General features: G+C 54.4%; 16 protein-coding genes and 7 pseudogenes across 17 annotated transcripts; 18 read left to right on the top strand and 5 right to left on the bottom strand.

Annotated features, from left to right (window-relative positions):
• Nucleotides 1-3,136: 3,136 nt before the first annotated feature.
• On the top strand, nucleotides 3,137-3,469 carry LOC147529108 (feather keratin 1-like). The gene has a single exon (XM_086609632.1). It carries the CDS (start codon nucleotides 3,137-3,139, stop codon nucleotides 3,467-3,469), a length of 333 nt encoding a protein of 110 aa, XP_086465758.1.
• A 4,376-nt stretch (nucleotides 3,470-7,845) lies between these two features.
• On the bottom strand, nucleotides 7,846-8,184 carry LOC147529107 (feather keratin 1-like). Its single transcript, XM_086609631.1, has one exon. The coding sequence runs from the start codon at nucleotides 8,182-8,184 to the stop codon at nucleotides 7,846-7,848; it is 339 nt and encodes a 112-aa protein (XP_086465757.1).
• A 3,677-nt stretch (nucleotides 8,185-11,861) lies between these two features.
• Nucleotides 11,862-12,200, top strand: LOC147529106 (feather keratin 1-like). The gene has a single exon (XM_086609630.1). It carries the CDS (start codon nucleotides 11,862-11,864, stop codon nucleotides 12,198-12,200), a length of 339 nt encoding a protein of 112 aa, XP_086465756.1.
• Nucleotides 12,201-15,346: 3,146 nt separating this feature from the next.
• LOC147529105 (feather keratin 1-like) lies at nucleotides 15,347-15,685 on the bottom strand. Its single transcript, XM_086609628.1, has one exon. The coding sequence runs from the start codon at nucleotides 15,683-15,685 to the stop codon at nucleotides 15,347-15,349; it is 339 nt and encodes a 112-aa protein (XP_086465754.1).
• Nucleotides 15,686-19,382: 3,697 nt separating this feature from the next.
• On the top strand, nucleotides 19,383-19,721 carry LOC147529104 (feather keratin-like). 2 transcript variants are annotated; one of them, XM_086609627.1, is made up of 2 exons: nucleotides 19,383-19,638; nucleotides 19,675-19,721. In XM_086609627.1, the coding sequence occupies exons 1-2, from the start codon at nucleotides 19,383-19,385 to the stop codon at nucleotides 19,719-19,721; spliced, it is 303 nt and encodes a 100-aa protein (XP_086465753.1). The 2 variants fall into 2 exon arrangements, with proteins under 2 accessions (XP_086465753.1, XP_086465752.1); XM_086609626.1 differs by having other exon boundaries at nucleotides 19,383-19,721.
• Nucleotides 19,722-22,889: 3,168 nt separating this feature from the next.
• On the bottom strand, nucleotides 22,890-23,228 carry LOC147529103 (feather keratin 1-like). Its single transcript, XM_086609625.1, has one exon. It carries the CDS (start codon nucleotides 23,226-23,228, stop codon nucleotides 22,890-22,892), a length of 339 nt encoding a protein of 112 aa, XP_086465751.1.
• Nucleotides 23,229-27,321: 4,093 nt separating this feature from the next.
• On the top strand, nucleotides 27,322-27,660 carry LOC147529102 (feather keratin 1-like). The gene has a single exon (XM_086609624.1). The coding sequence runs from the start codon at nucleotides 27,322-27,324 to the stop codon at nucleotides 27,658-27,660; it is 339 nt and encodes a 112-aa protein (XP_086465750.1).
• Nucleotides 27,661-32,149: 4,489 nt separating this feature from the next.
• LOC147529101 (feather keratin 1-like) lies at nucleotides 32,150-32,488 on the bottom strand. The gene has a single exon (XM_086609623.1). It carries the CDS (start codon nucleotides 32,486-32,488, stop codon nucleotides 32,150-32,152), a length of 339 nt encoding a protein of 112 aa, XP_086465749.1.
• A 2,476-nt stretch (nucleotides 32,489-34,964) lies between these two features.
• LOC147529100 (feather keratin-like) lies at nucleotides 34,965-35,303 on the top strand. The gene has a single exon (XM_086609622.1). The coding sequence runs from the start codon at nucleotides 34,965-34,967 to the stop codon at nucleotides 35,301-35,303; it is 339 nt and encodes a 112-aa protein (XP_086465748.1).
• A 3,444-nt stretch (nucleotides 35,304-38,747) lies between these two features.
• Nucleotides 38,748-39,086, bottom strand: LOC147529099 (feather beta keratin-like). Its single transcript, XM_086609621.1, has one exon. It carries the CDS (start codon nucleotides 39,084-39,086, stop codon nucleotides 38,748-38,750), a length of 339 nt encoding a protein of 112 aa, XP_086465747.1.
• Nucleotides 39,087-42,249: 3,163 nt separating this feature from the next.
• On the top strand, nucleotides 42,250-42,570 carry LOC147529098 (feather keratin pseudogene; annotated as a pseudogene).
• Nucleotides 42,571-49,416: 6,846 nt separating this feature from the next.
• LOC147529097 (feather keratin 1-like) lies at nucleotides 49,417-49,755 on the top strand. The gene has a single exon (XM_086609620.1). The coding sequence runs from the start codon at nucleotides 49,417-49,419 to the stop codon at nucleotides 49,753-49,755; it is 339 nt and encodes a 112-aa protein (XP_086465746.1).
• Nucleotides 49,756-53,074: 3,319 nt separating this feature from the next.
• Nucleotides 53,075-53,389, top strand: LOC147529096 (feather keratin pseudogene; annotated as a pseudogene).
• A 5,304-nt stretch (nucleotides 53,390-58,693) lies between these two features.
• On the top strand, nucleotides 58,694-59,008 carry LOC147529095 (feather keratin-like). The gene has a single exon (XM_086609618.1). It carries the CDS (start codon nucleotides 58,694-58,696, stop codon nucleotides 59,006-59,008), a length of 315 nt encoding a protein of 104 aa, XP_086465744.1.
• Nucleotides 59,009-62,291: 3,283 nt separating this feature from the next.
• Nucleotides 62,292-62,606, top strand: LOC147529094 (feather keratin-like). The gene has a single exon (XM_086609617.1). The coding sequence runs from the start codon at nucleotides 62,292-62,294 to the stop codon at nucleotides 62,604-62,606; it is 315 nt and encodes a 104-aa protein (XP_086465743.1).
• A 6,087-nt stretch (nucleotides 62,607-68,693) lies between these two features.
• LOC147529093 (feather keratin-like) lies at nucleotides 68,694-69,008 on the top strand. The gene has a single exon (XM_086609616.1). The coding sequence runs from the start codon at nucleotides 68,694-68,696 to the stop codon at nucleotides 69,006-69,008; it is 315 nt and encodes a 104-aa protein (XP_086465742.1).
• Nucleotides 69,009-75,098: 6,090 nt separating this feature from the next.
• On the top strand, nucleotides 75,099-75,413 carry LOC147529092 (feather keratin pseudogene; annotated as a pseudogene).
• A 3,666-nt stretch (nucleotides 75,414-79,079) lies between these two features.
• On the top strand, nucleotides 79,080-79,394 carry LOC147529091 (feather keratin pseudogene; annotated as a pseudogene).
• Nucleotides 79,395-83,140: 3,746 nt separating this feature from the next.
• Nucleotides 83,141-83,455, top strand: LOC147529090 (feather keratin pseudogene; annotated as a pseudogene).
• A 3,838-nt stretch (nucleotides 83,456-87,293) lies between these two features.
• On the top strand, nucleotides 87,294-87,608 carry LOC147529089 (feather keratin pseudogene; annotated as a pseudogene).
• A 4,804-nt stretch (nucleotides 87,609-92,412) lies between these two features.
• LOC147529088 (feather keratin-like) lies at nucleotides 92,413-92,727 on the top strand. Its single transcript, XM_086609615.1, has one exon. It carries the CDS (start codon nucleotides 92,413-92,415, stop codon nucleotides 92,725-92,727), a length of 315 nt encoding a protein of 104 aa, XP_086465741.1.
• Nucleotides 92,728-96,392: 3,665 nt separating this feature from the next.
• Nucleotides 96,393-96,707, top strand: LOC147529087 (feather keratin pseudogene; annotated as a pseudogene).
• Nucleotides 96,708-100,545: 3,838 nt separating this feature from the next.
• LOC147529086 (feather keratin-like) lies at nucleotides 100,546-100,860 on the top strand. Its single transcript, XM_086609614.1, has one exon. The coding sequence runs from the start codon at nucleotides 100,546-100,548 to the stop codon at nucleotides 100,858-100,860; it is 315 nt and encodes a 104-aa protein (XP_086465740.1).
• The last annotated feature ends 6,329 nt before the right edge of the window (nucleotides 100,861-107,189 follow it).

Raw genomic sequence — 107,189 nt, 5'->3', positions numbered from 1 at the left:
GCCAACTAGGGAAGGTGCCATGCTCAACCTGTTTGTAAACAGAGAAGGACTTATGGGTGTCGTGATTATTGGAGACCATCTCGGGCACAACGATCACATAATGACAGAGTTTTCAACTCTTGGAGAAGTAAGGAGGAGCTTCAGCAGAACTGCAGCCTTGGACTTCTGGAGGGCAGAGTTTGGTCTGTTCAGGAGCCTGGTTGACAGAGTTACTTAGGAGCCAGTCCTGAAGGGCAAAGGAGTCCAGGAAGGATGGACATCCTTCAAGAAGGAAAGCAGGCCGTCCCCATGTGCCAAAAGATGAGTCGGTGGGGAAGAAAAGCGGCCTGGCTGAACAGAGAGCTTTGGCTGGAACTCAGGAAAAAAGGGAGAGTTTATGAGCTGTGGAAGAAGGGGCCAGTGACTCGGGAGGACTATAAAGATGTCGTGAGGTTTTGGAGGGAGAAAATTAAAAGGGTCAAAGCCCAACTAGGACTTAATCATGCATATCAAGCATGAGCCATGGATTTGCTGGACGGAGCACTTGCTGGATAAGGAATTCGCTGGATGGTCATACCCAAAGAGTTGCACTCAACGGCTCAATGTCCAAGTAGAGACCAGTGACAGGTGGCGTTCCTCAGGGGTCGGTATTGACTGGAACTGTTTAACATATTTATCAGCAACATGGACAGTGGGATCGAGTGCACCCTCAGCACGTTTGCTGATGACACCGAGCTGTGTGGTGCGGTCGACATGCTGGAGGGAAGGGGAGCCATCCAGAGGGACCTTACAGGCTTGAGAGCTGGGCCTGCGCAAACCTCATGAAGTTCACAAGGCCAAGTGAAATGTCCCACACATGGGTCAGGGCAACCCCAAACACAAATACAGACTAAGCGGACAATGGACTGAGAGCAGCCCTTGCGAGAAGGACTTGGGCATGTTGGCTTATGAGAAGCTCAGCAGGAGCCAGCCAAGTGCATGTCAGCCCCCATAATGTCATGGTGCCCAGCGCTATTCCTCCATCATCTGCCAATGTACTGAGGGGCGCTCTGTCCCACTGCCCAGGTCATTCATGAGGTCGTTGAACAGTGTTGGCCCCTTGGATTCAAGTCCAGAGCTTCACTACTTCAGGGCTGCCTCTAACTGGACTTTGGGCCACTCCTCATAAGCATCTGGGCTCAACCATTCAACCACTCTGCCATCTACCTCATTGTCCACTCGCACAACTTGTATTATCTGAGCTTGTCTAAGAGCATTCAAGGGGAGAAAATGTGAAAGGCATTCCTAAAAAGTCAAGGTAAACACCAGTCACGGCTCTCTCCTCAACTGTAAAGTTGGTCACTTCAACGTAGAAGACAGAGGTCTGTCAAGCCTGATTTCCCCTTTGCAAATTCAATCCGACAAATCCCCATCACTGTCTTGTTTTTCCTGGGCTTGGCAGTGCTTTCCTGGATGAATTCCTCCATAACCTTCCTCAGAAACGAGGGCATGCTCAGCAATCTCTAGATTCCTAGATTGTCCTTCCTAATCTTCTTCAAGGTAGGAGGGCTGTGAGCGCTCTTCCAGCCATCAGAAAGTGCTCCCAGGCAACATGACCTTGATATGAGAATGGAAAGTAGACTCCAAGGACAACAGTCAGTGCCCACAGCATTCATTGCTACAACCCTTCAGGCGCCTGGACTTGCATACATCCAGTCCCAAAGAAATCCCTCCTACCTCCCTTCAACTTCCTCAGCAACAAGCACTGCTTGCCTGAATAAGACCCTGCAAAACACTCACCTTGGCTGAACTGGGGAGGGCCTTGCTGTTTGTAAACTCTTTGTCATACATCCACCACCAGCACCAGACCTCTGTTCTGCAGCCCCGGGCACCATGCTCACCTCCAATACCCTCTGCAATCTCCAAATCCTCTTTCTGCCCATCAAACACTGTGCAGAGAAGTGGCCTCACCCCTCGGCACTCACCCCAAGTAAAGACCCCAGAGGCTCAGAACATTCTCCCTGCTGCAGCCATGTGTCCTCTGACTCTCACCACACTCACAGGTTCTCCAGAAATTCACCTGCCGTTTTGAGGCGACAAGATCCACATCAAGATCTAAGTCATGCCAACACCCCAAACCTGCCGTCCCCAGCTAAAGGGGGCGCTACGGAAGGACCAACACATCTATGTGGGGACCCTGGCAAGACTCCCGATATGGCAGGGCTGGAGAGCTCTGAGCCAGGGCTGCCAGGACAACGTCCTGCTCTGGCAAACAGCCCTCCTCTGCCTGCTGGCACTGCCCGCCCCAGGGAGCGCCCCAACATGGCCACAGCCCAACCAGGCAGCCCCTTTCTCCCAGACACAGCCCTACAAGCAAGAGGGGCACCAAGACACCCCCAGAGCACACCCAGTGGGAAGGGCCAGGGCTAAAGACGGGCCGTGCAAACTCGGAGCACGGTGGGAGGGACTGAACGTGATGGAAGGGGCGGCGCGTCACACCGGGCACAGCTCCAAAGCCCAGACCAGCCTTCCATGGCTGCCAGCAAATGGAACCCCCTCTTCACAGCTCACTGGCAAACCACAGCACAAGAGTTCTGCGGGATGACATCACTGATGACACCCCACATCTCCTACACTTTGGTCACGACTTCTGCCTGCCCTGACACGCGCATCAACACCAAGCCTTTGCCCTCTAATACTCACACTTGAAAGGACTCGCCAAGGACAAGTTGACACGTCCTCAAGGGGAGGACATGAAATTGGAGAATTGCGGTGTGGGAAACACACCCCACCTCATTGCTGGCATGGCTGTGGCACCCAACAGCTGCTTCCTGCAAGATGCTGCCATGTGCAAAGGCTGTCCCGCCCCTGGGGGAGCAGCATAAAAGCCACCCAGCACCTCTGTCCCTCACACACTTCTCCTGACGCCTTCTCCTCCGCGGTCAGCAAGGTGAGCCTGAACCCCCTTCCCCTCCTCCTCCTGCCCCGTCTGACCTCTCTCTTCCAGCACGCTCTGCCCCCAGCCTCAGCACCCCTGACACCCCCCCACCATCACGCTCCCCACAGCCCCACACCAGCCTCCGCACTCCCTCGCCCTCCTGCATCACCACCCCTCACACCTCCACGTCCCTCCGCTTCCTCAGCACCCTCTCTTCCAGGGCCCCTCCACACCACGGCCATGGCCTGCAACGATATCTGCCGCCCCTGCGGGCCCACCCCGCTGGCTAACAGCTGCAACGAGCCCTGTGTCAGGCAGTGCGAGGACTCCCGCGTCGTCATCCAGCCTTCCACCGTGGTGGTCACCCTGCCAGGACCCATCCTCAGCTCCTTCCCCCAGAGCACCGCCGTCGGATCCTCCTCATCCGCTGCCGTGGGCAACGTCCTCAGCGCCCAGGGAGTGCCCGTGTCCTCTGGGGGCTTCGGCTATGGCTACGGCTTAGGAGGCCTGGGCAGCTACGGCTTAGGAGGCCTGGGCTACTATAGGGGCAGATGGGGCTCCTACCCCTGCTAAGGGCCATTGCCACCAGCCCTGAAACCAGCCACCCATACCCTGACAGCCATATCATAGATTGAGGACGCACCGCCACGCTTTGGCTGGCTGATGGGCTCCTCCTCTCAAGGCACCAAGCAACAAGCATGGAAGGGCAGCCAGGGCTGCCTGCAAACAGTGTCTCAACTACTCTCTGCTGCAAACTCCTTCTCACAAGCCAAAGACCACCAAGGACATCCAGTGTGCTGCTCTGACTGCGGACCAGGGAGATCTTGGTGATCTGGCAAGATCTAGTTCACAGAAGGGACCTCAGCTGATGGTCGCACTACTTGCACCTCAGACCAGCTCCCTTCCACTTGGCGCTCTTGCCTCTGCACTCTTTCTTTTCCTCAATAAATTTCTCCTGCATCCAAGCCTGAGTTGCCTTCTCTTCCTTCCTTCTCTCAGGGCTCCTCCATCTTAACCTGCACCAAACCAGGGCTCCAGAGGCCATCAGGGTGGGCTGGTGATGCACTAGCTCTCAGCCTCATTTAAGCTTGGCAAAACAATCCCATCCCAACACAAATACAGGGAGTGCTGGGGACGTCGTGTGCATGCGTGCTCCAAGGTGCCAAGACCTCTCCTGGGAAATATTTCAACAACACCACCACAAATTGGCACATTTTTGCCTTCCAAGCGCATGACACCAGCACTTCACTTGCCCAACCAAAGCCCTGGGGACAGTAGCGCTCAGCTGGCCATGCCGATGGTGCAACCTCCCACTGTCGGCACACTCTCAACCAACTCTCTTCTCCAGCACCACTCTCCAGCCCTATCAAGAAATAGTCTCAGGGAAGCAGAAAGGAAAGCTGGAATATGCAAAACAGAAAGGAAGGAAGGAGGAAAGGAAGGAGGAAGGGAGGAGTAACGGAAGGAGGAACAATGTGTGATTTCCAAACAGGGGCTCAGCATTGACCTCTGTGTCCCCATGCCAGAACCTGAAGGACACGGGCACACAGGGCTCAGCTCCCTTCCTCACCGGGACCATCACTGCCCAGGGCATCTCCCCTGTACTCTGCACAGGCGAAGGCAAAGAAGGGGCTGCACAGAGCATCGCGTCCCTCCTCCAACCTCCCTCCCGCTCCACCATTCTTCAGCTGCACCAGCCTTTAGGGATCCCACACATTTCTCCAAAGGAAAAGTTTGCAACAGGCAGCAAGGGAATCCTGGAGAAAACTCAACATGCTCTTCTGCTCCCTGTCTCATGGAAATCTCCATGAATCCCTGTCCTGGTATCACCTGAGATACCTGCTGAGGATGGCCACGGCGGAACCGTCTGTCCACTCCCGGGGTGCCGCTGGGCCGAGTTCACCCAGAGAGGACTGAGACCTGAGACAAACGGCCACACCAACACCGGGTCAGTTCAGATGGAATGGCACGAGGTGCCGGAGCTGAGTTTGCCCTGCAACTGGTGGAAAGACGGCAGGTGGCCCCCCTGCTGCCAGGACTGACTCGGTGGAGCAGGGACCTGCTCACAGCCTCTGGAGAAGCCACACAGGAGAAGAGATGCCTGAGCCTGAAAGAGTTTGTTGAGAATGGGACACATGACAAGGTAGAGAGGCATCCAGAGTCCGTGGGATGATACATGCTGGAGCGAGTGGCAACAACTCCCTAAGAATCCGAGACTGTGCTAAAGCCCGCACTGGAGCGATCCGATGGGGAAGGATTGCATCCTGTGGGTAGGACTCATGCTGGAGACGTCTGTGGACTTTTTCCTTGTGAGTATGGGATCCACTGGAGCAAGGGAAAAGGGTGTAAGGACCCCTCCTCCTTTAAGAAAAGGAGCGGCAGGAACAACATGGGATGAGCTGACCTGCACTCCCACATTCCCTGTCGCCCTGCGCTGCTGGGGGAGAAGGTAGAGCCGGGAAGAAAAGGAAAGGGCAGGAGGTGTTGTTTTTAAGATCTGGCCTGTTTTCTTGTTATCCTCTCAAGTAACTGGTTTTGTTTCTCTTAATCTTTTCAAGTAACTGGTAATAAATTGTTTTGCTTTATTCCCAAGCCGAGTCTGTTTTGCACGGGACCATGGTCGGTGGGTGCTTCCTCTGTTCTTGTCTCGACCCTCAGTCCGTTTATTACATTTTTCTCCTCTCCACTTCACTGGGGAAGCAGTGAGAGAGCGGCTGTGTGGAGTTTAGTTGCCGGATCAGCCAAACCACGACAATTTCCTCACTGAGGGTGGCTGCATGCACCAGAATGAGAGTGGGCACAAGGGCCCCAGCACAAACCAGCACCGCTCGCCTGCCCACCAAACCCCAAACATCCACGAGCTGCCTTTAGGCCGACCACACACCAGCCAGCGACACATCTGTCCCACTGAACCTCTCCAATCAGAGGAGTTCTCCTTCACGCTACAGCCAGCCGCCTGCACATCTCTCCTGCAGAGTCGGTGTGCGTCTATCGCAGCACTCCAGTGACACAACACATCTCACAAGTCCCAGGTCATCCCATGATACCACAGTTCCATGACCCAGCACACAGCTCTTGCTCCTCCTGCTTACTTTCCCAGCCTCTTTCCACTTCATGCCACTTCAGTGACATGCTGTGGTCCCAGCAGCTCCTTACTAAAAACTCAAAAGATCAAAGAACGGTTGAGGTTGGAAGAGATCTCTGAAGAACATCTGGTCTGACGCCCTTGCTCAAGCAGGGCCGCCTACAGCTGGTTGCCCAGAACTGTGTCCAGATACCTTTTGAATATTCCCAAGGGTGGAGACTCCACAACCCCTCTGCGCAACCTCTGCCACTGCTCGTCACCCTCACAGAAAAAAGTGTTTCCTGATGTTTGGAGGGACCCTCCGGTGTTTCACTTTGTGCCCACTGCCTCCGGTGCTGCCACTGGGCACCACAGAGAATATCCTGGCTCTGTCCTCTTTGCACCCTCCCTTCAGGTACTTAAAGACATGGATGAGATCTTTCTGAGCCTTCTCATCTCCAGGCTAAAGAGTCAAGAGTCCCAGCACCCTCAGCCTTTCCTTATATGAGAGATGCTCCAGTCCCTCCATCGTTCTTATGGCCCAAAGCTGGACTTTCTCTAGGATGTCCATGGCTCTCTTGTACTAGAGAGCCCAGAAATGGACAGAGGACTCCAGGTGTGGCATCACCAGTGCTGAGATGTGCTGGCAATGCTCCTCCAAATGCAGCCAAGGACACCACTACCTTTCTTTGCTGCAAGACCACGTTGATGCCTTGTGTTCAACTCGGTGTCCACCAAGACACCCAGGACCTCTTCTGCTGAGCTGCTTTCCACCTAGGTGACCCCCAGCATGTCCTGGTGCCTAGGGTGGTTCCTCCCCAAGATTAGAACTTTCCACTTTTTCTTATGGAACTCCATAATGTTCCCATCAGCCCATTTTTCCAGCCTGGCGAGGTCCCAAAAGGTTGGAAAAGACCCTTAAGATCATCCAGTCCAACTGTTAACAAACACCCTCAGGCCCTTTTCCACCAGGCAGCTTTCAGCCACTCTTGCTCAAGCCTGTGGCATTGCAGGGGCTTCTGGTGACCCAAGTGCAGGACCTGACACTTCGCCTTGTTGAACCTCATACAATTGGACTTGACCCATTGAGCCAGCCTGTCCAGATCCCTCTCTAGAGCGTTCCTACCCTCAAGCAGATCAACACTCCCACCCAATGTGGAGATGTCTGCAAACTTACTGTGATTGAACTCAATCACCTCCTCCAGATTGTCCCTCTGGATGGCATCCCTTCCCTCCAGCGTACCAACCGCACCACACAGCTTGGTGTCATTGGAAACCTTACTGAGGGGTCATTTCTTAAGAAAGATCATGTAGCCCTTTTCCAACCACCCTACTGGCCTCCTGAGCAGTGGTTTTGTACAGGGTGAGACTGGAAGAGCCTTGGGAGAAGAAAGGAGGAGAAGGCAACTCAGGCTGGGCTGCAGTGGAATTTATTGAAACAAAGAAAAGAGTGAAAATGCAGGAGCGCCAAGTGGAAGGGAGCGGGTCTGAGACGCAAGTAGGGCAACCATCAGCCAGGATTCCTTGTGTGTGAGAGATCTTGCCAAAGAACCAAGATATTCGTGCCCCGCAGTTGGGGAAGTGCAGCAGAGATCCCCAGTTCTCTTTAGGTCTTCGGAAACTGGCTGCAGCAGAGAGTAGTGGTAGTAGAAGAAGGGGTGAAGCGACGAAAAAGGGGGAGAAGAGGAGGAGATCCATGGGCCATGGTTCCAGGCAGATGGGGCAGGCTTGCCCCTTTCCTGCTTGCTTGTTTGTTTGGTGCCTTGAGAGCAGGAGGTGTGGATGGCAGGTCCACGTGCCAGGAATGGCCTGGAGGTGCGTCCTCAATCCGTGTCGTGACTTCCAGTGTGTGAGTGGCTGGTGTCAGGGGTGGTGGCAATGGCCCTTAGCAGGGGTAGGAGCCCCATCTGCCCCTATAGTAGCCCAGACCTCCTAAGCCGTAGCTGCCCAGGCCTCCTAAGCCGTAGCCATAGCCATAGCCGAAGCCACCAGAGGACACGGGCACTCCCTGGGCACTGAGGACGTTGCCCACGGCAGCGGATGAGGAGGATCCGACGGCGGTGCTCTGGGGGAAGGAGCTGAGGATGGGTCCTGGCAGGGTGACCACCACAGTGGAAGGCTGGATGACGACGCGGGAGTCCTCGCACTGCCTGACACAGGGCTCGTTGCAGCTGTTAGCCAGCGGGGTGGGTCCGCAGGGGCGGCAGATATCGTTGCAGGCCATGGCCGTGGTGTGGAGGGGCCCTGGAAGAGAGGGTGCTGAGGAAGCGGAGGGACGTGGAGGTGCGAGGGGTGGTGATGCAGGAGGGCGAGGGAGTGGGGAGGCTGGTGTGGGGCTGTAGGGAGCGTGATGGTGGGGGGGTGTCAGGAGTGCTGAGGCTGGGGGCAGAGCGTGCTGGAAGAGAGAGGCCAGACGGGGGAGGAGGAGGAGGGGAAGGGGGTTCAGGCTCACCTTGTTGATGGCGGAGGAGAAGGCGTCAGGAGAAGTGTGTGAGGGACAGAGGTGCTGGGTGGCTTTTATGCTGCTCCCCCAGGGGCGGGACAGCCTTTGCACATGGCAGCATCTTGCTGGAAGCAGCTGTTGGGTGCCACAGCCATGCCAGCAATGAGGTGGGGTGTGTTTCCCACACCACAATTCTCCAATTTCATTTCCTGCCCTTGAGGACGTGTCAACTTGTCCTTGGCGAGTCCTTTCAAGTGCGAGTATTAGAGGGCAAAGGCTTGGTGTTGATGCGCGTGTCAGGGCAGGCAGAAGTCGTGACCAAAGTGTAGGAGATGTGGGGTGTCATCAGTGATGTCATCCCGCAGAACTCTTGTGCTGTGGTTTGCCAGTGAGCTGTGAAGAGGGGGTTCCATTTGCTGGCAGCCGTGGAAGGCTGGTCTGGGCTTTGGAGCTGTGCCCGGTGTGACGCGCCGCCCCTTCCATCACATTCAGTCTCTCCCACCGTGCTCCGAGTTTGCTCGGCCCGTCTTTAGCCCTGGCCCTTCCCACTGGGTGTGCTCTGGGGGTGTCTTGGTGCCCCTCTTGCCTGTGGGGCTGTGTCTGGGAGAAAGGGGCTGCCTGGTTGGGCTGTAGCCATGTTGGGGCGCTCCCTGGGGCGGGCAGTGCCGGCAGGCACAGGAGGGCTGTTTGCCAGAGCAGGACGTTGTCCTGGCAGCCCTGGCTCAGAGCTCTCCAGCCCTGCCAAGTCAGGACTCCTACTGGGTTCCTCACGGACACGTGTTGGCCCTTCCATAGCGCTGCCCTTAGCTGGGGCCGGCACATTTGCAGCCTCTGGTGTGACACAGCGCTTGATGTGGATCACTTGGAAAGGGCAGGGGCATTTCTGGAGAGCCCGTGAGCGTGTTAAGAGTCAGAGGGCACGTGGGAGCAGCAGGGAGAATGTTCTGAGCCTTTGGGGTCTTTACTTGGGGTGAGTGCCGAGGGGTGAGGCCACTTCTCTGCACAGTCTTTGATGGGCGGAAAGAGAATTTTGGAACTGCAGAGGGTATGGGAGGTGAGCATGGTGCACGGGGCTGCAGAGTCAAGGCCTTGGTGATGGTGGATGCGTGCCGAAGGGTTTACAGCACGGTTGCTCCACCAAGGTGAGTGTTTTGCAGGGTGTTTTTCATGCAATCAGTGCTTGTTGCTGAGGAAGATGAAGGGAGGTAAAAAGGAATGTCTTGGGACTGCGTGTACGCAAATGCCCTAGATGTTGTCCAACCACCACGTAACCCACAAGCCTTTCTCTGTTCGCAAAGAACAGGTCAAGCACGGCACCTTCCCTAGTTGCCGCACAAATCAACTGTGTCAGGAAGTTGTCCTCCACACGCTCCAGGAACCTCCTAGACTGTTTCCTCTCTGCTCTACTGCATTTCCAGCAGACATCTGAGAAGTTGAAGTTGCCCATGAGAGCAAGGACTAATGATTGTGAGACTTCTCTCAACTCCTTATACCGTATTTCAGTACAACGATGTCTATATGTCGTGGGTTAGGCTGAGTTCGGCAACCAAACCCACGCAGCTCTCCCAGTCCAGTAAAATGGAGAGGAGAGAAAAATGTAATAAAAGAGCTGAGGATCAAGACAGGAACAGAGGAGCACCCACCAACCACGGTCCCGGGCAAAAGAGGCTTTTTCTTAATGCAAAACTATTTATTAACAGCTACCTAGAAAGAGAAAAGCACACAAAAACAGTTACTTAAAAGAATAACGAGAAAACAAGGCCAGGTCTTAAAAACAACACCACTCCCCCCCCTTTGCCTCTTCTTCCCGGCTCTACCTCCTCCCCCCAGTGGCGCAGGGGGGCAGGGAATGGGGGAGTGCAGGTCAGTTCATTCCAAGTTGTTACTGCCGCTTCTCTTAAAGGAAAAGGAGCCCTTACACCATTGTCCCTTGCTCCAGTGGATCCCCTACTCACAGCGAAAGCGTGAATCCTACCCGCTGGGGGGCAAATCCTTACCCCATCGGATTTGCCCCAAGTGCGGGCTTTACCAGTCCTGGGCTTTTAAGGAGCTGCAGCCACTCGCTCTGGCGTGGGTCATCAACAAACTTTAAATGTGCTCCGGCGTGGGTCGTCATGTCAACCTTAAATGCGTCTCCGTACAGACTCTGAATGCGTAAAATGCGTAAATGTGTCTCTACCTGTGCCCATGATTCACAATAGTCTCAGGCTCAGGCATCTCTTCCCGACGTGGGTCATCCACTGGTTGCGAGTGGGTCTCTGCTTGCTCCACCGAGGACTTGTTTGCAAAGGGGCTGCTGGCAAGGGGGACTCAGCCGCGGCACACGTTGTTCCGTTCCATCTTCACTGACCTCTGATCTGTGTGGCTGTTCCTCTTAGATTTCAGTCCTGTCTGGGTGAACTCGGCCCGGTGGGCGCCCCGGCACCGGGGCTCTCCCCGAGTTCCCCAAGCGGCTCCGCCACCGCCATCCTCGACGGGGCGGGCATTGGGCCCGGCCCGGGCCCCCAGCCCGGCCGGGAGCTGGGAGCGGGGGCCGTGCCCCCCTCCCGTCTCCTTGCTCCTGGGCACAGGCACACACCTTTCCGGTTCCTTTGTCCGACGTAAATAGGGCAATTCGCAGAGGCGCCAATTGGCTCAAGCCCCGAGGGGGACGGGAGTCCGGTCTGATGGGCAGCTTCTGCCACCCGGACCTCCCCCCCCACTTCAAACCATAACACTATAACAGACTCCCACCGTTATATCGACCTTGTGGCTTTGTCTCCTGATTGTCACTCACAAACACTCAACCCTATTGTCACCATCATTAAGCTCTAGACAATCAAAAACACTCCCTAACATACAGGGCTCCCCCAACACTTCTCCTTCCTGATGTATTCTCATAGAAGCCACCCCTGAAGCCCCTGTGCCACCAAAACCTTGCCACAAAACCCCAAAATACACAAGTATGATGTTAAAAGCAAGAGGGGTGCCCTCTAACACTGGCACTAAAAAGCTGCCGCCAAGGACAAGTTGACACGTCCTGAAAGGGAGGACATGGAATTAGAGAAATGATGTAAGGAAAACACACCCCACCTCATTGCTGGCATGGCTGTGGCATGAAACAGCTCTTTGCCGCAAGATGCTGCCATGTGCAAAGGCTGTCCCGCCCCTGGGGGAGCAGCATAAAAGCCACCCAGCACCTCTGTCCCTCACACACTTCTCCTGACACCTTCTCCTCCGCCGTCAGCAAGGTGAGCCTGAACCCCCTTCCCCTCCTTCTCCTGCCCCTTCTGGCCTCTCTCTTCCAGCACGCTCTGCCCCCAGCCTCAGCACCCCGGACACCCCCCCACCATCACGCTCCCCACAGCCCCACACCAGCCTCCCCACTCCCTCGCCCTCCTGCATCACCACCCCTCGCACCTCCACGTCCCTCCGCTTCCTCAGCACCCTCTCTTCCAGGGCCCCTCCACACCACGGCCATGGCCTGCAACGATATCTGCCGCCCCTGCGGGCCCACCCCGCTGGCTAACAGCTGCAACGAGCCCTGTGTCAGGCAGTGCGAGGACTCCCGCGTCGTCATCCAGCCTTCCACCGTGCTGGTCACCCTGCCAGGACCCATCCTCAGCTCCTTCCCCCAGAGCACCACCGTCGGATCCTCCTCATCCGCTGCCGTGGGCAACGTCCTCAGCGCCCAGGGAGTGCCCGTGTCCTCTGGGGGCTTCGGCTATGGCTATGGCTACGGCTTAGGAGGCCTGGGCAGCTACGGCTTTGGAGGCCTGGGCTGCTATAGGGGCAGATGGGGCTCCTACCCCTGCTAAGGGCCATTGCCACCAGCCCTGACACCAGCCACCCATACCCTGACAGCCATATCATGGATTGAGGATGCATCGCCTCGCTTTGGCTGGCTGATGGCCTCCTCCTCTCAAGGCACCAAGCAACAAGCATGGAAGGGCAGCCAGGGCTGCCTGGAAACAGTGTCTCAACTACTCTCTGCTGCAAACTCCTTCTCACAAGCCAAAGACCACCAAGGACATCCAGTGTGCTGCTCTGACTGCGGACCAGGGAGATCTTGGTGATCTGGCAAGATCTATGTCACACAAGGGACCTCAGCTGATGGTCGCACAACTTGCACCTCAGACCAGCTCCTTTCCACTTGGCGCTCTTGCCTCTGCACTCTATTTTCTCTCAATAAAGTTCTCCTGCATCCAAGCCTGAGTTGCCTTCTCTTCCTTTCTTCTCTCAGGGTTCCTCCATCTTAACCTGCACCAAACCAGGGCTCCAGAGGCCATCAGGGTGGGCAGGTGATGAACCAGTTCTCAGCCTCATTTAAGCTTGGCAAAACCATCCCGTTCCAACACAAATACAGGGAGTGCTGGAGACACCTGTGCGTGCGTGCTCCAAAGTGCCAAGACCTCTCCTGGGAAATATTTCAACACCACCACCACAAATTGACACATTTTGGCCTTCCAAGTGCATGACACCAGCACTTCACTTGCCCAATCAGACCTTGGGGACAGTAGCGCTCAGCTGGCCATGCGAAGGTGCAACCTCCCCTTCCTCAGCCTTTAGGGCTCCCACACATTTCTCCGAAGGAAAAGTTTGCAGCAGGCAGCAAGGGAATCCTGGAGAAAACTCAACACGCTCTTCTGCTCCCTGTCTCACACAGAAAACTCCATGAATCCCCATCTTTAGCTGGACCTTCCTCACTAACGGTGCCTCCATGCACCAGGAACAAGGGTGTTCAGGAAACTTCACGGCCACAACGATGCTCAGGCAGGAGCGTGGGCACAAGGGCCCCAGCACAAACCAGCACCGCTCGCCTGTCCAGCACACTGCAAGACCACTGGATTCGGTCAGCCTGGAGCAAAGGGGGCTCAGAGGATAAGTCATTTCTCTCTCAAACTCCCTGACAGAAGGTTGTAGCGAGGTGCGGGTCAAATAACAAACAACAGGATGAGGAAAGGGGCACCGGTTACACCAGGGAAAGTTTAGATTGGATTTTAGGAAAAACTTCTTCACCAAATGGGTTTTCAAGCATTGCAATAGGCTGAGGGACAGGGAAGTGGCTGAGTGACAATCCCTGGAGCTATGGAAACCAAGTGTGGATGTAGTGCTCAAGGACATGGTTTAGTGGTGGACTTGTCTGTGTTGAGTTTACAGTTGCAGTCAATGATCTGAAGTGTCCTTTCTGATCTAAATGGTTCTGTGACATTTGAACTGTGTGAGGTTCAATAAAATCAATAAAAATCAATAAAAATGCAACCAATAAAAATGTCAACAGACTCTGCGTTTCCTGCCTGTGCTGCAGGGTGCTCGGGACACCCATGTCAGATCCCCTGTAGTGGTTCCCCCTTTGCTGTTGTCCCCAGCCCAACTGCCTGGCAGTGCCCATGACACCAACTTCCCTCACACCAGGAACCAGGGCCACCAACACAGGGTCCCATGTCCTCATCTCCCTTGCTGACGGGTACCCAGGTCACCAAGCCCCTTGCTCTCACATCCTCACCAGACCCAAGTGTGGATTCCTGTTGCGCTGTCCCCCTGGCTGCGTGGTCCCCATTCCACCTACAAGAGAGTCCCCGGGGTCAGAGCCTCCTTCGGCCGCATCCACCTGCTCCGGCATGGATCCACAAGGGGCTTGACGTGGGTATCTGCTCCGCTCCAGACCTCCATGGGCTGCAGGAGGACAACCTGCTTCACCAGGGTCTTCACCATGAGCTGCAGGGAAATCTCAGCTGCAGTGCCTGGAGCATCTCCTGCCCCTCCTTCTTCACTGACCTCGGTGTCTGCAGAACTCTTTCTCTCACGTACTCTCCCTCCTCTCTGCCAGCTGCTGCTGTGCAGCAGTTTTGTCCCTTCTTAAATATGTTGTCACAGAGGCGCTACCGCCGTCGCAGCTGGGCTCGGATTTGGCCACTGGTGAGTCTGTGTTAGAGCTTTCTGGAACCAACTCCCTCAGACACAAGGAACGAATATAGAATCATGGAATCACAGAATTGTTTAGGTTGGAACAGACCCTTAAGATCATCAAGTCCAACTGGTAACAAACACCCCCAGGCCTGTTTCCACCAGGCAGCTTTCAGCCACTCTTCCCCAACCCCGCAGTGTTGCAGGAGCTTGTGGTGACCCAAGTGCCTTGTTGAGCCACATACAATTGGACTCGACCCATTGAGCCAGCCTCTCCAGATCCCTCTCTAGAGCCCTCCTACCCTCAAGCAGATGAATACTTCCGCCCAAATAGGTTTTGTCTGCAAACTTACTGAGATTGCACTCAGTTGCTTCCTTCAGATCACCCTCCCGATGGCAACGCTTCCCTCCAGTGTGTCAACTGCACCACACAGCTTGGTGTCATTGGAAAACTTACTGATGGATCACTTCTTAAGAAAGATCTTGTAGCTCTTTTCCACCCACCCTATGGCCGCCTGAGCAGTGGTTTTGTAGAATAATCTGGAAGAGTCTTGGGGGAAGAAAGGAGGAGAAGGCAACTCAGGCTGGGCAGCAGTAGAACTTTATTGAGACAATGAAAAGAGTGAAAATACAGGAGCGCCAAGTGGAAGGAAGCTGGTCTGAGATGCAAGTAGGGCGACCATCAGCCAGGATCCCTTATGTGTGAGAGATCTTGCCAGAGCACAAGATCTTTGAGATCTGCAGAGGGAGAAATGCACCAGAGGTCCCCAGTTCTCTTTGGGTCTTCAGAAAGTGGTTGCAGCAAAGAGCAGTAGAACTAGCAGAAGGGATGATGCGAAGAAGGAAGTGGGAGAAGAGGAGGAGGTCCATGGGCCATGATTCCAGGCAGTTGGCACAGGCTTGCCCCTTCCCTGTTTGCTTGCTTGTTTGGTGCCTTGAGAGCAGGAGGTGTGGATGGCAGGTCTACATACCAGGAACGGCCTGGAGGTGCGTCCTCAATCCATGTTGTGACTTCCAGTGTGTGAGTGGCTGGTGTCAGGGCTGGTGGCAATGGCCCTTAGCAGGGGTAGGAGCCCCATCTGCCCCTATAGCAGCCCAGGCCTCCAAAGCCGTAGCTGCCCAGGCCTCCTAAGCCGTAGCCATAGCCGTAGCCGAAGCCCCCAGAGGACACGGGCACTCCCTGGGCGCTGAGGACGTTGCCCACGGCAGCAGATGAGGAGGATCCGACGGCAGTGCTCTGGGGGAAGGAGCTGAGGATGGGTCCTGGCAGGGTGACCACCACGGTGGAAGGCTGGATGACGACGCGGGAGTCCTCGCACTGCCTGACACAGGGCTCGTTGCAGCTGTTAGCCAGCGGGGTGGGCCCGCAGGGGCGGCAGATATCGTTGCAGGCCATGGCCGTGGTGTGGAGGGGCCCTGGAAGAGAGGGTGCTGAGGAAGCGGAGGGACGTGGAGGTGCGAGGGGTGGTGATGCAGGAGGGCGAGGGAGTGGGGAGGCTGGTGAGGGGCTGTGGGGAGCGTGATGGTGGGGGGATGTCAGGGGTGCTGAGGCTGGGGGCAGAGCGTGCTGGAAGAGAGAGGCCAGAAGGGGCAGGAGGAGGAGGGGAAGGGGGTTCAGGCTCACCTTGCTGACGGCGGAGGAGAAGGTGTCAGGAGAAGTGTGTGAGGGACAGAGGTGCTGGGTGGCTTTTATGCTGCTCCCCCAGGGGCGGGACAGCCTTTGCACATGGCAGCATCTTGCAGCAAAGAGCTGTTTCATGCCACAGCCATGCCAGCAATGAGGTGGGGTGTGTTTTCCTTACATCATTTCTCTAATTCCATGTCCTCCCCTTCAGGACGTGTCCACTTGTCCTTGGTGGCAGCTTTTTAGTGCCAGTGTTAGAGGGCAAAGTCTTTGTGTTGATGGTGCGTTTCCTGGCAGGCAGAACTCATGACCAAAGCGTAGGAGAGGTCGGGTGTCATCAGTGAGGTCATCCCATGGCACTCGTGTGCTGTGGTTTGCGGGTGTGTTGTGAAGAGAGGGTTCCATTTCCTCGCAGCCCTGGCAGGGTGGTCTGGGCTTCTTCGATGTGTGGGGCGTGAGGCTGGGCTGCCCCTTCCATCGCATTCCCTGCCTTGCTCCAAGATCACTAAGCCTCTCTTTACGCCTGGCCTTTCCCATTGGGTGGGCTCTGGGGGTGTCTTGGTGTCCCTCCTGCTTCTCAGTTCGTAGCTGTGTGTACTGGATTTTCCTGGAAGGTTTTTGTGGTACGGGGGCTGCAGGGGTGGCTCCTGTCAGAAGATGGAGTAACAAGAGGCCATGTGGTAGCCCTGTATGGTAGGGACAGTTTTTGATTGTCTAGAGCTTAAAGATGGTGACAACAGGGTGTCGTGTTTGTGGGTGAGAATCAGGGGGAAGGCCAACTGGGCAGATCTCATGGTGGGAGGCTGTTATCGACCACCCAACCAGGATGAAGAGGCAAATGAAATATTCTGTAAGGAGCTGAGAGAAGTCCCACAGTTGCTAAATATGTTTCTCGTGCAGACTTCACCTTCCCAGATATCTGTTGGAAATGCAGTGGAGAAGAGAGAAAAGAGTCTAGGAGGTTCCTGGAGTGTGTGGAGGACAACTTCCTGACACAGGTGGTGAGTGAGCCAACTAGGGAAGGTGCCATGCTCAACCTGTTTGTAAACAGAGAAGGACTTATGGGTGTCGTGATTACTGGAGACCATCTCGGGCACAACGATCACATAATGACAGAGTTTTCAACTCTTGGAGAAGTAAGGAGGAGCTTCAGCAGAACTGCAGCCTTGGACTTCTGGAGGGCAGAGTTTGGTCTGTTCAGGAGCCTGGTTGACAGACTTACTTAGGAGCCAGTCCTGAAGGGCAAAGGAGTCCAGGAAGGATGGACATCCTTCAAGAAGGAAAGCAGGCCGTCCCCATGTGCCAAAAGATGAGTCGGTGGGGAAGAAAAGCGGCCTGGCTGAACAGAGAGCTTTGGCTGGAACTCAGGAAAAAAGGGAGAGTTTATGAGCTGTGGTTGAACAGTGTTGGCCCCTTGGATTCAAGTCCAGAGCTTCACTACTTCAGGGCTGCCTCTAACTGGACTTTGGGCCACTCCTCATAAGCATCTGGGCTCAACCATTCAACCACTCTGCCATCTACCTCATTGTCCACTCGCACAACTTGTATTATCTGAGCTTGTCTAAGAGCATGCAAGGGGAGAAAATGTGAAAGGCATTCCTAAAAAGTCAAGGTAAACACCAGTCACGGCTCTCTCCTCAACTGTAAAGTTGGTCACTTCAATGTAGAAGACAGAGGTCTGTCAAGCCTGATTTCCCCTTTGCAAATTCAATCTGACAAATCCCCATCACTGTCTTGTTTTTCCTGGGCTTGGCAGTGCTTTCCTGGATGAATTCCTCCATAACCTTCCTCAGAAACGAGGGCATGCTCAGCAATCTCTAGATTCCTAGATTGTCCTTCCTAATCTTCTCAAGGTGGGAGGGCTGTGAGCGCTCTTCCAGCCATCAGAAAGTGCTCCCAGGCAACATGACCTTGATATGAGAATGGAAAGTAGACTCCAAGGACAACAGTCAGTGCCCACAGCATTCATTGCTACAAGCCTTCAGGCACCTGGACTTGCATACATCCAGTCCCAAAGAAATCCCTCCTACCTCCCTTCATCTTCCTCAGCAACAAGCACTGCTTGCCTGAATAAGACCCTGCAAAACACTCACCTTGGCTGAACTGGGGAGGGCCTTGCTGTTTGTAAACTCTTTGTCATACATCCACCACCAGCACCAGACCTCTGTTCTGCAGCCCCGGGCACCATGCACACCTCCAATACCCTCTGCAATCTCCAAATCCTCTTTCTGCCCATCAAACACTGTGCAGAGAAGTGGCCTCACCCCTCGGCACTAACCCCAAGTAAAGACCCCAGAGGCTCAGAACATTCTCCCTGCTGCTCCCATGTGTCCCCTGACTCTCACCACACTCACAGGTTCTCCAGAAATTCACCTGTCGTTTTGAGGTGACAAGATCCACATCAAGATCTAAGTCATGCCAACACCCCAAACCTGCCGTCCCCAGCTAAAGGGAGCGCTACGGAAGGACCAACACATCTATGTGGGGACCCTAGCAAGACTCCCGATATGGCAGGGCTGGAGAGCTCTGAGCCAGGGCTGCCAGGACAACGTCCTGCTCTGGCAAACAGCCCTCCTGTGCCTGTCGGCACTGCCCGCCCCAGGGAGCGCCCCAACATGGCCACAGCCCAACCAGGCAGCCCCTTTCTCCCAGACACAGCCCCACAGGCAAGAGGGGCACCAAGACACCCCCAGAGCACACCCAGTGGGAAGGGCCAGGGCTAAAGACGGGCCGAGCAAACTCGGAGCACGGTGGGAGGGACTGAACGTGATGGAAGGGGCGGCGCGTCACACCGGGCACAGCTCCAAAGCCCAGACCAGCCTTCCACGGCTGCCAGCAAATGGAACCCCCTCTTCACAGCTCACTGGCAAACCACAGCACAAGAGTTCTGCGGGATGACATCACTGATGACACCACACATCTCCTACACTTTGGTCACGACTTCTGCCTGCCCTGACACGCGCATCAACACCAAGCCTTTGCCCTCTAATACTCACACTTGAAAGCTGCCGCCAAGGACAAGCGGGCACGTTCGCAAAATGAGGACATGAAATTGGAGAATTGCGGTGTGGGAAACACACCCCACCTCATTGCTGGCATGGCTGTGGCACCCAACAGCTGCTTCCTGCAAGATGCTGCCATGTGCAAAGGCTGTCCCGCCCCTGGGGGAGCAGCATAAAAGCCACCCAGCACCTCTGTCCCTCACACACTTCTCCTGACGCCTTCTCCTCCGCCATCAACAAGGTGAGCCTGAAACCCCTTCCCCTCCTTCTCCTGCCCCTTCTGACCTCTCTCTTCCAGCACGCTCTGCCCCAGCCTCAGCACCCCTGACACCCCCCACCATCACGCTCCCCACAGCCCCACACCAGCCTCCCCACTCCCTCGCCCTCCTGCATCACCACCCCTCGCACCTCCACGTCCCTCCGCTTCCTCAGCACCCTCTCTTCCAGGGCCCCTCCACACCACGGCCATGGCCTGCAACGATATCTGCCGCCCCTGCGGGCCCACCCCGCTGGCTAACAGCTGCAACGAGCCCTGTGTCAGGCAGTGTGAGGACTCCCGCGTCGTCATCCAGCCTTCCACCGTGCTGGTCACCCTGCCAGGACCCATCCTCAGCTCCTTCCCCCAGAGCACCGCTGTCGGATCCTCCTCATCCGCTGCCGTGGGCAACATCCTCAGTGCCCAGGGAGTGCCCGTGTCCTCTGGGGGCTTTGGCTATGGCTATGGCTATGGCTTAGGAGGCCTGGGCAGCTACGGCTTAGGAGGCCTGGGCTGCTATAGGGGCAGATGGGGCTCCTACCCCTGCTAAGGGCCATTGCCACCAGCCCTGACACCAGCCACCCATACCCTGACAGCCATATCATGGATTGAGGACGCACCGCCACGCTTTGGCTGGCTGATGGCCTCCTCCTCTCAAGGCACCAAGCAACAAGCATGGAAGGGCAGCCAGGGCTGCCTGGAAACGGTGTCTCAACTACTCTCTGTGCAAACTCCTTCTCACAAGCCAAAGACCACCAAGGACATCCAGTGTGCTGCTCCGACTGCGGACCAGGGAGATCTTGGTTATCTGACAAGATCTAGTTCACAGAAGGGACCTCAGCTTATGGTCGCACTACTTGCACCTCAGACCAGCTCCCTTCCACTTGGCGCTCTTGCCTCTGCACTCTTTCTTTTCCTCAATAAAGTTCTCCTGCATCCAAGCCTGAGTTGCCTTCTCTTCCTTCCTTCTCTCAGGGCTCCTCCATCTTAACCTGCACCAAACCAGGGCTCCAGAGGCCATCAGGGTGGGCTGGTCATGAACCAGTTCTCAGCCTCTTTGAAGCCTGGAAAAACCATCCCATCCCAACACAAACACAGGGAGTGCTGGAGACATCGTGTGCATGCGTGCTCCAAGGTGCCAAGACCTCTCCTGGGAAATATTTCAACAACACCAGCACAAATTGGCACATTTTTGCCTTCCAAGCGCATGACACCAGCACTTCACTTGCCCAACCGAAGCCCTGGGGACAGTAACGCTCAGCTGGCCATGCCGATGGTGCAATGTCCCACCGTCGGCACACTCTCAACCAAATCTCTTCTCCAGCACCACTCTCCCGTCCTAACAAGAAATACTCTCAGGGAAGCAGAAAGGAAAGCTGGAATATGCAAAACAGAAAGGAAGGAAGGAGGAAAGGAAGGAGGAAGGGAGGAGGAATAATGTGGCCCTGACATGATACCCTCACAAGAGACCCTGAAGACCTCAACCCTGACTCCCTCACCAGAGCCAAAGAGCCAGAGCTGGAGCAAGAAGTTCTTTGATAAAGAAGGTAAAGCCGCTACTCCAAAAGAGGGAAGCGTAACGGAGTTGGAATGAATGAACTGGGTCTCTGCTCACCGTAAAGCCTTCCTGAAAACCAAAAAACTGTAAAAGAAAAAGGAGGAATTATGGTTATATCACCCAGCTGGCTTGTATTGGTAATTATCTAATTAAGGTTTAGGCCCTGCCTACAAAAGATGGGCCGTTTCCCCCTGGCTGTGGGAGATGCAATGACATCCTTGGAGCTGCAGCCTAGGTTGGTGAGCAGCAATTGTTTGCAACAGAACCGGCTTACAGCCCTCTTCACTTGGCTTCACAGTGCCATGAAATGGTTGAGGTCGGAGACAGCCACTTTGGTGACACGCTGTGGTCCCAGCAGCTCCTTACTAAAAACTCAAAGGATCACAGAATGATTGAGGTTGGAAGAGATCTCTGAAGAACATCTGGTCTGATGCCCTTGCTCAAGTGGGGCCACCTACAGCTGGTTGCCCAGAACTGTGTCCAGACACCTTTTGAATGTCCCCAAGGGTGGAGACTCCACAACCCCTCTGCTCAACCTCTGCCACTGCTCGTCACCCTCACAGAAAAAAGTGTTTCCTGATGTTTGGAGGGACCCTCCGGTGTTTCACTTTGTGCCCACTGCCTCCGGTGCTGCCACTGGGCACCACAGAGAATATCCTGGCTCTGTCTTCTTTGCACCCTCCCTTCAGGTACTTAAACACATGGATGAGATCTTTCTGAGCCTTCTCATCTCCAGGCTAAAGAGTCAAGAGTCCCAGCACCCTCAGCCTTTCCTTATATGAGAGATGCTCCGGTCCCTCCATCGTTCTTATGGCCCAAAGCCGGACTTTCTCTAGGATGTCCATGGCTCTCTTGTACTAGAGAGCCCAGAAATGGACAGAGGACTCCAGGTGTGGCATCACCACTGCTGAGATGTGCTGGCAATGCTCCTCCAAATGCAGCCAAGGACACCACTAGCTTTCTTTGCTGCAAGACCACATTGATGCCTTGTGTTCAACTCGGTGTCCACCACGACTCCCAGGACCTCTTCTGCTGAGCTGCTTTCCACCTAGGTGACCCCCAGCATGTCCTGGTGCCTAGGGTGGTTCCTCCCCAAGATTAGAACTTTCCACTTTTTCTTATGGAACTCCATAATGTTCTCATCAGTCCATTTTTCCAGCCTGGCGAGGTCTCAAAAGGTTGGAAAAGACCCTTAAGATCATCCAGTCCAACTGTTAACAAACACCCTCAGGCCCTTTTCCACCAGGCAGCTTTCAGCCACTCTTTTTCAAGCCTGTGGCTTTGCAGGGGCTTCTGGTGACCCAAGTGCAGGACCTGACACTTTGCCTTGTTGAACCTCATACAATTGGACTCGACCCATTGAGCCAGCCTGTCCAGATCCCTCTCTAGAGCGTTCCTACCCTCAAGCAGATCAACACTCCCACCCAATGTGGAGATGTCTGCAAACTTACTGCGATTGAACTCAATCACCTCCTCCAGATTATCCCTCTGGATGGCATCCCTTCCCTCCAGCGTGTCAACCGCACCACACAGCTTGGTGTCATTGGAAACCTTACTGAGGGGTCATTTCTTAAGAAAGATCATGTAGCCCTTTTCCAACCACCCTACTGGCCTCCTGAGCAGTGGTTTTGTACAGGGTGAGACTGGAAGAGCCTTGGGAGAAGAAAAGAGTAGAAGGCAACTCACACTGGGCTGCAGTAGAACTTTATTGAGACAAAGAAAAGAGTGAAAATGCAGGAGCACCAAGTGGAAGGGAGCGGGTCTGAGACGCAACTAGGGCGACCATCAGACAGGATTCCTTGTGTGTGAGAGATCTTGCCAAAGAACCAAGATATTCGTGCCCCGCATTTGGGGAAGTGTAGCAGAGGTCCCCAGTTCTCTTTAGGTCTTCGGAAACTGGCTGCAGCAGAGAGTAGTGGTAGTAGAAGAAGGGGTGAAGCGACGAAAAAGGGGGAGAAGAGGAGGAGATCCATGGGCCATGGTTCCAGGCAGATGGGGCAGGCTTGCCCCTTCCCTGCTTCCTTGCTTGTTTGGTGCCTTGAGAGCAGGAGGTGTGGATGGCAGGTCCACGAGCAAGAAATGGCCTGGAGGTGCGTCCTTAATCCATGTCGTGACTTCCAGTGTGTGAGTGGCTGGTGTCAGGGCTGGTGGCAATGGCCCTTAGCAGGGGTAGGAGCCCCATCTGCCCCTATAGCAGCCCAGGCCTCCAAAGCCGTAGCTGCCCAGGCCTCCTAAGCCATAGCCATAGCCATAGCCAAAGCCCCCAGAGGACACGGGCACTCCCTGGGCGCTGAGGACGTTGCCCACGGCAGCGGATGAGGAGGATCCGACGGCGGTGCTCTGGGGGAAGGAGCTGAGGATGGGTCCTGGCAGGGTGACCAGCACGGCGGGAGGCTGGATGACGACGCGGGAGTCCTCGCACTGCCTGACACAGGGCTCGTTGCAGCTGTTAGCCAGCGGGGTGGGTCCGCAGGGGCGGCAGATATCGTTGCAGGCCATGGCCGTGGTGTGGAGGGGCCCTGGAAGAGAGGGTGCTGAGGAAGCAGAGGGCATGGAGATGCTAGGGACAGTGTTTCAGGAGTACAAGGGAGTGAGAAGATCTAGTGTGGGGTTGTGGGGATCATGGTGGTGGGGAGGCATCAGAGGTGCTGAGGGTGAGGGCAGAGGGTGGTAGAAAAGACAGGGCAGGTGGAACGGAGAAAAAGGGGAAGGGGGTTCAGGCTCACCTTGTTGATGGCGGAGGAGAAGGCGTCAGGAGAAGTGTGTGAGGGACAGAGGTGCTGGGTGGCTTTTATGCTGCTCCCCCAGGGGCGGGACAGCCTTTGCACATGGCAGCATCTTGCAGGAAGCAGCTGTTGGGTGCCACAGCCATGCCAGCAATGAGGTGGGGTGTGTTTCCCACACCGCAATTCTCCAATTTCATGTTGTTCGTTTGAGGACGTGTCCGCTTGTCCTTGGCAAGTTCTTTCAAGTGCCAGTATTAGAGGGCAAAGGCTTGGTGTTGATAGCGCGTGTCAGGGCAGGCAGAAGTCGTGACCAAAGTGTAGGAGATGTGTGGTGTCATCAGTGATGTCATCCCACAGAACTCTTGTGCTGTGGTTTTCCAGTGAGCTGTGAAGAGGGGGTTCCATTTGCTGGCAGCCATGGAAGGCTGGTCTGGGCTTTGGAGCTGTGCCCGGTGTGACGCGCCGCCCCTTCCATCACGTTCAGTCTCTCCCCACCGTGCTCCGAGTTTGCTCAGCCCGTCTTTAGCCCTGGCCCTTCCCACTGGGTGTGCTCTGGGGGTGTCTTGGTGCCCCTCTTGCCTGTGGGGCTGTGTCTGGGAGAAAGGGGCTGCCTGGTTGGGCTGTGGCCATGTTGGGGCGCTCCCTGGGGTGGGCAGTGCCGGCAGGCACAGGAGGGCTGTTTGCCAGAGCAGGACGTTGTCCTGGCAGCCCTGGCTCAGAGCTCTCCAGCCCTGCCAAGTCAGGACTCTTACCGGGTTCCTCACGGACACGTGTTGGCCCTTCCATAGCACTGCCCTTAGCTGGGGCCAGCACATTTGCAGCCTCTGGTGTGACACAGCGCTTGATGTGGATCACTTGGAAAGGGCAGGGGCATTTCTGGAGAGCCCGTGAGCATGTTAAGAGTCAGAGGGCACATGGGAGCAGCAGGGAGAATGTTCTGAGCCTCTGGACTCTTTACTCGGAGTGAGGCCACTTCTCTGCACAGTGTCTGATGGGCGGAAAGAGAATTTTGGAACTGCAGAGGGTATGGGAGGTGAGCATGGTGCACGGGGCTGCAGAGTCAAGGCCTTGGTGATGGTGGATGCGTGCCGAAGGGTTCACAGCACGGCCTGCTCCACCAAGGTGAGTGTTTTGCAGGGTGTTTTTCATGCAATCAGTGCTTGTTGCTGAGGAAGATGAAGGGAGGTAAAAAGGAATATCTTGGGACTGGGTGTACGCAGGTCTGCAGGGCTTGATGGGTCATTGCCACAAATGCTGTGGGAGCTGGCTGATGTCCTTTGGAGGCCACTTGTGAGGGTCATGGTGCCTAGAAGTGGGTTCTGATGCCTGTAAGAGCACTCATGGACCTCCTAGCTTGAAGAAGATTAGGATCACAGAATCACAGAATGTGATCACAGAAACCTCCCGTGGAGCAGAAGAGCAAAAGCTCGCTTGAAGATTAGGATGAATGATTTGGGAAACGAGAGTTTGCCGACCATGACCACATTTATGGGGATGGTGATGTAGGAAATCATCCAGGAAAGCACTGCCAAGCCCAGGACAAACCTGCAGATGAAGGACAAGCAAGTGATGGGGATTTGTCGGTGTGAATTTATGAAGGGGAAGATGTGATTGACAACAAGAAAGCACGGGGTGAGTAAGTGGAGAATGAGGTAGACTACAAAGTGGTTGAAGGGTTGGGCACAGAGGCTTGTGATGTCTTGCCCAAAGTCCAGTTAGAGGCAAGCCTGAAGCGGTGTAGCTCTGGACATGGATCTGAGGGGCCGACACTGCATAACCTCCTCATCAATGACCTGGGCAGTGGGATGGAGTCCCACTCAGGAATTTGGCTGATGATGCAAAATGTGGAGAAGTAGCTGAGGCACTGGATGGTTGTGCCACCATTGAGAGTGAGCTGGAGAGGCTGGAGAATAGGGCAGAGAGGAATCTGTTGAAGTTGAAGAGGAGTAAGCGGTGGGAAGGAACGGCACTGGGCACCAGGACATGGTGGGGGCTTACATTCTGAGCTTGTCGTAAAGCAGCATGCCCAAGTCCTTCTCCTCAGGGCTGCTCTCAATCCATTCTCCACACAGCCTGTATTTGTGTTTGGAATTGCCTGACCCATGTGCAGGACCTTGCAGTTGACATTGTTGAACTTCATGAGTTTTGCATTGGCCCACCTCTTCAGCGTGAAGGTCCCTCTGGATGTCATCCCTTCTCTCCAGCGTGTCGACCACACCACACAGCTTGGTGTCATCAGCAAACTTACTGAGAGTGCACTCGATCCCACTGTCCATGTTGCCGACAAAGAGGTTAAACAGCGTCAGTTCCAACACCGACTCCTTTGGAACGCCACTCGTCACTGGTCTCCACTTGGACATGGAGCCATTGACCACAACTCTTTCAGTGCCACCATCCAGCCAATTCCTTATCCAACATGTGTTCAATCTGTCGATGCCATAATCCATCCTTCAAATCCATGGTTAAGTTCTAGTTGGGCTTTGTCCCTTCTCATTTTCTCTTTGCAGAACCTCAAATCTTTGTAATCCCCCCGAGATTGGTGTAATCCACCGGCCCCTTCTTCCAAAGCTCATAAACTCTCCCTTTTTTCCTGAGTTCCAGCCAAACCTCTCTGTTCAGCCAGGCCAGTCTTCTTCCCTGCTGGCACGTCTGTTGGCACATGGGGACAACTTGCTCCTGCGACTTGAAGATTCTTTTCTTGAGTGATGGCCAGTGTTCCTGGACTTGTTTGCCCTTCAAGACGGCCTCCCAAGGCACTCTGTGACCAGGCTCCTGAACAGATCAAACTCTGTCCTCCTGAAGTGAAAGACAGAGGTTCTGCTGAAGCCCCTCCTTACTGCCCCAAGAATCAAAAACTCCATCATTTTGTGATCACTGTGCCCTAGATGTTCTCCAACCACCACGTCATCCACAAGTCTTTCTCTGTTTGCAAAGAACAGGTCAAGCACAGCACCTTCCCTAGTTGGCTCACTCACCACCTGTGTCAGGAAGTTGTCCTCCACACTCTCCAGGAACCTCCTAGACTGTTTCCTCTCTGCTCTACTACATTTCCAGCAGACATCTGGGAAGTTGAAGTCTCCCATGAGAACGAGGACTAGAGATTGTGGGACTTCTCTCAGCTCCTAACAGCGTATTTCGTCTGCCTCTTCATCCCGGTTGGGTGGTCGATATCAGACTCCCACGCCTCACGCTCGACACATTGAAGAAGCCCAGACCATCTTTCCAGGGCTGTGAGGAAATGGAACCCCCTCTTCACAACACACCCGCAAACCACAGCACACGAGTGCCATGGGATGACCTCACTGATGACACCCGACCTCTCCTACGCTTTGGGCATGAGATCTGCTTGCCAGGAAACACAACATCAACACAAAGACTTTGCCCTCTAACACTGGCACTAAAAAGCTGCCACCAAGGACAAGTGGACACGTCCTGAAGGGGATGACATGGAATTAGAGAAATGATGTAAGGAAAACACACCCCACCTCATTGCTGGCATGGCTGTGGCATGAAACAGCTCTTTGCTGCAAGATGCTGCCATGTGCAAAGGCTGTCCCGCCCCTGGGGGAGCAGCATAAAAGCCACCCAGCACCTCTCTCCCTCACACACTTCTCCTGACGCCTTCTGCTCCGCCGTCAGCAAGGTGAGCCTGAACACCCTTCCCCTCCTCTTCCCTGTCTGACCTCTCTCTTCCAGCACGCTCTGCCCCAGCCTCAGCACTCCTGACACCCCCCCACCATCACGCTCCCCACAGCCCCACACCAGCCTCCCCACTCCCTCGCCCTCCTGCATCACCACCCCTCGCACCTCCACGTCCCTCCGCTTCCTCAGCACCCTCTCTTCCAGGGCCCCTCCACACCACGGCCATGGCCTGCAACGATATCTGCCGCCCCTGCGGGCCCACCCCGCTGGCTAACAGCTGCAACGAGCCCTGTGTCAGGCAGTGCGAGGACTCCCGCGTCGTCATCCAGCCTCCCGCCGTGGTGGTCACCCTGCCAGGACCCATCCTCAGCTCCTTCCCCCAGAGCACCGCCGTCGGATCCTCCTCATCCGCTGCCGTGGGCAACGTCCTCAGTGCCCAGGGAGTGCCCGTGTCCTCTGGGGGCTTTGGCTATGGCTATGGCTATGGCTTAGGAGGCCTGGGCAGCTACAGGTTTGGAGGCCTGGGCTGCTATAGGGGAAGATGGGGCTCCTACCCCTGCTAAGGGCCATTGCCACCAGCCCTGACACCAGCTACCCATACCCTGACAGCCATATCATGGATTGAGGATGCACCTCCAGGCCATTCCTGGCACGTGGACCTGCCATCCACACCTCCTGCTCTCAAGGCACCAAACAAGCAAGCAATAAGCAGGGAAGGGGCAAGCCTGTGCCAACCGCCTGGAACCATGGCCCATGGATCTCCTCCTCTTCTCCCACTTTCTTCTTCGCATTGTCCCTTCTGCTATATCTACTGCTCTTTGCTGCAACCACTTTCTGAAGACCCAAAGAGAACTGAGGACCTCTGGTGCACTTCTCCCACTGCGGGGCACGAATATCTTGGTTCTCTGGCAAGATCTCTCACACACAAGGGATCCTGGCTGATGGTTGCTCTACTTGCATCTCAGACCAGCTCCCTTCCACTTGGCGCTCCTGTATTTTTACTCTTTTTTACTCTCAATAAAGTTCTGCTGCTGCCCAGCCTGAGTTGTCTTCTCCTCCTTTCTTCTCCCAAGGCTCTTCCAGATTACTATACAAAACCACTGCTCAGGCAGCCATAGAGTGGGTGGAAAAGGGCTACTAGGGCTTTCCTAAGAAATGATCCATCAGTAAGTTTTCCAATGACACCAAGCTGTGTGGTGCAGTTGACACACTGGACGGAAGCGTTGCCATCAAGAGGGTGATCTGAAGGAGACAACTGAGTGCAATCTCAGTAAGTTTGCAGACAAAACCTAGTTGGGCGGAAGTGTTCATCTGCTTGAGGGTAGGAGGGCTCTAGAGAGGGATCTGGACAGCCTGGATCGATGGGTCAAGGCCAATTGGATGTGGCTCAACAAGGCCCTTGGGTCACCAAAAGCTCCTGCATCGCTGCGGGGTTGGGGAAGATTGGCTGAAAGCTGCCTGGTGGAAACAGGCCTGGGGGTGTTTGTTACCAGTTGGACTTGATGATCTTAAGGGTCTGTTCCAACCTAAACAATTCTGTGATTCTATGATTCCATGATTCTATAATCGTTCCTTGTGTCTGAGGGAGTTGGTTCCAGAAAGCTCTAACACAGACTCACCAGTGGCCAAATCTGAGCCCAGTTGCGACGGCGGTAGCGCCTCTGTGACAACATATTTAAGAAGGGACAAAACTGCTGCACAGCAGCAGCTGGCAGAGAGGAGGGAGAGTACGTGAGAGAAAGAGTTCTGCAGACACCGAGGTCAGTGAAGAAGGAGGGGCAGGGGATGCTCTAGGCACTGCAGCTCAGATTTCCCTGCAGCTCATGGTGAAGACCCTGGTGAAGCAGGTTGTCCTCTTGCAGCCCATGGAGGTCTGGAGTGGAGCAGATACCCACGTCGAGCCCCTTGTGGATCCATGCTGGAGCAGGTGGATGCGGCCGAAGGAGGCTCTGACCCCGGGGACTCTCTTGTAGGTGGAATGGGGACCACGCAGCCAGGGGGACAGCGCAACAGGAATCCACACTTGGGTCTGGTGAGGATGGGAAAGCTTGGTGACCTGGGTACCCGTCAGCAAGGGAGATGAGGACATGGGACCCTGTGTTGATGGCCCTGGTTCCTGGTGTGAGGGAAGTTGGTGTCATGGGCACTGCCAGGCAGTTGGGCTGGGGACAACAGCTAAGAGAGATATTGAGCTCCTGGAGTGAGTCCAAAGAAGGGCGACTAAACTGGTCAAGGGGCTGGAAAATAAAACTTACGAGGAGCGGCTGAGGGAGTTGGGGCTGTTTAGCCTGGAGAAGAGGAGGCTGAGGGGAGACCTGATTACAGCCTACAAATACTTGAGAAAAGATGGTGGGGAGATGGGGGAAGGGCTCTTTACGTTAGTGTTGGGTGATAGGACAAGAGGAAATGGGCATAAGCTTAGTCAGGGGAGATTCAGGTTGGATGTTAGGAAGTATTTCTTCTCTGAAAGGGTTGTCAGCCACTGGAATAGGCTGCCCAGGGAGGTGGTTGAGTCCCCATCCCTGGATGTGTTTAAGAATAGGGTGGATGATCTACTTAGGGATATGGTTCAATGGGGATTAGGGATGGTTGGACTCGATGATCTATAAGGTCTTTTCCAACCTAGAAATCTATGAATCTATGAATCTATGAAAGGGGGGACCACTACAGGGGATCTGACATGGGTGTCCCGAGCACCCTGCAGCACAGGCAGGAAGCGCAGAGTCTGTTGACATTTCTATTGGTTTCCATAGCTCCAGGGATTGTCACTCAGCCACTTCCCTGTCCCTCAGGCTATTGCAATGCTTGAAAACCCATTTGGTGAAGAATTTTTTCCTATAATCCAATCTAAACCTGCCCTGGTGCATGGAGGCACCCTTAGTAAGGAAGGTCCAGGCAAAGGTGGTGTCAACTTGAGCAGCTAAAGATGGCGATTCATGGAGATTTGTGTGAGAGACAGGGAGCAGAAGAGCGTGTTGAGTTTTCTCCAGGATTCCCTTGCTGCCTGTTGCAAACTTTTCCTTCGGAGAAATGTGTGGGAGCCCTAAAGGCTGGTGCAGCTGAAGAGTGGTGGAGCGAGAGGGCGGTTGGAGGAGGGACGCGATGCTCTGTGCAGCCCCTTCTTCGCCTTCGCCTGTGCAGAGTACAGGGGAGATGCCCTGGGCAGTGATGGTCCCAGTGGGGAAGGGAGCTGAGCCCTGTGTGCCCGTGTCCTTCAGGTTCTGGCATGGGGACACAGAGGGCAATGCTGAGCCCCTGTTTGGAAATCACACATTGTTCCTCCTCCCTTCCTCCTTCCTTTCCTCCTTCCTTTGTTTCTGTTTTGCATATTCCAGCTTTCCTTTCTGCTTCCCTGAGACTATTCCTTGATAGGGCTGGAGAGCGATGCTGGAGAAGAGAGTTGGTTGAGAGTGTGCCGACAGAATCACAGAATCACAGAATGCGATCACGGAATCCTCCCGCGGAGCAGAAGGGCAAAAGCTCGCTTGAAGATTAGGATGAACGATTTGGGAACTAGAGGTTGCCGACCATGACCACATTTATGGGGATGGTGATGGAGGAAATCATCCAGGAAAGCACTGCCAAGCCCAGGAAAACCCGCAGATGAAGGAGAAGCAAGTGATGGGGATTTGTCGGTGTGAATTTATGAAGGGGAAGTTGTGATTGACAACAAGAAAGCACGGGGTGAGTAAGTGGAGAATGAGGTGGACTGCAAAGTGGTTGAAGGCCACTTTTGAGGCTCCCCCTAGAATATTGTGTCCAGTTTTGGGCCCTTCACTTTAAGAGACATATTGAGCTCCTGGGCGGGTCCAGAGAAGGGCAACTAAACTGGTCAAGGGGCTGGAAAATAAAACTTATGGGGAGCAGCTGAGGGAGTTGGGGCTGTTTAGCCTGGAGAAGAGGAGGCTGAGGGGAGACCTGATTACAGCCTACAAATACTTGAGAAGGGATGGTGGGGAGGTGGGGGAAGGGCTCTTTACATTAGTGATGGGTGATAGAACAAGAGGAAATGGACATAAGCTTAGTCAGGGGAGATTCAGGTTGGATGTTAGGAAGTATTTCTTCTCTGAAAGGGTTGTCATCCACTGGAATAGGCTGCCCAGGGAGGTGGTTGAGTCCCCATCCCTGGATGTGTTTAAGAATAGGGTGGATGAGCTACTTGAGGATATGGTTTAATGGGGATTAGGGATGGTTGGACTCGATGATCTCTAAGGTCTTTTCCAACCTAGAAATCTATGAAATCTGTGAAATCTATTTCTTGTTAGGGCTGGAGAGTGGTGCTGGAGAAGAGAGTTGGTTGAGAGTGTGCCGACAGTGGGAGGTTGCACCATCGGCATGGCCAGCTGAGCAATACTGTCCCCAGGGCTTTGGTTGGGCAAGTGAAGTGCTGGTGTCATGCGCTTGGAAGGGAAAAACGTGCCAATTTGTGGCGGTGTTGTTGAAATATTTCCCAGGAGAGGTCTTGGCACCTTGGAGCACGCATGCACACGATGTCTCCAGCACTCCCTGTGTTTGTGTTGGGATGGGATGGTTTTGTCAGGCTTCAAAGAGGCTGAGAACTGGTTCATCACCTGCCCACCCTGATGGCCTCTGGAGCCCTGGTTTGGTGCAGGTTAAGATGGAGGAGCCCTGAGAGAAGAAAGGAAGAGAAGGCAACTCAGGCTTGGATGCAGGAGAACTTTATTGAGGAAAAGAAAGAGTGCAGAGGCAAGAGCGCCAAGTGGAAGGGAGCTGGTCTGAGGTGCAAGTAGTGCGACCATCAGCTGAGGTCCCTTGTGTGACATAGGTCTTGCCAGATCACCAAGATCTCCCTGGTCCACAGTCGGAGCAGCACACTGGAGGTCCTTGGTGGTCTTTGGCTTGTGAGGAGTTTGCAGCAGAGAGTAGTCGAGACAGTATTTCCAGGCAGCCCTGGCTGCCCTTCCATGCTTGTTGCTTGGTGCCTTGAGAGGAGGCAACTATAAGCCAGCCAAAGCGTGGCGGTGCGTCCTCAATCCATGTCGTGACTTCCAGTGTGTGAGTGGCTGGTGTCAGGGCTGGTGGCAATGGCCCTTAGCAGGGGTAGGAGCCCCATCTGCCCCTATAGCAGCCCAGACCTCCAAACCCGTAGCTGCCCAGGCCTCCTAAGCCGTAGCCATAGCCATAGCCGAAGCCCCCAGAGGACACGGGCACTCCCTGGGCGCTGAGGACGTTGCCCACGGCAGCGGATGAGGAGGATCCGACGGCGGTGCTCTGGGGGAAGGAGCTGAGGATGGGTCCTGGCAGGGTGACCAGCACGGTGGAAGGCTGGATGACGACGCGGGAGTCCTCGCACTGCCTGACACAGGGCTCGTTGCAGCTGTTAGCCAGCGGGGTGGGTCCGCAGGGGCGGCAGATATCGTTGCAGGCCATGGCCGTGGTGTGGAGGGGCCCTGGAAGAGAGGGTGCTGAGGAAGCGGAGGGACGTGGAGGTGTGAGGGGTGGTGATGCAGGAGGGCGAGGGAGTGGGGAGGCTGGTGTGGGGCTGTGGGGAGCGTGATGGTGGGGGTGTGTCAGGGGTGCTGAGGCTGGGGGCAGAGCGTGCTGGAAGAGAGAGGTCAAACAGGGGAGGAGAAGAAAGGGAAGGGGGTTCAGGCTCACCTTGTTGATGGCGGAGGAGAAGGCGTCAGGAGAAGTGTGTGAGGGACAGAGGTGCTGGGTGGCTTTTATGCTGCTCCCCCAGGGGCGGGACAGCCTTTGCACATGGCAGCATCTTGCAGGAAGCAGCTGTTGGGTGCCACAGCCATGCCAGCAATGAGGTGGGGTGTGTTTCCCACACCGCAATTCTCCAATTTCATTTCCTCCTCTTGAGGACGTGTCAACTTGTCCTTGGCGAGTCCTTTCAAGTGCCAGTATTAGAGGGCAAAGGCTTGGTGTTGATGCGCGTGTCAGGGCAGGCAGAAGTCGTGACCAAAGTGTAGGAGATGTGTGGTGTCATCAGTGATGTCATCCCGCAGAACTCTTGTGCTGTGGTTTGCCAGTGAGCTGTGAAGAGGGGGTTCCATTTGCTGGCAGCCGTGGAAGGCTGGTCTGGGCTTTGGAGCTGTGCCCGGTGTGACGCGCCGCCCCTTCCATCACGTTCAGTCCCTCCCACCGTGCTCCGAGTTTGCTCGGCCCGTCTTTAGCCCTGGCCCTTCCCACTGGGTGTGCTCTGGGGGTGTCTTGGTGCCCCTCTTGCCTGTGGGGCTGTGTCTGGGAGAAAGGGGCTGCCTGGTTGGGCTGTAGCCATGTTGGGGCGCTCCCTGGGGCGGGCAGTGCCAGCAGGCAGAGGAGGGCTGTTTGCCAGAGCAGGACGTTGTCCTGGCAGCCCTGGCTCAGAGCTCTCCAGCCCTGCCAAGTCAGGACTCTTACCGGGTTCCTCACGGACACGTGTTGGCCCTTCCATAGCGCTGCCCTTAGCTGGGGCCGGCACATTTGCAGCCTCTGGTGTGACACAGCGCTTGATGTGGATCACTTGGAAAGGGCAGGGGCATTTCTGGAGAGCCCGTGAGCGTGTTAAGAGTCAGAGGGCACGTGGGAGCAGCAGGGAGAATGTTCTGAGCCTCTGGACTCTTTACTCGGAGTGAGTGCCGAGGGGTGAGGCCACTTCTCTACACAGTCTTTGATGGGTGGAAAGAGGATTTGGGAACTGCAGAGGGTATGGGAGGTGAGCATGGTGCACGGGGCTGCAGAGCCAAGGCCTTGGTGATGGTGGATGCGTGCCGAAGGGTTTTCAGCACGGCCTGCTCCACCAAGGTGAGTGTTTTGTAGGGTGTTTTTCATGCAATCAATGCTTGTTGCTGAGGAAGATGAAGGGAGGTAAAAAGGAATGTCTTGGGACTGCGTGTACGCAAATGCCCTAGATGTTGTCCAACCATCACATAACCCACAAGCCTTTCTCTGTTCGCAAAGAACAGGTCAAGCACGGCACCTTCCCTCGTTGCCGCACAAATCAGCTGTGTCAGGAAGTTGTCCTCCACACGCTCCAGGAACCTCCTAGACTGTTTCCTCTCTGCTCTACTGCATTTCCAGCAGATATCTGAGAAGTTGAAGTTGCCCATGAGAGCAAGGACTAATGATTGTGAGACTTCTCTCAACTCCTTATACCGTATTTAAGTACAACGATGTCTATAACAGACTCCCACCGTTATATCAACCTTGTTGCTTTCTCTCCTGATTGTCACTCACAAACACTCAACCCTATTGTCACCATCATTAAGCTCTAGACAATCAAAAACACTCCCTAACATACAGGGCTCCCCCAACACTTCTCCTTCCTGATATATTCTCATAGAAGCCACCCCTGAAGCCCCAGTGCCACCAAAACCTTGCCACAAAACCCCAAAATACACAAGTATGATGTTAAAAGCAAGAGGGGTGCCCTCTAACACTGGCACTAAAAAGCTGCCGCCAAGGACAAGTGGACACGTCCTCAAGGGGAGGACATGGAATTAGAGAAATGATGTAAGGAAAACACACCCCACCTCATTGCTGGCATGGCTGTGGCATGAAACAGCTCTTTGCTGCAAGATGCTGCCATGTGCAAAGGCTGTCCCGCCCCTGGGGGAGCAGCATAAAAGCCACCCAGCACCTCTGTCCCTCACACACTTCTCCTGACGCCTTCTCCTCCGCCATCAACAAGGTGAGCCTGAACCCCCTACCCTTCCTTCTCCATTCCCACCTGGCCTCTCTCTTCCAGCACGCTCTGCCCCCAGCCTCAGCACCCCTGACACCCCCCCACCATCACGCTCCCCACAGCCCCACACCAGCCTCCCCACTCCCTCGCCCTCCTGCATCACCACCCCTCGCACCTCCACGTCCCTCCGCTTCCTCAGCACCCTCTCTTCCAGGGCCCCTCCACACCACGGCCATGGCCTGCAACGATATCTGCCGCCCCTGCGGACCCACCCCGCTGGCTAACAGCTGCAACGAGCCCTGTGTCAGGCAGTGCGAGGACTCCCGCGTCGTCATCCAGCCTTCCACCGTGGTGGTCACCCTGCCAGGACCCATCCTCAGCTCCTTCCCCCAGAGCACCGCCGTCGGATCCTCCTCATCCGCTGCCGTGGGCAACGTCCTCAGCGCCCAGGGAGTGCCCGTCTCCTCTGGGGGCTTCGGCTACGGCTATGGCTACGGCTTAGGAGGCCTGGGCAGCTACGGCTTTAGAGGCCTGGGCTGCTATAGGGGCAGATGGGGCTCCTACCCCTGCTAAGGGCCATTGCCACCAGCCCTGACACCAACCACTCAAACACTGGAAGTCACAGCATGGATTGAGGACGCACCGCCAGGCTTTGGCTGGCTTATAGTTGCCTCCTCTCAAAGCACCAAGCAACAAGCATGGAAGGGCAGCCAGGGCTGCCTGGAAATACTGTCTCGACTACTCTCTGCTGCAAACTCCTTCTCACAAGCCAAAGACCACCAAGGACATCCAGTGTGCTGCTCCGACTGTGGACCAGGGAGATCTTGGTGATCTGGCAAGACCTATGTCACACAAGGGACCTCAGCTGATGGTCGCACTACTTGCACCTCAGACCAGCTCCCTTCCACTTGGCGCTCTTGCCTCTGCACTCTTTCTTTTCCTCAATAAAGTTCTCCTGCATCCAAGCCTGAGTTGCCTTCTCTTCCTTCCTTCTCTCAGGGCTCCTCCATCTTAACCTGGCACCAAACCAGGGCTCCAGAGGCCATCAGGGTGGGCTGGTGATGCACTAGCTCTCAGTCTCATTTAAGCTTGGCAAAACCATCCCATCCCAACACAAATACAGGGAGTGCTGGAGACATCGTGTGCATGTGTGCTCCAGGTGCCAAGACCTCTCCTGGGAAATATTTCAACAACACCACCACAAATTGGCACGTTTTTGCCTTCCAAGCTCATGACACCAGCACTTCACTTGCCCAACCAAAGCCCTGGGGACAGTAATGCTCAGCTGGCCATGCCGATGGTGCAATCTCCCACTGTCAGCACACTCTCAACCAACTCTCTTCTCCAGCACTGCTCTCCAGCCCTAACAAGAAATAGTCTCAGGGAAGCAGAAAGGAAAGCTGGAATATGCAAAACAGAAACGAAGGAAGGAGGAAAGGAAGGAGGAAATGGGGAAGGAGGAACAATGTGTGATTTCCAAACAGGGGCTCAGCATTGACCTCTGTGTCCCCATGCCAGAACCTGAAGGACACGGGCACACAGGGCTCAGCTCCCTTCCCCACTGGGACCATCACTGCCCAGGGCATCTCCCCTGTACTCTGCACAGGTGAAGGCAAAGAAGGGGCTGCACAGAGCATCGCGTCCCTCCTCCAACCACCCTCCCGCTCCACCACTCTTCAGCTGCACCAGCCTTTAGGGCTCCCACACATTTCTCCGAAGGAAAAGTTTGCAACAGGCAGCAAGGGAATCCTGGAGAAAACTCAACATGCTCTTCTGCTCCCTGTCTCACACAGAAAACTCCATGAATCCCCATCTTGAGCCGTCCAAGTCCACACCACCCTTTGCCTGGACTTTCCTCACTAAGGGTACCTTCATGCACCAGGAACGAGGGTGTGCAGGAAACCGCACGGCCACAACGATGCTCAGGCAGGAGCGTGGGCACAAGGGCCCCAGTACAAACCAGCACCACTCACACGGGCAACAAACTGCAAAACATGTGGGGTTGTTCAGCCTGGGGCAAAGGACACCATGACCCATGAACTTACGTATGTCCATTCTTTTTAAGTATTGCCTAACCTCATCCCTTCCAGCCAGGAGAAGGCTTCCTGGTTCCTGATTCCCCTCTGGTCTCTGAGGCCTGGAGTGGAGGTGTAGGCGGCATTCAGGACCTCCTCCTTTCCCACGTCCTGTGGCACCAGGGCTCTGACCTGCTCAGCATTCTCCCCAGCCCCCTTTTGATGCTTCTGCACTTAGAGAAGCCCTTCCTGTTGCCTTTGACATCCCTCATGTTTGTACACCCAGGGACAAAAGCGCTCTTCCCTCACTGTGTCACACACATCCTGTCTCTCCAAAAGGCTCTGGCAGCACCCGCTACGCAGCTGCGCCCAGACCGGCTCTCTCCAATACACAAGATCAGCTGCAACAGCACGACCATCGTCCAAGCCATGAGCAGCAAGTTTCTCCAGGAGAATGCAATGGGTACGGTGTCAAAAGCTTTACTAAACATCCACAGGCTTTGCCTCATCCACTAAGCGGGTCACCCTGTCATAGAAGATCGGGTTAGTCAAGCAGGACCAGCCTTTCATAAACCCATGCTGACACGACCCGATTATCGAGTTGTCTCAGAGGTATTCAGAGAATCATAGAATAGTTTGGGTTGAAAGGGACCTCAAAGATCACTCAGTTCCAACCCCCATGCCACAGGCAGGGACACCTTCCACTACATCAGGTTACACAAAGCTCCATTCAAGCTGGCCATGAACACTTCCAATGATGGGGCATCCGCAGCTTCTCTGGGAAACCTGTTCCAGTGCCTCTCCAACCCTAGAGTGAAGCATTTCTTCCTTAGATGTAAGTCTCCACTCTTTCCGTTTAAAGCCATTGCTCCTTATCCTATCACTACACATCCTTGTCAAAAGTCCCTCTCCAGGTTTCTTGGAAGCCCCCTTGAGGTACTGGGAGGCTGCTCAAATGTCTCCCTGGAGCCTTCTCTTCTGCAGGCTGAACAGCCCAAACTCTCTCAGCCTGTCTTCATAGGAAAGGTGCACCAGCCCTCGGATCATCTTCATTGTCCTCTTCTAGACTTCAACGGCTCCAACAGGTCCATGTCTTTCCTGTGCTGAGGACTCTAGAGCTGGATGCAGTACTCCAGGTGGGGTCTCACAAGAGCAGAGTAGAGGGGCAGAATTCCCTGACTGCTTTGGAGTCAGCCCAGGACACAGTTGGCTTTCTGGGTTGCATGTGCACATTGCCGGCTCATGTTGAGCTTCTCATCAACCGACACCCCCATTGCCTTCTCCTCAGGGATGCTCTCAATCCAATCTCCACTCAGCCTGTATTTGTGCTTGGGATTGCCCCGACCCATTCCACTTGACCTTCTTGAAATTCTGAGGTTAGCAGGACCCCACCTCTCAAGCCTGTCAAAGTCCCTGTGGATGGCAACCTTTCCCTCCATTGTGTCAACTCTACCACAAAACGTGGTGGTGTTGTCAAACTTGCTGAGGCAGCACTTCCTAAAAGAGGTGTTTTAGCCTTTTTTAACCCACTCCAATGGCATCTTGAGCCATGGTTTTGTGCTGACTGAGGCTGGAAGAATCTCGTAAGCAGAAAGGAAGAGAAGACATCTCAGGATGGGATGCAGAAAAATTTTATTGAGAGAAGAACAAGAATGTGAGATAGATCTTGTCAGACCACCACGATCTTCCTGCCCCACAGTGGAAGCAGCACAATGGAGGTCCCCAGTGGTCTTTAGCTCTTGAGAAGGTGTTTGCAGCAGAGAGCAGTGGCCACAACAAAAGGGGTGAGGCAAAAAAGGCAGTGGGAGAAGAGGATAAGGTACATGGGCCATGGTTCCAGCAGCCCTGGGTGCCCCTTCCCTGCTTGCTTGCTTGGTGCCAAGAGAGAAGGAACTGTGGATGTCAAGCCCATAGGTGAGCAACAGCCTGGCGGTGCGTCCTTAATCCATGTCGTGACTTCCAGTGTGTGAGTGGCTGGTGTCAGGGCTGGTGGCAATGGCCCTTAGCAGGGGTAGGAGCCCCATCTGCCCCCGTAGCAGCCCAGGCCTCCAAACCCATAGCTGCCCAGGCCTCCTAAGCCATAGCCATAGCCATAGCCAAAGCCCCCAGAGGACACGGGCACTCCCTGGGCGCTGAGGACGTTGCCCACGGCAGCGGATGAGGAGGATCCGACGGCGGTGCTCTGGGGGAAGGAGCTGAGGATGGGTCCTGGCAGGGTGACCACCACGGTGGAAGGCTGGATGACGACGCGGGAGTCCTCGCACTGCCTGACACAGGGCTCGTTGCAGCTGTTAGCCAGCGGGGTGGGTCCGCAGGGGCGGCAGATATCGTTGCAGGCCATGGCCGTGGTGTGGAGGGGCCCTGGAAGAGAGGGTGCTGAGGAAGGGGAGGGACGTGGAGGTGTGAGGGGTGGTGATGCAGGAGGGCGAGGGAGTGGGGAGGCTGGTGTGGGGCTGTGGGGAGCGTGATGGTGGGGGGGTGTCAGGGGTGCTGAGGCTGGGGCAGAGCATGCTGGAAGAGAGAGGTCAGATGGGGCAGGAGAAGAAGGGGAAGGGGGTTCAGGCTCACCTTGTTGATCGCGGAGGAGAAGGCGTCAGGAGACGTGTGTGAGGGACAGAGGTGCTGGGTGGCTTTTATGCTGCTCCCCCAGGGGCGGGACAGCCTTTGCACATGGCAGCATCTTGCAGGAAGCAGCTGTTGGGTGCCACAGCCATGCGAGCAATGAGGTGGGGTGTGTTTCCCACACCGCAATTCTCCAATTTCATGTCCTCATTTTGAGGACATGTCTATTTGTCCTTGGCGAGTCCTTTCAAGTGTGAGTATTAGAGGGCAAAGGCTTGGTGTTGATGGTGCATTTCATGGCAGGCAGAACTCATGACCAAAGCATAGGAGAGGTCGGGTGTCATCAGTGAGGTCATCCCATGGCACTCGTGTGCTGTGGTTTGCGGGCGCGTTGTGAAGAGGGGGTTCCATTTATTGGTGTTTATTACAGACCACTGGATTGGGATGAGGAGGTTGATGAGGTCTTCTACAGACAGCTGACAGTGGTCTTGCAAATGCAAGCCCTGGTTGTCATGGGGGACTTAACTATCCTGATATCTGCTGGAAGGCCTACTCAGCCAGCCATCCACAGTCCAGGAGGTTCCTTCAGTGCATTGATGATAACTTCCTGATGCAAATGGTGGATGAGCCTACTAGGAGAGAAGCGCTGCTGGATCTTATTCTCACTAATAAGGAGGGTCTGGTTGAAGCACTGAAGGTCGAGGGTAGCCTTGGTTGTAGTGACCATGAAATGGTGGAGTTCAGGATCTCATGTGGCAGGAAGAGAATACCTAGCAGAACTAGAACCCTGGACTTCAGTAGGGCCAACTTTGATCTTCTCAAACAATTGCTAGGAGAAATCCCATGGGACAGAGTACTGGAAGGTAAAGGGGCCCAAGATAGTTGGTTAGCCTTCAAGGACCTCTTCTTCCGAGCTCAAGACCAGTGCATCCCAACAGGTAGGAAGTCAAGAAAGGGCACCAAGAGACCTGCATGGTTAAATGGGGAACTGTTGGGCAAACTCAAGTGGAAAAAGAGAGTGTACAGATCATAGAAGGAGGGGCAGGCCACTTGGGAGCAATATAGGTCTGCTGTCAGAGGATGTAGGGAGGCAACTAGGAATGACTTAGATGAGGGAATAGAGTGCATGGTGCACTCTTGCTTTTAACGTTGTAGTTGTGTGGTTTGGGTTTTTCTGGCAAAATTTTGGTGTCACAGGGACATCAGGGTTGAGTTCTGTGGGAAGATGGCAGGAAGGAGAGGTGGTGGGGGAGCCCTGTATGTTAGGGAGGTGTTTATGATTGTCTAGAGCTTAATGATTTCATAGATTTCATAGATTTCTAGGTTGGAAAAGACCTTAGAGATCATCCAGTCCAACCGTCCCTAATCCCCATTAAACCATATCCCTAAGTAGGTCATCCACCCTATTCTTAAACACATGCAGGGATGGGGACTCAACCACCTCCCTGGGCAGCCTAACGATGTGACGACAGGGTTGAGTGTTTGTGAGTGACAATCAGGGGCAAGGCCAACAAGCTGATATCCTGGTGGGAGTCTGCTATAGACCATCCTACCTGCACAAAGAGGCAGATGAAATATTCTGTAAGGAGCTGAAAGAAGTCCCACGATTGCGAGCCCTTGTTCTTGTGGGAGACTTCAGCTTCCCAGATGTCTGCTGGAAATACAGTGGAGCAGAGAGCAGTAGAGCAGAGAGCAGTATCTCAGTAGAGCAGAGAGGAGGTTCCTGAAGTGTGCGGAGGACAACTTCCTGACACAGCTGGTGAGTGAGCCAACTACAGAAGGTGCCGTGCTTGACCTATGTTGTTTGCAAACAGAGAAGGTCTTGTGGGTGATGTGATGGTTGGAGGCCATCTTGGGCTTAGTGATCATGAAACGTCAGAGTTTTCGATTCTTTGAGAAGGGAGGAGAGGGTTCATCAGAATGACCACCTTGGACTTCCAGAGGGCAGAGACCTCTTCACGAGCCTGGTTGGCACTGTGTTTCTTGGGATGCCATCCTGAAGGGCAGAGGAGTCCAGGAAGGATGGACGTTCTTCAAGAAGGAAATCTTCAAGGGGCAGGAACAGGCCAAAGGGCTTGCGAGTTCTGAACTGGGGCTGCCAGGACAACGTCCTCCTCTCTCAAACAGCCCTCTTCTGCCTGCCTGCACTGCCCACCACAGGGAGAACCTTGAGGGAAAGCCCAATGGAAAGGCCAGGCCTAAAGACAGGGTGAGTGAGGTGGGAGCAGGAGAGGAGGGACTGAAGGGAAGGGGCGGCGCCTCACACTGAGAACACCGCTAAAGTCCAGAGCAACGTTCCACGGCTGCGTGGAAATGGGGATCCCTCTTCACAACTCACTGGAAAACCACACAAGAGTTTCAGAGGATGACATCACTGATGGCACCTGACTTCTCCTGGGCTTTGGTCATGGCTTCTGCACGAACTGACACATGTCATTGACACTAAACCTTCGCCCTCTAATACTCGCATTTAAAAGGACACGCCAGGACAAGCGGACACGTCCTCAAAACGAGAACATGAAATTGGAGAACTGCGGTGTGGGAAACACACCCCACCTCATTGCTGGCATGGCTGTGGCACCCAACGGCTGCTTCCTGCAAGATGCTGCCATGTGCAAAGGCTGTCCCGCCCCTGGGGGAGCAGCATAAAAGCCACCCAGCACCTCTGTCCCTCACACACTTCTCCTGACGCCTTCTCCTCCGCTGTCAGCAAGGTGAGCCTGAACCCCCTTCCCCTTCTTCTCCTGCCCCGTCTGACCTCTCTCTTCCAGCACGCTCTGCCCCCAGCCTCAGCACCCCTGACACCCCCCCACTGCCATGATCCCCACAGCCCCGCACCAGAACTCCTCACTCCCTTGTGCTCCTGCAACACCGCCCCGGGCATCCCATGTCCCTCTGCTTCCTCAGCACCCTCTCTTCCAGGGCCCCTCCACACCACGGCCATGGCCTGCAACGATATCTGCCGCCCCTGCGGACCCACCCCGCTGGCTAACAGCTGCAACGAGCCCTGTGTCAGGCAGTGCGAGGACTCCCGCGTCGTCATCCAGCCTTCCACCGTGCTGGTCACCCTGCCAGGACCCATCCTCAGCTCCTTCCCCCAGAGCACCGCCGTCGGATCCTCCTCATCTGCTGCCGTGGGCAACGTCCTCAGTGCCCAGGGAGTGCCCGTGTCCTCTGGGGGCTTCGGCTATGGCTACGGCTATGGCTATGGCTTAGGAGGTCTGGGCTGCTACGGCGGCAGATGGGGCTCCTACCCCTGCTAAGACCCCTGACACCAGCCCTGACACCAGCCACCTACACCCTGGAAGCCACGGCCTGGTCTGAGGACGCACCGCCAGGCTGTTGCTCACCTATGGGCTTGATATCCACGGCTCCTCCTCTCAAGGCACCATGCAAGCAGGAAAAGGGACCAACAGAGATGCCTAGAAATATGGCCCATGTACCTCCTGTTCTTCTCCTACTTCCTCCTTTGCATCACCCTTTCTGCTATGTCCACTACTCTCCACTGCAAACACCTTCTCAAGAGTCAGAGACTACCAGAGACCTCCATTGTGCCATCTCACTGTGAGGAAGGAAGACATCAGAGCTCTTGACAAAACCTATAGCAAGCAAAGGGACCTCAGCTGGTGGTCGCCCTACTTGCACCTCACATCGACTCCCCTCCACTTAGCCCTCCTACCTATTCACTCTTTTGCCTCAATAAAGTTGTCCTGCATCCCAGCGTGAGACGCTTCCTCTTTGTTTCTTCTCTTTTCCCAAGGCTCTCCCAACCTGCCCCAGTACAAAGCCAGGGCTCAACAGGTCATCAGGTGGGTCAAAAAAGGGCTATAAAATCTCTCTTAGGACCTATGTCCCCAGCAACACCACCACCATCACCACCACCGAGCAGCACAGGGGATATTCCAGCCCGTGACACAAGCCCTTCACTTGACAAACAAAGGCTTGGATGTGCTAACCCACTTCTACCCATGCCTCTGATGTAAGCTTCCCAGAGCAGAATGTAGTTCACCCACTCTTTTCTCCAGCAAGACTCTCTGGCCATCACTGCAAGCAGAATCACTGAGTGAAGAGAATAACTGAGTGTGCAAGGAACATCTGGAGATCCTCTAGTTCAATCCAACCTCCTCAAATAGAGTCAGCACAAGTAGGCTGTCCACAACCATGTCCAATCAGGCTTTCAGGACCTCCAAAAATGGAGACTCCAACAGCTCTCTGCACCACTGGTTTCCGGTATTTGGCCACCCTCACACTGAAGAAGGGTTGCCTTCTCTTCCAAGGAAATGGCACACCTTCCCAGCTTTCTCCATTCACCCTTGTTCTGGCTGAGGACGCTGATGAGAAGAGTCTGACTCCCCTGTTCTTGTTCCCTCCCATCTGGGATTTGGACTCATTGACCACATCTCTGGGCAGCCTTGTCTCCTGCCTGAAAAACCTCCCAGCTCTCTCAGCTTCTCCTCATGGGAAGGGTGTTCCAGTCCCTTGAACAACTTGGTGTCCCTGCACGTAACTCGCTCTGCTAAGTCCATGTCGTCTTTCCACTGTGGAGCCCTCAGCTGGACACAGGACTCCACATGGGGCCTACTCAGTGCTGAAGAGAGAGCAAGATCACCTCCTTTGACCTGCTGGCAAGGCTTTTAGCTACGCTGCCATGGAGACTTGTGACATTTTTTGCTGCAAGTCTACATTGCTGCTTTGTCACCTCCTTGTTCTCCACCTCAACCCCAAGGTCATGCTCAGTAAAGCTGATGGCCCCCAGCATGTCCTCGTGTCCAGCGCTATTCCTCCCTAGAGGACCTCCAAAAATGGAGACTCCAACAGCTCTCTGCACCAGGCATTCCAGGTGGGGTCTCATGAGAGCTGAGTAGAGGGGCAGAATCCCTTCCCTTGACCTGCTGGCCACACTTCTTTTGATACAGCCCAGGATACGATTTGCTTTCTGGGCTGCCAGCACACATTGCCGGCTCATGTTGAGCTTCTCATCCACCAGCACTCCCAAGTCCTTCTCCTCAGGGCTGCTCTCAATCCATTCTCCGCCCAGCCTGTACTTGTGCTTGGGATTGCCCCAACCCACGTGCAGAACCTTGCACTTGGCCTTGTTGAACTTCATGAGGTTCTCACAGGCCCACCTCTCCAGCCTGTCAAGGTCCCTCTGGATGGCAACCCTTCCCTCCAGCGTGTCCACAACACCACACAACTTGGTGTCATCTGCAAACTTGCTGAGGGTGCACTCAATTCCACTGTCCATGTCTCCAACAAAGATGTTAAATAGCACTGGTCCCAGTACCGACCCCTGAGGAACACCACGCGTCACTAGCCTCCATGTGGACATTGAACCGTTGACCACAACTCTTTGAGAGTGACCATCCAGCCAATTCCTTATCCACCGAGTGGTCCATCCATCAAGACCACATCTTTCCAGTTTAGAGATAAGGATGTTGTGTGGGACAGTATCAAATGCTTTGGATAAGTCCAGGTAGATGATGTCAGTTGCTCTTCCCCATCCATCAATGCCGTAACCTCATCATAGAAGGCCACCAAATTAGTCAGGCAGGATTTGCCCTTAGTGAAGCCATGTTGGCTGTCACCAATCACCTCCTTGTTTTCTATGTGCCTTAGCATAGTATCCAGGAGGATCTGCTCCATGATCTTGCTGGGCACAGAGGTGACACTGACTGGCCTGTAGTTCCCTGGGTCTTCTTTTTTCCCCTTTTTGAAGACGGGGCTATGTTTCCCCTTTTCCAGTCATTGGGAACTTCACCAGATTGCCACGACTTCTGAAATATGATGGATAGTGGCTTAGCAACTTCATCTGCCAGTTCCCTCAGGACCTGCGGATGCACCTCGTCTGGTCCCATGGACTTGTCCACCTTCAGGTTCTTTAGATGGTCTCGGACCTGATCTTCTCCTACAGTGGGCGGTTCTTCATTCTCCCAGTCCCTGCCTTTGCCTTCTGGGACTTGGGCCATGCCGCTGGAACTCTTGCCAGTGAAGACTGAGGCAAAGAAGTCATTGAGAATCTCAGCCTTCTCCATATCCCAGGTAGCCAGGTCCCCCGTTTCCTTCCGGAGAAGGCCTACATTTTCCCTAGATCTCTTTTTATCACTGACATATCTATAGAAGACTTTCCTGTTGCCCTTGATGTCCCTGGCCAGATTTAACTCTATCAGGGCTTTGGCTTTCCTAACCTGATCTCTGGTTGCTCGGACAATTGCTCTGTATTCTTCCCAAGCTACCTGTCCTTGCTTCCACCCCCTATAGGCCTTCTTTTTGTGTCCGAGTTGGTCCAGGAGCTGCTTGTTCATCCATGCAGGCCTCCTGATGTTCCTACCTGACTTTCTCTTTGTTGGGATGCACCACTCCTGAGCTTGGAGGAGGTGATCCTTGAATATTAACCAACTTTCTTGTGCCCTTGTTCCCGCCAGGGCCTCTTTCCATTGTACTCTAGCGAGGAGATCCCTGAAGAGGCCCAAGTCTGCTCTCCTGAAATCCAGGGTAGTGAGCCTGCTATGCACCCTCCTTGCTTCTCTAAGTATCTTGATTTCTACCATTTCATGATCGCTGCAGCCAAGGCTGTCCTTGAGCGTTACGTTCCCCACCAGCCCTTCATTGTTGGTGAGAACAAGGTCCAGCGTAGCACCCCTCCTCATTGGTTCCTCTACCACTTGGAGAAGGAAGTTATCATCCATGCATTCCAGGAACCTCCTGGATTGCCTATGCCCTGCTGTGTTGTCCTTCCAACAGATATCAGGATAGTTGAAGTCCCCCATGAGGACCAGGGCTCGTGAACGTGAGGCAGCTCCTATCTGTCTGTAGAGGGCCTCAACCACCCAGTCCTCCTGGTCCGGTGGTCTGTAGCAGACCCCTGCTACTACGTCCCCTGTCCCTGCTCTCCCTTTAATCCTAATCCATAAGCTCTCAGTCAGGACCTCATTCGTCCCCAGGTGCAGCTCCATGCACTCTAGCTGGTCCTTGACATAGAGGGCAACTCCTCATCCTCTTCTCCCCTGTCTATCCTTCCTAAAGAGCCTGTACCCTTCTATTCTGACACTCCAGTCATAGGAGTCATCCCACCACGTCTCCGTGATGCCAATAAGATCATATCCCAACAGGCGCGCACACACTTCTAACTCCTCTTGCTTGTTCCCCATGCTGCGCGCATTGGCATAAAGGCACTTAAGTTGGGCCCCAGATGAACCTGACTTCCTGGCTGGAGCAGCTGGAATTCCCTCCTTCTGTTCTACAGGTACTTCCAGCATATTTTTATCATTTTTGATATTACTCCCCTCCCCCTTCAAAACTAGTTTAAAGCCCTGTCAATGAGCCCTCTGGCAAAATCTACAGCAAGCAAAGGGACTTTGGCTGATGGTCGTCCACAACACTCCCCCACGCACGCTGACGAGTTCTCCCTGCGCCAGCACACACTTGACTAACTCTCTTCCCAGCACGACTCTATGGCCCTCTCACCAAACACAATCGGAGCATCACTTAGTTTTGGAGGAACTCAGGAGAGCAGGTGCTTCTACTGCTCAAGCTGGGCCACTTGGGTTTTCACTATCTCCAGGGATGGAGACTCCACCACCTCTTCCCCTCTTTGACCACCTTCACACAGAAAAAGGCTTGCCGCCTTTGCCCATGGAATTCCATCTCTTTGCACTTGGGACTGTGGCCTCTGGTCCTGCTACTGAACACAAGCCTCTGGGGCTCAGCCCTTCAGACCCGTGACGGGCTCACTGTCCACTTACACATCCCACACTTTCTAAGCTTCTCTAGCAGCATGTACTGGGTGACAGTGACAAAGGCTTCCTTCAAGTACAGCTCAACAACAGCCATGGCTCTCCCCTCATCCAACACCCATTTGCTTCAATGTGGAAGACACAGACCTCCGTCAAGCATGGGTTGCCTTTCGTAAATCCATGCTGAACACTCCCCATCACCTTCTTGTCTTTCCTTCACTTGGCAGTGCTTTCCAGAAGGATTGCCTCTATCACCTTCCCCAGAAATGAGGTCAGGCTCACCAGCCTTGACTTTTCTGGATCCTCCATCTCGATTCTGTGCAAGATACAAGAGGTAGGAGATCTCTTCCAGTCTTCAGGAACTGCTCCCAGGCACCATGACCTTTCCAAAGTAATGGAGAGTGGCCTTGCAAGAACATCAGCCCATTCCCTCAGCATTCCTGAGTGCAACCCATCAGGCCACACAGAATTGCTTACCTCCAGACTCACAGCTCTCTTACCTAAACTTATCTTCTTCAGCAAACAAGGGCTGCTCGCCTGAGAAACAGCCTGCAGAACACTCACCTTGCCTGAACTGGGGTAGGCTTTGCCACTCATCAACCCTTCGGCACACGTCCACTGCCACCAGGGCCTTGGCTCTGCAGCCCCGTGCACCATGCTCACCTCCAATTGCCCTCTGCAATCTCCAAATCCTCTTTCTTCTCATCAGACCCTCTACACAGCACTGGCCTCACTCCTCGGCACTCACCACAGCTAAGGACCCCAAAGGCCCTGGCTCACCAGCTTCCCCTGCCTTCTCCCCCTCATGTTGCCTCTCTCAACACTCGTGGGCTCTCCAGAAACTCACCTGCCCTTGCAGGCTGCCCCATGTACAATCAGAGTCATTGAGGTTGGAAAGGACCCTTAAGATCGTCAAGTCCAACCGTTAACCCAACACCACCAAGTCCAACACTAAACCATGTCCCCAAGCACCAGCTCTATGCGTCTTTTAAATACCTCCCAGGATGGTGACTCAACCACTTCCCTGGGCAGCCTCTTCCAGGGCTTCATAACCCTTATGGTGATGAAATTTTGCCTAATGGTGCCGCTTGAGGCCGTTTCCTCTTGTCCTATCATTTGTTACTAGGAAGAAAAGACTGACACCCACCTCCTTACTACTTCCTTTCAGGAAGCTGTAGAGAGTGATACGGTCTCCACTGAGCGACCTTCTTCTGCCTTGTGAATACCATCAGCATCAGCAACACTTACCATAATTTTTGATCTCTAGATCCTTCACCAGCTTTGTTGCTCTTCTTTGGACATCTCATGCCAGATCCCAGGCTGCCAACATGCTGGCCCAACCAAACAGAGCACTACGGAGGGGCCAACACAAGCCTTTGGGGAGCAGGGCTGGGCTCCCCACGTGGCAGGGCTTGGGACCTCTCAACCAAGGCTGCCAGAACAATGTTCTTCTCTCGCAAACAGCCCTCCTTTGTCTGCCTGCACTGCAAACTCCAGGGACAGCCCCATGGGTCACAAGCCAAAACAGGCAGCGCCATTTTTTCCCACATAAAACCTTACAAGACAGAAGGGCACCAAGACACCGACACAGAACACTCAACAGAAAAAGCCAGGCGTAAAGAAAGGCTTAGTGACCTTGCAGTAGGGTGGAGAAGGACCAAATAAGATGGAAGGGGCAGCTCATCACACCTGGCACACCTCCAAAGCCCAGACCAGCCTTCCACGACTGCTAAGAAATGGGGGCAACACTTCATAACACAACTGGAAACCACATCACTCGACTACCGCAGATGACCTCACGGATGACACTGCATCTCTCAGACATTTTCACCAAGTCAGCCAAATACCCAGACATGCATCTCCCATGCAAATCCTCCCAAATCCCTACTCCCACTTAATAGCTGCCACCAGGGTCAGATGGACACGTCCTCAAGAGGAGGACATGAAAAGGGAGCGTAGTGGGAAGAAAAACACCCCCCAGCTCATGACTTGCATAGCTGTGGCATGGGACAGCAGCTTGCTGCAGAATGCCGTCATGAGCAAAGGCTGTCTCGTGCCCTCGGGCGCTCGGAGACCGGCATAAAAGCCGGCCCAGCGCCTCTCTCCCTCACACACTTCTCCTGACGCCTTCTGCTTCGCCATCAACACGGTGAGCCTGAACCCTCTTCCCCTCCTTCTTCTGCCCCACCTGCCCTGTCTCTTCTACCACCCTCTGCCCCAGCCTCAGCACCCCTGACACCTCCCCACTGCCATGATCCCCACAGCCCCACACCAGAACTCCTCACTCCCTTGTACTCCAGCAACACTGCCCCGGGCAGCCCATGTCCCTCCGCTTCCTCAGCACCCTCTCTTCCAGGGCCCCTCCACACCACGGCCATGGCCTGCAACGATATCTGCCGCCCCTGCGGACCCACCCCGCTGGCTAACAGCTGCAACGAGCCCTGTGTCAGGCAGTGCGAGGACTCCCGCGTCGTCATCCAGCCTCCCGCCGTGCTGGTCACCCTGCCAGGACCCATCCTCAGCTCCTTCCCCCAGAGCACCGCCGTCGGATCCTCCTCATCCGCTGCCGTGGGCAACGTCCTCAGTGCCCAGGGAGTGCCCGTGTCCTCTGGGGGCTTTGGCTATGGCTATGGCTATGGCTTAGGAGGCCTGGGCAGCTACGGGTTTGGAGGCCTGGGCTGCTACGGGGGCAGATGGGGCTGCTACCCCTGCTAAGAACACCTGACACCACCCCTCATACCAACCACCCACACCCTGGTAGCAGCAGCATCGATTGAGGATGCACCTCCAGCCATTGCTGTCACATGGACTCGCCATCCACGGCTCATCCTCTCAAGGAACACAGCAAGCAGGAAAGCGGCCAGCCCAGGATGCTTGCAAACATGGCCCATGTACCTCCTCTTCTTCTCCCGCTTCCTCTTTTGCATCGACCCTTCTGCTATGTCCACTACTCTCTGCAGCAAACACCGTCTCAAGAGCCAAAGACCTCCAGGGACCTCCAGGGTGCCACTCTCACTCCCAGGAAGGAAGGCGTCGGTGCTCTGACAAGATCTAGTTCACAGAAGGGACCTCAGCTGATGGTCGCCTTACTCGCACCTCAAATCAGATCCCTTCCACCTGACGCTCCTGCCTATTCACTCTTTTGCCTCAATAAAGTTATCCTGCATTCCAGCATGTGATGCCTCCTCTTCCTTTCTTTTCCCAAGGCTCTCTCAACCTCATCAACTACAAAGCCAGGGCTTGCACCCATCACACTGGGTCAAAAACGGGCTACAAAACCTCTCTTAGGAGCTATGTCCCCACCAACACCACCACCATCACCACAGAGCAGCACAAGGGAGATTCCAGCCCGTGACACAAGCCCTTCACTTGACATACAAAGGCTCCGACATGCTAATGCACTTCCTCTCATGCCTCTGACACAACCTCCCCATGGTAACACCCAGTTCACCCACTGTTTTCTCCAGCACGACTCTCTGGCCATCACAGCATGCAGAATCACAGCAAACAGAATCACCCAGTGAACAAGGAATGTCTGGTGATGCATCTCGTCCAACCCAACCTCCTCAAGCAGAATCAGCATAAGTAGGCTGTCCACGATCATGGCCAATCAGGCTTTTAGGACCTCCAAAAATGGAGAATCCAACACCTCCCAGCACCAATGGCTCCACTATTTGGCCACACTCACACTGAAAAAGGCTTGCCTTCTCTTCCAAGGAAATGGCACATCATCCCAGCTTTCTCCATTCACCCTTGCCCTGGCCATGGGCACTGATGAGAAGAGTCTGACTCTCCTGTCTTCATTCCCAACCATCCGGGATTTAGACCCATTGATGACATCTCCCCTGTGTGGTCTTCCCTCCTGGCTCAAAAACCTCCCAGCTCTCTAAGCCTCTCCTCATGGGTACGATGCTCCAGTTCCCTCACAATCTTGGTTGTCTTCTATTTGACTCGCTCCACAAAGTCCACCCCCTCCTTCCACTGGGGAGCCCTCAACTGGACACAGGACTCCACATGGTGCATACTCAGTGCTGCAGAGAGAGCAAGATCACCTTCCTCGACCTGCTGGCATGGCTTTTATCTACGCAGCCCTGGAGAATTGTGATGTCTTTTGCCACAAGGGTGCATTGCTGCCTCGTTGCCAGCTTCTTCTCAACCTGCACCACAAGGTCATGTTCAGCAAAGCTGATGGCACCCAGCATGTCCTGGTGCCCAGTGCTATTCCTCCCCAGATACAGGACTTTGCTTGAACTTCTCTAAATTCTTGATCTTCTCTTGAACTTCTGTTGATTCCTCTCTGCCCCCTTCTCCAACCTCTCCAGCTCCCTCTCAGTGGTGGCACAACCATCCGGTGCCTCAGCCACAGCTCCAGATTTTGCATCATCTGCCAACTCGCTGGGGGGCACTTCAGCCCACTGCCCACATCATTGACAAGGAGGTTGAACAGTGTTGGCCCCACGGATCAAGGTCCTGTGCTACAGCACTTGAGGCTTGCTTCCAACAGGACTTAGGGCCACTCGTCACAAGCCTCTGGACCCAGCCCTTCAACAACTATGCAGTCCACCTCACTGTCCACTTAAGTAAACCCATATTTTCTTGGCTTCTCTAGGAGCAAGAAATTAGAGAAAATGTCAAAGGCTTTACTAGCAAGTTGAGGTAAACACCAGTCACTGCTCTCTCCGTGTCCACAAAGACAGTCACTTCAATGTAGAAGACACAGAGATGCATCAGGCATGGTTACCACTTCCTAAATTTACACTGATGACAACAATCATTTCCTTGTCCTTCATGGGCTTGGCAGTGCATTCGTGGATGACTTGCACCATAAACTTTCTCAGAAACAAAGTCAGGCTTGGCGACCTATGTTTCCAAGATTATCCGTCCTGATGTTCTTCAAAGTAGGAGGGCTAGGAACTCTCTTCCAGTCATCAGAACCCACTTCCATGCACTGTGACCTTCACAAGATACTGGAGACTGGCCTCCCAAGGACATCAGACAGCTCCCACAGCATTCGTGGCTACAACCAATCAGGCCCTGCGGACTTCCGTATATCCAGTCCAAAAGCACTCCTTCCTTCCGCCCCTCATCTACCTCAGCAACGAGCACTGATCACCTGACAAACAGCCTGCAAAAGAATCATCCTGGCTGAATTGGGGAAGGTCTTGCTGTTTGTAGATCTTTCAGCATGCATCCAGCACCGCCAGCTGGGCCTCGGCTCTGCAGCCCCGCGCACTGTGCCCATCTCCAATCTCAACCTCACAAGCAAGTGGGGCACCAGGACACCCACAGAGCACAACCAACGTGAAAGGCCAGGACTAACGACGGGCTGAGCGAGCTGGAGCAAGGTGGGGAGGGGCTGCAGGCAATGGAAGGGGCAGCACTTCACACTCAGTAAACCTCCAAAGTCCAGACCAGTCACAACACACCCGCAAACCACAGCACACCAGTACCACAGCATGACCTCACTCACGATGCCCCACCTCTCCTACGCTTTGGTCGCATCTTCTACCCATGCTGACACGCGCCATCAACACGGAGCCTTTTCCCTTTAATACTCACACTCAAAAGCTGCCGAAAGAGTCAAGTCAACACGTCCTCAAGAGGAGGACATGAAATTGGAGAATTGCGGTGTGGGAAACACACCCCACCTCATTGCTGGCATGGCTGTGGCACCCAACAGCTGCTTCCAGCAAGATGCTGCCATGTGCAAAGGCTGTCCCGCCCCTGGGGGAGCAGCATAAAAGCCACCCAGCACCTCTCTCCCTCACACACTTCTCCTGACGCCTTCTCCTCCGCCATCATCAAGGTGAGCCTGAAACCCCTTCCCCTCCTCCTCCTGCCCTGTCTGACCTCTCTCTTCCAGCACGCTCCTCCCTCACCCTCAGCACCCCTGACGCCTCCCCACAACCATGTTCCCCACAGCCCCGCACCAGAACTCCTCACTCCCTTGTACTCCTCAAACACTGTCCCTGGCATCTCCATGCCCTCCGCTTCCTCAGCACCCTCTCTTCCAGGGCCCCTCCACACCACGGCCATGGCCTGCAACGATACCTGCCGCCCCTGCGGACCCACCCCGCTGGCTAACAGCTGCAACGAGCCCTGTGTCAGGCAGTGCGAGGACTCCCGCGTCGTCATCCAGCCTTCCACCGTGCTGGTCACCCTGCCAGGACCCATCCTCAGCTCCTTCCCCCAGAGCACCGCCGTCGGATCCTCCTCATCCGCTGCCGTGGGCAACGTCCTCAGCGCCCAGGGAGTGCCCGTGTCCTCTGGTGGCTTTGGCTATGGCTATGGCTACGGCTTAGGAGGCCTGGGCTGCTACGGGGGCAGATGGGGCTGCTACCCCTGCTAAGGGCCAACACCATCTCTCCTACAGTAAGCAGCCACACCCTGGAAGCCATGCTACAGATGGAGGACACACACCTCCAGCCCGTTCCTGGCACATGGGCTTGCAGTCCAGACCTCCTCCTCTCAAGGCACCAAGCAAGCACGCAGGGAAGGAGTCAGCCTGCACTGCCTGGGAACTTGGCCCATGTAACTCTTCCTCTTCTCCCAATTCCTCCTTTGCATCACCCCTTCTGCTATGGCCACCACTCTCCGCTCCAACCACCTTCTCGCAAGCCAAACATCATCAAGGGACCTCCACGGGGCTGCAGGGCAGGAAGACCTCAGTGCTCTGGCAAAAGCTACAGCAAGCAAAGGGACTTTGGCTGATGGTCGCCTTCCTTGCACCTCAGACTGACTCCCTTCTACTTGGCGCTCCTGACTTTTCACTCTTTTCGATCTCAATAAATTATCCTGCATTCCAGCATGTGACGTCTCCTCTTCCTTTCTTTTCCCAAGGCTCTCCCAACCTCACTCAGCACAAAGCCACAGCTACACAGGCCATCAGGCTGGGTGGAAATGAGCCACAAGACCTCTCCTAGGAAAGAGGTCACCACCACTCACATCAAATACACAGACCAGTTCCAGCGGGGCTTCCAGAATGTCCCCGATGACTGGAAGAGAGGGAACATAACCCCCATTTTTAAAAAGGGGAACAAGGAGGACCCAGACAACTACAGGCCGGTCAGCCTCACCTCTGTGCCTGGCAAGGTCATGGAGCAGATTCTCCTGGGAACCATGCTGGAGCAGATTCTCCTGGGAACCATGCTAAGGCACATGGAGAGCAAGGAGGTGGTGGGTGACAGCCAACATGGCTTCACCAAAGGCAGATCGTGCCTGACCAACTTGGTGGCCTTTTACGATGGGGTGACAGCATCGGTGGACAAGGGTCGACCAATGGATGTCATCTACCTGGACTTGTGCAAAGCTTTTGACACTGTCCCGCACGACATTGTTCTCTCTAAACTAGAGAGGCATGGGTTTGATGGATGGACCACTCGGTGGATAAGGAATTGACTCAATGGCCGCACTCAGAGAGTAGTGGTCAACGGCTCGATGTCCAAGTGGAGATCGGTCACGAGTGGCGTCCCTCAGGGGTCCGTGTTGGGCCCGGCCCTCTTCAACATCTTTGTCGGTGACGTGGACAGTGGCATGGAGTGCACCCTCAGCAAGTTCGCCGATGACACCAAGCTGTGTGGTGCCTGTCGACAGCGCTGGAAGGGAGGGATGCCATCCAGAGGGACCTCGACAGGCTGGAGAGGTGGGCCCGTACCAACCTCATGAAGTTTAACCAGGCCAAGTGCAAGGTCCTACATCTGGGTCGTGGCAATCCCAGGCACAAATACAGACTGGGCGGAGAATGGATTGAGAGCAGCCCTGAGGAGAAGGACTTTGGAGTACTGGTGGACGAGAAGCTCAATATGAGCCGGCAATGTGCTCTTGCGGCCCAGAAGGCCAACCGCGTCCTGGGCTGCATCAAGAGGAGCGTGGCCAGCAGGTCGAGGGAGGTGATTCTCCCCCTCTACTCTGCCCTCGTGAGACCTCACTTGGAGTATTGCGTCCAGTTCTGGAGTCCCCAACATAAGAAGGACATGGACCAGTTGGAGAGGGTCCAGAGGAGGGCCACAAAGATGATAAGAGGGCTGGAGCACCTTTCCTATGAGGAAAGGCTGAAAGAGTTGGGGCTGTTCAGCCTGGAGAAGAGGAGGCTCTGGGGCGACCTTCTAGCGGTCTTCCAGTACCTCAAGGGGGCCTACAAGAAAGATGGGGAGAGGCTGTTCAGGAGGGCCTGTTGTGATAGGACAAGGGGTAATGGTTTTAAAATAGAGGGAGGTAGATTCAGATTGGACATTAGGAAAAAATTTTTTACCATGAGAGTTGTAGAACACTGGAACAGGTTGCCCAGAGAGGTGGTGGATGCTCCATCCCTGGAGACGTTCAAGGCCAGGTTGGACGAGGCCCTGAGGAACCTGATCTAGTTGGAGATATCCCTGTTCCTTGCAGGGGGGTTGGACTAGATGACCTTTGAAGGTCCCTTCCAGCCCTAACGATTCTATGATTCTATGAATGTGACACAAGACCATCACTGGCTCTGACAAACACTTCCACATGACAATGCTCCCCTGCATACGTCTCTGACCAGACCTCTCTGCGCCAGCACACACTTGACTAACTCTCTTCCCAGCATGACTCTGTGGCCCTTACAGCAAGCACAATCACAGAATCATTTAGTTCAGCAGGAACTCTGGAGAACATGTGCTTCAACCCCTCTGCTCAAGCTGGGCCACTTGGGTTTTCACTGTCTCCAAGGATGGAGACTCCACCACCTCTTCCCCTCTTTGACCACCTTCACACGGAAAAAGGTTTGCTGCCTTTGCCCATGGAATTCCATCTCTTTGCACTTGGGACCGTGGATTCTGGTCCTGCTACTGCTCACAAACCTCTGGGCCCAGCCCTTCAGACACTTGATGGTCCACCTCACTGTCCACTTACACATCCCACACTTTCTCATCTTCTCCTGGCACATTTAATGGGAGACAGTGACAAAAGCTTCCTTCAAGTACAGCTCAACAACAGCCACGCAGCTCCGCTCATCCAACACCCAGTTGCTTTAATGTGCGAGACGTAGACCTCCGTCAAGCATGAGTTTCCCTTCGTAAATTTATGTCAAAGAATCACCATCACCTTCTTGGCCTTCCTGGGTTTGGCAGTGCTTTCCGGGAGGCTTGCCTCCATCACCTTCCCTGCAAATGAGGTCAGGCTCACCAGCCTCTACTTTCCCAGATTCTCCATCTTGATTCTCGGTAACATACTAGAGGTAGGATCTTTCTTGCCCTGTATGGGTTGGGGCAATCCCAAGCACAAGTACAGGTTGGGTGGGAAATGGACTGAGAGCAGCCCTGAAGAGAAGGACTTGGGGGTGTTGGTTGATGAGAAGCTCAACAGGAGTCACCAATATGCGCTGGCAGCCCACAAAGCCAAGGCAGGTGATGCTGCCCCTCTACTCTACTCTACTCTGCTCTTGTGAAACCCCATGTGGAGTATTGAGTTCAGCTCTGGGGTACCCAGTACCAGAAGGACATGGAGCTGTTGGAGTGGGTCCAGAGGAGGCATACAAAGATGATGAGACGGATGGAGCACCTCCCCTATGAAGACAGGCTGAGAGTTGGGGTTGTTCAGCCTGGAGAACAGAAGTCTCTGGGGACACCTTCTAGCAGCCTTCCAGTAACTAAAGGGGGCCTCCAAGGAACTGGAGAGGGACGTTTCACAAGGTCCTGTAGTGACAGGACAAGGGGCAATGGCTTGAAACTGAAAGACGGGAGATTTAGATTAGGTATAAGGAAAAATTTTTTACAATGAAGATGGTGAACCACAGGAACAGGGTCCCCACAAACGTTATGGATGCGCTATCCCTGGAAGTGTTTGAGGCCAGGCTGGAGGAGGCTTTGAGCAACCTGACCTAGTGGAAAGTGTCCTTGCCCATGGCAGGAGGCTGGAACTAGATCATCTCGAATGTTCCTTCTAACCCAAAACATTCTATGATTCTATCATATACAAGCATTGCGAGTCATTGAGGTTGGAAAAGACCCTTAAGATCCTCAAGTCCAACCGTTAACCCAACACCACCAATTCCAACACTAAACCATGTCCCGAAGCAACACGTCTAAACGCCTTTTAAATACCTCCCAGGATGGTGACCAAACCACTTCCCTGGCAGCCTCTGCCTGTGATTCACAACACTTTTGGCGATGAAATTTTGCATAATATACAACCGAAACTTCTCCTTGCCAGACTTGAGGCCGTTTCCTCTTCTCCTATCATCTGTTACTTGGGAGAACAGACTGACACCCACCTCATTACCAGCTCCTTTCAGGTGGATGTAGAGAGTGACAAGGTCCCCTCTCAGCTGTCTTCTTCCATAAAGTCAATACCACCACTACCATCAATACTCTACATAATTCTTGTTCTCTAGGTCCTTCACCAGATTCGTTGCTCTTCTTTGGACACATCGTACCAGAGACCAGGCTGCAAATGTGTTGGCTCCACCTAAGGGGAGTGGTACCGAGGAGCCAACACAACCCTTTGGAGAGCAGGCCAGACTCCCCATGTGCCAAGTTTTGCGAGCTCTCAACTAGGGCTGCCAGGACAACATTCTTCTCTCGCCAGCAACCCTCCTCTGCCTGCCTGCACTTTCAACCTCAGGGACAGCCCTGAGATGGCACAAGTCGAAAGAGGCAGCCCCCTTTCCACTGGGTCATAGAATCATAGAATGGTTAGAGTTGGAAATGACCTCAAAGATCATCTAATTCCAACGCCCCCTGCCATGGGCAAGGAAAACCTGCCATTACACCAGGTTACTCAAAGCCCCATCCAACCTGGCCTTGAACACTTCCAGGGATGGGGCAGCCACAGCTTCTCTGAGCAACGTGTTCGAGTGACTCACCACACTCTGAGTAAAAAAACCAGAGGGGCACCAAGACACCAGGAACACCCAACATGACATGCAAGGCCAAAGACAGGCTTAGTGACCTTGGAACAAGGCACAGAGGGACCAAATGCGATGGAAGGGGCAGCTCCACACACCCGGCACACCTCCAAAGCCCAGACCAGCCTCCCAGGGCTGCCAGGAAATGGAGTTCCTCTTCACAACACACCCGCAAACCACACAACACGGCTGGTGCGGGTTGACCTCACTGATGACACCCCATCTCTCAGACACTTTGGACACGTCTCCCGAATGCCCAGACACGCATCATCCATGCAAATCTTCCCAAATCCCTACTCCCACTTAATAGCTGCCACCAGGGTCAGAAGGACACGTCCTCAAGAGCAGGACATGAAAAGGGAGCGTAGCGGGAAGGAAAACACCTCCCAGCTCATGACTTGCATAGCTGTGGCATGGGACAGCAGCTTGCTGCAGAATGCCATCATGAGCAAAGGCTGTCTCGTGCCCTCGGGCGCTCGGAGACCGGCATAAAAGCCGGCCCAGCACCTCTCTCCCTCACACACTTCTCCTGACGCCTTCTCCTCCGCCATCAGCAAGGTGAGCCTCAACCCCCTTCCCCTTCTTCTTCTGCCCCACCTGCCCTCTCTCTTCTACCACACTCTGCCGTCATGCTCGGCAGCCCTGACACCCCCCCACCATCACGCCCCCCACAGCCCCACATCAGCCTCCCCACTCCCTCACCCTCCTGCATCACCACCCCTCGCACCTCCACGTCCCTCCGCTTCCTCAGCACCCTCTCTTCCAGGGCCCCTCCACACCACGGCCATGGCCTGCAACGATATCTGCCGCCCCTGCGGGCCCACCCCGCTGGCTAACAGCTGCAACGAGCCCTGTGTCAGGCAGTGCGAGGACTCCCGTGTCGTCATCCAGCCTCCCGCCGTGCTGGTCACCCTGCCAGGACCCATCCTCAGCTCCTTCCCCCAGAGCACCGCCGTCGGATCCTCCTCATCCGCTGCCGTGGGCGACGTCCTCAGCGCCCAGGGAGTGCCCATCTCCTCTGGGGGCTTCGGCTATGGCTATGGCTACGGCTTAGGAGGCCTGGGCTGCTACGGCGGCAGATGGGGCTGCTACCCCTGCTAAGAATACCTGACACCACCCCTCATACCAACCACCCACACCCTGGTAGCTACAGCATGGATTAAAAATGCACCTCCAGCCATTGCTATAACATGGGCTCACCGTCCACAGCTTCTGCTCTCACAGATCACAGCAAGCAGGAAAGGGGCCAGCCCAGGATGCTTGCAAACATGGCCCATGTACCTCCTCTTCTTCTCCCGCTTCCTCTTTTGCATCAACCCTTCTGCTATGTCCACTACTCCCTGCTGCAAACGCCGTCTCAAGAGACAAAGACCTCCAGGGACCTCCAGGGTGCCACTCTCACTCCCAGGAAGGAAGGCGTCGGTGCTCTGACAAGATCTAGTTCACAGAAGGGACCTCAGCTGATGGTCGCCTTACTCGCACCTCAAATCGGATCCCTTCCACCTGACGCTCCTGCCTATTCACTCTTTTGCCTCAATAAACTTATCCTGCATTCCAGCATGTGACGCCTCCTCTTCCTTTCTTTTCCCAAGGCTTCCCCAACCTCACCCACTACAAAGCCAGGGCTTGCACCCATCACACTGGGTCAAAAAGAGACTATAAAACCTCTCTTAGGAACTATGTTCCCACCAACACCACCACCATCACCACAGAGCAGCACAGGGGGGATTCCAGCCCGTGACACAAGCCCTTCACTTGACACACAAAGTCAGTGCTAATGCACTTCCTCTCATGCCTCTGACACAACCTCCCCATGGTAACACCCAGTTCACCCACTCTTTTCTCCAGCACGACTCTCTGGCCATCACAGCATGCAGAATCACAGCAAACAGAATCACCCAGAGCACAAGGAATGTCTGGTGATGCATCTCGTCCAACCCAACCTCCTCAAGTAGAGTCAGTATCAGTAGGCTGTCCATGACCATGGCCCATCACGCTTTCAGGACCTTCAAAAATGGAGACTCCAACACCTCCCAGCACCAATGGCTCCACTATTTGGCCACACTCACACTGAAAAAGGCTTGCCTTCTCTTCCACGGCTTTTCAGCTTTTTCCATTCACCATTGCCCTGTCCATAGGCACAGATGAGAAGAGTCTGACTCCCCTGTCTTCATTCCCACTCATCCGGGATTTAGACCCATCGATGACATCTCCCCTGTGTGGTCTTCTCTCCTGGCTCAAAAACCTCCCAGCACTCTAAGCCTCTCCTCATGGGTACGATGCTCCAGTTCCCTCACAATCTTGGTTGTCTTTCATTTGACTCGCTCCACAAAGTCCACGCCCTCCTTCCACTGGGGAGCCCTCAACTGGACACAGGACTCCACATGGCGCATACTCAGCGCTGCAGAGAGAGCAAGATCACCTCCCTCGACCTGCTGGCATGGCTTTTATCTACGCTGCCCTGGGGAATTTTGACATCTTCTGCCACAAGGGTGCATTGCTGACTCGTCACAAGCTTCTTCTCCACCAGCACCACAAGGTCATGTTTACCAATGCTGCAGGCCCCCATCATGTCCTGTTGCTCAGTGCTATTCCTCCCCAGATACAGGACTTTGCATTTCCCCCTCTTGAGCTTCTGCTGATTCCTCTCTGCCCCCTTCTCCAACCTCTCCAGCTCCCTCTCAATGGTGGCACAACCATCCAGTGCCTCAGCCACCGCTCCAGATTTTGCATCATCTGCCAACTTGCTGGGGGGCACTCCGGCCCACTGCCCACGTCATTGACAAGGAGGTTCAACAGTGTGGGCCCCACAGATCACAGTCCTGGGCTACAGCACTTGAGGCTTGCTTCCAACTGGACTTAGGGCCACTCGTCACAAGCCTCTGGACCCAGCCCTTCAACAACTATGCAGTCCACCTCACTGTCCACTTACACAACCCATATTTTCTTGGCTTCTCTAGGAGCAAGCGAGGAGAGAAAACATCAAAGGCTTTACTAGAAAGTTGAGGTAAACACCAGACACTGCTCTGTCTTTTTCCACAAAGACAGTCACTTCAATGTAGAAGACACAGAGGTGCGTCAAGCATGGTTTCCACTTCCTAAATTTACACTGATGACAACAATCATTTCCTTGTCCTTCATGGGCTTGGCAGTGCATTCGTGGATGACTTGCACCATAAACTTTCTCAGAAACAAAGTCAGGCTTGGCGACCTATGGTTTCCAAGATCATCCGTCCTGATGTTCTTCAAAGTAGGAGGACTAGGAGCTCTCTTCCAGTCATCAGAACCCACTTCCATGCACTGTGACCTTCTCAAAATACTGGAGACTGGCCTCCCAAGGACATCAAACAGCTCCCACAGCATTCATGGCTACAACCAATCAGGCCCTGCGGACTTCCGTACACGCAGTCCCAAAGCACTCCTTCCTTCCGCCCCTCATCTAACTCAGCAACAAGCACTGATCACCTGACAAACAGCCTGCAAAAGAATCATCCTGGCTGTATTGGGGCAGGTCTTGCTGTTTGTAGATCTTTCAGCATGCATCCAGCACCACCAGCTGGGCCTCGACTCTGCAGCCCCGTGCACTTGCCCATCTCCAATCTCAACCTCACAAGCAAGTGGGGCACCAGGACACCCACAGAGCACACCCAACGTGAAAGGCCAGGACTAACGACGGGCTGAGTGAGCTGGAGCGAGGTGGGGAGGGGCTGCAGGCAATGGAAGGGGCAGCACCTCACACCCGGTAAACTTCCAAAGGCCAGACCAGTCACAACACACCCGCAAACCACAGCACACCAGTACCACAGCATGACCTCACTCACGACGCCCCACCTCTCCTACGCTTTGGTCGCATCTTCTACCCACGCTGACACGTTCCATCAACATGGAGCCTTTGCCCTCTAATACTCACACTTCAAAGATGCCGCCAGGGTCAAGTGGACAGGTTGTCAGAAGGAGGACATGAAATTGGAGAATTGCGGTGTGGGAAACATACCCCACCTCATTGCTGGCATGGCTGTGGCACCCAACAGCTGCTTCCAGCAAGATGCTGCCATGTGCAAAGGCTGTCCCGCCCCTGGGGGAGCAGCATAAAAGCCACCCAGCACCTCTGTCCTTCACACACTTCTCCTGACGCCTTCTCCTCTGCCGTCAGCAAGGTGAGCCTGAACCCCCTTCCCCTTCTTCTCCATTCCCACCTGGCCTCTCTCTTCCAGCACGCTCTTCCCTCACCCTCAGCAGCCACATTCCGCCCCACCATCACGATCCCCACACCCCCACACTAGATCTTCTCAATCCCTTGTACTCCTCAAACACTGTCCCTGGCATCTCCATGCCCTCCGCTTCCTCAGCACCCTCTCTTCCAGGGCCCCTCCACACCACGGCCATGGCCTGCAACGATATCTGCCGCCCCTGCGGACCCACCCCGCTGGCTAACAGCTGCAACGAGCCCTGTGTCAGGCAGTGCGAGGACTCCCGCGTCGTCATCCAGCCTTCCACCGTGCTGGTCACCCTGCCAGGACCCATCCTCAGCTCCTTCCCCCAGAGCACCGCCGTCGGATCCTCCTCATCCGCTGCCGTGGGCAACGTCCTCAGCGCCCAGGGAGTGCCCGTGTCCTCTGGTGGCTTCGGCTATGGCTATGGCTATGGCTTAGGAGGCCTGGGCAGCTACGGCGGCAGATGGGGCTGCTACCCCTGCTAAGAATACCTGACACCACCCCTCATACCAACCACCCACACCCTGGTAGCTACAGCATGGATTAAAAATGCACCTACAGCCATTGCTGTAACATGGGCTCACTGTCCACAGCTTCTGCTCTCACAGATCACAGCAAGCAGGAAAGGGACCAGCCCAGGATGCTTGCAAACATGGCCCATGTACCTCCTCTTCTTCTCCTGCTTCCTCTTTTGCATCAACCCTTCTGCTATGTCCACTACTCTCTGCTGCAAACACCGTCTCAAGAGACAAAGACCTCCAGGGACCTCCAGGGTGCCACTCTTACTCCCAGGAAGGAAGGCGTCAGTGCTCTGACAAGATCTAGTTCACAGAAGGGACCTCAGCTGATGGCCGCCTTACTCGCACCTCAAATCGGATCCCTTCCACCTGACGCTCCTGCCTATTCACTCTTTTGCCTCAATAAAGTTATCCTGCATTCCAGCATGTGACGCCTCCTCTTCCTTTCTTTTCCCAAGGCTTCCCCAACCTCACCCACTACAAAGCCAGGGCTTGCACCCATCACACTGGGTCAAAAAGGGACTACAAAACCTCTCTTAGGACCTATGTCCCCACCAACACCACCACCATCACCACAGAGCAGCACAGGGGGGATTCCAGCCCGTGACACAAGCCCTTCACTTGACACACAAAGTCAGTGCTAATGCACTTCCTCTCATGCCTCTGACACAACCTCCCCATGGTAACACCCAGTTCACCCACTCTTTTCTCCAGCACGACTCTCTGACCATCACAGCATGCAGAATCACAGCAAACAAAATCACCAAGAGCACAGGGAATGTCTGGTGATGCATCTCGTCCAACCCAACCTCCTCAAGTAGAGTCAGCATAAGTAGGCTGTCCATGACCATGGCCCATCACACTTTCAGGACCTCCAAAAATGGAGACTCCAACACCTCCCAGTACCACTGGTTCCACTATTTGGCCACACTCACACTGTAAAAGGCTTGCCTTCTCTTCCACGGCTTTTTAGCTTTTCCCATTCACCATTGCCCTGTCCATGGGCACAGATGAGAAGAGTCTGACTCCCCTGTCTTCATTCCCACCCATCCGGGATTTAGACCCATTGATGACATCTCCCCTGTGTGGTCTTCCCTCCTGGCTCAAAAACCTCCCAGCACTCTAAGCCTCTCCTCATGGGTACGATGCCCCAGCTCCCTCACAATCTTGGTTGCCTTCTATTTGACTCGCTCCACAAATCCACGCCCTCCTTCCACTGGGGAGCCCTCAACTGGACACAGGACTCCACATGGCGCATACTCAGCGCTGCAGAGAGAGCAAGATCACCTCCCTCGACCTGCTGGCATGGCTTTTATCTACGCTGCCCTGGGGAATTTTGACATCTTTTGCCACAAGCATACATTGCTGCCTCGTCACCAGCTTCTTCTCCACCAGCAACACATGTTCATGTTCAGCAAAGCTGACGGATCCCAGCATGTCCTGGTGCCCAGTGCTATCCCCAGATACAGGACTTTGCATTTCCCCCTCTTGAGCTTCTGTTGATTCCTCTCCGCCCCCTTCTCCAACCTGTCCAGCTCCCTCTCAATGGTGGCACAACCACCCGGTGCCTCAGCCACCGCTCCAGATTTTGCATCACCTGCCAACTTGCTGGGGGGCACTCCGGCCCACTGCCCACGTCATTGACAAGGAGGTTCAACAGTGTGGGCCCCACAGATCACAGTCCTGGGCTACAGCACTTGAGGCTTGCTTCCAACTGGTCTTAGGGACACTCATCACAAGCCTCTGGACCCAGCTTACACAACCCATATTTTCTCAGCTTGTCTAGGAGCAAGCAAGGAGAGAAAACATCAAAGGCTTTACTAGAAAGTTGAGGTAAACACCAGACACTGCTCTCTCTTTTTCCACAAAGACAGTCACTTCAATGTAGAAGACACAGAGGTGCATCAAGCATGGTTTCCACTTCCTAAATTTACACTGATGACAACAATCATTTCCTTGTCCTTTATGGGCTTGGCAGTGCATTCGTGGATGACTTTGCACCATAAACTTTCTCAGAAACAAAGTCAGGCTTGGCAACGTGTGGTTTCCAAGATTATCCGTCCTGATGTTCTTCAAAGTAGGAAGACTAGGAGCTCTCTTCCAGTCATCAGAACCCACTTCCATGCACTGTGACCTTCACAAGATACTGGAGACTGGCCTCCCAAGGACATCAGACAGCTCCCACAGCATTCATGGCTACAACCAATCAGGCCCTGCAGACTTCCATACATGCAGTCCCAAAGCACTCCTTCCTTCCTCCCCTCATCTACCTCAGCAATGAGCACTGATCACCTGACAAACAGTCTGCAAAAGAATCATCCTGGCTGTATTGGGGCAGGTCTTGCTGTTTGTAGATCTTTCAGCATGCATCCAGCACCACCAGCTGGGCCTCGGCTCTGCAGCCCCGCGCACTGTGCCCATCTCCAATCTCAACCTCACAAGCAAGTGGGGCACCAGGACACCCACAGAGCACACCCAACGTGAAAGGCCAGGACTAACGATGGGCTGAGCGAGCTGGAGCAAGGTGGGGAGGGGCTGAATGCCCTGCTCAAGCTGGGCCACTTGGGTTTTCACTGTCTCCAAGGATGGAGACTCCACCACCTCTTCCCCTCTTTGACCACCTTCACACGGAAAAACGTTTGCTGCCTTTGCCCATGGAATTCCATCTCTTTGCACTTGGGACCGTGGATTCTGGTCCTGCTACTGATCACAAACCTCTGGGCCCAGCCCTTCAGACACTTGATGGTCCACCTCACTGTCCACTTACACATCCCACACTTTCTCATCTTCTCCTGGCGCATTTAATGGGAGACAGCGACAAAAGCTTCCTTCAAGTACAGCTCAACAACAGCCACGCAGCTCCGCTCATCCAACACCCAGTTGCTTTAATGTGCGAGACGTGGAACTCCGTCAAGCATGAGTTTCCCTTCGTAAATCCACGCTGAACACTCCCCATCACCTTCTTGGCTTCTGGGTTTGGCAGTGCTTTCCAGGAAGACTGCCTCCATCACCTTCCCTGCAAATGAGGTCAGGCTCACCAGCCTCTACTTTCCCAAATTCTCCATCTTGATTCCCGGCAAGATACGATGGGTAGGATCTCTCTTCCTGTCTTCAGGAACTGCTCCCAGGCCCCATGACCTTTCCAAGCTAAAGGAGAGTTGCCTCCCAGGCACGTCAGCCTGCTCCCATGATGTTTCTGAGTGCAACCTCTCAGGCCCCGTGGACTTGCATACACCCAGTCCCAAAGCACTCCTTCCTACCTCCCTTCATCTTCCTCAGCAACAAGCACTGCTCACCTGACAAACAGCCTGCAGAACACTCACCTTGGCTGAAATGGGGCAGGCCTTGACATCCATCAACCCTTCCGCACGCATCCACCACCAGCAGGGCCTCAGCTCTGCAGCCCCGTGAAGCATGTTCACATCCAATTGCCCTCTGCAGTCTCCACATGCTCCTTCTCACCATCAGACACTGTGCACAGAAGTGGCCTCAGCACTCTCCCAAGGAACGACCCCAAAGGCCCTGGCTCACCAGCCTCCCCTGCTTTCCACTCCCACTCCTCCTCTGCCTCTTGACACACTCACGGGCTCTCCAGAAACTCACCTGCCCTTGCTGCCTGCCCTGTATGGGTCGGGGCAATCCCAAGCACAAGTACAGGTTGGGTGGGAAATGGATTGAGAGCAGCCCTGAGGAGAAGGACTTGGGGGTGTTGGTTGATGAGAAGCTCAACAGGAGTCACCAATATGCGCTGGCAGCCCACAAAGCCAAGGCAGGTGATGCTGCCCCTCTACTCTACTCTGCTCTCGTGAAACCCCATGTGGAGTATTGAGTTCAGCTCTGGGGTACCCAGTACCAGAAGGACATGGAGCTGTTGGAGTGGGTCCAGAGGAGGCATACAAAGATGATGAGAGGGATGGAGCACCTCCCCTATGAAGACAGGCTGAGAGTTGGGGTTGTTCAGCCTGGAGAACAGAAGTCTCTGGGGACACCTTCTAGCAGCCTTCCAGTAACTAAAGGGGGCCTCCAAGGAACTGGAGAGGGATGTTTCACAAGGTCCTGTAGTGACAGGACAAGGGGCAATGGCTTGAAACTGAAAGACGGGAGATTTAGGTTAGGTATGAGGAAAAATTTTTTACAATGAAGATGGTGAACCACAGGAACAGGTTCCCCACAAAAGTTATGGATGCGCTATCCCTGGAAGTGTTTGAGGCCAGGCTGGAGGAGGCTTTGAGCAACCTGACCTAGTGGAAAGTGTCCTTGCCCATGGCAGGAGGCTGGAACTAGATCATCTCGAATGTTCCTTCTAACCCAAAACATTCTATGATTCTATCATATACAAGCATTGCGAGTCATTGAGGTTGGAAAAGACCCTTAAGATCCTCAAGTCCAACCATTAACCCAACACTTCCAAGTCCAACACTAAACCATGTCCCCAAGCAACACGTCTAAAGGCCTTTTAAATACCTCCCAGGATGGTGACCAAACCACTTCCCTGGCAGCCTCTGCCAGTGATTCACAACGCTTTTGGCGATGAAATTTTGCATAATATACAACCGAAACTTCTCCTTGCCAGACTTGAGGCTGTTTCCTCTTCTCCTATCATCTGTTACTTGGGAGAACAGACTGACACCCACCTCTTTACCAGCTCCTTTCAGGTGGATGTAGAGAGTGATAAGGTCCCCTCTCAGCCGTCTTCTTCCATAAAGTCAATACCACCACTACCATCAATACTCTTCATAATTCTTGTTCTCTAGGTCCTTCACCAGCTTCGTTGCTCTTCTTTGGACACATCGTACCAGAGACCAGGCTGCAAATGTGTTGGCTCCACCTAAGAGGAGTGGTACGGAGGAGCCAACACAACCCTTCGGAGAGCAGGCCAGACTCCCCACGTGCCAAGTTTTGCGAGCTCTCAACTAGGGCTGCCAGGACAACATTCTTCTCTCGCCAGCAACCCTCCTCTGCCTGCCTGCACTTTCAACCTCAGGGACAGCCCTGAGATGGCACAAGTCGAAAGAGGCAGCCCCCTTTCCACTGGGTCATAGAATCATAGAATGGTTAGAGTTGGAAGGGACCTCAAAGATCATCTAATTCCAACCCCCCCTGCCATGGGCAAGGAAAACCTGCCATTACACCAGGTTGCTCAAAGACCCATCCAACTTGGCCTTAAACACTTCCAGGGATGGGGCAGCCACAGCATCTCTGGGCAACGTGTTCGAGTGACTCACCACACTCTGAGTAAAAAAAACAGAGGGGCACCAAGACACCAGGAACACCCAACATGACATGCAAGGCCAAAGACAGGCTTAGTGATCTTGGAACAAGGCACAGAGGGACCAAATGCGATGGAAGGGGCAGCTCCACACACCCGGCACACCTCCAAAGCCCAGAACCAGCCTTCCACGACTGCCAGGAAATGGAGTTCCTCTTCACAACACACCCGCAAACCACACCACATGGCTATTGCTGGTTGACCTCACTGATGACACCCCATCTCTCAGACACTTTGGACACGTCTCCCGAATGCCCAGACACGCATCATCCATGCAAATCTTCCCAAATCCCTACTCCCACTTAATAGCTGCCACCAGGGTCAGAAGGACAAGTCTTCAAGAGCAGGACATGAAAAGGGAGCGTAGCGGGAAGGAAAACACCCCCCACCTCATGACTTGCATAGCTGTGGCATGGGACAGCAGCTTGCTGCAGAACGCCATCATGAGCAAAGGCTGTCTCGTGCCCTCGGGCGCTCGGAGACCGGCATAAAAGCCGGCCCAGCGCCTCTCTCCCTCACACACTTCTCCTGACGCCTTCTCCTCCGCCGTCAGCAAGGTGAGCCTGAACCCCCTTCCCCTTCTTCTTCTGCCCCACCTGCCCTATCTCTTCTACCACACTCTGCCGTCATGCTCGGCAGCCCTGACACCCCCCCACCATCACGCTCCCCACAGCCCCACACCAGCCTCCTCACTCCCTTGCCCTCCTGCATCACCACCCCTCGCACCTCCACGTCCCTCCGCTTCCTCAGCACCCTCTCTTCCAGGGCCCCTCCACACCACGGCCATGGCCTGCAACGATATCTGCCGCCCCTGCGGACCCACCCCGCTGGCTAACAGCTGCAACGAGCCCTGTGTCAGGCAGTGCGAGGACTCCCGCGTCGTCATCCAGCCTCCCGCCGTGCTGGTCACCCTGCCAGGACCCATCCTCAGCTCCTTCCCCCAGAGCACCGCCGTCGGATCCTCCTCATCCGCTGCCGTGGGCAACGTCCTCAGCGCCCAGGGAGTGCCCATCTCCTCTGGTGGCTTTGGCTATGGCTATGGCTATGGCTTAGGAGGCCTGGGCTGCTACGGGGGCAGATGGGGCTGCTACCCCTGCTAAGAGCCCCTGACACCACCCCTCATACCAACCACCCACACCCTGGTAGCTACAGCATGGATTAAAAATGCACCTCCAGCCATTGCTATAACATGGGCTCACCGTCCACAGCTTCTGCTCTCACAGATCACAGCAAGCAGGAAAGGGGCCAGCCCAGGATGCTTGCAAACATGGCCCATGTACCTCCTCTTCTTCTCCCGCTTCCTCTTTTGCATCAACCCTTCTGCTATGTCCACTACTCCCTGCTGCAAACGCCGTCTCAAGAGACAAAGACCTCCAGGGACATCCAGGGTGCCACTCTCACTCCCAGGAAGGAAGGCGTCGGTGCTCTGACAAGATCTAGTTCACAGAAGGGACCTCAGCTGATGGCCGCCTTACTCGCACCTCAAATCGGATCCCTTCCACCTGACGCTCCTGCCTATTCACTCTTTTGCCTCAATAAAGTTATCCTGCATTCCAGCGTGTGACGCCTCCTCTTCCTTTCTTTTCCCAAGGCTCTCTCAACCTCATCAACTACAAAGCCAGGGCTTGCACCCATCACACTGGGTCAAAAAGGGACTATAAAACCTCTCTTAGGAACTATGTTCTCACCAACACCACCACCATCACCACAGAGCAGCACAGGGGGGATTCCAGCCCGTGACACAAGCCCTTCACTTGACACACAAAGTCAGTGCTAATGCACTTCCTCTCATGCCTCTGACACAACCTCCCCACGGTAACACCCAGTTCACCCACTCTTTTCTCCAGCACGACTCTCTGGCCATCACAGCATGCAGAATGACAGAAAACAGAATCACCCAGAGCACAGGGAATGTCTGGTGATGCATCTCGTCCAACCCAACCTCCTCAAGTAGTGTCAGCATAAGTAGGCTGTCCATGACCATGGCCCATCACGCTTTCAGGACCTTCAAAAATGGAGACTCCAACACCTCCCAGCACCACTGGTTCCACTATTTGGCCACACTCACACTGTAAAAGGCTTGCCTTCTCTTCCACGGCTTTTTAGCTTTTCCCATTCACCATTGCCCTGTCCATGGGCACAGATGAGAAGAGTCTGACTCCCCTGTCTTCATTCCCACCCATCCGGGATTTAGACCCATTGATGACATCTCCCCTGTGTGGTCTTCCCTCCTGGCTCAAAAACCTCCCAGCACTCTAAGCCTCTCCTCATGGGTACGATGCCCCAGCTCCCTCACAATCTTGGTTGCCTTCTATTTGACTCGCTCCACAAATCCACGCCCTCCTTCCACTGGGGAGCCCTCAACTGGACACAGGACTCCACATGGCGCATACTCAGCGCTGCAGAGAGAGCAAGATCACCTCCCTCGACCTGCTGGCATGGCTTTTATCTACGCTGCCCTGGGGAATTTTGACATCTTTTGCCACAAGCATACATTGCTGCCTCGTCACCAGCTTCTTCTCCACCAGCAACACATGTTCATGTTCAGCAAAGCTGACGGATCCCAGCATGTCCTGGTGCCCAGTGCTATCCCCAGATACAGGACTTTGCATTTCCCCCTCTTGAGCTTCTGTTGATTCCTCTCCGCCCCCTTCTCCAACCTGTCCAGCTCCCTCTCAATGGTGGCACAACCACCCGGTGCCTCAGCCACCGCTCCAGATTTTGCATCACCTGCCAACTTGCTGGGGGGCACTCCGGCCCACTGCCCACGTCATTGACAAGGAGGTTCAACAGTGTGGGCCCCACAGATCACAGTCCTGGGCTACAGCACTTGAGGCTTGCTTCCAACTGGACTTAGGGCCACTCATCACAAGCCTCTGGACCCAGCTTACACAACCCATATTTTCTCAGCTTGTCTAGGAGCAAGCAAGGAGAGAAAACATCAAAGGCTTTACTAGAAAGTTGAGGTAAACACCAGACACTGCTCTCTCTTTTTCCACAAAGACAGTCACTTCAATGTAGAAGACACAGAGGTGCGTCAAGCATGGTTTCCACTTCCTAAATTTACACTGATGACAACAATCATTTCCTTGTCCTTTATGGGCTTGGCAGTGCATTCGTGGATGACTTGCACCATAAACTTTCTCAGAAACAAAGTCAGGCTTGGCGACCTGTGGTTTCCAAGATCATCCGTCCTGATGTTCTTCAAAGTAGGAGGGCTAAGGAGCTCTCTTCCAGTCATCAGAACCCACTTCCATGCACTGTGACCTTCACAAGATACTGGAGACTGGCCTCCCAAGGACATCAGACAGCTCCCACAGCATTCATGGCTACAACTGATAAGGCCCCGTGGACTTCCGTACACGCAGTCCCAAAGCACTCCTTCCTTCCGCCCCTCATCTATCTCAGCAATGAGCACTGATCACCTGACAAACAGTCTGCAAAAGAATCATCCTGGCTGTATTGGGGCAGGTCTTGCTGTTTGTAGATCTTTCAGCATGCATCCAGCACCACCAGCTGGGCCTCGGCTCTGCAGCCCCGCGCACTGTGCCCATCTCCAATCTCAACCTCACAAGCAAGTGGGGCACCAGGACACCCACAGAGCACACCCAACGTGAAAGGCCAGGACTAACGATGGGCTGAGCGAGCTGGAGCAAGGTGGGGAGGGGCTGAATGTCCTGCTCAAGCTGGGCCACTTGGGTTTTCACTGTCTCCAAGGATGGAGACTCCACCACCTCTTCCCCTCTTTGACCACCTTCACACGGAAAAAGGTTTGCTGCCTTTGCCCATGGAATTCCATCTCTTTGCACTTGGGACCGTGGATTCTGGTCCTGCTACTGATCACAAACCTCTGGGCCCAGCCCTTCAGACACTTGATGGTCCACCTCACTGTCCACTTACACATCCCACACTTTCTCATCTTCTCCTGGCGCATTTAATGGGAGACAGTGACAAAAGCTTCCTTCAAGTACAGCTCAACAACAGCCACGCAGCTCCGCTCATCCAACACCCAGTTGCTTTAATGTGCGAGACGTGGAACTCCGTCAAGCATGAGTTTCCCTTCGTAAATCCACGCTGAACACTCCCCATCACCTTCTTGGCTTCTGGGTTTGGCAGTGCTTTCCAGGAAGACTGCCTCCATCACCTTCCCTGCAAATGAGGTCAGCCTCACCAGCCTCTACTTTCCCAAATTCTCCATCTTGATTCCCGGCAAGATACGATGGGTAGGATCTCTCTTCCTGTCTTCAGGAACTGCTCCCAGGCCCCATGACCTTTCCAAGCTAAAGGAGAGTTGCCTCCCAGGCACATCAGCCTGCTCCCATGATGTTTCTGAGTGCAACCTCTCAGGCCCCGTGGACTTGCATACACCCAGTCCCAAAGCACTCCTTCCTACCTCCCTTCATCTTCCTCAGCAACAAGCACTGCTCACCTGACAAACAGCCTGCAGAACACTCACCTTGGCTGAAATGGGGCAGGCCTTGACATCCATCAACCCTTCCGCACGCATCCACCACCAGCAGGGCCTCAGCTCTGCAGCCCCGTGAAGCATGTTCACATCCCATTGCACTCTGCAGTCTCCACATGCTCCTTCTCACCATCAGACACTGTGCACAGAAGTGGCCTCAGCACTCTCCCAGGGAACGACCCCAAAGGCCCTGGCTCACCAGCCTCCCCTGCTTTCCGCTCCCACTCCTCCTCTGCCTCTTGACACACTCACGGGCTCTCCAGAAACTCACCTGCCCTTGCTGCCTGCCCTGTATGGGTCGGGGCAATCCCAAGCACAAGTACAGGTTGGGTGGGAAATGGACTGAGAGCAGCCCTGAAGAGAAGGACTTGGGGGTGTTGGTTGATGAGAAGCTCAACAGGTGTCACCAATATGCGCTGGTAGCCCACAAAGCCAAGGCAGGTGATTCTGCCCCTCTACTCTACTCTACTCTGCTCTTGTGAAACCCCATGTGGAGTATTGAGTTCAGCTCTGGGGTACCCAGTACCAGAAGGACATGGAGCTGTTGGAGTGGGTCCAGAGGAGGCATACAAAGATGATGAGAGGGATGGAGCACCTCCCCTATGAAGACAGGCTGAGAGTTGGGGTTGTTCAGCCTGGAGAACAGAAGTCTCTGGGGACACCTTCTAGCAGCCTTCCAGTAACTAAAGGGGGCCTCCAAGGAACTGGAGAGGGACGTTTCACAAGGTCCTGTAGTGACAGGAAAAGGGGCAATGGCTTGAAACTGAAAGACGGGAGATTTAGGTTAGGTATGAGGAAAAATTTTTTACAATGAAGATGGTGAACCACAGGAACAGGTTCCCCACAAACGTTATGGATGCGCTATCCCTGGAAGTGTTTGAGGCCAGGCTGGAGGAGGCTTTGAGCAACCTGACCTAGTGGAAAGTGTCCTTGCCCATGGCAGGAGGCTGGAACTAGATCATCTCGAATGTTCCTTCTAACCCAAAACATTCTATGATTCTATCATATACAAGCATTGCGAGTCATTGAGGTTGGAAAAGACCCTTAAGATCCTCAAGTCCAACCGTTAACCCAACACTTCCAAGTCCAACACTAAACCATGTCCCAAAGCAACACGTCTAAACGCCTTTTAAATACCTCCCAGGATGGTGACCAAACCATTTCCCTGGCAGCCTCTGCCAGTGATTCACAACGCTTTTGGCGATGAAATTTTGCATAATATACAACCGAAATTTCTCCTTGCCAGACTTGAGGCCGTTTCCTCTTCTCCTATCATCTGTTACTTGGGAGAACAGACTGACACCCACCTCTTTACCAGCTCCTTTCAGGTGGATGTAGAGAGTGATAAGGTCCTCTCTCAGCCGTCTTCTTCCATAAAGTCAATACCACCACTACCATCAATACTCTTCATAATTCTTGTTCTCTAGGTCCTTCACCAGCTTCGTTGCTCTTCTTTGGACACATCGTACCAGAGACCAGGCTGAAAATGTGCTGGCTCCACCTAAGGGGAGTGGTACGGAGGAGCCAACACAACCCTTTGGAGAGCAGGCCAGACTCCCCACGTGCCAAGTTTTGCGAGCTCTCAACTAGGGCTGCCAGGACAACGTTCTTCTCTCGCCAGTAACCCTCCTCTGCCTGCCTGCACTTTCAACCTCAGGGACAGCCCTGAGATGGCACAAGTCGAAAGAGGCAGCCCCCTTTCCACTGGGTCATAGAATCATAGAATGGTTAGAGTTGGAAGGGACCTCAAAGATCATCTAATTCCAACCCCCCCTGCCATGGGCAAGGAAAACCCGCCATTACACCAGGTTGCTCAAAGCCCCATCCAACTTGGCCTTAAACACTTCCAGGGATGGGGCAGCCACAGCATCTCTGGGCAACGTGTTCGAGTGAATCACCACACTCTGAGTAAAAAAAACAGAGGGGCACCAAGACACCAGGAACACCCAACATGACATGCAAGGCCAAAGACAGGCTTAGTGACCTTGGAACAAGGCACAGAGGGACCAAATGCGATGGAAGGGGCAGCTCCACACACCCGGCACACCTCCAAAGCCCAGAACCAGCCTCCCAGGGCTGCCAGGAAATGGAGTTCCTCTTCACAACACACCCGCAAACCACACCACATGGCTATTGCTGGTTGACCTCACTGATGACACCCCATCTCTCAGACACTTTGGACACGTCTCCCGAATGCCCAGACACGCATCATCCATGCAAATCTTCCCAAATCCCTACTCCCACTTAATAGCTGCCACCAGGGTCAGAAGGACAAGTCTTCAAGAGCAGGACATGAAAAGGGAGCGTAGCGGGAAGGAAAACACCCCCCACCTCATGACTTGCATAGCTGTGGCATGGGACAGCAGCTTGCTGCAGAACGCCATCATGAGCAAAGGCTGTCTCGTGCCCTCGGGCGTTCGGAGACCGGCATAAAAGCCGGCCCACGCCTCTCTCCCTCACACACTTATCCTGACGCCTTCTGCTTCGCCATCAACAAGGTGAGCCTGAACCCCCTTCTCCTTCTTCTTCTGCCCCACCTGCCCTCTCTCTTCCAGCACACTCTGCCCTCACCCTCAGCAGCCACATCCCTCCCCACTGCCATGATCCCCACAGCCCCACACCAGAACTCCTCACTCCCTTGTACTCCAGCAACACTTCCCCGGGCATCCCACGTCCCTCCGCTTCCTCAGCACCCTCTCTTCCAGGGCCCCTCCACACCACGGCCATGGCCTGCAACGATATCTGCCGCCCCTGCGGACCCACCCCGCTGGCTAACAGCTGCAACGAGCCCTGTGTCAGGCAGTGCGAGGACTCCCGCGTCGTCATCCAGCCTTCCACCGTGCTGGTCACCCTGCCAGGACCCATCCTCAGCTCCTTCCCCCAGAGCACCGCCGTCGGATCCTCCTCATCCGCTGCCGTGGGCAACGTCCTCAGCGCCCAGGGAGTGCCCGTGTCCTCTGGGGGCTTCGGCTATGGCTATGGCTATGGCTTAGGAGGCCTGGGCTGCTACGGGGGCAGATGGGGCTGCTACCCCTGCTAAGGGCCAACACCATCTCTCCTACAGTAAGCAGCCACATCCTGGAAGCCATGCTACAGATGGAGGACACACACCTCCAGCCCGTTCCTGGCACATGGGCTTGCAGACCTCCATGGGGCTGCTTCCACAACAGGGCAGTAAGACCTCAGTGCTCTGGCAAAAGCTACAGCAAGCAAAGGGACTTTGGCTGATGGTCGCCTTCCTTGCACCTCAGACTGACTCCCTTCTACTTGGCACTTCTGACTTCTCACTCTTTTCGATCTCAATAAATTATCCTGCATTCCAGCATGTGACGTCTCCTCTTCCTTTTTTTTTCCCAAGGCTCTCCCAACCTCACTCAGCACAAAGCCACAGCTACACAGGCCATCAGGCTGGGTGGAAATGAGCCACAAGACCTCTCCTAGGAAAGAGGTCACCACCACTCACATCAAATACACAGACCAGTTCCAGCGGGGCTTCCAGAATTTGACACAAGACCATCACTGGCTCTGACAAACACTTCCACATGACAATGCTCCCCTGCACGCGTCTCTGACCAGACCTCTCTGCGCCAGCACACACTTGACTAACTCTCTTCCCAGCATGACTCTGTGGCCCTTCCAGCAAGCACAATCACAGAATCATTTAGTTCAGCAGGAACTCTGGAGAACATGTGCTTCAACCCCTCTGCTCAAGCTGGGCCACTTGGGTTTTCACTGTCTCCAAGGATGGAGACTCCACCACCTCTTCCCCTCTTTGACCACCTTCACACGGAAAAAGGTTTGCTGCCTTTGCCCATGGAATTCCATCTCTTTGCACTTGGGACCGTGGATTCTGGTCCTGCTACTGATCACAAATCTCTGGGCCCAGCTCTTCAGACACTTGATGGTCCACCTCACTGTCCACTTACACATCCCACACTTTCTCAGCTTCTCCTGGCGCATTTAATGGGAGACGGTGACAAAAGCTTCCTTCAAGTACAGCTCAACAACAGCCACGCATCTTCGCTCATCCAACACCCAGTTGCTTTAATGTGCGAGACGTGGAACTCCGTCAAGCATGAGTTTCCCTTCGTAAATTTATGTCAAAGAATCACCATCACCTTCTTGGCCTTCCTGGGTTTGGCAGTGCTTTCCGGGAGGCTTGCCTCCATCACCTTCCCTGCAAATGAGGTCAGGCTCACCAGCCTCTACTTTCCCAGATTCTCCATCTTGATTCTCGGCAAGATACGAGAGGTAGGATCTTTCTTGCCCTTTAAGGCTTGGGGCAATCCCAAGCACAAGTACAGGTTGGGTGGGAAATGGACTGAGAGCAGCCCTGAAGAGAAGGACTTGGGGGTGTTGGTTGATGAGAAGCTCAACAGGAGTCACCAATATGCGCTGGTAGCCCACAAACCCAAGGCAGGTGATTCTGCCCCTCTACTCTACTCTACTCTGCTCTTGTGAAACCCCATGTGGAGTATTGAGTTCAGCTCTGGGGTACCCAGTACCAGAAGGACATGGAGCTGTTGGAGTGGGTCCAGAGGAGGCATACAAAGATGATGAGACGGATGGAGCACCACCCCTATGAAGACAGGCTGAGAGTTGGGGTTGTTCAGCCTGGAGAACAGAAGTCTCTGGGGACACCTTCTAGCAACCTTCCAGTAACTAAAGGGGGCCTCCAAGGAACTAGAGAGGGACGTTTCACAAGGTCCTGTAGTGACAGGAAAAGGGGCAATGGCTTGAAACTGAAAGACGGGAGATTTAGATTAGGTACAAGGAAAAATTTTTTACAATGAAGATGGTGAACCACAGGAACAGGTTCCCCACAAACGTTATGGATGCGCTATCCCTGGAAGTGTTTGAGGCCAGGCTGGAGGAGGCTTTGAGCAACCTGACCTAGTGGAAAGTGTCCTTGCCCATGGCAGGAGGCTGGAACTAGATCATCTCGAATGTTCCTTCTAACCCAAAACATTCTATGATTCTATCATATACAAGCATTGCGAGTCATTGAGGTTGGAAAAGACCCTTAAGATCCTCAAGTCCAACCGTTAACCCAACACCACCAATTCCAACACTAAACCATGTCCCAAAGCAACATGTCTAAACGCCTTTTAAATACCTCCCAGGATGGTGACCAAAACACTTCCCTGGCAGCCTCTGCCAGTGATTCACAACGCTTTTGGCGATGAAATTTTGCATAATATACAACCGAAATTTCTCCTTGCCAGACTTGAGGCCGTTTCCTCTTCTCCTATCATCTGTTACTTGGGAGAACAGACTGACAACCACCTCAGTACCAGCTCCTTTCAGGCAGTTGCAGAGACTGATAAGGTCCCCTCTCAGCCGTCTTCTTCCATAAAGTCAATACCACCACTACCATCAATACTCTTCATAATTCTTGTTCTCTAGGTCCTTCACCAGCTTCGTTGCTCTTCTTTGGACACATCGTACCAGAGACCAGGCTGAAAATGTGCTGGCTCCACCTAAGGGGAGTGGTACGGAGGAGCCAACACAACCCTTCGGAGAGCAGGCCAGACTCCCCACGTGCCAAGTTTTGCGAGCTCTCAACTAGGGCTGCCAGGACAACATTCTTCTCTCGCCAGCAACCCTCCTCTGCCTGCCTGCGCTTTCAACCTCAGGGACAGCCCTGAGATGGCACAAGTCGAAAGAGGTAGCCCCCTTTCCACTGGGTCATAGAATCATAGAATGGTTAGAGTTGGAAGGGACCTCAAAGATCATCTAATTCCAACGCCCCCTGCCATGGGCAAGGAAAACCTGCCATTACACCAGGTTGCTCAAAGCCCCATCCAACCTGGCCTTGAACACTTCCAGGGATGGGGCAGCCACAGCATCTCTGGGCAACGTGTTCGAGTGAATCACCACACTCTGAGTAAAAAAAACAGAGGGGCACCAAGACACCAGGAACACCCAACATGACATGCAAGGCCAAAGACAGGCTTAGTGACCTTGGAACAAGGCACAGAGGGACCAAATGCGATGGAAGGGGCAGCTCCACACACCCGGCACACCTCCAAAGCCCAGAACCAGCCTTCCAGGGCTGCCAGGAAATGGAGTTCCTCTTCACAACACACCCGCAAACCACACCACATGGCTATTGCGGGTTGACCTCACTGATGACACCCCATCTCTCAGACACTTTGGACACGTCTCCCGAATGCCCAGACACGCATCATCCATGCAAATCTTCCCAAATCCCTACTCCCACTTAATAGCTGCCACCAGGGTCAGAAGGACAAGTCTTCAAGAGCAGGACATGAAAAGGGAGCGTAGCGGGAAGGAAAACACCCCCCAGCTCATGACTTGCATAGCTGTGGCATGGGACAGCAGCTTGCTGCAGAACGCCATCATGAGCAAAGGCTGTCTCGTGCCCTCGGGCGCTCGGAGACCGGCATAAAAGCCGGACCAGCGCCTCTCTCCCTCACACACTTCTCCTGACGCCTTCTCCTCCACCATCAACAAGGTGAGCCTGAACCCCCTTCTCCTTCTTCTTCTGCCCCACCTGCCCTGTCTCTTCTACCACGCTCTGACCTCACCCTCAGCACCCCTGACACCCCCCCACCATCACGCTCCCCACAGCCCCTCACCAGCCTCCCCACTCCCTCGCCCTCCTGCATCACCACCCCTCGCACCTCCACGTCCCTCCGCTTCCTCAGCACCCTCTCTTCCAGGGCCCCTCCACACCACGGCCATGGCCTGCAACGATATCTGCCGCCCCTGCGGACCCACCCCGCTGGCTAACAGCTGCAACGAGCCCTGTGTCAGGCAGTGCGAGGACTCCCGCGTCGTCATCCAGCCTTCCACCGTGCTGGTCACCCTGCCAGGACCCATCCTCAGCTCCTTCCCCCAGAGCACCGCCGTCGGATCCTCCTCATCCGCTGCCGTGGGCAACGTCCTCAGCGCCCAGGGAGTGCCCGTGTCCTCTGGGGGCTTTGGCTACGGATATGGCTACGGCTTAGGAGGCCTGGGCTGCTATGGGGGCAGATGGGGCTGCTACCCCTGCTAAGAGCCATTGCCACCACCCTGATACCAAAAAAACAGATGCTGGAGGCCACAGTACGGATGAGGATGCACCTCCAGGCCATTGCTGTAACATGGGCTCACCCTCCATGGCTTCTGCTCTCACAGATCACAGCAAGCAGGAAAGGGGCCAGCCCAGGATGCTTGCAAACATGGCCCATGTACCTCCTCTTTTTCTCCCACTACCTCTTTTGCATCAACCCTTCTGCTATGTCCACTACTCTCTGCTGCAAACACCGTCTCAAGAGACAAAGACCTCCAGGGACCTCCAGGGTGCCACTCTCACTCCCAGGAAGGAAGGCGTCGGTGCTCTGACAAGATCTAGTTCACAGAAGGGACCTCCGCTGATGGTCGCCTTACTCGCACCTCAAATCGGATCCCTTCCACCTGACGCTCCTGCCTATTCACTCTTTTGCCTCAATAAACTTATCCTGCATTCCAGCATGTGATGCCTCCTCTTCCTTTCTTTTCCCAAGGCTCTCTCAACCTCATCAACTACAAAGCCAGGGCTTGCACCCATCACACTGGGTCAAAAAGGGACTACAAAACCTCTCTTAGGACATATGTCCCCACCAACACCACCACCATCACCACAGAGCAGCACAGGGGGGATTCCAGCCCGTGACACAAGCCCTTCACTTGACACACAAAGTCAGTGCTAATGCACTTCCTCTCATGCCTCTGACACAACCTCCCCATGGTAACACCCAGTTCACCCACTCTTTTCTCCAGCACGACTCTCTGACCATCACAGCATGCAGAATGACAGAAAACAGAATCAGCCAGAGCACAAGGAATGTCTGGTGATGCATCTCGTCCAACCCAACCTCCTCAAGTAGAGTCAGCATAAGTAGGCTGTCCATGACCATGGCCCATCACACTTTCAGGACCTCCAAAAATGGAGACTCCAACACCTCCCAGCACCACTGGTTCCATTATTTGGCCACACTCACACTGAAAAAGGCTTGCCTTCTCTTCCACGGCTTTTCAGCTTTTTCCATTCACCATTGCCCTGTCCATGGGCACAGATGAGAAGAGTCTGACTCTCCTGTCTTCATTCCCTCCCATCTGGGATTTAGACCCATCGTTGACATCTCCCCTGTGTGGTCTTCCCTCCTGGCTCAAAAACCTCCCAGCACTCTAAGCCTCTCCTCATGGGTACGATGCCCCAGCTCCCTCACAATCTTGGTTGTCTTCTATTTGACTCACCCCACAAAGTCCACGCCCTCCTTCCACTGGGGAGCCCTCAACTGGACACAGGACTCCACATGGCTCATACTCAGCGCTGCAGAGAGAGCAAGATCACCTCCCTCGACCTGCTGGCATGGCTTTTATCTACGCTGCCCTGGGGAATTTTGACGTCTTTTGCCGTCAAAAGGGTGCATTGCTGACTCGTCACAAGCTTCTTCTCCACCAGCACCACAAGGTCATGTTTAGCAATGCTGCAGGCCCCCATCATGTCCTGTTGCTCAGTGCTATTCCTCCCCAGATACAGGACTTTGCATTTCCCCCTCTTGAGCTTCTGTTGATTCCTCTCTGACCGCTTCTCCAACCTCTCCAGCTCCCTCTCAATGGTGGCACAACCACCTGGTGCCTCAGCCACCGCTCCAGATTTTGCATCACCTGCCAACTTGCTGGGGGGCACTCCGGCCCACTGCCCACGTCATTGACAAGGAGGTTCAACAGTGTGGGCCCCACAGATCACAGTCCTGGGCTACAGCACTTGAGGCTTGCTTCCAACTGGTCTTAGGGCCACTCGTCACAAGCTTCTGGACCCAGCCCTTCAACAACTATGCAGTCCACCTCACTGTCCACTTACACAACCCATATTTTCTCAGCTTGTCTAGGAGCAAGCAAGGAGAGAAAACATCAAAGGCTTTACTAGAAAGTTGAGGTAAACATGAGCCACTGCTCTCTCTTTTTCCACAAAGACAGTCACTTCAATGTAGAAGACACAGAGGTGCGTCAAGCATGGTTTCCACTTCCTAAATTTACACTGATGACAACAATCATTTCCTTGTCCTTCATGGGCTTGGCAGTGCATTCGTGGATGACTTGCACCATAAACTTTCTCAGAAACAAAGTCAGGCTTGGCGACCTCTGGTTTCCAAGATTATCCGTCCTGATGTTCTTCAAAGTAGGAAGGCTAGGAGCTCTCTTCCAGTCATCAGAACCCACTTCCATGCACTGTGACCTTCACAAGATCCTGGAGACTGGCCTCCCAAGGACATCAGACAACTTCCACAGCATTCATGGCTACAACCGATAAGGCCCCGTGGACTTCCGTACACGCAGTCCCAAAGCACTCCTTCCTTCCTCCCCTCATCTATCTTCAGCAACGAGCACTGATCACCTGACAAACAGCCTGCAAAAGAATCATCCTGGCTGAATTGGGGAAGGTCTTGCTCTTTGTAGATCTTTCAGCATGCATCCAGCACCACCAGCTGGGCCTCGACTCTGCAGCCCCGCGCACCGTGTTCATCTCCAAGATCCTCTGAAATCTCCACATCTTCTTTCGCCCATCACACACTGTGCAGAGAAGCGGCCTCACCCCTCCGCCCTCACCTTAAGTAAAGTCCCCAAAGGCCCTGGCTCAGAACAGCTCCCTGCTGCTCCCACTTGCCTTCTGCCTCCCACCACACTCATGAGCTCTCCAGAAAATCACCTGCCCTTGAAAGGTGATGCACATAGGGCACTGTGTCACGCCAGAGCCCAGGCTGTACACGTGATGGCCTCAGTGAAGTGAAGAGCTACGAGGGGCCGACACAAAGTCTTTACAGATCTGACACGGCACCCAACATCGCAGGCCTTGCGAGCTCTCGGCTAGGGCTCACAGGACAAAGTTCATCTCTTGCGAACAGCTCTCCTCTGCCTGCCCGCACTGTCAACCCCAGGGACTGCCCAAAGGCAGCGCAAGCCCCACCAGGCAGCCTCTTCTCTCCCAGATAAAACCTCACAAGCAAGTGGGGCACCAGGACACCCACAGAGCACACCCAACGTGAAAGGCCAGGACTATCGACGGGCTGAGCGAGCTGGAGCGAGGTGGGGAGGGGCTGCAGGCAATGGAAGGGGCAGCACCTCACACTCGGTAAACTTCCAAAGGCCAGACCAGTCACAACACACCCGCAAACCACAGCACACCAGTACCACAGCATGACCTCACTCACGACGCCCCACCTCTCCTACGCTTTGGTCGCATCTTCTACCCACGCTGACACGCGCCATCAACACGGAGCCTTTTCCCTCTAATACTCACACTTCAAAGTTGCCGCCAGGGTCAAGTGGACAGGTTGTCAGAAGGAGGACATGAAATTGGAGAATTGCGGTGTGGGAAACACACCCCACCTCATTGCTGGCATGGCTGTGGCACCCAACAGCTGCTTCCTGCAAGATGCTGCCATGTGCAAAGGCTGTCCCGCCCCTGGGTTAGCAGCATAAAAGCCGGCCCAGCACCTCTGTCCTTCACACACTTCTCCTGACGCCTTCTCCTCCGCCGTCAGCAAGGTGAGCCTGAAACCCCCTTCCACGCCTTCTCCATTCCCACCTGGACTCTCTCTTCCAGCACGCTCCTCCCTCACCCTCAGCAGCCACATTCCTCCCCACCACCATGATCCTCACACCCCCACAATAGATCTTCTCACTCCCTTGTACTCCTCAAACACTGTCCCTGGCATCTCCATGCCCTCCGCTTCCTCAGCACCCTCTCTTCCAGGGCCCCTCCACACCACGGCCATGGCCTGCAACGATACCTGCCGCCCCTGCGGACCCACCCCGCTGGCTAACAGCTGCAACGAGCCCTGTGTCAGGCAGTGCGAGGACTCCCGTGTCGTCATCCAGCCTTCCACCGTGGTGGTCACCCTGCCAGGACCCATCCTCAGCTCCTTCCCCCAGAGCACCGCCGTCGGATCCTCCTCATCCGCTGCCGTGGGCAACGTCCTCAGCGCCCAGGGAGTGCCCGTGTCCTCTGGGGGCTTTGGCTATGGCTATGGCTACGGCTTAGGAGGCCTGGGCTGCTACGGGGGCAGATGGGGCTGCTACCCCTGCTAAGGGCCAACACCATCTCTCCTACAGTAAGCAGCCACACCCTGGAAGCCATGCTACAGATGGAGGACACACACCTCCAGCCCGTTCCTGGCACATGGGCTTGCAGTCCAGACCTCCTCCTCTCAAGGCACCAAGCAAGCACGCAGGGAAGGAGTCAGCCTGCGCTGCCTGGGAACTTGGCCCATGTAACTCTCGCTCTTCTCCCAATTCCTCCTTTGCATCACCCCTTCTGCTATGGCCACCACTCTCCGCTCCAACCACCTTCTCGCAAGCCAAACATCATCAAGGGACCTCCACGTGGCTGCAGGGCAGGAAGACCTCAGTGCTCTGGCAAAAGCTACAGCAAGCAAAGGGACTTTGGCTGATGGTCGCCTTCCTTGCACCTCAGACTGACTCTCTTCTACTTGGCACTTCTGACTTCTCACTCTTTTCGATCTCAATAAATTATCCTGCATTCCAGCATGTGACGTCTCCTCTTCCTTTTTTTTTCCCAAGGCTCTCCCAACCTCACTCAGCACAAAGCCACAGCTACACAGGCCATCAGGCTGGGTGGAAATGAGCCACAAGACCTCTCCTAGGAAAGAGGTCACCACCACTCACATCAAATACACAGACCAGTTCCAGCGGGGCTTCCAGAATTTGACACAAGACCATCACTGGCTCTGACAAACACTTCCACATGACAATGCTCCCCTGCACGCGTCTCTGACCAGACCTCTCTGCGCCAGCACACACTTGACTAACTCTCTTCCCAGCATGACTCTGTGGCCCTTCCAGCAAGCACAATCACAGAATCATTTAGTTCAGCAGGAACTCTGGAGAACATGTGCTTCAACCCCTCTGCTCAAGCTGGGCCACTTGGGTTTTCACTGTCTCCAAGGATGGAGACTCCACCACCTCTTCCCCTCTTTGACCACCTTCACACGGAAAAAGGTTTGCTGCCTTTGCCCATGGAATTCCATCTCTTTGCACTTGGGACCGTGGATTCTGGTCCTGCTACTGATCACAAATCTCTGGGCCCAGCTCTTCAGACACTTGATGGTCCACCTCACTGTCCACTTACACATCCCACACTTTCTCAGCTTCTCCTGGCGCATTTAATGGGAGACGGTGACAAAAGCTTCCTTCAAGTACAGCTCAACAACAGCCACGCATCTTCGCTCATCCAACACCCAGTTGCTTTAATGTGCGAGACGTGGAACTCCGTCAAGCATGAGTTTCCCTTCGTAAATTTATGTCAAAGAATCACCATCACCTTCTTGGCCTTCCTGGGTTTGGCAGTGCTTTCCGGGAGGCTTGCCTCCATCACCTTCCCTGCAAATGAGGTCAGGCTCACCAGCCTCTACTTTCCCAGATTCTCCATCTTGATTCTCGGCAAGATACGAGAGGTAGGATCTTTCTTGCCCTTTAAGGCTTGGGGCAATCCCAAGCACAAGTACAGGTTGGGTGGGAAATGGACTGAGAGCAGCCCTGAAGAGAAGGACTTGGGGGTGTTGGTTGATGAGAAGCTCAACAGGTGTCACCAATATGCGCTGGTAGCCCACAAAGCCAAGGCAGGTGATTCTGCCCCTCTGCTCTACTCTACTCTGCTCTTGTGAAACCCCATGTGGAGTATTGAGTTCAGCTCTGGGGTACCCAGTACCAGAAGGACATGGAGCTGTTGGAGTGGGTCCAGAGGAGGCATACAAAGATGATGAGAGGGATGGAGCACCTCCCCTATGAAGACAGGCTGAGAGTTGGGGTTGTTCAGCCTGGAGAACAGAAGTCTCTGGGGACACCTTCTAGCAGCCTTCCAGTAACTAAAGGGGGCCTCCAAGGAACCTGGAGAGGGACGTTTCACAAGGTCCTGTAGTGACAGGACAAGGGGCAATGGCTTGAAACTGAAAGACGGGAGATTTAAGTTAGGTATAAGGAAAAATTTTTTACAATGAAGATGGTGAACCACAGGAACAGGGTCCCCACAAAAGTTATGGATGCGCTATCCCTGGAAGTGTTTGAGGCCAGGCTGGAGGAGGCTTTGAGCAACCTGACCTAGTGGAAAGTGTCCTTGCCCATGGCAGGAGGCTGGAACTAGATCATCTCGAATGTTCCTTCTAACCCAAAACATTCTATGATTCTATCATATACAAGCATTGCGAATCATTGAGGTTGGAAAAGACCCTTAAGATCCTCAAGTCCAACCGTTAACCCAACACCACCAATTCCAACACTAAACCATGTCCCAAAGCAACACGTCTAAACGCCTTTTAAATACCTCCCAGGATGGTGACCAAACCATTTCCCTGGCAGCCTCAGCCAGTGATTCACAACGCTTTTGGCGATGAAATTTTGCATAATATACAACCGAAACTTCTCCTTGCCAGACTTGAGGCCATTTCCTCTTCTCCTATCATCTGTTACTTGGGAGAACAGACTGACAACCACCTCAGTACCAGCTCCTTTCAGGCAGTTGCAGAGACTGATAAGGTCCCCTCTCAGCCGTCTTCTTCCATAAAGTCAATACCACCACTACCATCAATACTCTTCATAATTCTTGTTCTCTAGGTCCTTCACCAGCTTCGTTGCTCTTCTTTGGACACATCGTACCAGAGACCAGGCTGAAAATGTGCTGGCTCCACCTAAGGGGAGTGGTACGGAGGAGCCAACACAACCCTTTGGAGAGCAGGCCAGACTCCCCACGTGCCAAGTTTTGCGAGCTCTCAACTAGGGCTGCCAGGACAACATTCTTCTCTCGCCAGCAACCCTCCTCTGCCTGCCTGCGCTTTCAACCTCAGGGACAGCCCTGAGATGGCACAAGTCGAAAGAGGCAGCCCCCTTTCCACTGGGTCATAGAATCATAGAATGGTTAGAGTTGGAAGGGACCTCAAAGATCATCTAATTCCAACGCCCCCTGCCATGGGCAAGGAAAACCTGCCATTACACCAGGTTGCTCAAAGCCCCATCCAACTTGCCTTGAACACTTCCAGGGATGGGGCAGCCACAGCATCTCTGGGCAACGTGTTCGAGTGAATCACCACACTCTGAGTAAAAAAACCAGAGGGGCACCAAGACACCAGGAACACCCAACATGACATGCAAGGCCAAAGACAGGCTTAGTGACCTTGGAACAAGGCACAGAGGGACCAAATGCGATGGAAGGGGCAGCTCCACACACCCGGCACACCTCCAAAGCCCAGACCAGCCTCCCAGGGCTGCCAGGAAATGGAGTTCCTCTTCATAACACACCCGCAAACCACAAAACACGGCTGGTGCGGGTTGACCTCACTGATGACACCCCATCTCTCAGACACTTTGGACGCGTCTCCCGAATGCCCAGACACGCATCATCCATGCAAATCTTCCCAAATCCCTACTCCCACTGAATAGCTGCCACCAGGGTCAGAAGGACAAGTCTTCAAGAGCAGGACATGAAAAGGGAGCGTAGCGGGAAGGAAAACACCCCCCACCTCATGACTTGCATAGCTGTGGCATGGGACAGCAGCTTGCTGCAGAACGCCATCATGAGCAAAGGCTGTCTCGTGCCCTCGGGCGCTCGGAGACCGGCATAAAAGCCGGCCCAGCACCTCTCTCCCTCACACACTTCTCCTGACGCCTTCTCCTCCGCCGTCAGCAAGGTGAGCCTGAATCCCCTTCCCCTTCTTCTTCTGCCCCACCTGCCCTCTCTCTTCCAGCACACTCTGCCCTCACCCTCAGCAGCCACATCCCTCCCCACTGCCATGATCCCCACAGCCCCACACCAGAACTCCTCACTCCCTTGTACTCCAGCAACACTTCCCCGGGCATCCCACGTCCCTCCCCTTCCTCAGCACCCTCTCTTCCAGGGCCCCTCCACACCACGGCCATGGCCTGCAACGATATCTGCCGCCCCTGCGGACCCACCCCGCTGGCTAACAGCTGCAATGAGCCCTGTGTCAGGCAGTGCGAGGACTCCCGCGTCGTCATCCAGCCTTCCACCGTGGTGGTCACCCTGCCAGGACCCATCCTCAGCTCCTTCCCCCAGAGCACCGCCGTCGGATCCTCCTCATCCGCTGCCGTGGGCAACGTCCTCAGCGCCCAGGGAGTGCCCGTGTCCTCTGGTGGCTTTGGCTATGGCTATGGCTACGGCTTAGGAGGCCTGGGCTGCTACGGCGGCAGATGGGGCTGCTACCCCTGCTAAGAGCCCCTGACACCACCCCTCATACCAACCACCCACACCCTGGTAGCTACAGCATCGATTGAGGATGCGCCTCCAGCCATTGCTGTCACATGGGCTCACCATCCACGGCTCATCGTCTCATAGAACACAGCAAGCAGGGAAGGTCCCAGCCCAGGATGCTTGCAAACATGGCCCATGTACCTCCTCTTCTTCTCCTGCTTCCTCTTTTGCATCGACCCTTCTCCTATGTCCACTACTCTCTGCAGCAAACACCGTCTCAAGAGACAAAGACCTCCAGGGACCTGCAGGGTGCCATCTCTTCCAGGAAGGAAGGGAGAGACCTCCGCTGATGGTCGCCTTACTCGCACCTCAAATCGGATCCCTTCCACCTGACGCTCCTGCCTATTCACTCTTTTGCCTCAATAAAGTTATCCTGCATTCCAGCATGTGATGTGTTCTCTTCCTTTCTTTTCCCAAGGCTCTCTCAACCTCATCAACTACAAAGCCAGGGCTTGCACCCATCACACTGGGTCAAAAAGGGACTACAAAACCTCTCTTAGGACCTATGTCCCCACCAACACCACCACCATCACCACAGAGCAGCACAGGGGGGATTCCAGCCCTTTCCATATTTCTAAACATTAATGAGGTCCCCCTCAGTCTCCTCTTCTCCAAGCTAAAGAGACCCAGCTCCCTCTGCCGTTCCTCATAAGGGAGATGCTCCACACCCTTAATCATCTTTGTGGCCCTGCACTGGACTCTCCCAAGCAGTTCCTTGTGCTTCTTGAACTCAGGGGCCCACAAATGGACACAATATTCCAGATACGGTCTCACCTGGGCAGAGTAGAGGGGGAGGAGAACCTCTCTCGACCTACTCACCACACCCCTTCTAATACACCCCAGGATGCCATTGGCCTTCTTGGCCACAAGGGCACATCACTGGCTCATGGTCATCCTGCTGTTCACCAGAACCCCCAGGTCCCTTTCCCCTGTGCTGCTCCCCAGCAGTTCAGCCCCAGCTCATACTGGTACATGGGGTTGTTCTTACCCTGGTGCAAGACTCTACACTTGCCTTTGTTGTTTTTCATTAAATTTCTCCCCACCCAACTCTCCAGCCTGTCCAGGTCTCTCTGAATGGCAGCACAGCCTTCAGGTGTGTCAGTTACTCCTCCCAGTTTAGTGTCATCAGCAAACTTGCTGACCGTGCACCCTATTCCCTCATCTAAGTCATTGATGAATATGTTGAACAATACTGGTCCCAGTACCGACCCTTGAGGGACTCCACTGGATACAGGCCTCCAACTGGACTCTGTCCCATTGACCACTACTCTCTGGCTTCCATCCTTCAGCCAGTTCACAATCCACCTCACTACCCGATCATCCAGACCACACCTCCTCAGTTTAGCTGTGAGGATGCCGTGGGAGACTGTGTCAAATGCTTTACTGAAGTCAAGATAGACCACATGCACTGCTCTACCATCATCCACCCACTGGCTGATGTCCTCATATAAGGCTATCAGGTTTGTCAAGCATGACTTCCCCTTAGTGAAGCCATGTTGACTGCCTCTAATCACCCTCTTATCCTTGACATGCCTAGAGACAGCACCAAGGATAAGTTGTTCCATCATCTTTCCAGGGATGGAGGTGAGGCTGACCGGTCTATAGTTACCTGGGTCTTCCTTCTTGCCCTTTTTGAAGACCGGAGTGACATTTGCTTTCCTCCAGTCCTCAGGCACTTCTCCCGTTCCCCACAACTTAGCAAAGATGATGGCGAGTGGCCTGGCAATGACATCCGCCAGCTCCCTCAGCACCTGCGGGTGCATCCCACCAGGACCCATGGACTTATGGATGGCCAGGTTGCTTAACTGGTCCCTAACCAAGTCCTCATCAACCAGGGTAGACTCCTCCTCTATCCTGACTTCCTCAGGAGCCTCAGGGTTCCGGGACTCATCAGGATAGCCTCCAGCAGTAAAGACTGAGGCAAGGAAGGCATTCAGTAACTCTGCCTTCTTCTCATCCTCTGTCACCAGGGCACCCTCCTCATTCACAAGTGGGCCTACATTGCCTCTACTGTTAGTTTGATCTGCAATGTATTTGAAGAAGCCCTTTCTGTTGTCCTTGACCTTTCTTGCAAGGTTTAATTCCAAGGAGGTCTTAGCTTTCCTAGTTGCCTCCCTACATCCTCTGACAGCAGACCTATATTCCTCCCAAGTGGCCTGCCCCTCCTTCCATGATCTGTACACTCTCTTTTTCCACTTGAGTTTGCCCAACAGTTCCCGCAAACAGAACCACTCAGTGCACAAGGAACGTTTGGAGATGCATCTCGTTCAACCCAACCTCCTCAAGTAGAGTCAGTATCAGTAGGCTGTCCACAGCCATGTCCGATCAGGCTTTCAGGACCTCCAAAAATGGAGACTCCAACACCTCCCAGCACCAATGGCTCCACTATTTGGCCACACTCACACTGAAAAAGGCTTGCCTTCTCTTCCACGGCTTTTCAGCTTTTCCCATTCACCATTGCCCTGTCCATGGGCACAGATGAGAAGAGTCTGACTCTCCTGTCTTCATTCCCTCCCATCTGGGATTTAGACCCATCGATGACATCTCCCCGTGTGGTCTTCCCTCCTGGCTCAAAAACCTCCCAGCACTCTAAGCCTCTCCTCATGGGTACGATGCCCCAGCTCCCTCACAATCTTGGTTGTCTTCTATTTGACTCGCTCCACAAAGTCCACGCCCTCCTTCCACTGGGGAGCCCTCAACTGGACACAGGACTCCACATGGCGCATACTCAGCGCTGCAGAGAGAGCAAGATCACCTCCCTCGACCTGCTGGCATGGCTTTTATCTACGCTGCCCTGGGGAATTTTGACATCTTTTGCCACAAGGGTGCATTGCTGACTCGTCACAAGCTTCTTCTCCACCAGCAGCACAAGGGTGCATTGCTGACTCGTCACAAGCTTCTTCTCCACCAGCACCACAAGGTCATGTTTAGCAATGCTGCAGGCCCCCATCATGTCCTGTTGCTCAGTGCTATTCCTCCCCAGATACAGGACTTTGCATTTCCCCCTCTTGAGCTTCTGTTGATTCCTCTCTGACCGCTTCTCCAACCTCTCCAGCTCCCTCTCAATGGTGGCACAACCACCCGGTGCCTCAGCCACCGCTCCAGATTTTGCATCACCTGCCAACTTGCTGGGGGGCACTCCGGCCCACTGCCCACGTCATTGACAAGGAGGTTCAACAGTGTGGGACCCACAGATCACAGTCCTAGGCTACAGCACTTGAGGCTTGCTTCCAACTGGACTTAGGGCCACTCGTCACAAGCCTCTGGACCCAGCCCTTCAACAACTATGCAGTCCACCTCACTGTCCACTTACACAACCCATATTTTCTCAGCTTGTCTAGGAGCAAGCAAGGAGAGAAAACATCAAAGGCTTTACTAGAAAGTTGAGGTAAACACCAGCCACTGCTCTCTCTTTTTCCACAAAGACAGTCACTTCAATGTAGAAGACACAGAGGTGCGTCAAGCATGGTTTCCACTTCCTAAATTTACACTGATGACAACAATCATTTCCTTGTCCTTCATGGGCTTGGCAGTGCATTCGTGGATGACTTGCACCATAAACTTTCTCAGAAACAAAGTCAGGCTTGGCGACCTGTGGTTTCCAAGATCATCCGTCCTGATGTTCTTCAAAGTAGGAGGGCTAGGAGCTCTCTTCCAGTCATCAGAACCCACTTCCATGCACTGTGACCTTCACAAGATACTGGAGACTGGCCTCCCAAGGACATCAGACAGCTCCCACAGCATTCATGGCTACAACCGATAAGGCCCCGTGGACTTCCGTACACGCAGTCCCAAAGCACTCCTTCCTTCCTCCCCTCATCTACCTCAGCAACAAGCACTGATCACCTGACAAACAGTCTGCAAAAGAATCATCCTGGCTGAATTGGGGCAGGTCTTGCTGTTTGTAGATCTTTCAGCATGCATCCAGCACCGCCAGCTGGGCCTCGGCTCTGCAGCCCCACGCACTTGCCCATCTCCAATCTCAACCTCACAAGCAAGTGGGGCACCAGGACACCCACAGAGCACACCCAACGTGAAAGGCCAGGACTAACGACGGGCTGAGCGAGCTGGAGCAAGGTGGGGAGGGGCTGAAGGCAATGGAAGGGGCAGCACCTCACACCCAGTAAACCTCCAAAGTCCAGACCAGTCACAACACACCTGCAAACCACAGCACACCAATACCACAGCATGACCTCACGCACGACGTCCCACCTCTCCTACGCTTTGGTCGCATCTTCTACCCACGCTGACACGCGCCATCAACACGGAGCCTTTTCCCTCTAATACTCACACTTAAAAGCTGCCGAAAGAGTCAAGTCAACACGTCCTCAAGAGGAGGACATGAAATTGGAGAATTGCGGTGTGGGAAACACACCCCACCTCATTGCTGGCATGGCTGTGGCACCCAACAGCTGCTTCCAGCAAGATGCTGCCATGTGCAAAGGCTGTCCCGCCCCTGGGGGAGCAGCATAAAAGCCAGCCCAGCGCCTCTCTCCCTCACACACTTCTCCTGACGCCTTCTCCTCCGCCATCAACAAGGTGAGCCTGAACCCCCTTCCCCTCCTTCTCCTGCCCCGTCTGACCTCTCTCTTCTACCACACTCCACTCACCCTCAGCACCCCTGACGCCTCCCCACAACCATGTTCCCCACAGCCCCGCACCAGAACTTCTCACTCCCTCGTACTCCTGAAACACTGTCCCTGGCATCTCCATGCCCTCCGCTTCCTCAGCACCCTCTCTTCCAGGGCCCCTCCACACCACGGCCATGGCCTGCAACGATATCTGCCGCCCCTGCGGACCCACCCCGCTGGCTAACAGCTGCAACGAGCCCTGTGTCAGGCAGTGCGAGGACTCCCGCGTCGTCATCCAGCCTTCCACCGTGCTGGTCACCCTGCCAGGACCCATCCTCAGCTCCTTCCCCCAGAGCACCGCCGTCGGATCCTCCTCATCCGCTGCCGTGGGCAACGTCCTCAGCGCCCAGGGAGTGTCCGTGTCCTCTGGGGGCTTCGGCTATGGCTACGGCTACGGCTTAGGAGGCCTGGGCTGCCACGGGGGCAGATGGGGCTGCTATCCCTGCTAAGGGCCAACACCATCTCTCCTACAGTAAAAAGCCACATCCTGGAAGCCATGCTACAGATGGAGAACACACACGTCCAGCCCGTTCCTGGCACATGGGCTTGCAGACCTCCATGGGGCTGCTTCCACAACAGGGCAGGAAGACCTCAGTGCTCTGGCAAAAGCTACAGCAAGCAAAGGGACTTTGGCTGATGGTCGCCTTCCTTGCACCTCAGACTGACTCCCTTCTACTTGGCACTTCTGACTTCTCACTCTTTTCGATCTCAATAAATTATCCTGCATTCCAGCATGTGATGTCTCCTCTTCCTTTTTTTTTCCCAAGGCTCTCCCAACCTCACTCAGCACAAAGCCACAGCTACACAGGCCATCAGGCTGGGTGGAAATGAGCCACAAGACCTCTCCTAGGAAAGAGGTCACCACCACTCACATCAAATACACAGACCAGTTCCAGCGGGGCTTCCAGAATTTGACACAAGACCATCACTGGCTCTGACAAACACTTCCACATGACAATGCTCCCCTGCACGCGTCTCTGACCAGACCTCTCTGCGCCAGCACACACTTGACTAACTCTCTTCCCAGCATGACTCTGTGGCCCTTCCAGCAAGCACAATCACAGAATCATTTAGTTCAGCAGGAACTCTGGAGAACATGTGCTTCAACCCCTCTGCTCAAGCTGGGCCACTTGGGTTTTCACTGTCTCCAAGGATGGAGACTCCACCACCTCTTCCCCTCTTTGACCACCTTCACACGGAAAAAGGTTTGCTGCCTTTGCCCATGGAATTCCATCTCTTTGCACTTGGGACCGTGGATTCTGGTCCTGCTACTGATCACAAATCTCTGGGCCCAGCTCTTCAGACACTTGATGGTCCACCTCACTGTCCACTTACACATCCCACACTTTCTCAGCTTCTCCTGGCGCATTTAATGGGAGACGGTGACAAAAGCTTCCTTCAAGTACAGCTCAACAACAGCCACGCATCTTCGCTCATCCAACACCCAGTTGCTTTAATGTGCGAGACGTGGAGCTCCATCAAGCATGAGTTTCCCTTTGTAAATTTATGTCAAAGAATCACCATCACCTTCTTGGCCTTCCTGGGTTTGGCAGTGCTTTCCGGGAGGCTTGCCTCCATCACCTTCCCTGCAAATGAGGTCAGGCTCACCAGCCTCTACTTTCCCAGATTCTCCATCTTGATTCTCGGCAAGATACGAGAGGTAGGATCTTTCTTGCCCTTTAAGGCTTGGGGCAATCCCAAGCACAAGTACAGGTTGGGTGGGAAATGGACTGAGAGCAGCCCTGAAGAGAAGGACTTGGGGGTGTTGGTTGATGAGAAGCTCAACAGGAGTCACCAATATGCGCTGGCAGCCCACAAAGCCAAGGCAGGTGATTCTGCCCCTCTACTCTACTCTACTCTGCTCTTGTGAAACCCCATGTGGAGTATTGAGTTCAGCTCTGGGGTACCCAGTACCAGAAGGACATGGAGCTGTTGGAGTGGGTCCAGAGGAGGCATACAAAGATGATGAGACGGATGGAGCACCACCCCTATGAAGACAGGCTGAGAGTTGGGGTTGTTCAGCCTGGAGAACAGAAGTCTCTGGGGACACCTTCTAGCAACCTTCCAGTAACTAAAGGGGGCCTCCAAGGAACTAGAGAGGGACGTTTCACAAGGTCCTGTAGTGACACGACAAGGGGCAATGGCTTGAAACTGAAAGACGGGAGATTTAGATTAGGTACAAGGAAAAATTTTTTACAATGAAGATGGTGAACCACAGGAACAGGTTCCCCACAAACGTTATGGATGCGCTATCCCTGGAAGTGTTTGAGGCCAGGCTGGAGGAGGCTTTGAGCAACCTGACCTAGTGGAAAGTGTCCTTGCCCATGGCAGGAGGCTGGAACTAGATCATCTCGAATGTTCCTTCTAACCCAAAACATTCTATGATTCTATCATATACAAGCATTGCGAGTCATTGAGGTTGGAAAAGACCCTTAAGATCCTCAAGTCCAACCGTTAACCCAACACCACCAAGTCCAACACTAAACCATGTCCCCAAGCAACATGTCTAAACGCCTTTTAAATACCTCCCAGGATGGTGACCAAAACACTTCCCTGGCAGCCTCTGCCAGTGATTCACAACGCTTTTGGCGATGAAATTTTGCATAATATACAACCGAAACTTCTCCTTGCCAGAGTTGAGGCCGTTTCCTCTTCTCCTATCATCTGTTACTTGGGAGAACAGACTGACAACCACCTCAGTACCAGCTCCTTTCAGGCAGTTGCAGAGACTGATAAGGTCCCCTCTCAGCCGTCTTCTTCCATAAAGTCAATACCACCACTACCATCAATACTCTTCATAATTCTTGTTCTCTAGGTCCTTCACCAGTTTCGTTGCTCTTCTTTGGACACATCGTACCAGAGACCAGGCTGAAAATGTGCTGGCTCCACCTAAGGGGAGTGGTACGGAGGAGCCAACACAACCCTTTGGAGAGCAGGCCAGACTCCCCACGTGCCAAGTTTTGCGAGCTCTCAACTAGGGCTGCCAGGACAACATTCTTCTCTCGCCAGCAACCCTCCTCTGCCTGCCTGCGCTTTCAACCTCAGGGACAGCCCTGAGATGGCACAAGTCGAAAGAGGCAGCCCCCTTTCCACTGGGTCATAGAATCATAGAATGGTTAGAGTTGGAAGGGACCTCAAAGATCATCTAATTCCAACGCACCCTGCCATGGGCAAGGAAAACCTGCCATTACACCAGGTTGCTCAAAGCCCCATCCAACTTGGCCTTGAACACTTCCAGGGATGGGGCAGCCACAGCATCTCTGGGCAACATGTTCAAGTGGATCACCACACTCTGAGTAAAAAAAACAGAGGGGCACCAAGACACCAGGAACACCCAACATGACATGCAAGGCCAAAGACAGGCTTAGTGACCTTGGAACAAGGCACAGAGGGACCAAATGCGATGGAAGGGGCAGCTCCACACACCCGGCACACCTCCAAAGCCCAGACCAGCCTCCCAGGGCTGCCAGGAAATGGAGTTCCTCTTCACAACACACCCGCAAACCACACCACATGGCTATTGCTGGTTGACCTCACTGATGACACCCCATCTCTCAGACACTTTGGACACGTCTCCCGAATGCCCAGACAAGCATCATCCATGCAAATCTTCCCAAATCCCTACTCCCACTTAATAGCTGCCACCAGGGTCAGATGGACACGTCCTCAAGAGCAGGACATGAAAAGGGAGTGTAGCGGGAAGGAAAACACCCCCCACCTCATGACTTGCATAGCTGTGGCATGGGACAGCAGCTTGCTGCAGAACGCCATCATGAGCAAAGGCTGTCTCGTGCCCTCGGGCGCTCGGAGACCGGCATAAAAGCCGGACCAGCGCCTCTCTCCCTCACACACTTCTCCTGACGCCTTCTGCTTCGCCATCAACAAGGTGAGCCTGAACCCCCTTCCCCTTCTTCTTCTGCCCCACCTGCCCTGTCTCTTCTACCACGCTCTGACCTCACCCTCAGCACCCCTGACACCCCCCCACCATCACGCTCCCCACAGCCCCTCACCAGCCTCCCCACTCCCTCGCCCTCCTGCATCACCACCCCTCGCACCTCCACGTCCCTCCGCTTCCTCAGCACCCTCTCTTCCAGGGCCCCTCCACACCACGGCCATGGCCTGCAACGATATCTGCCGCCCCTGCGGACCCACCCCGCTGGCTAACAGCTGCAATGAGCCCTGTGTCAGGCAGTGCGAGGACTCCCGCGTCGTCATCCAGCCTTCCACCGTGGTGGTCACCCTGCCAGGACCCATCCTCAGCTCCTTCCCCCAGAGCACCGCCGTCGGATCCTCCTCATCCGCTGCCGTGGGCAACGTCCTCAGCGCCCAGGGAGTGCCCGTGTCCTCTGGGGGCTTTGGCTATGGATATGGCTACGGCTTAGGAGGCCTGGGCTGCTATGGGGGCAGATGGGGCTGCTACCCCTGCTAAGAGCCATTGCCACCACCCTGATACCAAAAAAACAGATGCTGGAGGCCACAGTACGGATGAGGATGCACCTTCAGGCCATTGCTGTAACATGGGCTCACCGTCCATGGCTTCTGCTCTCACAGATCACAGCAAGCAGGAAAGGGGCCAGCCCAGGATGCTTGCAAACATGGCCCATGTACCTCCTCTTTTTCTCCCACTACCTCTTTTGCATCAACCCTTCTGCTATGTCCACTACTCTCTGCTGCAAACACCGTCTCAAGAGACAAAGACCTCCAGGGACCTGCAGGGTGTCACTCTCACTTCCCAGGAAGGAAGGCGTCAGTGCTCTGACAAGATCTAGTTCACAGAAGGGACCTCAGCTGATGGTCGCCTTACTCGCACCTCAAATCGGATCCCTTCCACCTGACGCTCCTGCCTATTCACTCTTTTGCCTCAATAAACTTATCCTGCATTCCAGCATGTGATGCCTCCTCTTCCTTTCTTTTCCCAAGGCTCTCTCAACCTCATCAACTACAAAGCCAGGGCTTGCACCCATCACACTGGGTCAAAAAGGGACTACAAAACCTCTCTTAGGACCTATGTCCCCACCAACACCACCACCATCACCACAGAGCAGCACAGGGGGGATTCCAGCCCGTGACACAAGCCCTTCACTTGACACACAAAGTCAGTGCTAATGCACTTCCTCTCATGCCTCTGACACAACCTCCCCATGGTAACACCCAGTTCACCCACTCTTTTCTCCAGCACGACTCTCTGACCATCACAGCATGCAGAATCACAGAAAACAGAATCACCCAGAGCACAGGGAATGTCTGGTGATGCATCTCGTCCAACCCAACCTCCTCAAGTAGAGTCAGCATAAGTAGGCTGTCCATGACCATGGCCCATCACGCTTTCAGGACCTCCAAAAATGGAGACTCCAACACCTCCCAGCACCAATGGTTCCACTATTTGGCCACACTCACACTGAAAAAGGCTTGCCTTCTCTTCCACGGCTTTTCAGCTTTTTCCATTCACAATTTCCCTGTCCATGGGCACAGATGAGAAGAGTCTGACTCCCCTGTCTTCATTCCCTCCCATCTGGGATTTAGACCCATCGTTGACATCTCCCCTGTGTGGTCCTTCCTCCTGGCTCAAAAACCTCCCAGCACTCTAAGCCTCTCCTCATGGGTACGATGCCCCAGCTCCCTCACAATCTTGGTTGTCTTCTATTTGACTCGCTCCACAAAGTCCACGCCCTCCTTCCACTGGGGAGCCCTCAACTGGACACAGGACTCCACATGGCGCATACTCAGTGCTGCAGAGAGAGCAAGATCATAGAATCATAGAATCATTAGGGCTGGAAGGGACCTTCAAAGGTCATCTAGTCCAACCCCCCTGCAAGGCACAGGGGTATCTCCAACTAGATCAGGTTGCTCAGGGCCTCATCCAACCGGGCCTTGAACGTCTCCAGGGATGGAGCATCCACCACCTCTCTGGGCAACCTGTTCCAGTGTTCTACAACTCTCATGGTAAAAAATTTTTTCCTAATATCCAACCTGAATCTACCTCCCTCTATTTTAAAACCATTACCCCTTGTCCTATCACAACTGGCCCTCCTGAACAGCCTCTCCCCATCTTTCTTGTAGGCCCCCTTGAGGTACTGGAAGACCGCTAGAAGGTCACCCCGGAGCCTCCTCTTCTCCAGGCTGAACAGCCCCAACTCTTTCAGCCTGTCCTCATAGGAAAGGTGCTCCAGCCCTCTTATCGTCTTCGTGGCCCTCCTCTGGACCCTCTCCAACTGGTCCATGTCCTTCTTATGTTGGGGACTCCAGAACTGGACGCAATACTCCAAGTGAGGTCTCACGAGGGCAGAGTAGAGGGGGAGAATCACCTCCCTCGACCTGCTGGCATGGCTTTTATCTACGCTGCCCAGGGGAATTTTGATGTCTTTTGCCACAAGCGTGCATTGCTGACTCGTCACAAGCTTCTTCTCCACCAGCACCACAAGGTCATGTTTACCAATGCTGCAGGCCCCCATCATGTCCTGTTGCTCAGTGCTATTCCTCCCCAGATACAGGACTTTGCATTTCCCCCTCTTGAGCTTCTGTTGATTCCTCTCTGACCCCTTCTCCAACCTCTCCAGCTCCCTCTCAATGGTGGCACAACCATCCAGTGCCTCAGCCACAGCTCCAGATTTTGCATCACCTGCCAACTTGCTGGGGGGCACTCCGGCCCACTGCCCACGTCATTGACAAGGAGGTTCAACAGTGTGGGCCCCACAGATCACAGTCCTGGGCTACAGCACTTGAGGCTTGCTTCCAACTGGACTTGGGGCCACTTGTCACAAGCTTCTGGACCCAGCCCTTCAACAACTATGCAGTCCACCTCACTGTCCACTTACACAACCCATATTTTCTCAGCTTGTCTAGGAGCAAGCAAGGAGAGAAAACATCCAAGGCTTTACTAGAAAGTTGAGGTAAACATGAGCCACTGCTCTCTCTTTTTCCACAAAGACAGACACTTCAATGTAGGAGACACAGAGGTGCGTCAAGCATGGTTTCCACTTCCTAAATTTACACTGATGACAACAATCATTTCCTTGTCCTTCATGGGCTTGGCAGTGCATTCGTGGATGACTTGCACCATAAACTTTCTCAGAAACAAAGTCAGGCTTGGCAACGTGTGGTTTCGAAGATTATCCGTCCTGATGTTCTTCAAAGTAGGAGGGCTAGGAGCTCTCTTCCAGTCATCAGAACCCACTTCCATGCACCGTGACCTTCACAAGATCCTGGAGACTGGCCTCCCAAGGACATCAGACAGCTCCCACTGCATTCATGGCTACAACCGATAAGGCCCCGTGGACTTCCGTACACGCAGTCCCAGAGCACTCCTTCCTTCCTCCCCTCATCTACCTCAGCAACGAGCACTGATCACCTGACAAAGAGTCTGCAAAAGAATTATCCTGGCTGAATTGGGGAAGGTCTTGCTGCTTGTAGATCTTTCAGCATGCATCCAGCACCACCAGCTGGGCCTCGGCTCTGCAGCCCCGTGCACTTGCCCATCTCCAATCTCAACCTCACAAGCAAGTGGGGCACCAGGACACCCACAGAGCACACCCAACGTGAAAGGCCAGGACTAACGACGGGCTGAGCGAGCTGGAGCGAGGTGGGGAGGGGCTGAAGGCAATGGAAGGGGCAGCACCTCACACCCAGTAAACCTCCAAAGTCCAGACCAGTCACAACACACCCGCAAACCACAGCACACCAATACCACAGCATGACCTCACGCACGACGTCCCACCTCTCCTACGCTTTGGTCGCATCTTCTACCCACGCTGACACGCGCCATCAACATGGAGCCTTTGCCCTCTAATACTCACACTTCAAAGCTGCCGCCAGGGTCAAGTGGACAGGTTGTCAGAAGGAGGACATGAAAATGGAGAATTGCGGTGTGGGAAACACACCCCACCTCATTGCTCACATGGTTGTGGCACCCAACAGCTGCTTCCTGCAAGATGCTGCCATGTGCAAAGGCTGTTCCTCCCCTGGGGGAGCAGCATAAAAGCCACCCAGCACCTCTGTCCCTCACACGCTTCTCCTGACGCCTTCTCCTCCGCCGTCAGCAAGGTGAGCCTGAACCCCCTTCCACTCCTTCTCCATTCCAACCCGGCCTCTCTCTACCAGCACGCTCCTCCCTCACCCTCAGCAGCCACATCCCTCCCCACCACCATGATCCCCACAACCCCACACTAGATCTTCTCACTCCCTTGTACTACTCAAACACTGTCCCTGGCATCTCCATGACCTCTGCTTCCTCAGCACCCTCTCTTCCAGGGCCCCTCCACACCACGGCCATGGCCTGCAACGACATCTGCCGCCCCTGCGGACCCACCCCGCTGGCTAACAGCTGCAACGAGCCCTGTGTCAGGCAGTGCGAGGACTCCCGCGTCGTCATCCAGCCTTCCACCGTGGTGGTCACCCTGCCAGGACCCATCCTCAGCTCCTTCCCCCAGAGCACCGCCGTCGGATCCTCCTCATCCGCTGCCGTGGGCAACATCCTCAGCGCCCAGGGAGTGCCCGTGTCCTCTGGTGGCTTTGGCTATGGCTATGGCTATGGCTTAGGAGGCCTGGGCTGCTACGGGGGCAGATGGGGCTGCTACCCCTGCTAAGGGCCAACACCATCTCTCCTACAGTAAGCACCCACACCCTGGAAGCCATGCTACAGATGGAGGACACACACCTCCAGCCCGTTCCTGGCACATGGGCTTGCAGTCCAGACCTCCTCCTCTCAAGGCACCAAGCAAGCACGCAGGGAAGGAGTCAGCCTGCGCTGCCTGGGAACTTGGCCCATGTAACTCTTGCTCTTCTCCCAATTCCTCCTTTGCATCACCCCTTCTGCTATGGCCACCACTCTCCGCTCCAACCACCTTCTCGCAAGCCAAACATCATCAAGGGACCTCCACGTGGCTGCAGGGCAGGAAGACCTCAGTGCTCTGGCAAAAGCTACAGCAAGCAAAGGGACTTTGGCTGATGGTCGCCTTCCTTGCACCTCAGACTGACTCCCTTCTACTTGGCACTTCTGACTTCTCACTCTTTTCGATCTCAATAAATTATCCTGCATTCCAGCATGTGATGTCTCCTCTTCCTTTCTTTTTCCCAAGGCTCTCCCAACCTCACTCAGCACAAAGCCACAGCTACACAGGCCATCAGGCTGGGTGGAAATGAGCCACAAGACCTCTCCTAGGAAAGAGGTCACCACCACTCACATCAAATACACAGACCAGTTCCAGCGGGGCTTCCAGAATTTGACACAAGACCATCACTGGCTCTGACAAACACTTCCACATGACAATGCTCCCCTGCACGCGTCTCTGACCAGACCTCTCTGCGCCAGCACACACTTGACTAACTCTCTTCCCAGAATGACTCTGTGGCCCTTCCAGCAAGCACAATCACAGAATCATTTAGTTCAGCAGGAACTCTGGAGAACATGTGCTTCAACCCCTCTGCTCGAGCTGGTCCACTTGGGTTTTCACTGTCTCCAAGGATGGAGACTCCACCACCTCTTCCCCTCTTTGACCACCTTCACACGGAAAAAGCTTTGCTGCCTTTGCCCATGGAATTCCATCTCTTTGCACTTGGGACCGTGGATTCTGGTCCTGCTACTGCTCACAAACCTCTGGGCCCAGCACTTCAGACACTTGATGGTCCACCTCACTGTCCACTTACACATCCCACATTTTCATCATCTCATGGCGCATTTAATGGGAGACGGTGACAAAAGCTTCCTTCAAGTACAGCTCAACAACAGCCACACAGCTCCGCTCATCCAACACCCAGTTGCTTTAATGTGCGAGACGTGGAGCTCCGTCAAGCATGAGTTTCCCTTTGTAAATTTATGTCAAAGAATCACCATCACCTTCTTGGCCTTCCTGGGTTTGGCAGTGCTTTCCGGGAGGCTTGCCTCCATCACTTCCCTGCAAATGAGGTCAGGCTCACCAGCCTCTACTTTCCCAGATTCTCCATCTTGATTCCCGGCAAGATACGATGGGTAGGATCTCTCTTCCCGTCTTCAGGAACTGCTCCCAGGCCCCATGACCTTTCCAAGCTAAAGGAGAGTTGCCTCCCAGGCACGTCAGCCTGCTCCCATGATGTTTCTGAGTGCAACCTCTCAGGCCCCGTGGACTTGCATACAACCAGTCCCAAAGCACTCCTTCCTACCTCCCTTCATCTTCCTCAGCAACAAGCACTGCTCACCTGACAAACAGCCTGCAGAACACTCACCTTGGCTGAAATGGGGCAGGCCTTGACATCCATCAACCCTTCCGCACGCATCCACCACCAGCAGGGCCTCAGCTCTGCAGCCCCGTGAAGCATGTTCACATCCCATTGCACTCTGCAGTCTCCAAATGCTCCTTCTCACCATCAGACACTGTGCACAGAAGTGGCCTCAGCACTCTCCCAAGGAACGACCCCAAAGGCCCTGGCTCACCAGCCTCCCCTGCTTTCCACTCCCACTCCTCCTCTGCCTCTTGACACACTCACGGGCTCTCCAGAAACTCACCTGCCCTTGCTGCCTGCCCTGTATGGGTCGGGGCAATCCCAAGCACAAGTACAGGTTGGGTGGGAAATGGATTGAGAGCAGCCCTGAGGAGAAGGACTTGGGGGTGTTGGTTGATGAGAAGCTCAACAGGAGTCACCAATATGCGCTGGCAGCCCACAAAACCAAGGCAGGTGATGCTGCCCCTCTACTCTACTCTACTCTGCTCTCGTGAAACCCCATGTGGAGTATTGAGTTCAGCTCTGGGGTACCCAGTACCAGAATGACATGGAGCTGTTGGAGTGGGTCCAGAGGAGGCATACAAAGATGATGAGAGGGATGGAGCACCTCCCCTATGAAGACAGGCTGAGAGTTGGGGTTGTTCAGCCTGGAGAACAGAAGTCTCTGGGGACACCTTCTAGCAGCCTTTCAGTAACTAAAGGGGGCCTCCAAGGAACTGGAGAGGGATGTTTCACAAGGTCCTGTAGTGACACGACAAGGGGCAATGGCTTGAAACTGAAAGACGGGAGATTTAGGTTAGGTATAAGGAAAAATTTTTTACAATGAAGATGGTGAACCACAGGAACAGGTTCCCCACAAACGTTATGGATGCGCTATCCCTGGAAGTGTTTGAGGCCAGGCTGGAGGAGGCTTTGAGCAACCTGACCTAGTGGAAAGTGTCCTTGCCCATGGCAGGAGGCTGGAACTAGATCATCTCAAATGTTCCTTCTAACCCAAAACATTCTATGATTCTATCATATACAAGCATTGCGAGTCATTGAGGTTGGAAAAGACCCTTAAGATCCTCAAGTCCAACCGTTAACCCAACACTTCCAAGTCCAACACTAAACCATGTCCCCAAGCAACACGTCTAAACGCCTTTTAAATACCTCCCAGGATGGTGACCAAACCACTTCCCTGGCAGCCTCTGCCAGTGATTCACAACACTTTTGGCGATGAAATTTTGCATAATATACAACCGAAACTTCTCCTTGCCAGACTTGAGGCTGTTTCCTCTTCTCCTATCATCTGTTACTTGGGAGAACAGACTGACAACCACCTCTTTACCAGCTCCTTTCAGGTGGATGTAGAGAGTGATAAGGTCCTCTCTCAGCCGTCTTCTTCCATAAAGTCAATACCACCACTACCATCAATACTCTTCATAATTCTTGTTCTCTAGGTCCTTCACCAGCTTCGTTGCTCTTCTTTGGACACATCGTACCAGAGACCAGGCTGCAAATGTGCTGGCTCCACCTAAGGGGAGTGGTACGGAGGAGCCAACACAACCCTTTGGAGAGCAGGCCAGACTCCCCACGTGCCAAGTTTTGCGAGCTCTCAACTAGGGCTGCCAGGACAACATTCTTCTCTCACCAGCAACCCTCCTCTGCCTGCCTGCGCTTTCAACCTCAGGGACAGCCCTGAGATGGCACAAGTCGAAAGAGGCAGCCCCCTTTCCACTGGGTCATAGAATCATAGAATGGTTAGAGTTGGAAGGGACCTCAAAGATCATCTAATTCCAACCCCCCCTGCCATGGGCAAGGAAAACCCGCCATTACACCAGGTTGCTCAAAGCCCCATCTAACTTGGCCTTAAACACTTCCAGGGATGGGGCAGCCACAGCATCTCTGGGCAACGTGTTCGAGTGACTCACCACACTCTGAGTAAAAAAAACAGAGGGGCACCAAGACACCAGGAACACCCAACATGACATGCAAGGCCAAAGACAGGCTTAGTGACCTTGGAACAAGGCACAGAGGGACCGAATGCGATGGAAGGGGCAGCTCCACACACCCGGCACACCTCCAAAGCCCAGACCAGCCTTCCAGGGCTGCCAGGAAATGGAGTTCCTCTTCATAACACACCCGCAAACCACACAACACGGCTGGTGCGGGTTGACCTCACTGATGACACCCCATCTCTCAGACACTTTGGACGCGTCTCCCGAATGCCCAGACACGCATCATCCATGCAAATCCTCCCAGATTCCTACTCTCACTTAAAAGATGCCACCAGGGTCAGATGGACACGTCCTCAAGAGCAGGACATGAAAAGGGAGCGTAGCGGGAAGGAAAACACCCCCCACCTCATGACTTGCATAGCTGTGGCATGGGACAGCAGCTTGCTGCAGAATGCCATCATGAGCAAAGGCTGTCTCGTGCCCTCGGGCGCTCGGAGACCGGCATAAAAGCCGGCCCAGCGCCTCTCTCCCTCACACACTTCTCCTGACGCCTTCTCCTCCGCCGTCAGCAAGGTGAGCCTGAACCCCCTTCTCCTTCTTCTTCTGTCCCACCTGCCCTATGTCTTCTACCACGCTCTGCCCCAGCCTCAGCATCCCTGACACCTCCCCACCATCACGCTCCCCACAGCCCCTCACCAGCCTCCCCACTCCCTCGCCCTCCTGCATCACCACCCCTCGCACCTCCACGTCCCTCCGCTTCCTCAGCACCCTCTCTTCCAGGGCCCCTCCACACCACGGCCATGGCCTGCAACGATATCTGCCGCCCCTGCGGGACCCACCCCGCTGGCTAACAGCTGCAACGAGCCCTGTGTCAGGCAGTGCGAGGACTCCCGCGTCGTCATCCAGCCTTCCACCGTGCTGGTCACCCTGCCAGGACCCATCCTCAGCTCCTTCCCCCAGAGCACCGCCGTCGGATCCTCCTCATCCGCTGCCGTGGGCAACGTCCTCAGCGCCCAGGGAGTGCCCGTGTCCTCTGGTGGCTTCGGCTATGGCTATGGCTATGGCTTAGGAGGCCTGGGCTGCTACGGGGGCAGATGGGGCTGCTACCCCTGCTAAGGGCCAACACCATCTCTCCTACAGTAAGCAGCCACACCCTGGAAGCCATGCTACGGATGGAGGACACACACCTCCAGCCCGTTCCTGGCACATGGGCTTGCAGTCCAGACCTCCTCCTCTCAAGGCACCAAGCAAGCATGCAGGGAAGGAGTCAGCCTGCACTGCCTGGGAACTTGGCCCATGTAACTCTTGCTCTTCTCCCAATTCCTCCTTTGCATCACCCCTTCTGCTATGGCCACCACTCTCCGCTCCAACCACCTTCTCGCAAGCCAAACATCATCAAGGGACCTCCACGTGGCTGCAGGGCAGGAAGACCTCAGTGCTCTGGCAAAAGCTACAGCAAGCAAAGGGACTTTGGCTGATGGTCGCCTTCCTTGCACCTCAGACTGACTCCCTTCTACTTGGCACTTCTGACTTCTCACTCTTTTCGATCTCAATAAATTATCCTGCATTCCAGCATGTGATGTCTCCTCTTCCTTTTTTTTTCCCAAGGCTCTCCCAACCTCACTCAGCACAAAGCCACAGCTACACAGGCCATCAGGCTGGGTGGAAATGAGCCACAAGACCTCTCCTAGGAAAGAGGTCACCACCACTCACATCAAATACACAGACCAGTTCCAGCGGGGCTTCCAGAATTTGACACAAGACCATCACTGGCTCTGACAAACACTTCCACATGACAATGCTCCCCTGCACGCGTCTCTGACCAGACCTCTCTGCGCCAGCACACACTTGACTAACTCTCTTCCCAGCATGACTCTGTGGCCCTTACAGCAAGCACAATCACAGAATCATTTAGTTCAGCAGGAACTCTGGAGAACATGTGCTTCAACCCCTCTGCTCGAGCTGGTCCACTTGGGTTTTCACTGTCTCCAAGGATGGAGACTCCACCACCTCTTCCCCTCTTTGACCACCTTCACACGGAAAAAGCTTTGCTGCCTTTGCCCATGGAATTCCATCTCTTTGCACTTGGGACCGTGGATTCTGGTCCTGCTACTGCTCACAAACCTCTGGGCCCAGCCCTTCAGACACTTGATGGTCCACCTCACTGTCCACTTACACATCCCACACTTTCTCATCTTCTCCTGGCACATTTAATGGGAGACAGTGACAAAAACTTCCTTCAAGTACAGCTCAACAACAGCCACGCATCTCCGCTCATCCAACACCCAGTTGCTTTAATGTGCGAGACGTGGAGCTCCATCAAGCATGAGTTTCCCTTTGTAAATTTATGTCAAAGAATCACCATCACCTTCTTGGCCTTCCTGGGTTTGGCAGTGCTTTCCGGGAGGCTTGCCTCCATCACCTTCCCTGCAAATGAGGTCAGGCTCACCAGCCTCTACTTTCCCAGATTCTCCATCTTGATTCCCGGCAAGATACGAGAGGTAGGATCTCTCTTCCTGTCTTCAGGAACTGCTCCCAGGCCCCATGACCTTTCCAAGCTAAAGGAGAGTTGCCTCCCAGGCACGTCAGCCTGCTCCCATGATGTTTCTGAGTGCAACCTCTCAGGCCCCGTGGACTTGCATACACCCAGTCCCAAAGCACTCCTTCCTACCTCCCTTCATCTTCCTCAGCAACAAGCACTGCTCACCTGACAAACAGCCTGCAGAACACTCACCTTGGCTGAAATGGGGCAGGCCTTGACATCCATCAACCCTTCCGCA

Source organism: Tauraco erythrolophus, chromosome 3, assembly GCF_009769465.1.
Source record: "Tauraco erythrolophus isolate bTauEry1 chromosome 3, bTauEry1.pri, whole genome shotgun sequence".
Lineage (NCBI taxonomy): Eukaryota > Metazoa > Chordata > Aves > Musophagiformes > Musophagidae > Tauraco > Tauraco erythrolophus.
The sequence above is the reverse complement of the archived record's forward strand: the minus strand, read 5'-3'. Positions and strand labels throughout refer to the sequence as shown.

What these genes read in the sequence shown, in the direction of transcription:
- LOC147529104 (XM_086609626.1), top strand. Translation starts at nt 19,383, where the DNA reads ATGGCCTGCAACGATATCTGCCGCCCCTGCGGGCCCACCCCGCTGGCT.
- LOC147529101 (XM_086609623.1), bottom strand. Translation starts at nt 32,488, where the DNA reads ATGGCCTGCAACGATATCTGCCGCCCCTGCGGACCCACCCCGCTGGCT.
- LOC147529108 (XM_086609632.1), top strand. Translation starts at nt 3,137, where the DNA reads ATGGCCTGCAACGATATCTGCCGCCCCTGCGGGCCCACCCCGCTGGCT.
- LOC147529102 (XM_086609624.1), top strand. Translation starts at nt 27,322, where the DNA reads ATGGCCTGCAACGATATCTGCCGCCCCTGCGGGCCCACCCCGCTGGCT.
- LOC147529095 (XM_086609618.1), top strand. Translation starts at nt 58,694, where the DNA reads ATGGCCTGCAACGATATCTGCCGCCCCTGCGGGCCCACCCCGCTGGCT.
- LOC147529086 (XM_086609614.1), top strand. Translation starts at nt 100,546, where the DNA reads ATGGCCTGCAACGACATCTGCCGCCCCTGCGGACCCACCCCGCTGGCT.
- LOC147529105 (XM_086609628.1), bottom strand. Translation starts at nt 15,685, where the DNA reads ATGGCCTGCAACGATATCTGCCGCCCCTGCGGGCCCACCCCGCTGGCT.
- LOC147529100 (XM_086609622.1), top strand. Translation starts at nt 34,965, where the DNA reads ATGGCCTGCAACGATATCTGCCGCCCCTGCGGACCCACCCCGCTGGCT.
- LOC147529097 (XM_086609620.1), top strand. Translation starts at nt 49,417, where the DNA reads ATGGCCTGCAACGATATCTGCCGCCCCTGCGGACCCACCCCGCTGGCT.
- LOC147529094 (XM_086609617.1), top strand. Translation starts at nt 62,292, where the DNA reads ATGGCCTGCAACGATATCTGCCGCCCCTGCGGACCCACCCCGCTGGCT.
- LOC147529103 (XM_086609625.1), bottom strand. Translation starts at nt 23,228, where the DNA reads ATGGCCTGCAACGATATCTGCCGCCCCTGCGGACCCACCCCGCTGGCT.
- LOC147529099 (XM_086609621.1), bottom strand. Translation starts at nt 39,086, where the DNA reads ATGGCCTGCAACGATATCTGCCGCCCCTGCGGACCCACCCCGCTGGCT.
- LOC147529093 (XM_086609616.1), top strand. Translation starts at nt 68,694, where the DNA reads ATGGCCTGCAACGATATCTGCCGCCCCTGCGGACCCACCCCGCTGGCT.
- LOC147529107 (XM_086609631.1), bottom strand. Translation starts at nt 8,184, where the DNA reads ATGGCCTGCAACGATATCTGCCGCCCCTGCGGACCCACCCCGCTGGCT.
- LOC147529106 (XM_086609630.1), top strand. Translation starts at nt 11,862, where the DNA reads ATGGCCTGCAACGATATCTGCCGCCCCTGCGGGCCCACCCCGCTGGCT.
- LOC147529088 (XM_086609615.1), top strand. Translation starts at nt 92,413, where the DNA reads ATGGCCTGCAACGATATCTGCCGCCCCTGCGGACCCACCCCGCTGGCT.